We start from the raw sequence: 121,896 nt of genomic DNA on the forward strand, positions 1-121,896 counted from the left end.
TATTTATAATTTTTTGTGGCGACATTTAGACCCAATAAGAACCAAATGTACCAAATTTCAGCGAATTGGGTTGAAAAACGCGCTCAAGAACCCCAAAACACCGAAAATTTGGGGGGTATGCCTAAACGTGGACCGATATATCCCATCTTCGAACTTGACCTGCCTGCAGACAAAAGACAACCCTATGCAAAATTTCAGCACCATATCTAAATTCCTTCGGAAGATGGCGTGATTACAACAGACGGACAGACCGACGGACATGGCTAGATCGTCTTAGAATTTTGCCCTGATCAAGAATATATATATACTTTATAGGGTCGGAAATGAATATTTCGGTGAGTTACAAACGGAATGAAAAAATTAATATACCCTCCATACTATGGTGGAGGGTATAAAAAAAAACCAATGAGCGGAGCAGTATAGTCGGATGGGGCCGACCATAGGATACTCTACAGAACTTCCACGAAAATCTAATTTCCTGTGGTTCTATATTCTGAGATTGAGAATATATTTCGCGATATTTGCCACCCTTGGCCGACTAGAGATCAACAAATATTCATTACAGGGGTATTCATTACAGGGGTTGTGTTGTGATATTCGGCTTTCAATTGTGGGCTACAGATCAACTTGAAAAAACACAAAAAAATAACTTTTCGGTTCACTTCAGCTCAAAATTATTATCTGATCATTACCGAAAATTATAGGCGTTTTCCTTGACCATACCTGGATCCTCATGGAAGATTTCAAAGCGATCAGCTCTATATTTCCTCTCTCTTGTGTGGTAATGGCTTACTAAATAATATATGAATACGTAAGTACATGTAAATATTTAAGTGTAACTCCCATATCCGAGTACATACGATTTAATTGGCATCAATTTAAAGGGCAACCAATCCTCTTGGATATGCTATCAACTTCTCGGGTCTGTGACCTTCAGGAGTAAATATATACCTCATAGAATACAGATGTTGTCATTTTTCACACAAAAGTTAAGGTCCATTTGGCCCGCTAAATATTGACCGATCTTTACGAAAACAGGCATGCTTATTCTTTGGCACGATCCCCTTTTCCATGTCTCAATTTCGCGATGTTTGGGCCATAATTGTGGCCTCTGGACCGACCAGAAAAACCCGCAAAAATTAAGTTTTCGGTCCATTTTATTAACCGATCTTTACCAAAAACAATAGGGGTCTTCAATGGCCATAACCCATTCTACGTGCAAAATTTCTTGAAGATTGGTCCATAACTGTGGCCTGTATCGTGTTTACAAATTATAATGGATAGACGGACGGACACACTTGTCTTGATCGGCTCAGTTAGTCGAGATATGACGATCGGTATACTTAGTCGAAATATGAAGATCGGTATACTTGGATATATTATCAAATTCTCGGCTCTATATCCTTCAGGAGTAAATAAAAATCTCCGCAGGTGTTTGATGCTATAAAAATATTTTAAACCAATAAGGAGAGTAGTAAAGTCAGACGGGGCCGACTATATGATGCCCTTCATCATTTTTGGTATAATCAATATATGAATCCATTTTTTTGTCGTATTTGTAAATGACCAGTAAAATGAAATTGGATCCATAAACCTATCATTTTGCAACCTATACTAAATTTTTCATTTGGTCAGATATAGGTTGCTTTTTACAATTGGATAAAATTATGTAAATCAATATATATATATATATATATATGAGATTTTGAGATATATATATATATATATATATATATATATCAAAATCTGAACCGATTTTAATGATACTTGCCAGAGATTGAATTATATTAACTACAGTTCATTGTACAAAATAGCGTGGCAATCGGACAAACTTTGGGTCTTTAGAGCACAATTTATATAAAATCCGAAGAAAAGATATATAGGAGCTATATCTAAACCTGAACCGATTTTCACGAAACTTAACACACATCATTCTAGACCTAATTACGCTATGCCGTGCAAATCGAAATATATATATATTGACTTTGTTGCACCATTTTCATTAAATCGGACGAAAATATATATGGGAGCTATATCTAAATCTAAACGGATTTTCAGGAAACTGAACACACATCATTCTAGGCTTAATTCATTACGCTGTGCCAAATTTCGTGCAAATCGAAATATATATAGGGACTTTGATGCAACATTTACCTTAAATCGGACGAATTAATGTATGGGAGCTATATTTAAATTTGAACCGATTTTTCCCAATTTCAATAGGGTTCGTCATTGGGCCAAATAAGTGACCTATGCCAAATTTCATCCAAATCGGATCATAAATGCGACCTGTACTTTCTTCACAAAAAAACATGGACGGACAGATGGACATGCATAAATCGACTCAGAAAGTGATTCTATGCATATTCTCAAAAGGAACCATGTGTCTATCTCGTTTCCTTTTGCCTGTTACAAACATATGCGCAAAGGCATAATATCCTGTACCACAGTGTGGTGAAGGGTATAAAAATCCACGCCTATGGATACAGTTTTTAAAATTACTGTATCCATAGGCGTGGATTTGTTTTAACTCAACGGACGTGTTTTCATTGGAAAATTTCTCTTAGCAACAGTTCCGAATAATGCATGTTTAATTTAACACAAAAGAATCTCGACAAAGCACCCCTTTTAACAGGACAAACCCCAAAATGTCCTTGAGTAGCCAATTTAATTCTACGAGGTTTTTGCACTTGTCATTCTGTATTGCGTGACCGTTAATGGAATTTATTTCATGACAGGTTCCCACTACAATCCTCCTCGACATTTTGAATCGATGTGGTTTCCAATAATTATTTTGTATTTTTTTACAAATCTGTTACACACTTTACAGCTGTAATCATTAATCATCCATATCACGGTGAATGCCAGTATGGAATTCATTTTTAATCACAATGCCGTTATTGAAGGTCGGCGAATGGCCCTTCTTGGGGCGAAAATCAAAACTAAAATTTATTAATTAACAACTCCCCAATAAAGCAGAGACACAGCAACAGATGTAATGAAATCATTGTGCAAGACAACAAAAATTCAGTTCTTTTAAATTGATTCTACGATACTACACTGAAGAATCAATAATACGCAATACATTATAAAAACACAACTATGCAAACAAAAACAGCAACAACAAAAGCGAGAAGCGAAACTTAAAATTGAAATGCAAACAAACTTGTCCAAATAACTGACCAAGACAACAATGTAAACTTCAGACAAGTTAAGAGCCACACCATCATTAACATGTCATACTAAGATGAAAGGTAATTTTCCGGTTTATGAGCCCTCCTATAGCATCAAGATGAAACGATGAAAAAACAAACTGGTAAGAATTTGAGTGGAGGCGACAATAAGATGCCCTGCATAAACCGACATTCAAAACAATTGACGTGGATTTTTTAAAAATATATTTTTTTCATTTTTCTTGTTTGGATTTGGTTCGGCTCAATGTTAAATAAATAGACGGTGTAACAAACCTGTAGCTTCTCTCAAAACTATTTCCCTGAAGATGACTGTCGAAGACACTCGAAATATTGGAAAATAAAAATAAAAAATCAGAAATCATTATACAGAATTTTATTTAACCTTGAGCCGAACCAAATCCAAACAAGAAAAATAATACATCACAGGTTAACAAAAACAACAAAACAATATTTTTTTCAACTAAAAATATTCATGCCAAAGATATCGCCTAAAATAGAAAAAAGACTCAACCTATATACCCCTAATAATAATTAAAAAACCAGTGAGCGGAGAAGTATAGTAGGACGGGGCCGACCATATGATACCCATCACCACTTTGGTATATTCAACAGATGAATCCTAACAGACGTCGCATTTTTAAAGGACCAGTAAAATGAAATTGGATCCATAAACATGCCATTCTGCAACCGATACTAAATTTTTCATTTGGTCAGATATAGAAGCTATATCTAAATCTGAACCGATTTTCAGGAAACTTAACACACGTCATTCTAGACCTAATTCATTACGCTGTGCCAAATTACGCGCAAATCGAAAAATATATAGGGACTTTGGTAGACCATTTACATTAAATCGGACAAAAATATATATGGGAGCAATATCTAAATCTGAACCGATTTTAAGGAAACTTAACACACATCATTCTAGGCCTAATTCCATACGGTGTGCCAAATTTCGTGGAAATCGGAAGACATATAGGGACTTTGGTGGACCATTTACATTAAATCGGATGAATATATATAAGGGAGCTATATCTGAATCTGAAATGAATTTCAGGAAACTTAACACACATCATTCCAGACCTAATCCATTACGCTGTGCCAAATTTCGTGCAAATCGAAAGATATATAAGGACTTTGGTGGACCATTTACATGAAATCGGACGAAAATATATATGGGAACTATATCTAAATCTGAACCGATTTTCAGGAAACTTAACACACATCATTCTATACCTAATTTATTACGCTGTGCCAAATTTCGTGCACATCGGAAGACATATAGGGACGTTGGTGCACCATTTACATTAAATCGGACGAAAATATATATGGGAGCTATATCTTAATTTGAACCGATTTTCCCGAAATTTAGCACTTATCATTTTGAACTCAATTAATTACGTTATGACAAATTTCGTGCAAATCGAAGGATATATAGGGACATTGGTGCACCATTTACATAAAATCGGACGAATATATATATATATGTGGGAGCTATATCGAAATCTGAACCGATTTTTCCGAAACTCACCACTCATCATTGTAGACTCAATTAAGTACGCTGTGTCAAATTTCGTGCAAATCGAAAGATATATGGCCACTTTGGTGCACCTTAGAAAATATATATGGCAGCTATATCTAAACCGATTTTTCCCAATTTCAATAGGTTTCCTCCTTGGGCCAAATAAATGAGCTGTGCCAAATTCCATCCAATTCGAATCAAAACTGCGACAATTTAACATGGATAGCCGGACGGACGGACATGCATAAATCGACTCAGAAAGTGATTCTATGCATATTCTCAAAAGGAACCATGGGTCTATCTCGATTATTTTTGCCTGTTACATACATATGCACAAAGACATAATACCCTGTACCACAGTGTGCTGAAGGGTATTAAAATCCCCGTTTACGAAGAGATCCTTTGGAAAATTGACATTTATAAAAATCCTTTATAAATATTACAAAAAATCGCTCGCCCTTAAAATATTTAAAAAAAATCAAATGTTCGCCACCTTGATAGGTAGCGATTCCACGTAATAAGGAGAACCCTACAATAACCGAAACGCTGACGAAAATAAATGCCTGAAGCAAATCGCAAAACATAAAATCAACCAAAACCGATCGCATCGGTTATGCATAAAAATTTGCCGCTTCAATATTAGCGTAGAGCAGTAGGTGCGTATCTGTTGCTTTTGTATTATCTGTTGTTGTTGTTTTTCTTATCTTAATACTTAAACTGGTTTTCTCCACATGACTATTGTTTCGGAATTTCAATGACTTACCGCTGTCAATTTCATTTTCACTTGGATCGCGAGCAAAGAGATCATGCTGTTCCGATTCAACACTCTGCAATGCCTCCTGACCATCCTGGTCAATATCATCGTCGTAGTGGCGATGATGAGGGTAACGATAACGTTGTTGTTGCAGTTGCTGTGAACGATAACGGGGACGTGTGTATTGTGAACGATATTCGTCGTAGTCATCGCGATCGTCATATGGATCGTAACGTTGTCGTGAAGGACGTTTATAATTTAATGTTTTGTTATTGGTATTGTCTTCTTCATCAGCGGCGGGTTCATCTTCAGGTTCACCATCACCGTAATCATTTTCAGCATCTGCCTGGGAATCCTCCTCCTCTTCCTCCGCTGATTCAGATTCTACATCATCTTCATCGTAGTCATCTTCTGGCTGTTGCTGTTGTTCTTGTTGTTTCTGTGCCTGTAGCCGGCTATAACCTCGGTATTTGAGTAATTCTTGCAAAGAATTGGGAGTTTTCCTTTGACTGGTGCTGCCATAGGTTTTACGTTGATAATTTGTTTTTGTGGAACCACCTCCTCGCTTGGAGGATGATGACACTGAAAATCCTCTTGGCCTTGGTCGTTTTAGCGATTTGCTATAACGGGGTTTTGCTGTTGTTGTGGTTGTCGTTGTGCTGGTTGTGGTTGTAAGTATGGCCTTGGGCAAAATTTCAGCAATTGTTGGCACTTTTTGTGTTACGCCAACACCTAGGCCCAAACGTGTCTGCAAATATGTCGACAACAGCTGTTGGGTAATTTGATTTTGTCTAGCAATTTCCGAGGGATCCAATGCGAAATTGGTATCTTAAAGAAGGAGGAGAAGAAGAAGGGGAAAATATAAATAAATCAATTAAATAAAGAAATAAATTGTGTATCTCGAAAATCTTTTATATAATCGAAAAGTGTTCAACCTTCACGTGCCAAAACCATTTTTTATAGCTTGCATAAATTTTTGATCTTTTATGAAAAGGATATTATACATGCGTTTGGATCTTAAAAAAATATTTGTAAGAAATCCAACGCATATACTTAGAACTTGAAAAATTTTTTTAAAAAGTCTATGGCTATATTTAGGGCTTAAACCAGTAAGGAAAGTAGTAAAGTCGGACGGGGCCGACTATATGATACCCTTCCCCCCTTTGGGTATATCCAACAGATTGAATCCTAACAGACGTCGCATTTTTGAAGGACAATTAACATAAAATTACACATATCATTCTGCAACCTATACTAAATTTTGGTCAGATATAGAGTTGCTTCTTACAAAGGGACAAAATTATGTAATTAAATTTAAAGCAAAATATCGAAATCTAAACCGATTTCATCGAAACTTGTCACATGTTAGGTTACACTTATTTCAGTATGTTCTTTTGCATTCGGAAAATAGTATAATTTTCGTGCCGTTATATGAATTCCAGCTAATTCGGGAAAAACCACATTTTGAGTTCTTCATTTACTCACAAATCCAAATTTCGTACAAATTTAAGGATATATAGGGACTTTAGTGCCCCATTTACCTAAAATCGGACGAAAATATATATGGGAGCTATATCTAAATCTGCACCGATTTTCACGAAATTTAACACACATTGTTCTAGGCTTAATTCAGAATGCTATGCCAAATTTCGTGCAAATCAAAGGATATATAAGGACTTTAGTGCACTATTTACATAAAATCGGACGAAAATATATATGGGAGCTATATCTAAATCTGCACCGATTTTCACGAAATTTAACACACATTGTTCTGGGCTTAATTCAGAATGATATGCCAAATTTCGTGCAAATCGAAGGATATATAAGGACTTTGGTGCACTATTTACCTAAAATCGGACGAAAATATATATGTGAGCTATATCTAAATCTGGGCCGATTTTCAGGAAACTTGACACACATTGTTCTGGGCTTAATTCAGAATGATATGTCAAATTTCGTGCAAATCGAAGGATATATAAGGACTTTGGTGCACTATTTACCTAAAATCGGACGAAAATATATATGGGAGCTATATCTAAATCTGAACCGATTTTTCCCAATTTCAATAGCGTTCGTCCTTGGGCAAAATAAGTGAACTGTGCCAAATTTCATTCAAATCGGATCACAAATGCGACCTATACTTTGTTAACAAAAATACATGGACTGACGGACAGACGGACATGCATAAATCGACTCAGAAAGTGATTCTATGCATATCCTCAAAAGGAACCATGGGTCTATCTCGATTTTTTTTTGCCTGTTACAAACATATGCACAAAGACATAATACCCTGTACCACAGTGTGGTGAAGGGTATAAAAATATTTGTAGGAAATCAATATTTAGAGCTTTAAAAAATATTTTAAAAAAATCCACGCCAATCCTAAAAAAATGTTTAATCTACGCCATATGTAGGGCCTAAAAATATATTTTAAACCAGTGAGCGGAGCAGTATAGTCGGACGAGGCCGACCAAATTATACCCTACACAACTTACACGAAAATCTAACTTTGTGTGATTCTATATTCTGAGCTTGGGCAATATTTCGCGACCGACTAAAGGTCAAGAAGTATTACAAATATTTTCTTCTTCGTGGCTTGTGTTGTGATGTTCGGGTTTCAATTGTTGCCTATAGATCGACTCGAAAAAACACAAAACTTAAGTTTTCGGTCCTCTTCATCCCAAACTTGTTATCTGATATACTATCAACTTCTCGGGTCTATGTCCTTCAGGGGTAAATATATACGTCATAGAATATAAATTTTGTCATTTTTATACCCTACACAACTATTTTGTCAAGGTATTATAGCTTTGTGCAGCCCCAAGAGTTTGTAACGCTGCGATAATTGCGGCCTCTGGAGCGACCAGCAAAACCGACAAAAATTAAGTTTTTGACCCATTTCATCCCCTAAATATTAACCGATCTTTATCAAAAACAAAATGGGTCTTCATTGGGCCGAACCCATCCTACATGCAAAATTTCGTGAAGATTGGTCCATAACTGTGGCCTGTATCGTGTTAACAAATTATAATGGACAGACGAACGGACGGACACACATGTCTAGATCGACTCAGACAGTCGAGATATGACGATCGGTATACTTGAAGGTCTAGGACCAATATTTCGCAGCGTTACAAACTTTTGGGGCTGCACAAAGCTATAATAACCTGACATCATAGTTGTGTTGGGTGTAAATATTAAAAAACATACATGGCTCTTGTAAAATAAAAAAAAATATTTTTTAAGTCTATGCTTATTGTTAAGCTTGAAAATATTTGTAAAAAATCCACGCCTTTGGATAGAGCTTGGAAAACATATGTTTTTTTTCTTTTTTCAAAATCCATGTCTACATTTAGAGCATGTAAAAAAAACTTGCCTTAAATAAATTTAAACTTGAAAAAATATTTTTTGTTACAATTCGTCAAATTTAATTGGGGGCCTACTCTTGGCATAAACAATCAAATTGATTGATTATAATATTAACAGATTTGTCATGCCAGATTTGAAGGTGATTTATAATACTCATATTAATTACTACAACAAACATACATATACCAGCCAACTTGACGCGCTAGCTGAAGAAGATCACATGCAGATTTTATTGTATCGGTTTAATTTAATAAGTATGGTTTATGGTTTCCAAGAAACGATTCAATTCTTCTTTAGGCCTAGGTCGTTTTAAACCAAACTGATACCCCACATTGTTTTTGGAATGTAAAACAAACTGGTTTGTTTGTTCGCATCTCGAAGTGATTTGGTGAACCCCCGACTATTTGGTAATAATATTTATATATCATGCTTGTTCATGGTCATATTAATGTTTTCTTTTAATACCTGCTAATTCTGATATATTTTTTTGAGTAAAGGTATGTAAATGGGCTAAACTGGAGATGTAGCAAATTAATGAATATTTTCGGTCATTATTAAAATTAAGCCATATAATTTTTTTTCAATTTTTTTTTCACACCAACAGTTTTGTGTTGAAATTCCACACTTGTCATTAGTGACTATAATTAGTATATTTTTGTTGCTACTTTTATTTAGTCAAACGAATACGCCTTTTCAAACTCCAAAATGGAAAAGGAAATAAAAACGAAAAAAATTAAAAGAAAAAAATTACGATTTATGTTCATTAGCATTGATAACTATTTTAGTTTTTTTGGTTAAAATGCAAATACGATTTCCAAGAATTGTTTGAATGTTTGTTTGTTGGAATTTGTCAAAAGACATATCAAAACCACACGCTTCAACATGAAAACGAAGCGGTGAATCCCCATCACACACAGTTGTGACATTCGTTTTTGTTGGTTTATCAATTGGACTTCGTTGCTGTATCAATGAATAATAAATATTTTTTTTGAATAAATAGGAATTTGTGAATTAAGCTTTACTCTTGAATAATCGATTACTTCTAAGAAATATAAAACAAATTAAAACGATAATTTGAAAATAAATAACTATGTTTGTTTCAAAATTAATGCATTGACCTTGCGCGTGGTGTTTGAAACAATTAACTCAAATCAAAAGGGGAAAATAATCTAAAAATAGCTGCAGGTGCAAAAGAATAATTCTTTTAACACAAAACATTTCAAAGCAAAATAACAAATAATAATCAAATAATTTTTAAAAAATCCACGCCTTCATGATAATGTATAAAAAACCAGTGAGCGGAGCAGTTGCGTATGTTTATTTCGAGCCTGGTCAATATTTCGTGATATTTTCACCCTCTTGACCGATTAGAGATCAACAGCACATCTTCCTTACACTGACATATTTTCCGAATATCCCAATATTCAGTACATCTCTTCTAATTACTTGTCCAGGTTCCCTTCACTGTGGGTTGTGATTTTCGGCTTGTGGCCTATAGGAGAGACTGGGGCACCTTCGGCATCGGGGCACCTTCGGCATCGGGGCACCTTCGGCAATCGCGTTTTCGATATGAAGCTCCCACCGTACATCACTAGTTTCGATACATAGGTATCGAATATCGAAATAAATAACTGACACAAAGTTTGAAATTTATAGCTAATAAGCTTATTTAGATACATGGGTTTTTGTATTTTTATAGATGTTTCTGTAATATTTCAATTCCATTTCGTAAGTATTTCGTGTATAAAACTTTTAAAATTTTTAAGACAATATTATTAAAAAGTGGTTAACTACGATGTGTATTATTATAAAAATATTTAAAAATATCATGTTTTTACAAATCTGATCGAAAAAAATGGAAAAACTATAAAAAGTACATTCGGGGTACATTCGGCATTTTAAAGTGGGGCACATTCGGCCATATACAGATTGTGCAATATTTTTTCCTTAAAATGTTTTTGAGTTTGCCTTTAAAACTAATCCTTTAACATGGCTCGAAATTTCATATATAATATCAAACGTGCTTGTATTGTCGAAAATGCGATAGAAAACCCCTATTTCTGATGGTGTGTGCGACCTTGAGATGTAAACGTCCGCCGCTAGAAAATAAAGCCCTATAATTCAAACATTGTGTGGCGTATTTAAATAAATAGAGTCTTTAGAGGATCAGAATTTCAACCAGACTGATAGCGATGACAATTACCCGGCTATGACTATGGTGCCGAATGTGTCCCATCAAATGCCGAAGCTACCCCGGGTTGGGGAACATTCGGCCAATTTGACTTTTTTTACAAAAGTGTAAAATTTTTTAACTAATACTATTTTTTTATATCTTTTTGGTACTATTTTTTATAATTAAGTGTCTGAGGACAATAATCAGCCATAACGTTGTTATATATGTTGAATAAGTACACACAAAGTCTCCCCTATATTGACTCGAAAAAAAAAACACAAACAAATTTAGTTTTCGGTCCACTTCATCCCAAAATTTTAATGTGATCATCAGCGAAAATTACAGGCGTTGTCCTTGACCATACCTGGATCCTCAAGGAAAATTTCAAAGCGATCAGCGCTATATTATCGCCCTCTAGTGTGGTAATGGTTTATTAAATAATATCTAAATACGTAAGCAGCTGTAAATATTTAAGTGTAACTCCCAGATCCGAGTACATACGACAATATAATTGGTATCAATTTAAAAGGGCCAACAACTCCTCTTGGATATACTATCAATTTATCGGGTCTATGTCCTTCAGGAGTAAATATATACATATGTCAAAGAATACCATTTTTGTCATTTTTCACACAAAAGTGTGGACCCATTTGACCCGCTAAATATTGACCGATCTTTATCAAAACATGCATGCTTATTCTTTGGCCCGATCCCCTTCTCCATGCAAAAATTGGCGATGTTTAGGCCATAATTGTGGCCTCTGGAGCAACCCGAAAATCAGACAAAAATAAAGTTTTTGGTCCATTTCATCCCCTAAATATTAACCGATCTTTACCAAAAGCAATAGGGGTCTTCATTGGACAGAACCCATCCTACATGCAATTTCGTGAAGATTGGTCCATAACTGTGGCCAGTATCGGGTTTACAAATTATAATGGACAGATGGACGGACGGACACACATGTCTAGATCGACTCAGCTATTCGAGATATGACAATCGGTATAAAGGTGGGTCTAGGACCAATATTTTGCGGCGTTATAAACTCTATAATATATAATATAATACCCTGACAACATAATTGTGTAGGATATATAAAATGTGGAATTAAAAATGTCAAAAATAATTTTTAAACCAGTAAGGAAAGTAATAAAGTCGGATTAGGCGACTATATGATACCCTTCACCACTTTGGGTATATTGTACATATGTATCCTTACAATTGCATGTCACTGTTACCACGAAGAAACATGCTCATGTCTTTCTGCAACCTATGATACATTTAATTCCATTCGTGCAGATTTATAGACGTCTGCGTACCATGGTACAAATTTATGGAAAACGATTTATAGCAAACTTGATACACGCTATTCTGTACGACGCACTGTTTAAAAAAAATTAATTTCAATCAGGCAACCGATCGAAATACATCTAGAAGCTATGGCTGCATCCGCACCAATTTCAATAATAAGCAATAACGTCAAACTGATAGCACACATCGAACAAACATTCGTTTGGTGCACATAATCGAATACAGTCACACACTGTGCTCAAATTACGCTATGCCAAATGCAAATAGAAGATATATAGAAACTTTGGTGCACCATTTACCTTAAATCGAACGAAAATATATATGGGAGCTATATCTTAATCTGAACCGATTTTTACGAAACTTAGCACACATCATAATTCTGTACACTTTGCCAAATTTTGTGCAAATCGAAGAATATATAGGGACTTTGGTGCACCATTTACCTTAAATCGAACGAAAATATATATGGGAGCTATATCTTAATATGAATCGATTCTCCCGAAACATAGCACACATCATGCTAGACTTAATTCAGTACGCTATGCCAAATTTCGTGGAAATCGAAAGATATATAGGGACTTTGGTGCACCATTTACCTTAAATCGGGCAAAAATATATATGGGAGCTATATCTAAATCTGAACCTATTTTTACGAAACTTTGCACACATTATTCTAGGCTTAATTCAGTACGCTGTTTAAAATTTCGTGCAAATCGAAGTTTATATAGGGATTTTGGTGCACTATTTACCTTAAATCGGACGAAACTATATATGGGAGCTATATCTGAATATGAACCGATTTTCAGAAAATTTAACATTCGTCGTTCTAGGCTTAATTCAGAATGCTATGCCAAATTTCGTGCAAATCGAAAAATATATAGGGACTTTGGTGCACCATTTACCTTAAATCGGACGAATATATATGGGAGCTATATCTAAATCTGAACCGATTTTCACGAAACTTAGCAGACATCATTCTGAACATAATTCAGTACACTTTGCCAAATTTCGTGCAAATCGAAGGATATATAGGGACTCTTATGCACCATTTACCTTAAATCGGACGAAAATATATATGGGAGCTATTTCGAAATCTGAACCGATTTTTCCCAATTTCAATAGGGTTCGTTCTTGGCCAAATAAGTGACCTATACCAAATTTCATCCAATTCGGATCATAAATTCGACCTGTACTTTGTTTACAATTTAAAATGGACAGACAGACGGACGGACGGACATGCATAAATCGGCTTAGAAAGTGATTCTATGCATATTCTCAAAAGGAACCATGTGTCTATCTCGTTTACTTTTGCCTGTTACAAACTTTTAATCTTTTAAACTTTGAGGAAATCGCAAAGTCGACTTTTCAAGATCGACTTTCGATTTTCTTCATAAATTCTTGGTTTATTATAACTAAGCCCAATTTGAGAAAAGGTTACGACTTTAAGAACTTTATTTTATCTGTTGCCAAAAATTTATATAAAAAATAAAAATTCGAGTCGATTTTACATTAGTCCGTAAAAGTCGAAAATCGGTTTTGAACAGTTTTGATAAAATCGAAAGATCGAAAAGTCGACATTTGCGCTCGACTACGTATCCCTAAGACTATTATGTACCACAGTGTGACGAAGGGTATAAAAATCTCAAAAAAATTTTTTTTTTAAATCCCCGCCTCGATAATATCTCACAAAATATTCTTTTTTAAAATTTTTATGATATATCAGAATTTTTTAAATGCACAATGATGATATATAAAAAAATATTTTTTTTTTAAATCCACGCTTTGATGGTATATAAAAAAATATTCTTTTAAATCCCCGCCTTGATGGTATCTCAAAAAAAAAAATATTTTTTTAATTTCCTAATAAAAAATTTAAATTCACCCCTTTATACCATAAATTAATTTAATATTTACATATTTTTTCCTCTAAGAAACTAAAGTAAATTATTTCCGTGTTTAAATTTTCTAACATTTTTTTGTAGGCCTCAACATTTTGTAAAGACTTCCGATGATAAAACACCACAAAAGAATACATTTTGACAACTTAATCGCCTCATAAATATTATCATTTGATTAATAGCCATCGTAGTAGACATTCTGCTAAAACAAAATTCTCAACATTAATAATTGCATGTCTAACAAAATTATACATCTGATACTGATTAGTGGTGTCGTTATGTCTTTCAGATGTTGGCTCTGGCCATAAAAAAAGAATAACGATTTCCGTGGCTTCGGTAGACTGAAATCACGTTTTCCTGCCTTGCATTAGCATTTCCATAGTCATTCGTCTGTTTTTTAATTCTAAATTCTTAAAGTCACGATCATTCTTGAAAAATGTTGTAAAACTTCGTTTCTATCATCTACAATACGTTTTTGTTGTTGTTTTGATTTCGAAGTCGATTTGAGATTAAATTATAGTAATAACGTGATCTAATGACACTGTTAAACGTTGCCGTTCAATGATTTATTTATTTATTTCTTGGTCGGATATTGAAATAATTTCCATTCTATTTAATGATTTTAAATGTTGTTAATTGGAATAAAAATTCTTGTATATGAACTTCGAATTAAGAACTAAAAGATTTTTTAAAAATTTAAAATAATTGAGATACCATCATGGCGTAGTTAAAAAAAAAATAGATGGCATTAAGGCTTGAATTTTTTAAACATTTTGAGATGACATTAAGGTTTGAATTTTTTAAAAACAATTTTTATACCCTACACAACTATGTTGTCAGGGTATTGTAGCTTTGTGCAGCCCCAAGAGTTTGTAACGCAGCGAAATATTGGTCCTAGAACCACCTTAAAGTATACCGATAGTCATATATAGACTAGCTGAGTCCGTCTGTCCATGTGGCCACGATACAGGCCACAGTTATGGACAAATCTTCACGAAATTTTGCATGTAGGATTGGTTCTGGCCAATGAAGACCCCTATTATTTTTGATAAAGATCGGTTAATATTTAGGGGATGAAATGGGCCAAATAGTTAAGTTTTGTCGTTCTTTTCTGGTTGATCCAGAGACCGCAATTATGGTCTGAACATCTCGAAATTTTACATGGAGAAGAGGATAGGGCCAAAGAATAAGCATGCATCTTTTGATAAAGATCGGTCATTATTTAGCGGTTGGGGGCACCTAAGTCCCTATTTATCCTTCGATTTACACGAAATTTGGCATAGACTTCTGAATTAGGCTCCGAATGATGTGTGCTAAGTTTCGTGAAAATCGGTTCAGATTTAGATATAACTCCCATATATAGGTTTGTCCGTTTTTATGTAAATTGACCACCTATATATTATTCGATTTGCTCGAAATTTTGCGAAGTATACTGAATTGTGTCTAGAATGATGTGTGTCAAGTTTCGAGACGATCGGTTCATATTAAGATATAGCCCCTATATATAGTTTTCTCCGATTTAATGTAAATGGGGCACCAAAGTCCCTATATACATTTCGTTTTGCACGAAATTTGGCATAAGTTACTGCATTAGGTCCAGAATGATATGTGCTAAGTTTCGAGAAAATCGGTTCATATTTAGATATAGCTCCCATATATACTTTTGACCGATTTAAGGTAAATGGGGGCACCAAAGTCCCTATATATCTTTTGATTTCCATGAAATTTGGCATAGAGTTCTGAATTAGGTCCAGAATGATGTGTGCTAAGTTTTGGGAAAATCGGTTCAAATTTAGATATAGCTCCCATATATATTTTTGTCCGATTTTAGGTAAATAGTGCACCAAAGTTCCTATATATCCTTCGATTAGCATGAAATTTGGCATAGCGTACTGAATTAAGACTAGAACGATGTGTGTTAAATTTCATGAAAATCGGTTCAGATTTAGATATAGCTCCCAAATATATTTTCCATCGATTTTAGGTAAATAGTGCACCAAAGTCCCTATATATCCTTCGATTTGCACGAAATTTGGCATAGCGTACTGAATTAAGTGTAGAAAAATGTGTGTTAAATTTCTTAAAAATCGGTTCAGATTTAGATATGGCCCCCATATATATTTTCGTCCGATTTTATGTAAACGGTTCACCAAAGCCCCAAAATATCCTTCGATTTACACGAAATTTGGCGTATTGTACTGAATTAGGTCTAGAATGATGAGTGGTAAGTTTCGTGAAAATCGGTTCAGATTTTATGTAAATAGTGCATTTTATGTAAATAGTGCACCAAAGTCCCTATATATCCTTCGATTTGCACGAAATTTGTCATTGTATACTGAATAAAGTCTACAAAGATGTGTGTTCAATTTCGTGAAAAAAACCTAACAAGTGACAAATTTCGATGAAATCGGTTTAGATTTCGATATTTTGCTTTAAATTTATTTACATAATTTTGTGCCATTGTAAGTAGCAACTCTAGATCTGACCAAAATTTAGTATAGGTTGCAGAATGACATGTTTAATTTCATGTTAATGGTCCTTCAAAAATGTGACGTCTGTTAGGGTTCCATCTGTTGAATATACCCAAAGTGGTGAAGGGTATCATATAGTCGGCCCCGTCCGACTTTACTACTTTCCTTACTGGTTTCTGGTTGATCCAGAGACCGTAAATATGATTTGAACATCTTGAAATTTTACATGGAGAAGGAGAAGCATACCACTTTTGATAAAGCTCGGTCAATATTTAGCGGGTCAAATGGACCCTGACTTTTGTGTAATTACAAAATTTGTATTCTATGGTGTATATATTTACTCCTGATGGGCATAGACCCCAGAAGTCTAATGGTTCGAACATCTCCAAATTTTACATGGAGAAGGGGATCGGGACAAAGAATAAGCATACCTCTTTTTATAAAGCTCGGTCAATATTTGTATTCTATGGCGTATATATTTACTCCTGATGGGCATAGACCCCAGAAGTTGACAATATATCTAAGAGGAGTGTTTGACCTTTAAATTGATATCAATTATATTGTCGTATGTACTCGGATGTGGGAGTTACATTTAAATATTTACAGGTGCTTACTTACTGAGATGTTATTTAGTAACCCATTACCACAGTAGTTGGGCGGAAATGTAGCGCTGATCGCCTTCATATGTTTCATAAGGTTCCAGTTATGGCCAAGGACAACGCCAATAATTTTCGGTAATGATCAATAATAATTTTGGTATGAAATGGACCGAAAACTTATTTTTTTTCTAGTCCATCTATAGGCCACAATTATAAGCCGAACATCACAACACAGCATAAGATATGGACAAACAATTAGAAGGACTGTACTGAATATTAGTAATATTTGGTAAATATGTCAGTGTAAGGAAGAGGTGTTGTTGGCCTCTAATCCGGGTGCAACTATCACGAAATATTTCCCAGGCTCGGAATAAAAATCCGCAGAATGTTAGAGTTCCTTGGTAGTCTTGTAGGGTATCGTATGGTCGGCCCCGTCCGACTATACTGCTCCGCTCACTGGTTAAAAATTATTTTTCCGTGGATTTTTTTTAATAAAGGTGGATTTTTTTTTAAATAATGGTAAATATTTTCAAAAAGAAAATTTGTTTCTTATAAAAATTTTTTTAATATTTTTGTTGAGAACGAAACTGAGAACTCAATCTTCAAATTATGCCAAACAGCTGATCCATTAAAAAATCCGTGACTAATTAAAACCAAATCAAACTTTTTTCTCTCCATGGTTTCAGCATCTCCCCTGCTGCAATCAATTTTTTTGATCTCCTGTGGTTTCAAACAAAATCCAATTGAAGCACGATAAACTGAACAGACAGTTCGTTTGACCGAAATAAACTTACAAAATAGAAAATATTTAATATTATTTCGTGCATTGTCCTCTTAAATTGAACGTGAGTGAAAAAAATCAGACCGCCAACCATGATGAATTGATTTTGTTTTGGTCACCTCTCTACATACATACAAACATTTATGTCATCCAATTAAATTCACTTTTTAACACATGAGTTTTGAGATTTTTTTTTTTTTTTTTTTTTTTAAGCCGAAATAATATTTATTGGCATCCAGATGCAATTGTTAAACGTTTTACGTAATCATGAAATTAGCTTAAAATCTGGACGACCACGCTGAGCTGGGCATTCGTTTAATCTCCATTGCTAAAAACAAAAAACAGATTGGCATTGTTGTGGAATGTTTTTTCGTGCATGGTAGTGGTTTGGAATCTGTTGCAGATTGCAGCTGATTGTGAAGGAAAAATAACAGAAATAAATTGGATGCATTTGGTTGTGGTTAGCTTTGGAAGCATCGAGTCTTTTGGCAGAAAAAGTCACATAACAATGAAACAAGTTGTTGCCATGTAAGCTGGCATTCGAATAAGGCGATTTGGAAAAATGCAATTTACTTTTGAATGGTTATAAGAAATAAGAGCATGGATTTTTGTAAACAAAAAACAAATTTAGAAATTCATGAATATTAAAAAAATAATTTTTTAAATAATTACCTATACTAATAAAAGAGTAAAGTGATTGACTGACGGATTTAACGATTCATCGACGGCTGAAGCTACAATCTTGAAATTTTGGGTGAGGCACTCTTGGTCCAAATGTGGCAGATAAGGCTGGGTTTTTGGAAATTCGTACTAAAACGGTACAAAAAGTACTAATCTATACCAACTGACTGACTGATTTAATGATTCATCAACGCCCAGACGAAACGGCTGAAGCTAGAATCTTGAAATTTTGGGTAAGGGTCAGTCTTGGTTCAAAGGTGACAGATAAGGCTGGGTTTTCGTACTAGAACGGATATTTAGTACTAAATTTTATTTGTATTTGGCGAACCGGTAGAGCTAGAACTCTTAAATTTTTAATGAGGGTCACTGATGGAGTGTAGAATATATATATATATATATATCAAAGGGTTTTTTGGACATTCCAACTATAAATATGCGCAAAGTACTAAAATGGAATGCAAATAAGGGTTGAGATGCTAGGGTCTATTTAAGGTGATGGTTTTGAAAGTGTATACACATGTGTACGAAAAGTACTATATTTGGTACAAATTTAATTTGGAGATACAAATCAAGCTGGAATCCTGAAAATTGAAATTAACATTACTGTCGGAGTGTAGGATTGGAATATAAACGTAGTTTTGGAAATTTGTTACTTATGTATACGAAAAGTACTAAATTTGGTACACTTTGAATTTTAGGTTAACCAATAGAGCTAGAATCATGAAATTTGGAGTCAGGATCACTGTGGAGGTGTAAGATTGAGATATGTTAAAGTTTTAGAAATTTGTACTAATGTGTACTAAATTTGGTACAATTTGAATTGTGAATGAACCGATAGAGTTGGAATCCTTAAACTTGGATTTACGATCACTGTGGGCGTGTAGGGTGTGGGCATGTAGGAAGTTTTGGAAATTTGAACTGCTGTGTACTAAATTTGGTACAATGTACATTGTGGGTGAAGCGATAGAGTTAGAATTCTAAAACTTTTATTTAGGATCAGTGTGGGGGTGTAGGATTGGGGTATGTAGGAAGTTTTGGAAGTTGGTACTACTGTGTGCTAAATTTGGTACAATTTAAATTGTGGGTGAACCGATAGAGTTGGAATCCTTAAACTTGGATTTAGGATCACTGTGGAGGGTAAAGGTTTGGGGTATGTAGGAAGTTTTGGAAATTGGTACTACTGTGTACTAAATTTGGTTCAATTTGAATTAAGGGTGAACCAATAGAGTTGGAATCCTAAAACTTTAATTTAGGATCACTGTGGAGGTGTAGGATTGGGGTATGTAGGAAGTTTTGGAAATTTGAACTGCTGTATACTAAATTTGGTACAATGTAAAATGTGGGTAAAGCGATAGAGTTGGAATCCTGACATTTTGATGTAGGATCACTGTGGAGGTGTAGGATTGGGGTATGTAGGAAGATTTGTGAATGTACTAAATTTAGTGGAATTTGAATTGTGGGTGAGCTGATAGAGTTGGAATCCTAAAACTTTAATTTAGGTTCAGTGTGGGGGTGTAGGATTGGGGTATGTAGGAAGTTTTGGAAATTGGTACTACTGTGTACTAAATTTGGTACAATTTGAATAGTGTGTGAACCAGTAGAGTTGGAGTCCTTAAACTTGGATTTAGGATCACTGTGGAGGTGTAGGATTGGGGTATGTAGGAAGTTTTGGAAATTTGAACTGCTGTATACTAAATTTGGTACAATGTAAAATGTGGGTGAAGCGATAGAGTTGGAATCCTGACATTTTGATGTAGGATCACTGTGGAGGTGTAGGATTGGGGTATGTAGCAAGATTTTGGAATGTACTAAATTTAGTGCAATTTGAATTGTGGGTGAGCTGATAGAGTTGGAATCCTAAAACTTTAATTTAGGTTCAGTGTGGTGGTGTAGGATTGGGGTATGTAGGAAGTTTTGGAAATTGGTACTACTGTGTACTAAATTTGGTACAATTTGAATTGTGGGTGAACCGATAGAGTTGGAATCCTTAAACTTGGATTTAGGATCACTGTGGAGGTGTAGGATTGGGGTATGTAGGAAGTTTTGGAAATTTGAACTGCTGTGTACTAAATTTGGTACAATGTAAATTGTGGGTGAAGCGATAGAGTTGGAATCCTGACATTTTGATGTTGGATCACTGTGGAGGTGTAGGATTGGGGTATGTTGGAAGATTTTGGAATGTACTAAATTTAGTAAAATTTGAATTGAACTGTGGGGGTGTAGGATTGAGGTATGTAGGAAGTTTTGGAAATTGGTACTACTGTGTACTAAGTTTGGTACAATTTGAATTGTGGGTGAACCGATAGAGTTTGAACCCGAAAACTTTAATTTAGGATCACTGTGGAGGTGAAGGATTGGTGTATCCTGTGTACTAAATTTGGTACAATTTGAATTGTGAGTGAGCCGATAGAGTTAGTATCCTGAAACTTTATTTTGGAATCCCTGTGGGGGTGTAGGTTTGGGTTAAGTAGGAAGTTTTGGTTGAGAAGGGTACTTATGGAAATAATGTGGATTTGGGTGAGCTCGAATCATGAAGTTTGGCACTAAATGGTATTCAAATTCAAATTATTTTGGATATTAATGTGTGGATTGTTTAGTTTTTCTGAGATATTCAGTTTTCTGAGAAAATAAAATAATATGTTAATACATGTTTAAATATTACCCACATTCGCTAACGAAGTAGCGGGTAGGTTAATTATAAAAACTATTATATATATATATATAACATTATTTTTTAAGAAGTTTAAGAAGTAATTTTAAAAAATATTTTTTAAGCAATTACATTTAAAAAGGTCTTAAAAAATATTAAAATCACAAAAAATGTCTTATTTTCAAAACTTTAGATTTCTAATTATTTTTTGAAGTCATAAAAATATATTTTTTTTTTCAAAATTATTATTTTGCATGCATTTGATTACACAATTTTTATGACTTCCCAAAACTACTCGATCATAAATGACAGGTAACCAACAAATAAATAACCCAAAATTAAAAAAGGCAATCTTAAAAAAATCTGTAATTAGCAAATCTGTTATTTCAATCAATTCAATTTCTAAACTCAAAAATCCACTTTAATATGCAACTACATGCAATGAAACCCATTAATTCATCCAACCATCATCCATTTATGTATAGATTCTCGTTGTTGTTGTTCATTTTTTTTTTCTTTACAAAGAAAATTGCGTTTCAATAGATCACAATTAATGGCTGGGAATTGTTGTTCGGCAATGATGTTGTAACCGAAAGAAAAATCGTTTTGTTGTTGTTGTGTCGATAAATGCTGCTCCAGTTTTTGGTGAACATCTGGCTCGGCTGCTATGCATCCAAGCATGACAAGTAAACAGCATCCATCTATTGTTGGATTTTCTCCACGAAAATGGTTCAGCGGAATACGGCAGGAGGAGAAAAAACTTTGTTTTACTAACTGACTGAATGACGTTTAACATACTGCATGTTGATATATGGATGTTTGTGTGAGTTAATGGGTATGTGTGTGTTTGTATCTCTTATTAGGTATAAACATTCTTAGTGGTTTTTGCGAACCACTGAAGTAGCTGGTAATTGAATGAATAGCTGTAGTTAGGTTTGCAGAGATAATCGCAAAGCTTCTTAATTTTGAAACACACAGAAAGAGAAACAGAAGAAAATCATTTGTTGTTGTTGTTTTTGTTATTTACAGCATGCTTAAACTTTCTATGACTAAAGGATGCATGAAATAGTAATTGAAAATTAAAAACAAAATATTTTTTCCACCTTTTTCAAATTAAAAAAAAAAAACAGTGAGCGGAGCTGTACGATACACTACACGACTACCACGGAACTATAACTTTCTGCGGATTTTTATTCCGAGCCTGGGCAATATATCGATATAGTTGCACCCTCTTGCTCGATTAGAGGTCAACAGCACCTCTTCCTCACACTGACTTATTTTCCGAATATTACTCATATTCAGTACAGTCCTTCTAATTACTTGTCATTATTCTCTTCACCGTGGGTTGTGTTGTAATGTTCGGCTAATAATTGTGGCCTATATATCGACTCGAAAAAAACACAAAAACATAAATTTTTGGTCTACTTCATGCCAAAATTATTATCTGATCATTACCGAAAATTATATATCATTACCGAAAATTATTATATATAAATTATAGGCGTTGTCCTTGACCATAACTTCAATCTCATGGAAATTTAAAAAAGCGATAAGCGCTGTACTTCCGCCCTCCAGTGTGGTAATGGATTACTAAATAATATCTGAATACCTAAGCACCTGCAAATATATACGTGTAACTCCCACATCTGAGTACATACGACAATATGATTGGTATCAATTTAAAGGCCAACCACTCCTCTTGGATACACTATCACCTTCTCGGGTCTATGTCCTTCAGGGGCAAATATATACGCCATAGAATACACATTTTGTAATTTTTCACACAAAAGTCAGGGTCCATTTGACCCGCTAAATATTGACCATTCTTTCTCAAAACAGGAATGCATATTCTTTGGCCCGATTCCCTTCTCCATGCAAAAATTTGCGGTGTTTGGGTCATAATTGCGGCCTCTGGAGCGACCAGTATTTGGTCCATTTCATCCCTTAAATTTTAACCGATCTTTACCAAAAACTGTAGGGGTCTTCATTGGGCCGAACCTATCCGCCATGCCAAATTTGGTGAAGAGTGGTCCATAACTGTGGCCTGTATCGTGTTTACAAATTATAATGGACAGACGTACGGACGGAGGGACACACATGTCTAGATCGACTCAGTTAGTCGAGAAATGACGATTGGTATTCTTAAAGGTGGGTCTAGGACCGATATTTCGCGGCGTTACAAACTCTTAGGGTTGCACAAAGCTATAAAAAAATTAACAATAATCTTTATACCCTTCACCACACTGTGGTACAGAGTATTATATCTATGTGCATATGTTTGTAACAGGCAAAAGGAAATGAGATAGACACATAGTTCCTTTTGAGAATATGCATAGAATCCCTTTCTGAGTCGATTTATGCATGTCCGTCCGTCTGTTGATGTTAAATTGTAAACAAAGTACAGGTCGCATTTATCATCCGATTTGAATGAAATTTGGCACAGCTCACTCATTTGGCCCAAGGACGAACCCTATTGAAATTGGGAGAAATCGGTTCAGATTTAGATATAGCTCCCATATATATTTTCGTCCGATTTAATGTAAATGGTGTACCAAAGTCTCTATATATGTTTCGATTTGCAGGAAATTTGGCATAGCATACTGAATAAAGTATAGAATGATGTGTGTTAAGTTTCCTGAAAATCGGTACAGATTTAGATATAGCTCTCATATATATTTTCGACCGATTTTATGTAAATGGTGCACCGAAGTCCCTATGGTCTTTCGAATTGCACGTAATTTGGCATAGTGTACTGAATTAGGAATGGAATGGTGTGTGTTAAATTTCCTGAAAATCGGTTTAGATTTAGATATAGCTTCCATATATATTTTCGTCCGATTTAAGGTAAATTGTTGCAACAAAGTCCCTATATATATTTAGATTTGCACGAAATTTGGAATAGCCTAATGATTCAGGTCTAGAATGATGTGTGTTAAATTTCCTGAAAATCGGTTCAGATTTATATATAGCTCCCATATATATTTTCGTCCGACTTAAGGTAAATAGTGCAGCAAAGTCCCTATATATCATACGATTTACACGAAATTTCGTACAGCGTAATGAATTAGGTCTAGTGTGATGTGTGTTAAGTTTCGTGAAAATCGGTTGATTTAGATATAGCTCCCATACATATTTTCGTCCGATTTAATATAAATGGTGTACCAAAATATCCATATATCTTTCGATTTGCACGAAATTTGGCATAGCCTAATGATTCATGTCTAGAATGATGTGTGTTAAATTTGTGTTAAATGGTGCACCAAAGACCCTATATATCTTTCGATTTGCACGAAATTTCGCATAGTGTATTGAATTGGATCTAGAATGGTGTGTGTTAAATTTCCTGAAAATCGGTTCAGATTTAAATATATTTTCGTCCGATTTAAGGTAAATGGTGCACCAAAGTCACTATATATCCTTCGATGTTCACGAAATTTGGCATAGCGTACTGAATTAAGTCTATAAGGATGTGTGTTAAATTTCATGAAAATCGATTCTGATTTAGATATAGCTCCCATATATATTTTCGTCCGATTTAAGATAAATGGTCACTATATATCTTTCGATTTGCACGAAATTCGGCACAGTGTACTGAATTAGGTCTAGAATGGTGTGTGTTAAATTTCCTGAAAATCGGTTCAGATTTAGATATTGCTCCCATATATATTTTCGTCCGATTTTATGTAAATGGTGCAACAAAGTCCCTATATATCTTTCGATTTGCGCGAAATTTGGCATAGCGTACTGGATGGCGTATAGAATGTTGTGTGTTACTTTTCGGAAAAATCGGTTCAGATTTCGATATAGCTCCCACATTTGCATATATATTCGTTTGATTTTACATAAATGATGCACCAAACTCCTAATGTTTGCCCGATTAACACAAAATTTTGCACACCGTTTCAAATTGAGACTTAAATGATATTATTGGGTTTTGTTGAAATTGGTGCATATGCAGCCATAGCCTCCATATGTATGTTGCAGAATGACATGAGCATGTTCCTTCGAGTGCACATTGATATGCAATTGTATGGCTACATATGTATAATGGACCCAAAGTGTTGAAGGGGATCATATAGGCGGCCCAGTCCCACTTTACAACTTTTCTTACTGGTTTTGTGCTTGAAAAGTTGCATTTTTTTCTTATATATATATATATATATATATATTCTTTATTTTATTATTATTTGTTTATTGATTTCAAATTCAATTAATAAAATTGTTTTTATTAATTATATATCAATTACTTCACAGTAACTTCAATTGAAGCCTTAGCAACACATCCCCATGTACCCGGACATAAATCATAATTAACAACAACAACAATGAAACCTTGAATTATTTATTAAATTGAATACCTTGAATTGATTTATGCGATTGATTAACCAGACCTGCACACATTTCGTCATTCATACATCAATCGATGATGGCAAACAGATGGCAAATAAACAATAACAACAACAACAACATCAACAATACTACCAATAATAACCTCCTCTCCATTGAATTGAAGTGCTCTCAAAAAAGCAAATTAAATTTTGTTTTAATTGCATAATTAAATTAAAATTAAACAAAATTGCTCAATAGACAATTTCATTTATTTATAGCGGTAATAAGTTAAGAAATTGTTTTGACAATAATTGTCTCAACGCATTTGGCAGATTAATGGGACATTTGGCGGGACAATGGTTCATATTATTCGTTTAATCGATTTCAAATGTGTAACAGCCAAAAGATATTTAAAATTGCTTTTTAATTTTTATTATCTACCCCAAAAGAAGAAATAAATAAAAACTACCATTAATTGTTGTTGTTTTTTTTTTAATAAAATTCATGGAAATTGTGAAGAATGTTGTGTTTGGAATAACATTTGTCATTCATATTTATCTTGGAACGACAATAAAGTTGTCGTTCGGGTGATGCTATCACCTTGACACACAAAGTCACAACACCGCTTCAGCGCACGCATGCACGTGTGATGATTATGATATGCGTCCGAATACATTGTAATAGTGCGACGGCAACAGCCAACGCCACTCTTATGTGTTTGTGGATGGGCGCTTTTATTTGTTTATGTTAATTTCATATTTTCTTGGCTGTAGGGAAATATCGGACATTGTAATAAAATGGTCATAGCATGAGCAGAAGACCGACCTATCGAGAAGTTTGGTTGAATACCCTACCCTGACCAAACAACAAAAGATGAAGTTGAAAAAATTTACGACTTTTATTCGAAGAGAAAAAATATTAAATATGAAAATAGTTTCAAATAGAGCTTGAAAAAAAAATATTAAAAAAATCCATGCCTATGTATGGAGTTTGAAAAAAAAAATATTTAAAAAAATCCATGCCTATGTATGGAGTTTGAAAAAAAATATATTTAAAAAAAATCCATGCCTATGTATGTAGTTTAAAAAAAAATTAAAAAATCCACGCCTATGTATGGATTTTGAAAAAAAAAACAAGTATTTAAGACCATTAAGGAAAGTAGTAAAGTCGGACGGGGCCGAATGAAACCCTTCATCACTATGATTATATTAAAAAGATGCATCCTAACAGAAGGGTCAATAACATGAAATTGGATTAACTAAAATATGTGACCTTTATCTAAATGTGAACCGACTTAGATCAATCCATAAACATGTCATTCGTGTGTTACAATGGGACAAAATTATGTACATCGATTTAAAGCAAATATCAATCGGGCACCCGTTGAATATTTGGAGCCCAATTAACACGAAGTCGGTCCGAAATATATATATATATATATATATATGGGCTACATCGGCACTTCTTCACGCAAATACGTCATTCTATTATGAAAAAACATGAAGAGTTTGGTGCAACATTTATTCAAAATCGAATGAGAATAGATTTCAACGAAACTTGTCACGGGTTAGGTTAGACTAATTTATGCACGTTTTATTCCTAATGGACATCTTTGGCTCATTGGGTCCTACTTAAAATAGCATGAAACTATACTAGGACTTACTTTACTTACTTAGCTGGCTTGGTACAGGACGCTTGTTCCATAAGCCGAGCTTAAAAAAAAGATTTCCAAGCGCGTCGGTCTTGTGCGCAAGTCCACCAATTTGGAAGACCACGTTCCAAGATGTTCTTTTCTACTTGGCCTTTCCATCAAATTCGTGGCCTTCCCCTTCTACGGGAACCATCAGTAGGCTCATTTTTATATGCCTTTTGAGCTGGGGTATTGTCATTCATTCGCACAACATGGCCTAGCCACGGTAGTCGCTGTAGCTCAATACGACTGACTATGTCGATGTCCGCGTATAAATTGTAAATCTCGTGGTTCATTCGACGCCGATATTCACCGTCGACGCAGATCGGCCCGTAGATGTTTCGGAGAATTTCTCTCTCAAACACCCCAAGAGCTGCCTCATCTGCTTGCGCAAGTAACGATGCTTCAGATCCATATAATAGCACGGGTAGTATCAGCGTCTTGTAAAGTGTGAGTTTGATTTGGCGGAAGGTGGCCTTGTTTTTAAACTGCTTACTTAGACCATAGAAGCATCTGTTGGCCATCACAATCCTTCTCCGAATTTCAAAACTGATGTCATTTGTTTTATTTATGGCGGTACCAAGGTATATTAAGTCTTTAACTACCTCGAAGCTGTAGTTCTCAAGTTCCACAGTTGGTCCGAATCTACTGGACGTCTTGCTCTTTTTCAAAGGTGGCTGTTACCGCTCGCAATGTTCGACCCATTATATCGATGTCATCGGCGAATAACATGTGTTGTCTGGTGTACAGAGTGCCATTTCTGTTCACCTTTGCGTCTCGTATGACCTTTTCCAGTAGGATGTTAAAAACATCACACGGCAAACTGTCACCTTGTCTGAATCCTCGTTCGATATTGAAGGGCTCCGATAGGTCCTTTCATACTTTAATGCTGACCTTGTACCACTTCAAGTTATCCTGTATAGCCGTATTAATTTTGCAGAAATGCCGAACGCAGACATGGCTATAAACGCAGACATGGCTATATAGTCGATTTCGTGGAAGATATATAAAGACTTTGGTACCTTAAATCGGGCGAAAATATAAATGGGAGCTATATCTAAATCTGAACCGATTTTCACGAAAATTAACACACATCATTCTAGACTTAATTTAGTACGCTATGCCAAATTTCGTGAAAATGTTAGATATATAGGGACTTTGGTACACAATTTACAATAAATCGGTCGAACATATATATGGGAGCTATATCTAAATCGAAACCGATTTTCACTAAACTTCACATACATTATTCTAGACCTAATCCATTACGCTGTGCCAAATTTCGTAAAAATCGAAAAATATATAGGGACTTTGGTACACCAATTACCTTAAATCGGGCGAAAATATATATGGGAGCTATATCTAAATCTGAACCGATTTTCAGGAAACTTAACACACATCATTCTAGACTGAATTCATTATGCTGTGCCAAATTTTGTGCAAATCGAAATTTCAATAGGATTTGTCCTTGGGCCAAATTTCATCCAATTCGGATCATAAATGCTACCTGTACTTTATTTACAATTTAACATGGACAGACAGACGCACGGACATGCATAAATCGACTTAGAAAGTGATTCTATGTCTATTCTCAAAATGAACCATGTGTCTATCTCGTTTACTTTTCCCTGTTACAGACATATGCACAAAGACATAATACCCTATACCACAGTGTGGTGAAGATTATAAAAATCAGAAATATGGTATAGTTTGAAAAAAAATTGTCCCTCTATGGAAATTATATTTTGTAGCAGGGTATTGTCTGGTCGAACTAATATTATTTTTATAGTATTTTTTTTATACCCTTCACCACACTGTGGTACAGGGTATTATGTCTTTGTGCATATGTTTGTAACAGGCAAAAATAATCGAGACAGACCCATGGTTCCTTTTGAGAATATGCATAGAATCACTTTCTGAATCGATTTATGCATGTCCGTCCGTCCGTCCGTCTGTCCGTCTGTCCGTCTGTTGGTGTTAAATTGTAAACAAAGTACAGGTCGCATTTATGATCCGATTTGGATGAAATTTGGCACAGCTCATTTGTTTGGCCCAAGGACGAACCCTATTGAAATTGGGAAAAATCGGTTCAGATTTAGATATAGCTCCCATATATATTTTTGCCCGATTTACGGACTTTAGACCCTGAAAATCTTTCGATTTGCACGAAATTTGGCATAGCGTACTGAATTGAGCCACGAAAGATGTGTGCCAAGTTTCGGTTCAGATTTATATATAGCTCCCATATATAGTTTCGCCCGATTTACGGACTTTAGACCCTGAAAATCTTTCGATTTGCACGAAATTTGGCATAGCGTACTGAATTGAGCCACGAAAGATGTGTGCCAAGTTTCGTGAAAATCGGTTCAGATTTAGATATAGCTCCCATATATAGTTTCGGCCGATTTTTGGTAAATGGCGTACCAAAGTCCCTATATATCTTTCGATTTGCAGGAAATTTGGCATAGCGCACTGAATTAAGTCTAGAATGATGTGTGCAAAGTTTCGTGAAAATCGGTTCAGATTTAGATATAGCTCCCGTATATATCTTCCTCCGATTTAAGGTAAATGGTGCACCAAAGTCCTTATATATCTTTCGATTTGCATGAAATTTCGCATAACGTACTGAATTGAGGCTAGAATGATGTCTGCCCAGTTTCGCGAAAATCGGTCCAGATTTAGATATAGCTCCCATATATAGTTTCGTCCGATTTCATGTTAATGGTGCCCCAAAGTCCCTATATATCTTTCGATTTGCAGGAAATTTGGCATAACGTACTGAATTGAGCCTAGAATGATGTCTGCCCAGTTTCGAGAAAATCGGCCCAGATTCAGATATAGTTTCGTCCGATTTCATGTAAATGGTGCACCAACGTCCCTATATATCCTTCGATATATTTGGATAGAGCTTCCATATATATTTTCGCCCGATTTTAAGTAAATTGGACATCAAACTCTTCATGCTAGTCAGGTTGACATCAAATTTTGCACAACGTACAAAATTGAGCATAGAATTACGTAGTTGCGTTTTCTAGAAGTACAGACATAGCCCAACAGATAACCTATTTATATTTGATTGAAGTCGATTTATATAACTTATGGATATATAGGTAGATTCACATTTAGATAAATATCACATATTTTATTTCATCCAATTTCATGTTAATAGTCCTGTTTAATATATCCATAGTGGTGAAGGGTATCATATAGTCGGCCCCGTCCGACTTTAATACTTTCCTTACTGTTTTTTTTTTTTTGAAAAATCCACTACACAAAATATTGAAAACTTGTCGATTGTTGATTTTTTAAGTTTCATTATTGACATTGTAAGACTTGAATTGACGCTGTATGAGTGCTATCATAGGCACACAATAACATCATTCACACACGCACAACCACATGTAGGCTCTTAAGATGACAGCACCCTTTAAGTGCTATTTACCTTAGCACGTAGGCAAAATTCACTATTTTCATAAATAAATTAACATTTAATTTTGTATTTAACTAAATTTATGGCCAACACCAAAAATTATATATGTGTATAGTTTTTTTGGTTGGTCCACAACAAAGAAATGCAATACCTATTGAATAAGCCACGGCTGTTGTTATTGTTGTAGGTATCAAAAAATAGTTGAATTATCATAAGAATCCCATAAACATTTCTCACAAGCTGACATATAAATTTATTTGCATATTGCATTCTTTTTGGAATGCCCAGACAAGCTGATACATTGTACTGATGGTGATATCTAAAAAAATACACCGATTTGGATATATTCAAATTTAATTTATACCTATATCGACAAAATGTGATATTTCCTGTTATTTTTTGGATTATGTACATATTTTTAAGTTTCTCATTGAAAATGGACTAGTGACAAAGTGATTCTAAGTATAACCTCAAAACAAGGATTAATATCTTGTGGTCTCTAGAGAGCAGACAACAACGGAGATCTATGTACAACATTCCGAGATTTGGGGCTCTGATTATGGAAATCTTTGTATGTACCACTTCAATCTTTATATAAGATTTGTAAAATATCACATTATCACGAAAATATTCTTTAAACCAATAAGGAAAGTAGTAAAGTCGGACTGGACCGACTATATGATATCCTTCACCACTTGGGAATATTTTACATATGTATCCTAACAGCCGACGTGCTTTGTTATAAATCTATATCTGAACCGATTTCAGGGAAACTTGCCTGAGACTAATGTATATAAAATCAATACGTTGTGTCAATCGGACTAGCTATGGATCTTTTCACGAAGCTTAGCAACATCATTCTAGACTTAATTCAGTACCCTATACCAAAATTCGTGTAAATCGAAATATATATAGGGTCTTTGGTGCACCAATTACCTTAAATCGGATGAAAATACATATGGGAGCTATATCTAAATCTGAAACGAGTTTCCCGAAACTTACCACACATCATTCTATACTTAATTGAGTACCCCATACCAAAATTCGTGCAAATCGAAAGATATATAGGGACTTTGGTACACAATTAACCTTAAATCGGATGAATATATACATGGGAGCTATATCTAAATCTGAACCGATTTTCACGAAACTTGGCAAACATCATTCTAGACCTTATTCATTACGCTGTGCCAAATTTTATGCAATTTAAAAGATTTACAAGGACTTTAGTGGTCTATTTACCTAAAATCGGGCGAAGCTATATATGGGAGCTGTATTTAAATCTGAACCGATTTTCTCAAAACTTTTCACACATCATTCTAGACTTAATTCAGTACACTATGCCAAAATTCGTGCAAATCAAAAGATTTCCAGGGACTTTAGTGGACTATTTACCTAAAATCGGGCGAAGCTATATATGGGAGCTGTATTTAAATCTGAACCGATTTTCTCAAAACTTTTCACACATCATTCTAGACTTAATTTAGTACACTATGCCAAAATTCGTGCAAATAAAAAGTTTTCTAGGGACTTTAGTGGACTATTTACCTAAAATCGGGGGAAGCTATATATGGGAGCTATATCTAAATCTGAACCGATTTTCATGAAACTTTGCACATATCATTCTAGACTTAATTAGGTACGTTGTGTCAAATTTCGTGCAAATCGAAAGATATATAGGGACTTTGGTGCAACATTTACCTTAATTCGGACGAAAATATATATGGGAGCTATATCTAAATCTGAACCGATTTTTTTCTAATTTCAATAGGGTTCGTCCTTGGGCCAAATAAGTGACCTATGCCAAATTTCATCCAATTCGGATCATAAATGCGACCTGTACTTTGTTTACAATTTAATATGGACAGACAGACGGACATGCATAAATCGACTTAGAAAGTGATTCTATGGATATTCTCAAAATGAACCATGGGTCTATCTCGATTATTTTTGCCTGTTACAAACATATGCACAAAGACATAATACCCTGTACCACAGTGTCGTGAAGGGTATAAAAAACCCACGCCTTACTTTGGTCCCTGGAAAAAATATTATTTAAAAAATCTAAGCCTTACTTTGGTCCCTGGAAAAAAATATTATTTAAAAAATCCAAGCCTTACTTTGGTCCCTGGAAAAAATATTCTTTAAAAAATCCACGCCTTACTTTGGCCCCTAGAAAATATTCTTAAAAAATCCACGCCTTTTTTGGTCCCGGGAAAAATATTCTTTAAAAAATCCACGCCTTACTTTGGTCCCTGGAAAAATATTCTTTAAAAAATCCACGCCTTACTTTGGTCCCTGGAAAAATATTCTTTAAAAAATCCACGCCTTACTTTGGACCCTGGAAAAATATTCTTTAAAAAATCCACGCCTTACTTTGGTCCCTGGAAAAAATATTCTTTAAAAAATCCACGCCTTACTTTGGTCCCTGGAAAAAATATTCTTTAAAAAATCCACGCCTTACTTTGGTCCCTGGAAAAAATATTCTTTAAAAAATCCACGCCTTACTTTGGTCCCTGGAAAAAATATTCTTTAAAAAATCCACGCCTTACTTTGGTCCCTGGAAAAAATATTCTTTAAAAAATCCACGCCTTACTTTGGTCCCTGGAAAAAATATTCTTTAAAAAATCCACGCCTTACTTTGGTCCCTGGAAAAAATATTCTTTAAAAAATCCACGCCTTACTTTGGTCCCTGGAAAAAATATTCTTTAAAAAATCCACGCCTTACTTTGGTCCCTGGAAAAAATATTCTTTAAAAAATCCACGCCTTACTTTGGTCCCTGGAAAAAATATTCTTTAAAAAATCCACGCCTTACTTTGGTCCCTGGAAAAATTATCTTTAAAAACTCCTTACTTTGGCCCCTGGCCCCTCTGGCCTTTGGCCCCTCTTTAAAAAATCCACGCCTTTTTTGGTCCCGGGAAAAATAATCTTTAAAAAATTCACGCCTTATTTTGGTCCCTGGAAAAATATTCTTTAAAAATCCACTCTTTTTAAGGCCCATGAAAAAATATTATTTAAAAAGTGCTTACTAACAAAAATTCGCTCGCAAATGATTCAAAATATATTCTTTTCGTTTTGTGCTCATTTTACGAATTAATTTATGGCGATAAATTTTTACCAAACGAGCATTCGCCAAAGAATGTTCGCACACACATAACAAACGAATGAGAGCACACAACAACGTTCGTTCGTTTCGTTTGGTGGCTGAAATTCTTTCTGACATTCTCTCAGGAATGAAAGCAAACATTCCCGAATGCTCAAAACGGCAACAACAATAAGAACAAACGTTCGTGAACTCAATAGTTGTAGGACATGTGTTTTGTTATTTCACACACTTTCTGCTACACACACATTCTTTCGTTGTTTGTGTGTTTACTTTTTTATGATATTTTTGTTTGTTGTTCTTTTTAACAGTGCTCGCGAGCATTCGCGAACATTTGTTTTTTGAGTTTTTCAAAAGAATGTTCTTCAGCAACAAATGCTCGCGAAAGAATGAATCGACGACGCTTGCAGCGAAATTTTATCGTTTGTGAATTTTTCGTACAACGCGAAAATTCGCGAGAGATTGAAAATGCTTGTTCATTCGTTGTAACTTTCGATACTTTCGCGATAAATTGAAAACATTCGAATTCTCGTCCGTGAGCATTCGTGAGAAAGAGCTTATTTTAATCATTCTTCGCACCCTGTAACATAAAAAGACAAAAGACTTAAGAAACATACTCTAACACCTTTCCATTTTCTGAATTCTGCGGTCATTTCAATCATTCTTTCTCACATCTGTTCTAATTAATATTTCAAAATTCAAAGGCTTATGTAATCAAAATTCAAATTTTTATTAACTTATTTATTGCCACCCAAGGCAACGACCGAATAAAAATTGTTTATTTCACTGTCAAGGTTCTTCTTCGGATTTCATAGTCGACTCGTGTCGTTTTTTGTTTTACAATTAACTAATTATTGAATTGTTCGATAATAATGTCAAGATTTACTTTCACAGTCGTTAATTAGAAGCATTGGTATTTGTTTTTGTGGATGGAATTTTGGTGAAATTGGTTTATGGATTAACAGAAATATGATAATAGATTCCAAGATGAATTAACCCATTAGTGGATGTGGGAAAATAAAACAACTTCAAATGTCTTCTTAATTTTTGGGTAAATATGATTTTCCTTGACAAAATGTAGGACCTTAATGGGTTAATCTTCGGTCAACGGCGAATGTTATTATCATAATGTTATTGGAATAATGTTGTTATCATAAAAATCAAGATACCCATAAAGTGCATCTAAAATTGCATTTAATGGATAATTTTCAAAACAATATATTCTTATTTGAATTTTTAGAATAAATATTAATGCATAAATAAGATTATAGTAAAAAATCCGATTTCAAAAAAATTTGTTTTTAATCACTTAACAAAAAATTGCTATTAATTTTATGTTTGTCCATTGACTTATTAAATTGATATTGTTCAATATTTTTTTGGTTTGTTGAACTTGAAAATCCAGAAAAAAATAATTAAAACCATTATTGAATATTTTTAATGTCTCTTTGTTCTCATGAATGATATTTGTTATTATTTTTTTTGCGTTTTGAATTCTTTTTTTATGATAAACGCATGCGACGTAGAAATTTGTAGTCAATGACATTGGCAATGGATTTTGTAGATGAATAAAACCTGCTGACTGTGGCCTATTCATGAAAATAATGTGTAAATGAACATATTTCAAGTATTGGACCAGATAATGAATTTTGTATATTCCCCACAATAAGATGGAGGGAATATTAATATTTATTCTAAAAATTATTCTTAAACAAATCCAATCTTCTTTTGATCCGTGAAAAAACATTTCTTAAAAAACTACGCTACTGTTGGACCTTCTGAGTCCTTGAAAACATATTCTTTAAAAAATCAGACCTCCTTTGGCCTTAAGAAAAAAATGTCATTAAAAAAATAACGCTGCTGTTGGCTCATAAGAAATATGTTTAAGAAATACAAAACTCTATTCTTCATTGAAAAAAAATTATTTTGAAAATCAACCTTGAAAAAATATTCTATAAAAATTCGGTTGATCAAAAAGTCTATTATTCTTAAAAAAAAATATTTTGAAAATCAACCTTGAAAAAATATTCTATAAAAATTCTGTTGATCAAAAAGTCTGGAGGCCCTAAAAATATAAAACTATATATTCTTGAAGAAATCCAGGCTTCTATTGGTACTTAAAAAACTTCATTAACAAATGCAAGCACCAAGAGAAGTGCTTGAAATTCTTAAAAAATCAACGCCTGTTGATATAAAAAAACTTAAAAAAATCAACGCCTTAGAATATCAATGTTGGTAAAAAAAATCTTAAATGAAAACACGCCATAGAGTACCAACAAAAAATCTGCGCGTTGGGTCTCTATTTCGTTTTAAACATCTTTAAAAAATCGACGCCTTAGATTCTCTATTTGGGTAAAAAATCTGCCCCTTAGAGTCTGTATTTGGGGGGTCTTGTTTTGGTTTAAAAATCTACGCCTTAGGGTCTTGTTTTGGTTTAAAAATCTACGCCTTAGGGTCTTGTTTTGGTTTAAAAATCTACGCCTTAGGGTCTTGTTTTGGTTTAAAAATCTACGCCTTAGGGTCTTGTTTTGGTTTAAAAATCTACGCCTTAGGGTCTTGTTTTGGTTTAAAAAATCTACGCCTTGGGATCTTGTTTTGGTTTAAAAAATCTACGCATTGGGGTCTTGTTTGGGTTTAAAAAATCTACGCCTTGGGGTTTTGTTTTGGTTTAAAAAATCTACGCCTTGGGGTCTTGTTTTGGTTTGAAAAAATCTACGCCTTGGGGTCTTGTTTTGGTTTAAAAAATCTACGCCTTGGGGTCTTGTTTTGGTTTAAAAAATCTACGCCTTGGGGTCTTGTTTTGGTTTAAAAAATCTACGCCTTGGGGTCTTGTTTTGGTTTAAAAAATCTACGCCTTGGGGTCTTGTTTTGGTTTAAAAAATCTACGCCTTGGGGTCTTATTTTGGTCTTAAAAATCTACGCCTTGGGGTCTTATTTTGGTTTACAAATATTACCCCCTGGGGTCTAGTTTTGGTTTAAAAAATCTACGCCTTGTGATCTTGTTTTGGTTTAAAAAATCTACGCCTTGGGGTCTTGTTTTGGTTTAAAAAATCTACGCCTTGGGGTCTTGTTTTGGTTTAAAAAATCTACGCCTTGGGGTCTTGTTTTGGTTTAATTGTTTGGTTTAAAAAATATTTAAAATCAGAGAGCGGAGCAGTATAGTCGGACGGGGCCGACAATATGATACCTTACACAACTTTCTGTGGTTCTATATCCTGAGCTTGGGCAATGTTTCGCGATATTTTCACCCTTACCAATATTACCAATATTCAGTACAGGCCTTCTAATTCCAAATTCCCTTCACCGTGGGTTGTGTTATAAACGATCGATAAATTTTCGGTCCATTCCAATCGGTCATTCCAAAATTATTATCTGATGATCACCGAAAACTATAGGAGTTGTCCGTTACCATAACTGGAACCTCATGGAAAATTTCAAAGCGATCAGCGCTAAATTTCCGCCCTCTAATGTGGTAATGGATTACTAAATAATATATGAATACATAAGCACCTGTAAATATTTAAGTGTAACTTCCACATCCGAGTACATGCCAACCACTCCTCTTGGATATACTATCAACTTCCCGGTTCTATGTCCTGGAAGGACAAATTTTGAAAATTTTCACTCAAAAGTCAGGGTCCCTTTGACCAGCTAAATATTGACCGATCTTTATCAAAACAAGAATGCTCTTTGGCAGGATCCCCTTTTTTCATGTAAAAATTCGCGATGTTTGGGCCATAATTGAGGCCTGTGGAGCGACCATAAAATCAGACAAAAATAAAGTTTTTGGTCCATTTCATCCACTAATAATTAACCGATATTTACCAAAAACCTACACTACATCCAAAATTTCGTGAAGATTGGTCCACAACTGTGGCCTGTATCGTGTTTACAAATTATATCGACTCAGCTATTCGAGATATGACGATCGGTATACATAAAGGGTCTAGGACCAATATCACGGCGCTACAAACACTTGGGGCTGCACAAAGCTATAATACCCTGACAACATATTTGTGTATGATATAAAAATGATGTCATCGGGTCAAAACTTTATTTAAAGAATTTCTTTAAAAAATCTTTAAAAATCCATGTCGATGGATCAAAAGATCTATGGTTTAAAAAAAATCCACGCCTTAGTGTCTCTATTTTTTTAAAGAAATTCTTTAAAAAATCCATGTCTATGGTTCACTTTTAGGTTTAGGTTTTAGGTTAAAGAATCAACGCCCTCTCTATTTTTTTAAAGAAATTTTTTAAAAAATTCCATGTCTATGGACCACTTTTTGGTTTGAAAAAAAATCGTTACTTTTAGGTTTAGGTTTTAGGTTTAAGAATCCACGACTTAGTTTCTCTACTTTTTTAAGGAATTTTTTTAAAAAATTCCATGTCTATGGGCCACTTTTTGTTAATAAAAAAATCTTTAAAAATCCACTCCTTGGTGTCTCTATTTTTTTAAAAAAAAAATTCTTAAAGAAATCCATGCCTTAATCCACTTATTAAAAATGTTTAAAAATCTAAATCTTAGAGTCTCGATATAGGTATTAAAAATGGTTAAACACACACACGCACAGCTTACAGTATCTATGTTCTTTTTAATACATATATATGCGGTTTTATATCAAAACTTGGTGTGGGCGTTGTATTTTATTTTATTCTTTGTGTATGTGTGTGTGAATTTTTAAATCATAAAAAAACCTGATAACATCTTCCATTATCATTATTAATATATCACAATAGCAAAGATTTATAGCTTATCATCAAATATAAAAACATATTGGTTTTACCAAAAAAATGGCAAATATTGAAAGTTCTCTTCGAAATATCCAAAAATAACGGTACTGCTATTAACGTGTTATAAAAAATATTAACAACAACAAAAATACTACAGTATTGACTTCATCAAATGACTAATGCCAGACAAATTGGTGCTTTCTTATCTACAAATAAATTAAATTTTTTATATATAAATCTACAAAAGGTTTTAAAACACATTGCTCAAATCCAAATTATATCCACAATCCAAAAAACAAGAAGGAACAAAACAAGTAGCTTTTTGAACTAGTTTGTTTTGCTGTGTTTGGCAACTGCTATAATAATTCATTGATCTCATAAGAATAGTTGCACATTTTTTATTTTCCGATACACATGCTGTTTAAATACCGGTTTTATTTTTTTGCATTCTAACCCTAACCTTGAAAACTGTTGACATTCTGGAATGCAGCGACAAATGAAATTCTTTGTGGGCAATCAAGTAAAACTTTTTTGAAAGAATTTTGTTGTGACACGTTTAATTAAAATATATGGAAGGAAACCGGAACTCTGTGTGTGTGAATGTGAATTATAAACGAAAAGAAAATATTAAAATTATTTTACTATTTATACCCTACACAACAATGTTGTCTGGGTATTATTGCTTTGTGCAGCCCCAAGAGTTTGTAACGCCGAGAAATATTGGTAAATATACGATCGGTATACTTAATGGTGGGTCTAGCACCTTTAAATATACCGATCGTCATATCTCGACTAGCTGGGTCCGTCCGTCCGTCCATGGACCAATCTTCACGAAATTTTGCATGTAGGATGGGTTCGGCCCAATGAAGACTCCTATGGTTTTGGTAAAGATCGGTTAATATTTAGGATTATATGGACCAAATACTTAATTTTTGCCGGTTTTTCCGGTTCGTCAAGAGGCCGCAATTATGACCCAAACATCTCGAATTTTTACATGGAGAAGGGGATTAGACCAAAGAATAAGCATGCCTATTTTGATAAAGATCGTTCAATATTTTGCGGGTCAAATTGACCCTAACTTTTGTGTGAAAAATGACAGCATTTGTATTCTATAGCGTATATAGCGTATATATATGAGAGCTATATCTACATCTGAACCGGTTTCTGGAGCTAATTCAGTACTCCGTGCAAAATTTTGTCTCAATCGGACAAATATTGGGAGTATGGTGCATCATATATACATTAAATCGGACAAAACTATATATGGGAGCTATATCTAAATCTGAACCGAATTTCAATAGGGTTCCTCCTTGGGCCAAATAAGTGACGTATGCCAAATTTCATCCAAATCGGATCATAAATGTGACCTGTAATTTGTTCACAAAAATACTGAACGGACGGTCGGACTGACAAGGAACCTTGGGTCTATCTCGATTCAGCACAGAATACTGAATTAGGTCCAGACTGACGTCTGCGACGTTTTGTTAAAATCGATTCAGATTTATATATAGCTCCCATATATAGTTTCGTCCGATTTGTTTGTGAATGATACACCAAACTCACAATATTTGTCCGATTGCGTCAAAATTTTGCATAGCGGATGCAATTGTGTAAAAAATTATGTGTGATTTGTTGAACACGGTGAAGGGAATCTGGATAGGTCTTATATATATTTTCGTTTAATTTTAAGTAAATGGTGCCCCAAAGGGCCTATGTTTGTTCGATTTACACGAAATTTGGCAGATAGTATTATGCCATGTACAGACGAGCGTTGTTCGTTCTCTCATTCGTTGTTCGACCCTTAATTATGAAGTAATTACTTAGTTCCCCATACAAAATTCGAATCACTCTCTGAATAACCAAGAAATGTGTCCCATCGCTAACATTTCTTTCCCCTTCGTTCTAATTAGCGTACAAATCAAGAAACAAATTTGGGGAAACTCAAACAAAAGATTCTCCAAATTTTTATATGTGACATTTGAATTTAGAAAATTTTAAAATGTATGAAAACAATAATATTTTCAGAAAAAATGGAAAACATGAATTAAAAGTAAATAGATATGGGTTCTTAATATAGTCAGGAGAAAGACAATTAATATTTCTATTCAAATCCATATGTGATTCATGCAAATATGTTAGAGTTTTGGTGTAAAACAAGAAACAAAAAGTTTGAAATAAAAAACTCTGATAACATGAATTAAGGGAACCCCCCCCCCCCCCCCCCAATTCTCGATTTTAATTTTTCAAGATTTTCAACGGGCTGGTAAATCAATACCAATGCTTGTTAAGGTTTGTAACTTTACACATATATAATTGAAGATTTAAAATAGAAGAAAAATAATTTACAAAAAATTTTTGTTGTTGTTTTTTGTAATTAAAGAAAAGTCCTTATTTTTGATGGCGGGCATGATAACTCCTCACTGGAACATCGGAATCCGAAAATTCCAACGGTGTTAGAAAGAGTACATGTCTGGCTCTTGTATGAACAAGGATTATTGACTTCGCTCTAAAATTAACAAAATGGCGAAACTTTGAAAAAATATTTTTGGAAAATCGCCGATTTTTGACCAAAAACCAAGTTAAAAAATAAGGAAGATCTTCACCGATTGGCTTTATCCTAGTTCATACGAGAGCTATACACTCCCAGAGAAACGTTGCAAAATTTGGAACCGATTGGATTATTATAATTTTTTGAGTTATCGTGCCCGCCATTCGCAAAAAAATGTTTAGAGAAAAACGCGTTTAAAGTTTGGGAAGCCCTTCAGCCGTCACTTGATGCTGACACAATAAATCGGCTATATCTTCAAGAGTTCTTGAGATTTTCATTTGAAATTTTGTAGGGACATTCTTTAAGTAGTGTAGATTCGAATTATATCAACAAAATTTTTGACCCCGAGAATGGGGGGGGGCCCCTTAACAAGGGAATTTAATAATGAATTTATGATTATGTGTCTTAAATATTTTTTTGTTTTTTTTTTTTTGTTTCAAAATGAGTTTAAATTATTAATTATTTTAAAAATTCTGTTTTACAAAATCTTGCATTATAAAAAATATATTTACATATATCCTTCACATTTTTTTCAGTTTAATATATACAAATCCTAAATGTCATTGACACATGAATTTCATTAGATTCAAGATTGCTTTATTTTATGTTCGAATACAAATTACTCTATAAACCATCTCCTATATTTATATTCCAATTTAAATCATTTAATTTGTTTAACTTTCAATTCACGCAAAAAAACACAAAAATAATAATTATTGTGATTGACAAACTGGTAATTTAATGCACTGCATTTAAAATAAATATATACATTCCTTGGAATATCTTAACTTCTGTATTTGTTTGTTTTTTTTTCTTAATGACAAAAGAGTACTTAAAAAATAAATGAACTGATTGGTAATTTATATGAGAACAAAAACGGAATAGATTATATGTATTTATTAATATTGAAAAATAAAAAAAAACCGATTTATAGCTAAATTTTTGCAATTAAAGGTAATTAATTGATAAATACAAATTAAATGTTTAGACTTAAAAAACACTAATCTGCAATGAAATATATGTTGTTATTTCACAGATTTATTCATCGAAAAAATTCCCATGTTTTCAAAAAAAAGTTATAAAATGAAAAAAAAAGAAATACCTTTAAAGTGATGTTCCTAAATATACTTCATTAATAGCTAAAAAGTCGTTCTATATATTTCTAAGAATTAAGAATTTCTAGAATTATATATGTATATGTATATATAATTTTGACCTTCAAAATTATAATTTAAGGTCAATACAAACTCGTTATGGATCAAATCTATTATTGAAGACACCTCAATTGAAGGTCACAGCAATAAATGACAGTAATCTATCTTACTAAATAACTGTTGATCTTACAACAAATTTTCTATTTCCCCCCACCCAGGTCTTCTTCTTCACTGGCTTAATTATTCACCAATGTCTTCTTAATGGATTTTCCGCGACGCTGAGCGGTGATGATAGGCACTTGACAGTCTAAGGTCAGTGTCGAGATAATTATCGAATGGCAAAGCAAATTACAGTGTTTCAAAGGAAACAAACATGAAGACAATTAAAAAAAATAATATTTTTTAAATATTCTAAATTATGTAATTAATTATTTCTTATGAGAACAATGAATGATATATATATATATATAATAGGGAGCTAAATTTTTTAATCGAATTTTGAATCAAAATGATGTTATAGGGGAAAATAATTTTTTTGAAAAGTGGGAGACTCGAAAGTCGAGGTAGACCTATGGTCCCTTCACCAAAGTTGCTTAAAACTGTCCATAGAATTATACTATAGGCTGCATTTAAGGGGACCCCCCCATTCTCGGTGTCAAAATTTTTTTTGATATAATTCGAATCTACACTGATTAAGGAATGTCTCTACAAAATTTCAAGTGAAAATCTCAAGAAGTCTTGAAGATATATCCGATTTATTGTATCAACATTAAGTGACGGCTAAAGGGCTTCTCAAACTTTAAACGCGTTTTACTCTAAACATTTTTTTGTGAATGGCGGGCACGATAACTCAAAAACCAATAATCCAATCGGTTCCAAATTTTGCAGCGTTTCTCTGAGAGTTTATAGCTTTCGTATGAACTAGGATAAAGCCAATCGGTGAAGATCTTCCTTATTTTTTAACATGGTTTTTGGTAAAAAAATCGGCGATTTTCCAAAAAAAAATTTTCAAAGGTCCACCATTTTGTTAATTTTAGAGCGAAGTTCATACGAGAGCCAGACATGTCCTCTTTCTAACACAGTTGGAATTTTCGGATTCCGATGTTCCAGTGAGGAGTTATCATGCCCGCCATCGAAAATGTGGACTTTTCTTTGCACCCAAAAAACAACAACAAATTTTTGTAAATTATTTTTCTTCCTTTTTAAATCTTCAAATATATATGTGCCAAGTTACAAACCTTAACAAGCATTGGTATTCATTTACCAGCCCATTTAAAATCTTAAAAATAAAAAATCGAGAATGGGGGGGTTCCCTTAATCGAATTTTTCTGCTCCATACAAAATGGCCCGTCTTAATATACATATATATATATATATATTTAAAAAATATTATTTTTATTATTTCCGAATATTTAATATTATTTTTTCCCCTTTAAACATCCTTCAACAAACTTCATTTCAGAAGTCAACTTGTCAAATCTTGACATTAATTGTCAAATAAAAACCAAAAAAAACTCCATCATCTTTATTGCTGATATTCTGTCATGTTTCATCATTTTTGAAATTAATATTTGGCATTTCAAAAAGTTTTAAAAAAAACCATAACCTAACCTATCACACGTTTCTGATCTTAATGGTGTAATTAATATCACGTTATGTGATGTTATAATTCAGACACACACACGCACACATGCTTTCATACATCACATGAAGTTGTTAGGCGGACGTGCGCAATGGAAACAAAAGGTGATGACAAAATAAAACAAAAGACTTAAGACACAAACTTGGGACGTGATATCAGATAAAATTTGATGAGAGAGTAAATGAAAACGATTGATATGATAAAATACGACTTCAAATAAAAAAAAAAACAATATAATTATAGAAAGATCAGCATGTATCAGGGTGGCGGAGACCATATATACTTGACAATTAGGGGGGACAACAAAAGTTTGGTCAAAATCGGTGCAGAAGTTTTTGATTTTAGTGATGACGAACATAGACGTGATTTTTATACCCTTCACCACACTGTGGTTTAGGGTATTATGTCTTTGTGCATATAGAATCACTTTCTGAGTCGATTTACGCATGTCCGTCCGTTCGACCGTCCATCCATTTATTTTTGTTAACAAAGTACAGATCGCATTTATGATCTGATTTAGATGAAATTTGGCATATGTCACTTATTAGGCCCAAGAATGAACCCTATTGAAATTGGGAAAAATCGGTTCAGACTTAGATATAGCTCCCATATATATTTTCGTCCGATTTCGTCCGATGGTGCAACAAAGTCCCTATATATCTTTCGATTTGCACGAAATTTGGCACAGCGTAATGAATTAGGTCTAAAATAATGTGTGTTAAGATTCCTGAAAATCGGTTCAGATTTAGATATAGCTCCATATATATTTTCGTCCGATTTTAGATAAATGGTGCACCAAAGTCCCTATATATCCTTCGATTTGCACGAAATTTGGCACAGCGTAATGTATTAGATCTAGAATGATGGGTGTTAAGTTTCCTGAAAATCGTTTCAGATTGAGATATATATATATATATATTTTCGTCCGATTTCGTCCGATGGTGCAACAAAGTCCCTATATATCTTTCGATTTGCACGAAATTTGGCACAGCGCAATGAATTAGGTCTAGAACGATGTGTGTTAAGTTTTCTGAAAATCGGTTCAGATTTAGATATAGCTCAAATATATATTTTGGTCCGATTTAAGGTAAATGGTGCACCAAAGAACCTATATATCCTTTGATTTGCACGAAATTTGGCACAGCGTAATGAATTAGGTCTAAAATGATGTGTGTTAAGATTCTTTAAAATCGGTTCAGATTTAGATATAGCTCCCATTTATATTTTCGTCCGATTTTACATAAATGGTGCACCAAAGTTCCTATATATCCTTCGATTTGCACGAAATTTGGCACAGCGTAATGAATTAGGTCCAGAATGATGTGTGTTAAGTTTCCTGAAAATCGGTTCAGATTTGGATATAGCTCACATATATATTTTCGTCCGATTTTAATGTAAATGGTGTACCAAAGTCCCTATATATCTTTCGGTTTGCACGAAATTTGACACAGCGTAATGAATTAGGTCTTGAATGATGTGTGTTAAGTTTCCTGAAAATCTGTTCAGGTTTGGAAATAGCTCCCACATATATTTTCGTCCGATTTTATGTAAATGGTGTACCAAAGTCCCTATATATCCTTCGATTCGCACGAAATTTGATACAGCATACTGAACTAGGTCTAGAATGATGTGTGCTAAGTTTCCTTAAAATCTGTTCAGGTTTGGAAATAGCTCCCATATATATTTTTGTCCGATTTTATGTAAATGGTGCGCCAAAGTTCTTATATATCTTTCGATTTTCATGAAATTTGGTATTGCGTACTGTATTGGGTCTAGTGTGATGTGTGTAAAGTTTGGAGAGAAAATCGGTTCAGATTTAGATATTGCTCACATATATATTTTCGTCCGATATAATGTAAGTTGTTAATTAAAGTCCGTATCTATCTTTCGATTTAGCATAGCGTAGTTAAAAAACTCTAGGTATCATATATTCCGCCCAGCACGACTTTACTACTTTCCGTAGTTTTTTTTTTTTGAGTTTCTCTTAAAAAATTTGAAGCCCTAACTTGAGTCTTTTACATTTTCTTAATCCAAAAAAAAAAGTCTTTCTTGTTTTCAAAACACTGTGCCTTAATATTAATTATTATCTGCTTCTTATTAATATTACAATTAAAATGTAATTAAGTCTCGATGTAAAACATTGTCTCTCTGAATCGGACTTACCTCGTTTATCGCGCATAGTTGCTGCTGTTGTATTCGATATTACGATTGGGAGATCCGATAAGCTGGCTTTTGATGATGATGCAGATGATGGTGTTGAAGATGTTTTTGTTGTTGTCGATGATGATGATGACGGTGCTTCAGCTGCCGCTGGTAATGTTGGGGCCCCGGCATTTATGGGCGTTACAATGAAGGTACTGACACTGTCATTATTAAATGTATTTTTGGTATAACTATGACTAACACTATTACTGTTGCTGCTACTGCTGGCACTGCCACTCTCACTGTCACTGCTGGCGGCAATATTGTTAATGTCATTAATGTTGATGTTACTCATAATGTGGCCAGTGCCACTGATATGACCATTACTGTAACCATTGGCCAAGGTAATGGCAATTAGAATTAACACGGTAAATGGCCGCATTGTGTATGATGGATGAGTGTGCGTGTGTGTGCTTTGAGACAACTTTGGCCAATCTCCGAAGATGTTCTTGAATTTCAGTCTTGATGTTCTTGAAGTGATTTTTTGTTTGGTTTTTTTTTTTGTCTCTAATTGTAAGTGACCTTAGTTTAAATTTTAGTTTTTAAATATTTGTTGTTGAGATTCAAAAAAAACGTTTACACTTGTTAACGGCCTCCAATGTTTTGACAACTGAAACCTGTAACCCGTTGCCGTTTTGGGTGAAAGACCATACAAATTTTGAAATTAAATCTAAGGTTTCTTTGTTTTTGTTACGGCCAGCCCAGATCACAAACAGAAGCCAAGTAAATCGCCCAACAGCCGTTTCTGTGAAATCTTTAAAATTTGGTTTCTTTGCATATGTATTAATGTAGAAAACTTTCTTATTATTATTTGTTCATAAATTAATATTTCCAATCATAGGCCACCACTTTCTACTTGTCTTTTTTTTTTTTTTTTTGATTGCTTTAATTTGTAAATGATTTGAATAAAACACAAACTTGTTTTTGTTTTTAATTTTTGTTTTGTTATGAGATTTCACTACACTGGAAACATCAAGTTTTAATGTCTACTTCCTTCTTACCACTCCGTAATACGAATTTAATAAAAATCTTTATTTCTCTTTATTAAATTCCACTTTTAATATTTTTTTTTTTGAAAATATTAGGCAATTTGGCCTTGCCCTTCAACTGTTTTAGGTTTTTTTTTCTAGATTAGAAATTACACACTTCCAGCTTACTCTTAGCTTAGACCAAAGATGTTAACAATCAGACTTCATAGGGGCAACAAATGCTGTAAACAACCCCTGGAGCCAAATCACAAGACAACCATACATCAAAATATTTTTTTTTTATTTACAAATTACAGGTGAGCGTCAGCTCACATAACTTTCTTTGGCTCTTAAAAAACATGTTTTCGAACAAAAACAAATCGAACACGCAAAGCTTTCTATGAATTTTAATACTCTTTTTTTGTTTGTCTCTTAGAAGACACCAATCTCTTTTTCTTCCTTTAAGACTCTCTTTTAATGTTGCACTCTCTTCAAAGATAAAATATTTTTTTTTTCAAATCACAACTTGTTTCTTAAGTCTTTTGAAAACACGCTTTCATTCCACAAACAACCATGGAGCAAACAACACGGACGCTTTGCTTAATTCTCCATTACAGTCGGACAAACGTTCGTTGATTTTTCACACTTGCTTTGACGTAGTCGTATCGGCACTGAGTATCGTTTCTCGTTTGAGTTGGAAGTGTCTGTGTTTTGGTATCAACCAACCGAAATGCAAGACTAAACAAAACAGCAGACTGGTTTTGCCTAGCGTTATTGGCCAAGACAACAATAGGCCTCTCTTCAAAAAAGAAAAAAAAAACAGATCATTAGTCGCTCTTTTTTCTATCTTGTTCTCTTGGGCTTTAAAGCTCTCTTCTTATGGATGCTGCTAAATGGGGTGTTTTGCATTTATTGTAGACATTACCACCTAAAACATTTCGTATTAAGATTTCGTAAACTATTATTTAATCTGTAGGTTTTTTTATTGATGGTCCATTGATTTCCTCGATTCACTGCACAGTGGTTGCATTTTTTTATATATCGACCCACGTTTAGGCATAGCTCCCATATAACAGTATACCACAATTTTCGGTATTTTGCGGTTCTTGAGCGCGTTTTTCGATCTAATTCGCTGAAATTTGGTACATTGGGTTCCTATTGGGTACTAAATGTCTCCACAAAAAATTATGAATATAGGTCAATTTTTTCGGATAGCCACCATATAAGGGTATCCCCAATTTTTGATATTTTGGGGTTTTTGAGTGTGTTTTTCTACGGAATTCGCTGCAATTTGGTATTATGTAGTCGTATATAATAACAAATCTCCCCACCAAACATTATTAATATGGTGTAGTCCCCATATAACCCCCTTTTTTAATATTAAAATAGTTATCTAATTTGTTCCACGTTTTGGGGTTGGTTCTAAGAGTCTGTCGTAATCATTTCAGCTGAGGAGGATATCGAGTTAAAGCTAGAAAGTAAGGTTCGATAATGACCTATATATGAACTATAACCCGTATTAAGGCCCAGCCCCTGTGTGAGAGATACCAGAAGGAGTGGACCGATATTCCCCATCTTCGAACCTGAACTAAGTTTGGAAGAAAAACTAAGATGGGCACAGTTTGGATGAAATTAAAATTTTCTGAAACAAATTTAGTCCAAAGAAACATGGGGTCTAGAACCAATATTTCCATGAGGCACATTTTTACCATGTCAAAGTGTATACACCCTCATCAACCATAAGGCTGAAGGTATAATTATCCATTAAAAATTTCTGAAATTTATATTATGGTTTACATAATCGGGTTGTAAAAATGTCGGTATAGGTCCACTTTTTGGTATTTTCCCTATATTTTCATTTCAAGTACCTGTCAGTATATCTATGGTGGAGGGTATCCAAAGCTTTTTCATTTGTTTAAAATTATTTTTTTGTAGATTTTATAATGTTTTTTGCTTCTCCTGTAATATTAGTAAAAGTGTGGTTATGATGACGATATACAGTCGTACATTTTAGCAAATCTTTTTCAAGCTTAAAACCAGTAAGGAAAGTAGTAAAGTCGGACTGGGCCGACTATATGATACCCTTCACCACTTTGGGTGTATTCTACATATGTATCCTAACAGACGTCGCCTTTTCGAAGGAATATTGACATGAAATTGAACGAACTTAAATCTAAATCTAATCCGATTTTCTCGAAACTTAACACAAGAACTATGGTAGGAACAGAGTTCCATCTCGAAGGCACGAAAATACCCATGAACATGCAGAACAACATCAAGTTTAAATACAAATATAGGAAAAACCACAAAATTTCCGTAAATACACTTGGCATGAGGGAACAAATATATTTAAAGAGGTTGTTAGAACTACTTCAACGCACAAAACATTCAATTATAGTAACTTCAGTACATTGTTCAAAATTGTGTGCTTGTGGGCCAAACTTTTGGTCTTTAGTGCACAATTTACATTAAATCGGTCGAAAATATATATGAGATCTAAATCTAAATCTGTACCGATTTTCTCGAAACTTAGCACATATCATTCTTGACCTAATTTAGTACCCTATACCAAATTTCGTGCAAATCCAAAGATATATAAGGACTTTGGACCACCATTTACCTTAAATCGGGCGAAAATATATATGGGTGCTATATCTAAATCTGACCCGATTTTCTCAAAATATGGCACACGTCATTCTAGACTCAATTGAGTACACCACTCAAAATTTCGCGCATATCGAAAGATATATGGGGACTTTGGTGCACCATTTACATAAAATCCGACAAAAATATATACGGGAGCTATATCTAAATCTGAACCGATTTACACGAAACTTAGCAAACATCATTCTGGACCTAATTCAGGACCGATATGTAGGGACATTGGTGTCCCATTTACTTTAAGTCGGACGAAAATATATATAGGAGCTATATCGAAATCTGAGCCGATCTTCTCGAAACTTGACACACAACATTCTAAATACAATTCAGTATACTATGCAAAATTTCGTGCAAATCAAAAGATATATAGGGGATTTTTGGGGCAACATTTACATAAAATCGGGCAAAACCGATTTTAACGAAACTTAATACACATCATTCTGGACCTAATTCAGAACTCTATGCCAAATTTTATGCAAATCGAAAGAAAGCTATATCTAAATCTGAACCGATTTTTCCCAATAGGGTTCGTCCTTGGGCCAAATAAGTGAGCTGTACCAAATTGCATTCAAATCGGTTCATAAATGCGACATGTACTTTGTTTACAATTTAACATCAACAGACGGACAGACTTTCGGACATGCATAAATCGACTCAGAAAGTGATTCTATGCATATTCTCAAAAGGAACCATGTGTCTAACTCGTTTCCTTTTGCCTGTTACAAACATATGCACAAAGACATAATACCCAGTACCACAGAGTGGTGAAGGATATAAATAGGATTTTTATACCCTACACAACTATGTTGTCAGGGTATTATAGCTTTGTGCAGCCCCAAAAGTTTGTAACGACGCGAAATATTGGTCCTAGACCCACCTTTAAGTATACTGATCGTCATATCTCGACTAGCTGAGTCGATATAGACATGTGTGTCCGTCCGTCCGTCCGTTTGTCCATTATAATTTGTAAACACGATACAGGCCACAGTTATGGACCAATCTTCACGAAATTTTGCATGTAGAATGGGTTCTGGCCAATGAAGACCCCTTTTGTTTTTGGAAAAGATAGGTTAATATTTTGGGGATGAAATGGACCAAAAACTTTATTTTTGTCTGATTTTCTGGTCGCTCCAGAGGCCGCAATTATGGATCAAACACCAAGGAATAAGCATGCCTGTATTGATAAAGATCGGTCAATATTTAGCGGGTAAAATGGACCCTGACTTTTGTGTGAAAAATTACAAAATTTGTATTCTATGGCGTATATATTTGCCCCTGATGGACCTAAACCCAAAAAGTTGATAGTATGTTCAAGAGGAGTGGTTGACCTTTAAACTGATACTAATTATATGGTTGTATGTACTCAGATGTGAGAGTTACACTTATATATTTACAGGTGCTTACGTCTTCAGACATTATTTAGTAACCCAAAACCATCGCTCTGAAAATTTCCATGAGATTCCAGTTATGGTCAAGAACAACGCCTATAATGTTCGGTGATGATCAGATAATAATTTTGTGATGAAGTGGACCGAAAAATTAACTTTTTGTGTTTGTTTTTTTTTTAAGTCGATCTTTAGGCCACTGTTGAGGGTCCAACATCACAACATAACCCACGGTAAAGAGAATATGGACAAGTACAGCCCTCGTCTACTGAATATTAGTAATATTTGTTGACCTTTAGTCGGGTTTCAAGAGGGTGCAAATAACGCAAAGTTAGATTTTCGTGGAAGTTGTGTAGGGTATTATATGGTCACAGCGACAACAAAACAATATATTGAGGAAAAATATTTTTTTAAGCGCTACTATTGTTGAAAATATATATATATATATATATATATTTCTTTTAATCTATTTCTATATATATATATATATAGGAATAAATCTTGAAATAAAATAATATTATGAAATATACATTTTAAATTGCATCTAAATCGCGTAATTTTCAAAATCATTTGATGCGCATGCGGTTTCCATGAAGTGCTGATGTTTATCTTGCAATCCATATATTTTTTGCGAAATTTCATTTGACGGCTAAGAAGTTGCATTGAAGTACCCAAAAAATCGTAAAACGCGAATAATTTCCGAAAACTCCATATGCCATTAACGCGCATCCGAATTCGGTGTGCACCCTAAAAAATACATCGATCTATACTGATGTCAATGTGGTCCATTAAGAACCATAGATGTGCCAGCTCACACTATTTTTGATATAAATTGGGTACATCTCTCTTTCGGCTGAAGTTTTTAAAGTTCTCTTTTTGCAAAAGATCAAAATCCGTATGAGGTCATTTATTGAAGCGGAAATGATCCACAGAAAACGCAAATAAATCCGCGATATTTTCAAAAACATTTTTTTTGCCAAATTTCGTGTTTTTGGAAGGCCAGTTCCCGCCGTTCTAGTAGATGGATTTTCACGAATAAGATTTTATATCATCCATATCACTCAGTTGACAGATCTAAAAATTTGGCCCGAAAAATAGGTATTTTAGAAATTTGATCGCACAAAATTCGCACCTTCGGACGAGTATTACTCTGAAGCTGTGCATACTACATACACAAAATACATATCAAATTACGCAGATTTGCGACTACAATAATCTTATAATCGATTTTTATAAATTCCTGTTTGCGTATTAAAGCTAGAAGTAAAATTAAAAAAACACTCAAAATCGAGCTTCAAAATGTCAGCATCATTTAAAGGTAGATGCAGTTAAAATTTTGAAAAATGATACATAAGGGGCGTAGTCCCCATTTTGTTGGCTTCTAGTTTTATTTTGACACGAAGGCCGTGCAATGAGTGGCTTAGTCACAAATCGATAGAGAACATAAAAAATTGGTTTGCCTCAACCTATTTTTACACATTTTTTTACATTAAAGTAGACACAGCTTCCACCAAAATAAAGTTTGGAGGTCAATATCATGAACAGTTTGTAACGGCAGATCAATTAACCCAAAACAATTCACTTTTTTCATATACTTAAGTAGTTGCCGAGTTATAAAGGGGATGAACCTCCGCTTCAGCTATGTTAAAAAATTGGCAATATTGCCCATATATATTTACATAATTTTGACCAATAGTAAAAAACAACCCTATATCTGATCAAATGAAAAATTTAGTATAGGTTGCAGAATGACATGTTTTATGGATCCATTTTCGTGTTAATGGTCATTCGACGTCTGTTAGGATTCATCTGTGGAATATATCCAAAGTGGTAAAGGGTATCATATAGTCGACCCCGTCCGACTTTACTACTTTCCTTACTGGTTTATATTAAAATAGTTATCTAATTTGTTCCGCGTTTTGGGTTTGGTTCTAAGAGTCTGTCGTAATCATTTCAGCTGAGGAGGATATCGAGATAAATGTAGAACATAAGGAGCTATATCTAAATCTGAACCTATTTTCACGAAACTTAGTACACATCATTCTGGACCTAATTCAGAACTCTATGCCAAATTTTATGCAAATCGAAAGAAACTATATACGAGAGCTATATCTAAATCTCAACCGATTTTTCCCAATTTCAATAGGGTTCGTCCTTGGGCCAAGTGAGCTATGCCAAATTTCATTCAAATCGGTTCATAAATGCGACCTGTAATTTGTTTACAATTTAACATCTATAGACGGACAAGCGGACATGCATAAATCGACTCAGAAAGTGATTCTCAAAAGGAACCATGTGTTACAAACATATGCACAAAGACATAATACCCTGTACCACAGAGTGGTGAAGGGTATAAATAGCATTTTTTAAATACTTTTTTCAAGCTCCACTATATACATCTTTTAATCTATCAAACAGAAGTTTTTTTTAAAAAAACAAATTATTTTTTGTTAGTTGTGAGGCATCACAAACCTATATGGCTTCACTGTCTTCGTTATTTGGAAATCTAGTTTTATCTATTTTTAATTTTCTTGCATTTCATTAAAATACCTTTAGAAGCAGGGAGAGAGAGAGGTAATATATGCACGTTTTTTGAATGGTATAATCAAAAAAAGATCGTTTACAATGTGAGCAATACACAAACAAAAAATATAACAAAAAAAGCCACGCGTTGGTGGTAATCCGTACCCCAAAGGCACCATTCAATTTCTTTCACTTATTTTCATTGATAACTTCAAAAATTGAATTAAGCATTTTTTTCATAGATAAATTGCCAATTATATGGTTTTGTGGGCGTCCAGTAGTGAACTACTTTTAGATAAAACAAATCTTGCAAAGCGGAGATAATAGGGACAACTTGACGTTAGAAAGTTAGATAAAAAGGCACATACTCAATATATATATAACTCTGTGTTCATTTTGTTAAAAATGCATTCCATTTTATTCCATTCGATTTTCAAATATTTATGTTTTTTATTTTGTATTTTTACGCATCACTGCACAAAAGCTCAATCGCTATATACATAACAATCGTATTTGTCTGTTTAACTGCCCTACAACGATTACAGATGCTATATAATATCATATATCATTAAATATTTGCCGACATCAACTGGCTGACAGTTACATACACACAGAACACCACCACCACCACCTCCATTATCATAATCATTTTCCCTTCTTCGCATTTCCAGCATTATGGCCAACACATATTTTCATGGTTATTGGCCAATTCTAGAGTCATCCATCCACACGGAATATTCTACAAACGAGTGTTTGTTTTAGTTTCGAAAATGAACACACGATATTCAACTCTCAAAATGTGCAAATATGAGCAATGGTATGTATGAGTGTGTGTATGTACACGTGTGTGTTTGGCTTGTTAAATGCCTGTAAAACTCATCGAACTGGAACCGAATGGTCAAGATAATTGCAATATTTCAAATTGCAAGAATATATGCACTTTACTCAAGTACACTACAAAAATACAAATGGTTAAAAAAATTTTAAAAAAGGCCGAATATAAACAAAAAATTAAATCCTTGCCTATTATCCAGCTTGAAAAAATTTATTTTTAGTCCATCTAGCTATTATGTAGTTTCAACAAATATTTTCTTTCAAAATTTTTATAAATTTATGCCTATTATTTACCTTCAAATATTTTTTCATCAATCCATTATCTAGCTTAAAAAAATATTGTTTGTTAAATCCACGCCTATTTTAATCCCCGCCTAATATGTAGCTGGAAAAAATTGTTTTTTTTTAATCATTAACGAATCGTGTAAAGCAATAGCAATTCCTTGAAGACACTTTACAGACAACACGGTGAAATCGTTGACGAAATTTTCACACAACTGTCGCAGTATTCATGCACGACAACTTGGGCGACTAAACTCCTTACTTTTCATTAACGACAGATTCACTTACCCTGTTGTTTGTACAGTCGTTGATGACTGTATACCTATTGTCATCAATCCCATCCCATTTAAAATTCAAATAAAAACCAGCAATGAATGTAGTAAAGTCCGACGGTGCCGACTATATGATACCCTTCACCGCTTTGGGTATATTCAACAGATGAATCCTAACAGACGTCGCATTTTTAAATGACCAGTAAAATGAAATTGGATCCATAAACATGTCATTCTGCAACCGATACTAAATTTTTCATTTGGTCAGATATAGAAGCTATATCTAAATCTGAACCGATTTTCAGAAAACTTAACACACATCATTCTACACCTAATTCATTACGCTGTGCCAAATTTCGTGCATACCGAAAGATATTAATTGACTTTGGTACACCATTTACATTAAATCGGACGAAAATATATATGGGAGCTATATCCAAATCTGAACCGATTTTCAGGAAACTTAACACACATCATTCTAGACCCAATTCATTACGCTGTGCCAAATTTCGTGCAAATCGAAAGATGTTTAGGGACTTTGGTGCACCATTTACCTTAAATCGGACGAAAATGTGTATGGGAGCTATATCTAAATCTGAACCGATTTTCACGAAACTTAACACACATCATTCTAGACCTAATTCATTACGCTGTGCCAAATTTCGTGCAAATCGAAAGATTTATAGGGACTTTGGTGGACCATTTACTTTAAATCGGACGAAAATATATATGACAGCTATATTTAAATCTGGACCGATTTTCAGGAAACTTAACACACATCATTCTAAACCTAATTCATTACGCTGTGCCAAATTTCGTGCAAATCGATAGATATATAAGGAATTTGGTGGACCATTTACATTAAATCGGACGAAAATATATATGAGAGCTATATCTAAATCTGAACCGATTTTCAGGAAACTTAACACACATCATTCTAGACCTAATTCATTACGCTGTGCCAAATTTCGTGCAAATCGAAAGATGTATAGGGACTTTGGTGGACCATTTACTTTAAATCGGACGAAAATATATATGACAGCTATGTTTAAATCTGGACCGACTTTCAGGAAACTTAACACACATCATTCTAAACCTAATTCATTACGCTGTGCCAAATTTCGTGCAAATCGATAGATATATAGGGAATTTGGTGGACCATTTACATTAAATCGGACGAAAATATATATGAGAGCTATATCTAAATCTGAACAGATTTTCAGGAAACTTAACACACATCATTCTAGACCTAATACATTACACTGTGCCAAATTTCGTGCAAATCGAAAGGTATTTAGGGACTTTAGTGCACCATTCACTTTAAATCGGACGAAAATATATATGGGAGCTATATCCAAATCTGAACCGATTTTTTCCAATTTCAATAGGGTTCGTCCTTAGGCCAAATAAATGAGCTGTGCCAAATTTCATCTATTTCGAATCATAAATACGACCCGTACTTTGTTTACATTTTAAAAGGAACAGACAGAAAGACGGACGGACATGCATAAATCGACTTTGAAAGTGATTCTATGCATATTCTCAAAATGAAACATGTGTCTATCTACCATGTGTCTATGGGAAATATATCTAAATCTGAACCGATTTTTCCCAATTTCAATAGGGTTCGTCCTTGGGCCAAATAAAAGAGCTGTTCCAAATTTCATCCAATTCGAATCATAAATGCGACCTGTACTTTGCTTACATTTTAACATGGACAGACAGACGGACGGACGGACGGACATGCATAAATCGACTTAGAAAGTGATTCTATTCATATTCTCAAAAGGAACCATGTGTGTATCTCACAATACCCTGTACCACAGTGTGGTGAAGGGTATAAAAAACTTGTTTGCTTTTGTAAGAATCCACGCCCTTTTAGATTTTGAAAAAAAATTTAAAAAAAATCCAAATTCTTTAAATCTACGTCTTTGATTAAACATGAAAAAGTATTTTCAAAATAAGAAAAAATATTTTTAAGATGTTGATTTTGAAAAAAAAAATAAAAAATCCAAATTTCTAAATCCACGCCTTTGATTAGAGAATGAAAACATATTTTAAAAAATGCACGTTTAATTAGAGTATGGAAAAATATTTTTTATTTCTTTAATTTTTTTTTAGTTCGTTCCTTTGTTTAAAGTTTTTAAAAATATTTACAAAAAAAATTCTCAATTTTTTCTTCCACTGCATCTTAACACCATTCGGTGGGAGGGCATCATGCATCTTTGAACTTCTGCTCAATTCAAGCATGCCGGCATCAGTTATTATTGGAATTCCACACTTCCTTTGGCAATAATTTTACAACAACAATAATATTTGAATTGTCGAAAACACACATCACAAGCAACCAGTCATTGTGGCAACATTCTTTTATCGGTGAAGTACTTCTTCAGTTTTTGGCATTGCTTTTGTGGCCACAGCAAGTAGCAAAGCCATTAATCTAAATGTTATGAAAACGTTTTGCAACATTCTACAAAAGCAAGACATGCAACTGGACGTCTTCTTTATTCTTTTTGTATTGACCTTCGATGCTACGCCACATCATTGGGCCATTGGGTATGGTATCTGTATAAAATTGATTTTTCATGCTAAGGTTAGTTGGAGGTATAGCTACTAACACAAGTTGTACACCTGTCTTATGAAATATGTTATACTTCATTTATAATTTTATTAATGAAAGTAAAATATTTTAAAAAATTATAAGGAATTTATTGTCAAAGTCTAATTTTTTTAAAAGTGTTGATAAATAGAAGTTATTATTTTATTTCACCATCCATTTTACATGTAAATTTGATTAAATAAGATATTATTATTTGCATTTCCATTATTTCTTGCTCTTGCCTTTCTTGCCCTTTTTCTTACCCTTGCAGACACCCAACAAGGCTGCATCCAATTCCACCTCATCGATTTGTGTCTCGGTGGTTACGCGACGACTTGGCAACACAATCGGCTGTTTCGGTGTCTTCAATTCAATTTCGATATTATTCTTTTTGTGTTGGCATTTTTGTTTGCTGCCCAACTTTACCAAAAAGACATCTGTGTCAGTTTCATCGCAGGTCTTGTAGCAAACCTATTTTAGTATTTTGTTTTTTTTTAATAAAAAATGAAATAAGAAAAAAATCAATGGTAGGTGTTTCGATAAATGCATTCACTTTTCAGACTAACATCTTGATGTCAGGCTTATTAAGCCTCTCATAAATCATTAAAACTTTTAAAAAATGAATCTGATGTCAATTATAAATCATAAATGTTACGCTTCTCTTTACAGATTTGACGAAGATTGAAATGAACCAGCATTATTAGTTTGAAATGTAGGTGATTATATTTATGAGGTATGATGGGCTTTAGATGTGTGTGTGTGTTGGATTATGTCCGCTACTACGTTAACGAATGTGAGAAATATTTAAACATGTCTTAACAAATGTTTTCATAAAAACTGGATATGTCAGAATAGCTAATCAACCTACCAATATCGATCATAATTAAAATTTAAGTACCATTTCGTACCTTTGTGGTCATATAGTATATTATTCCAGATCTGACCGCAACACAATTATAGTTCTATACTAAATTTGGTACCATATATTATCTTTTGTACTCTAGTAGTACTTATTTTCCAATCCTATATTCACCCTAATTAATATATATTTACCCTAATTCAAATTTTCCAAAATTTAGTATCATTTAGTACACATTACTATAAATTTCCATGTGTACCCTCCTCAACAATCCAACAGAAATCCCCAATTTCAGTATTCCAACCCGATAGTTTCATCCAAATCCAAATTCTACCAAACTAAGTACAAATTTCCTACATTCCACAATCTTACACTCCAACAGTAATCATAATTCCAAATATAAGGATTCCAACCCGATCGATTCATACAAAATTTACCAAATTAAGTACCAATTAGTACACATAAGTACAAAATTCCAAAACTACATCCATACCCCAATCCTGCACTACAACAGTAATTTCAATGCCAACTCTATTGATACACTTAAATCCAAATTGTATCAAATTTGATACCACTTAGTACACATTAATATAAATTTCCATTTATTCGTACTTCAGCGATCCAACAGAAATCATTTTTAGGATTCCAGCACTATCGATTCACCCAAATCTAAATTGTATTAAATTTAGCACCATTTAGTACACATAAGTACGAATTTCTAAAACTTCCTTCATACCCCAAATCTACACCCCGACAGTAATATTAATTTCAAATTTCCGGATACCAGTTCCATTAGTCTTTCCAAAAATTAAATTGTACCAAATTTAGTACTGTTCAGTACTTTTCATATACATGAGTAAACACTTCCGAAAACACCTCCTTATATCGACCCTACTTCTTAACAATCTTCATCCGTTCACATACGCAAAACTGTACCAAATTTAGTACTTTTAGTTCGAATTTCCAGAAAAAAAACTTTGGTACATCTATTCCACATTTTATCAGTGACCCTCATTCCAAATTTACTGATTCGCCAAATAGCTTTACCGATTCGCCCTTGTAGCATATTTTGTAATTACATAGACGATATGTAGGTTCGTCCAGCATCAAAATGAAATGGTTTCACAAACTCTTGGGGCCACACAAAGTTTTAATGTCTTCACCCATAGTTGTTTAGGCTATAAAAAAATTCCAAATTTGTTATTTCAAACCTCACCTCAATTCCTTTCTTACGCATATCATAATCGACACCCTTCATGGCATTACGGATATCATCGCGATCCACTTGGATGCAGCAATGTTTATTATCATTCGGATACGAATTTCCAAAAGCCCTGCCCTATCTGACGCCTTCGGTCAAATTTCAAGATTCTGGGCCATGAATAATCGTTAACTGATTACAAATTATAATGAACATACGGAAGGACACAAGTAACTTGATCGATTATGCTAGACGATATGTAGGTTCGTCCAGCATCAAAATGCAATGTCTTTACAAACTCTTGGGACCACACAAAGTTTTAATGCCCTCACATCATAATAATTTATGTTATAAAAAATTTCCAAATTTGTTATTTCAAACCTCACCTCAATTCCCTTCTTACGCATATCATAATCGACACCCTTCGTGGCATTACGGATATCATCACGATCCACTTGGATGCAGCAATGTTTATTATCATTCGGATGTAATGGTGGACAGACTGGGCCACAATCTCCACCACCACCGCCACGTGAACGACTGCGACGGCTGCGATAACTTTCAAGTTTATTCTCCTGGTCATTACAGAATTGTTTAATTTTGGAATAGGGTACATGATAACTCTCGGGCGGACAACAGGCATCATTGCCCGAGTACTTAATGTTGGCACGTATTTTTGGTAATTTGGGATGATTGATAATATGGCCACCGGTACGACGTCTGATGTGATTACGAGCAAAGGAACTGCGTTCCAATAACTTATCTACTGTGCATGAACCATCGGCATGATTGGACTATAAGAAAATTAAGACATGAATAAACAAATAATAAGAAAATTTCACCTAACCTTTTCACAACCCTCCTCACTGGAATGATCGTCTTGAAAGTTTTCCGTACCATCACATACACTCTCAACACAATGGCTATCCTTTAGGACACGTATTACCAAACCACTGCCATTGAGGCATGCCTCAAATTCATCATAAGCATCCGGTCCTGGTTCAGGTTTTCGTGGCGTTACAAAACATGGTTGCATGCAAACGTTGCAGGGGTCGCATGGATCTTCCATTTGCGGCATCAATTAATGAAAATAAATTGGTTTTGAAAATTGTTTTTGTTTTTAATAAATTTCCATGGAACATACCCTTTTGTTTGTTGTTGTAACCCAGAATGGTAGGAAGAATTTTGTGAAGAATATTGAACTGATAATTTTGTTTTTTTTATTAGTCCTAAATTTTAAAGTTATCGAAATATTTTTTACTAAACTTCGCCGCTATATTTCTTTAATAAATAGCGCAATTTCCTTAAAGCTTTTGCTTTAGCTGTAAAAAGGAAATAAATTGGAATTAGTAATTGCAAAAAAAATTTTAATATTTTACAACCTATGAGATATTTGATAAAAGAAATCAAAATAAATTTATAACGAAAAACAAAATTAAGTACGGTAGGTTCGAACTATTTTCATGAGGACAAGGACAAACTGCTGGCACGAGAAAACGAAACAACCACTCAGGCTGCAATATTTAACTACAATCTTGAATATGCCGAAAATGCCGCTTGACCTTTGTATGGCTAGTATACAATTTTAATAGTCAATATGATTCGAAAATTCCAAATTACATCTAATTCGGTTGAAAAATGTATCCAAAAGACCGAATATGGGGGTTGTTGTATAACACTATATCAAAACGTGGACCGATATATCCCATTTTCAATACCAAACATTCTACGAGTGTTACCAATGTATGTGTCGAATGTCAAAGCTCTATCGTAATTTCAACAGTCGAACTTTGTTCATAAAAATACATGCAGCTATGAGGCTATCATGCTTCCTCTACTTTCCGTTGCTTCGCCACAATTTTATTTATTTATTATTCTTTTTTGAAATCGTCATACAATTGACAATTCTAATGATTCATTTTCGCAACAACTTTGGCTGAACTTTAAAAAAATGGACGTAACTAACGGGCTTCAGTTATAAACAATTATCTGTCAGGATCAAATGTGGACAAAAATATCAAAAGGGTACGCTCCATTATAAAAAAACTATATAAAAGATTTCTCACCTGCTTCACATGCATTGGCACAATCATCACAGGAGCAATCCGCACCCACCGTTGACTGGCATCCCCCTTTATTGGCCATCGATTCTTGAGGCCTTTTCTGAACACCACATGATGATGCTCCCTGGCATTTTTGCAGATGACATTTTTGTTCCTTACATTTTGGAGCTATACAATTAGAACAACTAATTACACACCTTCCCATTTATATACAAATTTTTCTAATTTCCATCTTACCCCTGGCACACTCATCTTCAACCTCATCACACGGACAACCCTTATCCGTATTGCAGGCAAAATAACGTTGACAAATCTGTTTCTTCTCCGGAGTAAAGCACGGGTCATCTAGTTCTGGACAACCATTGCAAGGTGAACTCACTTTTCTCCTCCCAGCTTTACCACAATTTTGTCGATTTTCCTCTAAGGCATTTGTGTCATCTCCACCCTCGTAACGAGAAGTATCCGGGAAACTACTACTCTCATTGGCACCTCCACCGCAACGTACCGTAGTTTCCGTTTCACTATTACACGTTTTATTACAACCCGCATTGCATATTTTCGCAAAGGGGAATGAAGACACAATTGTCGGTCCATTGGCCACCAGCCGTATAATCATAACAATATTCCCCGTTTGACAACCATTTAAATTGAACAGCGGCAAGAGACGTTTTGTCAACTCCGATGTGGGACACAATTGTTCCTTTCTTCCCATACTATCTTCGTTGCAATCATTATCGACAATGGCGGGACATTTTGGTGGCACACCCGCCTGTGGCATAGTTTGTATGTGCTTCTTTAAACCATCCTCCCAATTTGGATTTTCAATTTCAAAACTTTCCATAACCTTATCGAAAAGACCCCGAATAGGCATATCTGTACACCCGATAAGGAATTTACATTTATCCGTTTTCTTTTTGTACACGTGCAGCATCAGACGATCCGAATCTTGGATGGGACTTTCCAAGGAGAAAAGGCAACATTTGCCACATTTCGATGCATTTGGATCGACGCAGTGACCATATTCACGATCACATATTGACACGAACACACTATTACGAAATGATACTTCACAGCATGTTGGATACTCGTCGGGAGCGCAATAATTTGGTCGAGTCACCAGCAAATCATCGACCACAAATTCGAACATGTACAGGAAATTTTGCGCCATTCTTATTCACTTGTCCAGTTGATTGATTTCTTCTAGCGAATTTAGTAAAAATTTTTCGAAGATAATTTGTGAAAATGTTCTGTAAACTATTTTAAATTTTTGGAGAAATTTAAATATAATTTTTTTATTGAATAAATTACCAAGGATTGCTGAGAATTATTTTACAAGCACAGTACCAAAGTGGATTAGATTATACAACCAGTTGCTCAGTTTTTTTACAGACTTGGGAGTTTCCAATTTTCGCCCAAAAATTAAACACGATTTACATAATATTTTAATATATTTTATACTTTTACGAAATAATGTTAAAATCAAAATCTATTACTAAATATTTAATTATTATGCTATTATAAAATATATTTTTAATTAAACCAAAAAAGTAAATCAGCCATTCTTTTTCATTTCTTGAATTTGTTTCAACAGCAATTGCATACGATCCTTCATAAGGGGTTGACCACGTTGAGTTCGCTTGCTCAGTGCCTTTGTACGTTCCAAACGTTTCTTTTTGTATTGTTTTATTTTCTCTTCCTTTTCAGCTTTGGCCTTGGCTCGTTGTTCCTCCAACTCTTTTTGTTTTTGTTCTCGGGCTTCTTGTCGTTGACGGAATTTTTCAGCCCGTTCCTGAAATAAAAATTAAATGTGGATTTTATATATTATATATGTGTGTTCATTGGAATATATAATTCCATGACATTGCATTACTCTATGAAATCCAATACTATTTACCTTCTTTATGGCCTCCTTTGATTTTGTAAAAGATGGTTTTCCATGCTTCTTGTATGCGCCACCTTTAAATGGCGCCTTTGTAACACCTCCTGCATTGCCTTTACTCTTAAATTTATTTCCTGCAGATTTGTTTTGTGGTCCATTATTGGCAACTTTTGTACTTTTTGCATTTACCATTGTGAATGTGGTAAATTTAATGTATTTTTTTAATTCCCGATAGTTTCCTCCAGCCAGCAGCCCCCACAGTTGACGAATTGTTTTTATCTTCTTCTTATCCCGAAAAAAACGTGCACGCATGCACCGTGGATTAATAACACTGTTGCTTATTATGTGAAACTTGGCATCATTTATATCAGTACTACCAAAGCATACACCACAGATGTAATAAGGTAGCCGTATAAGCAGTTGATTACAACTATTGTAGTACAATGATATCGAGCCATATTCGCCAAATAAAACATAACCCTCAAATTTGAAATTTTAATAAATTCAGATTTAAAACGGCATATACATTAGAACTTTTTAACGGGTTAACCTACTTTATGAGGATTTATTTGACATATATGTAAAGGAATTGACAATTGAAACCCACTGGGTTAACGAAATCCGGTTAAATGTAAACGTACTGTAATAAAGCTATTATTTTGAAATTTAAAACTTTAGTTTTGTTATAAACTAGTTTTGTTTTAAACTATTGTTCTAAATTTCAAAATAAAAGCTTTATTAAATCTGAATTTATTAAAAACAACCTTCTCCTGTAAAATTTCAAATTTGAGGGTTAAAAGGCATTTACATTACAACTTTTTACCGGGTTAACCTACTTTATGAGGATTTATTTGACATATATGCAAAGGAATTGGCAATTGAAACCCACTGGGTTAACGAAATCCGGTTAAATGTAAACGTACTATTACGTTCTTTTGGCGAATATGTCTCGATATATCCAAGGAGCATTAAACAGGTCCCGTACTAAGCAATAGTTATCGGCTATTTTGGATATAGTGTATTTCTGAACAAGCTCTTCGAAATTGCTGATGTGACTACCTTTTTAAATCTGCCTTGATATCATGGCACATGGCGAAATTACACAATATTTAATGAATGTGTTTAGGACCGATAACACTTAGCTACAAAACAAAAAAAAAATATTCAGGTTATAATGAACCAATTCTGTTTAGTTGGAGTTCCTGGAACACGAAAATACCTTTGGTTTTTCTGGGTCACTTCGAAAATTAGTTTTATTAACGGTAAATGTAGAGAAAAACGTGGTCTCATACATTACAAATTATAAAATGACCCAGAAAAACTAAAGGTATTTTTGTGGTCCAGGGAATACAACTAAACAGAATTGGTACATTAGAACCCCTGAAAAATTTTCGTCTCGCACAGTGTAATTAACTTCTATTTAGACGTGTTAAAATAAGCCCCGAATGTGGTAAGCAGAGTGGATATCCAAATCAGTTTGAAATGGATAAACAGAATGAATAAGTTGAGCCATTTGTTATAGATAATGCAACAACCACAAGAAGACGTTGGACATGAATTGAAGCGAAATGCAAAGAACGAGTAACACGATAATTATGCGGATCCCTTATGGTGTTTTTACACTATATGTATTTTACATATGTGCTGTCACTTTTTTGCATATGGAAATTGAACTCGTCATGTGAAACATACGGAAATTTCAATGTGTCAAAACGATATGCAAAATATGTATTTTTTTCCGAATAGGACGCGCTCCATTTTCGTATGTGAAACATAAGGAAATCAGCTGTTTGAATGAAACACATTGTTGGAAGAAAATATTTCAACTGCAAGTCAAAGAAAAGGATGAAAAGGCAACAATTACAAATTATTACTTCGTTTGTAGGTGTTTAATAAAAAAAGATGTTGATTTAAGAAAAAATATATGTAAAATACATATGCCGATTTGAACACAAAATAATAATGTTTTGTGTACGCCGCTAATTTTGACACACATAAGGAATTACATATGGGTGAAATAAGTGACAGCACATATGTAAAATACATATGGTGTAAAAATACCATTAGTCTGCTTTTCCACAGGCAGATTTTTATTTGGCAAATTTTTTGTTTTCTCTTTTGAAATTTTCGCTTGCTTTTCCATTAGCAAATTTTTCTTTGCCAAATTTGCGAATCAAAATACAAAAGAAAGAAAATAAAAGTCAAAAGTGTTTGTATTTTAAAGATTTTTTTTAATATTTTATTTATTTTTTATATATTTTATTATATAAATTGCAAAAATTAAATTTCACTTGCACAAATTAAAGCAACAGGTTTGTAAACAAAAGCCGGCTGTGTGTCAGTAAAGCGAATAGGTTCAAAAGGAAATGTCAACAAAATTGTTTTCAACGAACAGAGCAAAGCAGAATTTGCGTGTACGGCAAATTCTGAACAGGCAAATTTTTGTTTTTCTTCCTCGCACCCCTTTCGCATACAAACTCAGTATTTGCCAAATAAAAATTTGCCTGTGGAAAAGCAGACTTAAGACAGTTGTCATATATTTACAAAAAAAAAATACCTTTAAAGACGCTGTTCGATGTAAACGTGACTGGATAAAGTAAGTTAGTTGTCTGTTTTAAGTGCCATCATATGATTCCTTACAAGTGGCAACACGATGTTTTCGTCGACTTGGTACTACTTTTTAAATTTTATTCAAAGTATTGGCAGCACTTTCCCAGAGCGTCATTTAAATTTAAAACGTCCAAAATAAAGAAGCGCCGCCAAACAATCGGTGGACATTTTGTGATTTATTTTAGAGATAATTCCAAAGGAAATACAATTTTAACAACAAAAGCAGTTAATCAAAATAAAAACTAATTGAATGAAGCTAAAAGGCAATATGAATACATCGGCACAAAACCATTCACAGACGCAGCCACCGCGTAAAACCAATGAGCACATACAAGTTTATGTGCGCGTAAGGTAAATAATAGACAACAAAAATATTTCCCACAGATTTTATTTCCAATTTGCCAAACAAATACTAATGCAATTTGTGTTGTTGTTATCCTTAGGCCCCTGAATCGACGTGAACGAGGAATTCATTCCACAGAAATTGTTGAGGTTATATCGCACAAAGAAATTATAGCTCGCAATACCTTGGACTCCAAGTTAACAAAGAAATTTACATTCGATCGAACCTTTGGCCCCGAATCAAAACAAGTCGATGTTTATGCCGCTGTGGTGGGTCCTCTCATTGAGGAGGTGTTGTCCGGTTATAATTGTACCGTGTTTGCCTATGGCCAAACGGGTACAGGCAAAACACACACAATGGTGGGCAATGAATGTGCTGAGCTGAAATCGTCTTGGGAAGATGTAAGTAGTACAGTATGTCGAATACAGATTTGATTTTGAAAATTGCAACAACAAAAATAGCAGGCAAAGAATGTTTTTTTTTTTTTTTTGGGTCTCATAATTAGTGACTTTTGAGCCGCCGAATCAGAACAAAAAACTTGTTTGACCAGTATTTTGTTGTTGTTGCAATCAATGCTCGCTTATACATTAGGATATTTCAAAATCTTAGAAAAAAGATGAGTCACATTTGAATTAATTTGTTCTCTCAATTTCGATGTCGTTTTAAGGATTCTGATATTGGTATTATCCCTCGTGCATTATGTCATCTCTTCGATGAGCTGCGTATGATGGAATTGGAATTCTCTATGCGTATATCCTACTTGGAACTGTACAATGAAGAACTATTCGATCTACTGTCCACAGATGATTCCACAAAGATTCGAATCTTTGATGATAGTACAAAAAAAGGTTCCGTCATCATACAAGGTCTTGAAGAAATACCCGTACATAGTAAAGATGATGTTTATAAACTATTGGAAAAGGGCAAAGAACGTCGTCGTACTGCATCCACCCTGATGAATGCTCAATCTTCACGTTCTCACACTGTATTCTCCATCGTCGTCCACATTAAAGAGAATGGCATGGATGGTGAAGAAATGTTAAAAATTGGAAAATTAAATTTGGTCGATTTGGCTGGCAGTGAAAATGTTTCAAAAGCCGGCAATGAAAAAGGAGTTCGTGTTCGAGAAACTGTTAATATTAATCAATCGCTGTTGACATTGGGTCGTGTTATTACGGCTTTGGTAGAACGGACACCACATATACCATATCGTGAATCGAAATTGACCCGTTTGCTGCAAGAATCACTGGGTAGGTATATTAATTTTTATTTTTCTTATAATTAATGGGATTGTTTCAAAAATATAGCTAAGTAGATGACATACTTCCTTCTACCTTGATTAGGAAGATTATGTAAATTTCGAAGATGGGATATATCTTCCCTATCTTGAGAGATATATCTTCCCTAAAATCCTACTAAAATATACTCCATATTTTGAATTACCAAAAATATTTTTTTTGAAAACTATCCACATTCTTTATTCAAAATCTTTAATTAATTTAAAACATTTTTTATATATTTCCAGGTGGTCGCACAAAAACATCTATTATTGCCACCATATCTCCCGGTCACAAAGATATCGAAGAAACTCTCAGTACCCTTGAGTATGCCCATCGTGCTAAAAATATACAAAACAAACCGGAAGTTAATCAAAAACTTACCAAGAAAACCGTACTCAAAGAATACACCGAAGAAATTGATAAACTGAAAAGAGATCTTATGGCAGCTCGGGACAAAAATGGTGTTTATTTAGCCACAGAGACCTACAATGAAATGACCCTAAAAATGGATTCACAAACTAGAGAGCTAAATGAAAAAGTACATTTGCTGAAGGCTCTTAAAGAAGAGCTGGCATCCAAGGAGAAAATATTCAATGAAGTTAGTATGAATTTAATTGAAAAGACGACTGAACTGCAGCAAAAGGATCATCGCTTGAAATCCACCAAAGGCGAATTAATAGAAACAAAGAAGGTGCTGAAGACCACCAAGCGGCGTTACAAGGAAAAGAAAGTACTGCTTGAATCGCATGCCAAGACCGAGGAGGTATTGAAAGATCAGGCCACCCAGATATTGGAAGTGGCTGATATTGCCACAAAGGATACGGAAGCATTGCATGTAAGTAGATGATTATATTCTTTGCAATTTCATTGGATCAATATCTGATTTTATATATTTTTCTAGGAAACCATTGACAGACGCAAAGATGTTGATGTAAAAATACAAACAGCTTGCGAACGTTTTGCTGAACGCATGAATGAAAACTTTGATCACATGGATGAGAGCCTAAAACAGTATGAAGAGAAACAAAGCAGTCTCACAAAATGCATGGATGTTGAATTAAGTGAGTTACTATAAAAAAATACGTCTACAACATATACTAACAAGTTTTATTTTATAATTCTAGCCAAAACATCAAATCTTCAAACGAAACTAGTTGACACAACCAGTGAACAAATTAAAAACATTCATCAAATATTGGACACCTACGAAACATCAATGGTTAGCATTACCGAAACCGTATCTTCGTCGTTAACAGATTTGGGACAAGCACAATATGAATCCATCACTAAATTCCTGAAAGAATTGAAAGAAAAAGAGCAAACATTTAAAATGCAAATTAAAGAAAATCTGGAAGCCATTGAATACACCAATGAACAACAACAAATAGCTCTGAGTACAATGAGTGATTCTATAAAAGCTAAACTACATGAAAGCAATACAAAATTGCAGCAACACACAAAACGTATACAAACCGAAATGGATGCAATTAAACAAAAAACTCTGGAAAATACTCTAGAACTACAGAAAATCTCGTCCACCTTGGCTGAACAAAGAGCTCTTATTGAGGGGGAACAAAAGCTATTGGAAGAATTCCAACAGAAAATGACAGAATTTCACAAAAAACACACAATATGTTCAAATAATATCGACACTAATGTTGGCACCTTGGAAAAGGCCCAACAATTTGTTACAACTCAATTGGAAGGCTCAACCAAATTCCAACAGGCCTTTCTTGAAAAGAAAGCCAAGACGTTGGAAAATAATTGTCAGCTGGTTGATAAACTAAAAGATGAAATTGAACTGCACATCGATCAAAATGTTGCCAAATGTTCCACACTCGCAATACAATTGGATAATAAAGTACAAGATACCACGAAATCATTGGATACCCAAATTGAAGCTGTCGCACAAAATTATGCCGAAACTACAGAAGCTCTCAAGGACTACGGTCCACAGGTTAAACGAATTTGTTCACAAAATAGGGAGCAACATAACGTCAAAACGGATATCATTCTCAATTCATTGCAAACTCATGTCAAACAGACAATGGAAAATGTATCCATTGTCAAGGGCTACAATTGTTCGCTACAGCAAAAGTTGAAGGATTATACAAAAGTATATAAAGAACAAATACAAACGTGTAGCCAAGATGTTGAGACATTCCGTAAAAATGAAGTTAAAACATACACAGCCACAGGTGCGACACCGTCCAAAAAGGAATTTAAATATCCACGAGTTTTGGCCGCAACATCGCCGCACACAAATATCGTTAAACGTTTTCGTCAGGAAAATGATTGGTCGGATGTTGATATGACAATACCATTGGATGAGGTATGTACACTACCAATAATTAAACTGACTATTGGAAAACTAAAGTTGTTTGAATTGAATATACCTATCAATAAAATTAATTGGAGTCAATAAAATATATATGTAATGTTTTTTATTTGTGGAAAATTTTTAATTTTGAAAATTTTATTATTTTTTTATTTATTTTATAATTTAGGAAAGTGAAACTGATATTGATAATTCTATATCGGATACTGAGACAATTTTAAATTCAACTCCTGTTGAAACAGAAGTCGTGCCACCCAATCGAAATTCGTATATTACACAAAGAAAATCCGATCGTAATTCCAATTTATTGAAGGTACCACCACAGAAAAGCCGTTCAGGATCACCGGCCGGCAGTATATCACCACGTAAAGGTTCTTCTAGAACCAATTCACCAGCATATCTAAAGGTGTGTACAATAAATCAATAATTATAAATCACTTATAAATTATTTCTCTTTTGTCATTTCAGCAAAATAAGGAAAATATAGCCACTTAATTTTTATTTCATCCCAATCCAATATTCATTGTTGTTTATAAGAATATACTACCTAATTATTCCTAATAATATGTTTTAATTATTCGTGTTTAAATTCAAAATTCTAATTGGCTTGTATATATTGAAAGATATAGCATACAAGTTTTCTTTTTTAATTATTTTCTCGATTTTAAATGATTGTAATGTGTTCGTTCCTTTTCTTTCATTTATATTTGTGTTTCGTTTATATATTTTTTTATTCTTCCTTTGTATGTGTAAATAACTAGTTTTAAATAAAAACATAAAAATACATTTTTTAAAAATTAAATGAAAAATGCATTCGATTTTTTGCTCGGTCATCATTAATCATCCTCATCGTCCTCATCTTTTAAAATACCCAATCGTCGCGCCACCTCTTTAACATTGGCAATGAATTCTTCCTGGACCAAATTAAAACTCATGGCCAACAAAGCTATGCCGAATAGTAAATACAACGAACAATAGGCAATGGATTGTTCGGATTCATCTTTAACACCTTTGGCTGGAACAAAATCGCCAAACCCTAAAAATATTTTTTTAAAAATTACTATGGAAAATTATTTTCAATCACCAACGGTCTCACCAATTGTTGTCAGTGTTATAAAACAAAAATAGGCCGAATCCAAAAATGACCATTTCTCCCAGAATGCAAACAAGGCTGCCCCGCCCAATATATAACTAATGACTAGAAAAACACACAACCATATTGGCACGGGACGGTCTTTGGGTGGTATATCACCATAATAATCACTCAAGTCATCGCCGTACATGGAATCGTCATCGTAATCATAACTGGGTCGCCTTCGAACTTGTCTTTTGACAGCAAATCCCATGGGTGACATAATACGCGGTGAGGGTGGTAAACGTTCTGAAATAAAAAAGAGAACAAATAGAAATATATCATCCTGAAGTTTTATCAGTAGAACTGAATCTTTGAAAATATTCTTAAGGAACAATATGGGTGGACCAATGCAGGTGTAGATTTTTTTAGAAATCAAGGTTAGCTTTCCACTGGCTCACACATTCATGCATTTTTTAAAGAACCCAAATCCGAAAATCTGGATTTTTAAAAACTAAATTTTTGACGAATATTTTTTAATGAACAAAAATCTACATTTTAAAGAATATTTTTTTAAGAACCTTGATTTCTAAAATATATATTTTTGCTAGAACCAAAAATCTGATTTTTAAAAGATTATTCTTTCTAGGAAAATAAGAAAGATTTTTTTAAATATTTTTTAAAATGACTAAATCATTTTTTTAAATATTCAGCAGGATTCAGCCTGCAAAATAGCCAGGCTGAATCCCATTTTGTTGTTTTTATAAAAAAACACTATTTATTAGTGGGGAATGTATGGCATTTTCCGCCGAGGGGTAAGCCAGGATCAGTACCCTTATTTTTTTGTTGGGATATTCCCAGAAGCTATTTATTGCTTCTATTTTGTAAAAATAAAATACAAATGGTATCCAAAAACCACCCGTCAACACAACTAATTTTTCAATATTGTTTTTTTCCACTTACCTTGTTTTTCTTTACGCTGCCGTCTTTCTTTTCGCATCGATGATCGGTGATATTCGATATCATCATAATTTCTATCACCACGATCTCTTCTCTCCATATGCTGTAGACGCATATATTCATCCGGATCTTCAAGATATTGATCTTCATATTCTTCATCGTAGATTTCATGTCGACGCGGTGATACACCACGTTTTGTTCGATGCGGTGACGTGTACTCTGGCAATTCCAAATGATTGCCATACCTCGAGTTGCCATTACTTGGCAGGGGACCAAGTGACGTTTGTCGACCCAAGCTACCACGACGTCCTGTTGGATTTGGCATAGAGCGGCGATTCGAAGCGCCAGCATTTATGTGATTTGCCGTGTCGTCATTAAAATGTCTAGACGACGAACGATGTGTTGGTGATTGTGGGTGCGGATTTAAATTATTCTTATGGAAGGCTGAACGCGGCATTGATTGACTGCGCATGTAATTTTTATTACGCGATTCACGATGTTCCATTTCTGTGATGGCATAACGATTGGAAATGATGGGTGTTTTACGTACCACTTCCTCATCGACATCTTCGTAGTGGGCTGCCGATAGACGAGGATCGACGGACTTCGCTCTGGCCCTGGCACTTGAGTGCGGCATTGATTTGCCGCGCACCATTGCCTGGTGGGAGTTCAGGCGATTAAGTTCTTTTGATTCCCTTGATTCTCGGGAGATTTCATCACGTCGCAATTGTGGTGATCTCATGGAACGAACACTCATTGCCCGTTTTGTTGCAGGTGGTAGATCTTCAAAATCTTCCACCGAATCAAAATGTTGTTTTGATCGACTCAAATGTCTTTCCCGCTCGACAGTGTGCCGATCCCGCATGCGATCACGACGACTTTGACGGCTACTAAAACGCCCTGGTCGATTAAGGGTCTGAGTGTATGGCGGGCTTTCATTGAACATTTGTTCATCATCATAGGGATGTCGTTGAGGTGGTGCAGTCATCCTATGTGGATCACGACGACGATCACTACCTCCGCCAGTGCGACGATCTGGATATCGATCATAATCGAAATCACGTTCATATCCATTACGACCCACTGTCCTTAGTTCAGGATCTGAATAGGCATGCTGCAAACCACTCTGTGGCGGTCGCTGTGACATTCGCATTGATCTGCGAAATGATGGTGGTGGTTGAGATCGGGATGTATAGCGTGGTGCACGTATCGACCGCTGACGTGCCCGACGATTTTTCTTCGAATTACGGGTGCAAATGTAACAACAAACACGCCAATAAATGAAGCTGCAAGAAGAAATGGAGATTTTGAAAATATTTCCATGAAGATGAGGATTTTAATTTCAAAACATACCGAAACGATGAGGCCATGACATCACCAATATTCGAGAGACAAAGCAGCATCAATGGTATACCGACAATGGCGTAAAATATTGTGGTCACTTTACCCCAATCGGTTCGTGGTGAAATGTGGCCATAACCTGAAAAAAATTGTGTTTTTTTAAAAACATCGAAAAAATAGGCGGGGATTTTTATAGATGGTTTTTGCAATGAAGAAAAAACGTGGATTTTTAATGAAATTTTTTAAAAAATATTTTTTTTTTTCAAGGACCAAAATAAGTCTTGAATTTTTAAAAGAAAAATTTTCAGGGACTACAATAAGGCGTGGATTTTTATACCCTACACAACTATGTTGTCAGGGTATTATAGCTTTGTGCAGCCCCAAGAGTTTGTAACGCTGCAAAATATTGGTCCAAGACCCACTTTTAAGTATACCGATCGTCATATCTCGACTAGCTGAGTCGATCTAGACATGTGTGTCCTTCCGTCTGTCCATTATAATTTGTAAACAGGATACGGGCCACAGTTATGGACCAATCTTCACGAAGTTTTGCATGAAGGATGGGTTCTGGCCAATGAAGACTCCTATTATTTGATCGATCAATATTTTGGGGATGAAATGGACCAAATACTTAATTTTTGTCCGTTTTTCTGGTCGCTCCAGAGGCCGCAATTAGGGCCCGAATATCGCGAAATTTTATGAAATTTTACATGGATAAGGGGATCGGGCCAAAGAATATGCATGTCTGTTTTAATAAAGATCGATCAATATTTAGCGGGTCAAATGAACCCGACTTTTGTGTGAAAAATGACAAAATTTGTATTCTATGACGTATATAATTACTCCTGAAGGACATAGACCCGAGAATAGTATATCCAAGAGGATTGGTTGACCTTTAAATCGATACCAATTATATTGTCGTATGTACTCGGACGTGGGAGTTACACGTAAATATTTACAGGTGCTTACCTATTTAGATAGTATTTAGTAACTCATTAACATTATGGGACAGAAATATACCGCTGATCGCTTTAAAATTTTCCAAGAGGTTCCAGTTAGGGTCAAGGACAACGCCTATAATTTTCGACGATGTTCAGATAATAATTTTCGGATGAAGTGGACCAAACACATAATTTTTTTGTGTTTTTTTTTTTTTCTAGACGATCTATAGGCGACAATTATAAGTCGAACATTACAACACAACCCACGGTGAAGGGAATATAGACAAGTAGTTAGAAGGAATATACTGATGTGCTGTTTGCCTCTTATCGAGAAAGAGGGTGCAACTCTAATGAACTATTGCTCAGGCTCGGAATAAAACTTCGAAGAATGTTAGAGTTCCATAATAGTAGTGTAGGGTATCGTATGGTCGGCCCCGTCCGACTATACTGCTCCGCATACTGGTTAAATAATATTTTTCAAGGACCAAAAAGGTTGGAAGTTTTTAAAAATATTTTTTTTTTATTCAGGGGCCAAAATAAGGCGTCATTTTTTTAAAGAATATTTTTTTCAGGGACCAAAATAAGGCGTGGATTTTTAATCTCTAATATGCTTGGATTTTTAAATAATATTTTTCCAGAGAGGCGGAGATTTTTATACCCTACACAACTATGTTGTCAGAGTATTATAGCTTTGTGCAGCCCCAAAAGTTTGTAACGCCGCGAAATATTGGTTCTAGACCCACTTTTAAGTATACCGATCGTCATATCTCGACTAGCTGAGTTGATCTAGACATGTTTGTCCGTCCGTCTGTCCATTATAATTTGTAAACACGATACAGGCCACAGTTATGGACCAATCTTCACGAAATTTTGCATGTAGGATGGGTTCTAGCCAATGAAGACCCCTATTGTTTTTGGTAAAGATCGGTTAATATTTAGGGGGCGAAATGGACCACATACTTAATTTTTGTCCGTTTTTCTGGTCGCTCCAGAGGCTGCAATTATAGCTCAAACATCGCGAATTTTTACATGGCGAACGGGGTCGAGACAAAGAATAAGCATGCCTGCTTTGATAAAGATCGATCAATATTTAGCGGGTCAAATAAACCCGACTTTTGTGTGAAAAATGACAAAATTTGTATTCTATGGCATATATGTATATTTACTCCTGAAGGACAAAGACCCGAGATAGTTGATAGTAAATCCAAGAGGATTGGTGACCTTTAAATTGATACAAATAATATTGTCGAATGTACTCGGACGTGGGAGTTCAGATATTATTTAGCAATTCATTAAAATTATGGGACAGAAATATACCGCTGGTCGCTTTAAAATTTTCCAAGAGGTTCCAGTTATGGTCAAGGGCAACGCCTATAATTTTCTATGATGATCAGATAATAATATTGGATGAAGTGGGCCGAAAACTTATTTTTTTTGTTTTTTTCCAGTCGATGACCAGCAATCAGAAGGGCTTTACTGAATATTTTGCCCAGGCTCGGAAAAAAATCCGCAGAAAGTTAGAGTTCCGTGGTAGTTGTGTAGGGTATCGTATGGTCGGCCCCGTCCGACTATACTGCTCCGCTTACTGTTTCTTAAATAATTTTTATTAACATTTTATGTCTACGTACCAATATTGGTCTGGATTATTTAAGAGCATTTTTTCAAGGGCCTTTGGACGTGGATTTTCTTAAAGAACACTCCATTGTGTTATTACATACAAATACCCCCAAAATAACAATAATTCGCACACTTCTTTGACTAAATTAAAATCCTCACGCTTCTGTTACCACAATTCGGCATATCAAATTTAATTCTTTGGAATTTACCGACCAACCATAAAACAAAGGCAATGGAGTTGATGGTCTTATTTGATCTACTTTGAAGGTTAGAAACAACCCACAAAAGAATTATCGCATTGTTCAAAATAGTTCTGTGGCATAAATTTGATTTTACAAACAACTTCCGAAATTAAAACGAGCTGCTCATATCCGCACACCAAATTTCCAAGATTGTGGCGAAGACACACGCTTTGTGTGTTCAACAATGCAGACAACAAATTTCCTCTATGGATAAATTAGAAAAAAAAACAAAATAAAAATATTTGTATGGAAAAACAACTCAACGCTTTTGTTGGTGGCGATATTAGTACCCATTATGATTTGGGTTTTTAGTTCTTCATTCCATTTTTTGTTTGTTTTTAATTCACCGGTCAATAAACCTCTGGCACGCAATTTCCCATTCATCGCCCAAGATAATTGTGAGAATTTTTCCTGAGAGAGTAAATTTGTGAATGATGTGAATTTATTTCGAGATGTGGACTAGAACGACCTTGCCTTGTGTTGTTTAGGTTTTTGGGCTTCATTGCTGGCCCATTAACTGTAACACACATTTTAAAAGTCAAGGCAAATTAAAACCGAATTGAGAGGTTTCTTTTGCAGTTGCCTTTTATTTGGAGTTTTACTTTTTGGCCAAATCAAAAAACTAATTGTACCATAAAATAAAACACACAACTATTGAGAAAAATAGCAAAATTAGGTGATCATTCAACCGGATGATTGGTCTGTATGTAAACATACTATTTACACATACATAATAATATAGGAGGTGTTTTACGGGGTGATGAGATTAAATGGATTATCTCACAAAGGCCTGGGTTTTTTTAAAGAATATTTTTTGAATACCATAACAATCGTGGAGTTTTTAAAGAATATTTACTTAAAATCGAACGAAAATATACATAAGACCTATATCAAAATCTGAACCGATTTCAATGAACCATATCACACATCATTTTTCCTCAATTGCATTCGCTATGCAATCGGAGAAATATTGGGAGTTTGGTGTATCATTCACAAAAAATTGGACGAATTTATATATGGGAGCTATATCTAAATCTGAACCGATTTTAACAAAACTTCGCAGACATCAATCTGAACCTAATTTAGTACTCTGGGCAAAATTGTGTCTCAATCGAAAAAATATTGGGAGTTTGGTGCATCATTCACCAATATATGGAAGCCATATCTAAATTTGAACCGATTATAACAAAACATTGCAGACATCAATCATTCACAAAAAATCGGACGAACATCAGACAGACACCAATCTGAACCTATTTCAGTACTTTGAGCAAAATTTTGTCTCAATCGGACAAATATTGGGAGTTTGGTGTATCATTCACCAAAAATCGGACGAACCGGTTTATGGGAGTTATATCTAAATCTGAACCGATTATAACAAAACTTCGCAGACATCAATCTGAACCTAATTCTGACTCTGGGCAAAATTTTGTCTCAATCGGACAAATATTGGGAGTTTGGTGTTTCATTCACAAAAAAAAACAGTGAGCGGAGCAGTATAATCGGACGGGTCCGACCATATGATACCCTACACAACTTCCATGACAATCTAACTTTGCGTTATTTGCACCCTCTTCACACACGACTAAAGATCGTTTCCACGACAGAGGGGTCTACGATCCGAAACGACCCGAGTCTTACTCGGCCAACGTCTGTCATCTCAGCCCATTGTGTAAAAGCAATAGGGCTGCTACAACAACAACGACTAAAGATCAACAAATATTACTAATATTCAGTAGACGAGGGCTGAACTTGTCCAGATTCTCTTTACCGTACGTTATGTTGTGATGTTGGGCTTTCATCTGCGGCCTATAGATAGACTCAAAAAAAAGTTTTCGGACCACTTCATCCCAAAATTATTATCTGATCATCACCGAAAATTATAGGCATTGTCCTTGACCATAATTGGAATCTCATGGAAAATTTCAAAGCGATCAGCGCTATATTTCCGCCGTCTAGTGTGGTAATGGGTTACTAAATAATGTCTGAATACGTAAGCACCTGTAAATATCTAAGTGTAACTCCCATATCTAAGGACATACAACCATATATTTGGTATCAATTTGAAGATCAACCACTCCTCTTGAACATACTACCAACTTCTCGGGTCTATGTCCTTTAGGGGCAAATATATACGTCATAGAATACAAATTTTGCAATTTTTCACACAAAAGTCAGGGTCCATTTGACCCGATAAATATTGACCGATCTTTATCAAAACAGGCATGCTTATTCTTTGGCCTGATCCCCGTTCTCCATGTAAAAATTCGCAATGTTTGGGCAATAATTGCGGCCTTTGGAGCAACCAGAAAATCAGACAAAAATAAAGTTTTGGATCCATTTCATCCCCTGAATATTAACCGATCTTTTCCAAAAACAATAGGGGTCTTCATTGGCCACAACCCATCCTACATGCAAAATGTCGTGAAGATTGAACCATAACTGTGGCCTGTATCGTGTTTACAAATTATAATGGACAGACGGACGGACGGACACACATGTCTAGATCGACTCAGATAGTAGAGATATAACGATCGGTATACTTAAAGGTGGATCTAGGACCAATATTTCGCGGCGTTACAAACTTTTGGGGCTGCAAAAAGTTGTAATACCCTGACAACATAGTTGTGTAGGGTATAACAAATCGGACGAAACTATATATGGGAGCTATATCTAAATTTGAACCGATTTTAACAAAACTTCGCAGACATAAGTAAGGACCTGATTTTGTCCCAATCGGATAAATATTGGGAGTTTGGTGCGTCATTTACATAAAATCTATTTATGAGCTATTTATAAATCTGAACAGATTTTAACAAAACTTCGCATACTTAATTATGGACCTGATTCAGTGCGCTGTGCAGAATTTTGTTCCAATCGGACAAATATTGGCAGTTTGGTGCGTCATTTACATAAAATCGGACGAAACAATATATGAGAGCTGTATCTAAATCTGAACCCATTTCCTCCAATTTCAATAGGGTTTGTCCTTGGGCAAAATAAATGAACTGTGCCAAATTTCATCCAAATCGGATCATAAATGCGACCTGTACTTTGTTCACAAAAATACGTGGACAGACGGACGGACATGCGTAAATCGACTCAGAAAGTGATTCTATCTATATTCTCAAAAGGAACCATGGGTCTCTCGATTCCTTTTGTACCACAGTGTGGTGAAGGGTATAAAAATTTAAGCATCGAAGCAGGCATGAATTGTTAAAAAATAAAATTTTTCAGAGATCACAAAAGGTGTGGATTTCTTTAAGAATATTTTTTGAACACCACAACAGCAGGCCCTATCTACTCCTCTATTCTATCTCCGATATATAGAAATTACGTGTTAGAAATAATATGTTTTTAGTATTCTCATCACTCCACTGACTAGCTACCTTTTTGGCAATGTTAACAATCTTATAATTGATATCTGGCGCCCAACTACGCAATTGTTTATCAGCGGTATTTTAAGTGTTTTGATATAAACAAAAATCAAATACTATTTGGTGGGGTTGTGGTGAACATTCTGATTTTTCAAAATGTCAATTGCTATACTTTTTCGTTTATTTTATTTTTTTTTAGTTAAATATATATTTGAAAGATTTGTTATTGTTGAAAACATATCCCTTAAAAAATCCACGTTTATGGGATTTAGAAAGATGAAAAAATACTTTTGAAAAATAAATATATTTTTTTAATTTACTCTAAATGGCCCTGAAAAAGCGCCAAATATTGTTTAACAATGATTCTAAATATTATTTGAAATCTTCTAAAAAGTCCCGTGGTAATTCCTTTGAAAACCACAGAATAATATTTGTCACCTTCAAATGGGGACGTCACATTTTTTTTGGAAAAAATCTAACCAGATTCATCATGTTATTTTCTGTGAAAAAAAAAAACTTAAAATTGCTTTGAAAACATTAATAACAAAAAACCCTAATATTTTATTATTGGCGTAAATATTTTGTTTATGTGGACATAGGACCTCCACATCCATATCAGGAATGATAAACAATTTTATTAAAGCCATAAAGTTTTGTTACTCAGTGTAGGGAATATAAATCTTATTTGTGGTCTGGTTACAAAAAATCTTAACGTTACTCTTATTATTATTCTGGCTGATGCACTGGAAAAAGAAAGATCGGCATGTTGAGGCCACATAAAACGATTTAAAGTTGAACAACCCAAATTACCCGCATGACGATGTCAATGGCCTACCATTACAAGGGATTCATACCTCTGCAGTGACATTGATGGCCTTGTTATTCGTAGAATTTTGTTTATATCAATGTTAACTTTCTTTGATCCCTCAGGAGTCACCCACCACCACCTCCATCACTTGAGGATTAACCATCCGAAATTCCCAAGCAAATTATGTCCAGATACAAATTGAATGATAGGAGGACATTAAGAACAACACCAAAAGTGACATGGCTTTTGTTTTTGCTTTACAATTAGAAATTATAACAACAAAAACAAAATCAAATTACGTGATTGACGAGATCACGTCTGCTCACTTGAATATCGTACGTGATCAATGGGCCAGTGACAATCGTTGTTGTTGCCGTTTTGCGCAAACAAAGAAGATGGGAGGTGGTTGTGGGTTTTGTGGGTGGGTAGGCAGGTTGTTCGGTAGATATCTTCCATGTTATTGCAGCCAACCAGGCAATAAGCGAGCCAGTCAGTCAGCTATTGATCGATTCGCTGGTGGCTACGTATTGCGCATGCACAAGTAGGCCTAACTGATTATTGTGTAAAAATGTAATATATATTTATGAATCGACAGAATCTGTTAAGCTGTAATTTATGTCCAGCCATTAAGTCATTTAGATGGCAAACGTATCGAATCGATTCGCAGACAAAGAGAATAAGGATAGGAGATGATAATAAAATTGTAATGTTTACAAAAATGTACCAAAAGGTACATTTTTTAGATTTTAAAGATTTTAAAGATTTTAAAGATATTTTGCAAGGAACATAACATTTTTCAGAATATTTTTCAGTGACAATCAAGGGCGTGGAATTAATATTTTTTTTGAAGAACCAACTTGAAAGAACTAAAAATAGGCATGGATTTTTTAAATTTTTTTTTAAGGACATGAAATGGGCATACATTTTTATACCCTTCACTATTCTGTGGTACAGGGTATTATGTCATTGTGCATATGTTTGTAACAGGCAAAAGGAAACGAGATAGACACATGGTTCCTTTTGAGAATATGCATAGAATCACTTTCTGAGTCGATTTATGCATGTCCGTCCGTGCGTCCGTCTGTCTGTCGATGTTAAATTGTAAACAAAGTACAGGTCGCATTTATAATCCGAATTGGGTGAAATTTGGCATAGGTCACTTATTTTTGTCCAAGGACGAACCCTATTGAAATTGGGAAAATCGGTTCAGATTAAGATATAGCTCCCATATATATTATCGTCCGATTTAATGTAAACGGTCCCTATATATATATTTCGATTTGCATGAAATCTGGCACATCGTAATGAATTAGGTCTAGAATGATGTGTGTTAAGTTTCGTGACAATCGGTTCAGATTTGGCTATAGCTCCCATATATATTTTCGTCCGATTTAAGGTAAATGGTGTACCAACGTGCCTATATATCTTTCGATTTGCACGAAATTTGGCACAGCGTAATGAATTAGGTCTAGAATGATGTGTGTCAAGTTTCCTGAAAATCGGTTCCGATTTGGATATAGCTCCCATATATATTTTCGTCCGATTTAATGTAAATGGTGTACCATAGTGCCTATATATCTTTCGATTTGCACGAAATTTGGCACAGCGTAATGAACTAGGTCTAGAATGATGTGTGTTAAGTTTCGTGACAATCGGTTCAGATTTGGTTATAGCTCCCATATATATTTTCGTCCGATTTAAGGTAAATGTTGTACCAAAGTCCCTATATATCCTTCGATTTGTACGAAATTTGGCACAGCGTAATGAATTAGGTCTAGAATGATGTGTGTTAAGTTTCGTGAAAATCCGTTCAGATTTGGATATAGCTCCCATATATATTTTCGTCCGATTTACGGTAAATGGTGTACCAATGTGCCTATATATCTTTCGATTTGCACGAAATTTGGCACAGCGTAATGAATTAGGTCTAGAATGATGTGTTTCAAGTTTTCTGAAAATCAGTTCCGATTTGAATATAGCTCCCATATATATTTTCGTCGATTTAAAGTAAAAGGTGTACCAAAGTCTCTATATATACTTCGAGGTAAATAGTGCACCCATGTTCCTTCATATGCTTCGATTTGCACAAAATTTGGCTTAGCGTACTAAATTGATAGAATGAGTTTCGGGAAAATCGGTTTAGATTTCGCCATATCTCCCATATATATTTTCGTCCGATTTTATGTAAATGGTGCACCAAGGTCCCTACATATATATATCCACTCTTCTAAACTTCTAACGGTTTTTAATCAAGGACAAAAAATTTGTTGACAACTGTCATATTTTAGATGTGACTGCATAAAATCCCGTTATTTTTGTTATAAGCAAAGCGACGCTTTGTGTGTGATTGTATGTTGGTGCCTATAGAAAAAATAAAATAGAGTCAACTGAAGAAAAAACTAAAAAATTAAAATGAAAACAGTGAATTCGTGATAAAATATGTTTTAAATGGTAAGTTTGTCTTCCTCTCATATAAATATTTTAGTAACGTGTGTAAAAATAATCAATTAGGTCCAAACAACGAGGAAAGCATTGCGGGAGGCAATAAATAAAATACGTAATGAAGGTAAAAGCTACAGCGAAATTCAAAAATATTTAAATGCTCCAAGAAAATAATGCAGTAAAGTATAAGCCAAAACCAGAAAAAAGGGGAATGAAATCAAAAATTTCAGAGCAAACAAAAAGAAAAATATTGCGCCATGTCAAAAAGGACCCTTTTGTTACATCTTCGGCATTGAAAAAAGAGTATGATTTGAATGTTGATACATCTACAATAAGAAAAATGCTAATTCAAAACGATTTAAAGGCTAAAAGTGCCGGAAAGTTCCGTTCCTCTCAAAACGAAACATAGGAAAAAGGTTGGAGTTCGCAAGGAAACATGTGAATAAGCAGGCGAACAAGTGGCGAAATATTTTGTGGTCAGATGAAATAAAAGTAAATTTGTTTAACTCTGACCGAGTCGTACCTGTTTCCGAAGACTTTCCTAATACCGATTTTCATCCTAAATATACCATTAAAACCGCTAAACATGGTGGAGGAAATGTAATGGTTTGGAACTGTTTTTCCTATATGGTACTGGGCCTATATATAGAATTGAGAATGTTATGGACGCCAATTTGTACACAGAAATTTTAAATGACATTTTTGATGCCTTATGCTGAATGGAATACTTAGATGGGTGTTTCAACAAGACAACGACCCGAAACACACGTCTAAGCGGGATAAAGCCGAAAAAAATGAAGTTTAAAGCTGGCCTGCAAACTTGTGGAGAGAATGAAAATGGCTCATAAAGGAAAGAATCCTTCTAATAAAGATGAGCTGTGGACATTGATCAAAGCTGCGTGGGAGAATATTCCAATAAAGACTTGCCAGGCACTTGTGGACTCTATGCCAAGAATGCTTAGCAGTAATAAAAAATAATGGTCATGCTACTAAGTACTAATCAACAATAAGTGAGAATTAAATTAATTTGTTTCTATTAGTACAGGAATTTTCAAAAAAAGTTACATGACTCTATTTTATTGCACAGCCAAAATTAGTGTTTATGAAGTATTTTTATTTTTATTGTTGTGTTATGTTCTTAATTACCATGTGAATACTGTTATATTTTATGTTTGTACATAAATAAAATATCCAAAAGAAAAAAGTTAACAAAAGTTAAAAAAAAATCGCTGTTGACTCTATTTCATTTCACACCACTGTATACCCTTCGATTTGCACAAAATTTGGCATAGCGTACTGAATTAAGTCTAGAAAGATGTGTATTAATTTTCGTGAAAATCGGTTCAGATTTAGATATTGCTCCCACATAGAGATTATATTTTTAACAACGCGGTGTACCGAATTGCGTGTATCAATTTTGCTATAAATTCCGTTTTCCATAAATTTTCCCCATGTTACTCAGACGGCTCTAAGTCTGCTCGAATGAAATTAAAGTTAGGATAGGTTGGCGAAATAGGGAACATAGACATGCAATTGTTAGGATACATATGTACAATATACCCAAAGTGGTGAAGGGTATCATGTAGTCGGCCCAGTCCGACTTTACTACTTTCCTTACTGGTTTTATAGAAAATTATTTTCAGAAGCAGAATAATAATATAATAATTTTTCAAGTACCAATAGATGGCTTGGATTTTTTAAATATTATTTTATCAAAGACCAATAGATGGCGTGGATTTTTTAAATAATATTTTTTTCAAAGACCAATAGATGGCGTGGATTTTTTTAAATATTTTTTCCGAGTTTTATATAAAGCGTGGATTTTTTAAATATTATTTTCAAGGGCCAAAGGATGGTGTGGATTTTTTTATAGAATATTTTTTTAAGGACCAAAATATGGCGTGGATTTTTCATGGAATATTTTTTCAAAGACCAAAAGATGGCGTGGATTTTTCTAAAAAATATTTTTTTTCAAGTACCAATAGATGGCGTAGATTTTTTAGAAAAATATTTTTCGAGGACTAGCAAAGGCTTGAATTTTTTGAAGAAAATCCTTCAGATACCATCACTGGGGTGGATTTTTTTGAAGAAAATATATTTCAGGGACCCCAATCAGGCGTAAATTTTTAAGCAATATTTTTTTTCAGGAACCTCAACAAGGCATAGATTTTTAGTACAAATGTGTGCGATATTCCATCCCAGCCACATTTCGAATCATTGGTTACAGCTACTTACATTATTGGCCATTAACATGATATCAAAGTGTGAGAGAGAGGCCTGGGGGAGGTGGATAGTGATGTACAACTATCAAGCCAACAAAAAAACAATAACAACAAAACGATGACGTTTTTAGCCATTGTGCGATGATGTGTACAAAGAAACAGACAACACAACAAATTCTTATGTTTAAGGCCGGCTATGCTTGAGTGAATTGTGAATTATTGTCACAGAGACCACACATTCACGCACCAGTCACATACACACACACGGACTCACACACAGGCAGACGCTCATATCACTTAAGAAGAAGACAAGAATATGGCAGAACAACAAAATAAATTTATAAAATAGTCTGAACTTCACAACAAATGGAATATTCTTTGATCGCCCACGCTAGAGGGTACACGCGTATTACGGAACTTGTCGGGAAAATAAATCACAACAAAATAACAAAATAAAAAAAAAGATTTAAAAAAATGAGAACTTTACAATTAAGTGTGATTATCCTTGTCATGGCCGCGGTTGTTGTTAATGCCCAGGATAAGTGGGTATGGTCGAAGGGTAAACATCAAAAAGCGGCCGGCTATTATCCCTCCGCCAGTAAAAAAGTTTACTATACTGAGGAGGGAGAGTCGGAGAACTATGCCCGCCGTGATCGCGAACCGACCACAAGGAAACCTTTACCCGGTGAGCTGCCCAATGATGACATTGATGATTATGCGGATGATAGTGAGACACCGCCCACCAAACAAAATAATCCCTATCCCACAGGAGGAGGTGGTGGTGGTGGTGTGGGCCCCTTACAACCTGGTTTTGGTGTACAACCCGGCTTTGGTGTACAACCTGGGTTTGGTGTGCCACCCAATCCAATTGGAGGCGGTGGAAGTTTTAATAGATTTCCACAATTTGGTGGTGGTTCAGCGAATTTCCCTGGTATTTTAGTGGGCCCTGGAGGACCAACCGGTGTCATTGGACGTCCCCAAACACAATTTCCTCAGCAACCCGGTTTTTCTGGTTTTCCTGGTTATAATACACAGAATTTTGTGGGTGCTGGAAATCCTGGTTATAATCCACAATATTTGGGACAACAGCAACCTGGATTTGCAGGAGCGTATCCTCAACAACAATTTGGTGCAGTAGCACCGCCACCACCACAACAACAATATCCACAATTTACCGAAGGTTATGGCTTGTTGGGTTACAATCAGGCACCCAATGGATTTGGTGGACCAAATCCACTTGGTTTTAATGGTGGTGGATTTCCTCCCAATTATCCTGGCGGTAATGGTTATCCCAACTATGATGAATACTCGGGAAAAAGTGCCAATGTCAAGGCCAGTAGTGGTGCCGCGGGGGCTGATAAAAAAATCGATGATAAAGTAAATAAAAATCTGAAACGTCTTTAGAGACACACGAACACATTCACACACATACACACACACTTCGTTGTATTTTATCACATTCCATTTTTTTAAGTTTAAGTTTTCTTTATAAGATTTTTTTCTGTGTTGAAAAAAAAAACAACAAAAAATAATATTTAATTTTTGTAAGCTTTACATTTGTTATTAATTCCTGTTGCATATTTGTTCTTCATTTTCGTATTTTTTTTGTAATGCCCACTTACTTACCTATTGTTGTAATAACAATTATCGAATAAAACAATGATCCAGCGAATGTCCATTGTGTCGTATTGATATTGTCATCGCCATCCCAGCCATCACTCTTCATGGCTGTCAATATTTGCTTTTCGAATATCATCAGCTTGCTTTCAATGGAGGTCTTCCATTCGGTTTCCTGCAGGAAGGTTTGATTCTCCGAATGGGTCCAAATGATCTCCGTTAAATTGTTGCGCATTTTGTGAATGCCCGTTTTGACCTGGAAATAAAAAACAATGTTGTTCGAAAAAATAATTTTTCAAAGACGAAATTTAAACCGGTAGATTTTTTAAAGAATGTTTTTTTAAGGACCAACAATAGGAGAGGTTTTTTAAGAATATTAATTTAAAACCCAAAAGAATAGTTTTTCAAAACCCAATGGGGGGATATTTAAAAGAATAATTTTTTCATGGACCTACACAAGGCGTGGAATTTTAAAGAATATTTTTTAAGGACATACAGAAGGAGAGGGTTTTTAAAAGAATATTTTTTCAAGGTCCTAAACAAGGCGTGGATTTTTTAAAGAATATTTTTTCAAGGACCTAAACAAGGCGTGGATTTTTTAAAGAATATTTTTTCAAGGACCTAAACAAGGCGTGGATTTTTTAAAGAATATTTTTTCAAGGACCTAAACAAGGCGTGGATTTTTTTAAAGAATATTTTTTCAAGGACCTAAACAAGGCGTGGATTTTTTAAAGAATATTTTTTCAAGGACCTAAACAAGGCGTGGATTTTTTAAAGAATATTTTTTCAAGGACCTAAACAAGTCGTGGATTTTTTAAAGAATATTTTTTCAAGGACCTAAACAAGGCGTGGATTTTTTAAAGAATATTTTTTCAAGGACCTAAACAAGTCGTGGATTTTTTAAAGAATATATTTTCAAGGACCTAAACAAGGCGTGGATTTTTTAAGAATATTTTTTCAAGGACCTAAAACAAGGCGTGGATTTTTTAAAGAATATATTTTCAAGGACCTAAACAGGGCGTGGATTTTTTAAAGATTTGCGAATCTGCACTTGGAATGTGCGCACGTTGTACAGAACAGGCGCAGTGTTTCACGTTGGCGGATGTACTCAAGAAGTACAAAGAAGATATTATTGCCTTACAGGAAATGCGATGGAAAGAGAATGGCGTAAGTAAATCAGAAAATTACGTCCTGTATTATAGCTGCCATCAAACGAGGCGTGAGTTTGGATGCGGTTTTATGGCTAACAGGAGAATATATGACTTATACAACAATAAATTTCTAAGCATATTTTAGGGCAGATGATCACCTAAAGGTTTTCTATGGCGGGCATCGGTTAGGATTCTACAGGCGGATTAAATCCTGAAGGACTTCTATACACAGAATATATCTATAGATAGAAGACTAACCAGGTTTTAGCCTTCTGTCCCAACCTTTAATTTATTATTTAGCAATTCAGTCCCTTGGTGGGTATGGAATTGAAATATGTCAATATAGGCCTGTAGGCATATGTTTGTAACAGGCAAAAGGAAAGGAGATAGACATAGAATAGAATCACTTTCTAAGTCGATTTACGCATGTCTGGTTGTCCGTCCGTCGGTCGGTCCGTCCTTGTATTTTTGTGAACAAAGTACAGGTCGCATTTATGAGCAGATTTGGATGAAATTTGGCATAGGTCACTTATTTGGCCCAAGTACGAACCCTATTGAAATTGGAAAAATCGGTTCAGATTTAGATATAGCTCACATATATATTATCGTCCGATTTGAGGTAAATGGGTCACCAAAGTCCCTCTATATCCTTCGATTTGCTCGAAATTTGGCACAGAGTACTGAATTAGGTCCATAAAAAGTTTCGAGAAAAGGTCTAGATATAGCTCCCAAATGTGTGTTAATGTAAATGGTGCACCAAAGTGAAAATCGGTTCAGATTTAGATATAGCTTCCATATATATGTTCGTTCGATTTAAGGTAAATGGTGTACCAAAGTCCCTTAATATCTTTCGGTTTGCGCGAAATTCGGCACAGCGTAATGAATTAGGTCTAGAATGATGTGTGGTAAGTTTTCTTGAAAATCGGTTCAGATTTAGATATAGCTCCCATATATATTTTCTTCCGATTTTAGGTAAATGGAGCACCAAAGTCCTTATATATCTTTCGATTTACACGAAATTTGGCATAGCGTACTGATTTAAGTCTAGAAAGATTTGTGTTAAATTTCGTGAAAATCGGTTCAGATTTAGATATAGCTCCCATATATATTTTCGTCCGATTTAAGGTAAATGGTGCACCAAAGTCCCTTAATATCTTTCGGTTTGCGCGAAATTTTGCATAGCGTACTTAATTAATTGTAGAAAGATGTGTGTTAAATATCGTGAAAATCGGTTCAGATTTAGATATAGCTCCCATATATATTTTCGTCCGATTTAATGTAAATGGTGCACCAAAGTACCTATATATCTTTCGATTTGCACGAAATTTGGCACAGCGTAATGAGTTAGGTGTAAAATGATGTGGGTTAAGTTTCCTGAAAATCGGTTCAGATTTAGATATCGCTCCCATATATATTTTCGTCCGATTTAAGGTAAATGGTGTACCAAAGTCCCTCAATATAATTCGGTTTTTTGCGAAATTTGGCACAGCGTAATGAATTAGGTCTAAAATGATCTGTGTTATGTTTCCTGAAATCTGTTCAGATTTAGATATAGCTTCTACATCTGACCAAATGAAAAATTTAATATCGGTTGCAGAATGACATGTGTATGGATCCAATTTCATTTTATTGGTACTTTAAAAATGCGTTGTTAGGATTCATCCGTTGAATATACCCAAAGTGTTGTGTGTATTCCCATATTCCCATTTTTTTACAAAAAATATTACGTATACTTAATTTTTTTGAAACATTTGAAATAACTCATACGCCGGCTGACCTCTATGGCCCGGCTAACGAAATTAAATATTGGTATTATAATAAATAAATTAAATAATTCAAAATTATTAAATACTAAATACCAACTGCTATATAATTCATAACAATAATTCCAAAATACATATTATTTTATATAAATTTAATTCCCGTCCAAAATAACTCAAATTTTTAGTCAAAAACAAGTGATTTGTTCCCATATGACATTTTCTTATAATTCCATAATTCTATAAAAATTGCTAATAAATAAAATAGAAAATAAAAAAAAATTGGCGCCAAAATATACAACGTCGGATTGTATTCTTTTGATATCGAACAACAACAACAACAACAGAACAGCATGGCGCAACAAATCATATTTTAGCCAGATGTGAATAAGACGCGTATAAAACCACAATAACAACAAATGATGAAAAGAAATCAAAGCACATAGAACAGCAACAACAACAAAAACAACAAAAGCGATCTTACCTCAGCTTCGTGTTCTCCTTCCAAATGCTGAAACAAATAGGCACCGCCGACACAATAGCACACCACCATCAGAATCAATGTCACGTGCGACACAATACAAGTGATGACTTTCCACGAAAAGCAGATGGCGGTGACACATCGTCCACGTTCCGGCTTGACAGGCTCAAGCATGTGCGGTGGCAATGAATGAGCACGGCGGCTCGACATTATGTCCGGTTAGCAAAATCAAATGCGGTAAATAGGTGAGTATATATATAAATATATATGTATATATAGATATGTGTGTCTAGGTGTATGTGTCTATATGAACGATCGATTTATGAGACCCGCTGATCAATTTATTTTCTTTCTTCTCCTGTCTGGTCTTTCACGTTTGTTTTTTGTGTGCGGTGTTCGACTTTGGCTGAAATTAAAAGAAATATTGATTTTCTGTTTAAATTATGAAATCAAATCAATTGCAGATGCGAATGTGGGTGTTCTCAATATCCGATTAATTAAAAATCAATTAATTTATTATGATTGTTTTTTTTTCTTGAATAAATTATTAATTGCAGACAGGGTAATTGATGTTGCAGACAGTCCACTTGACGAAATCGAAAATAAAATCAATTAATTTTGTATATATATAAATTTAGATAATAATTTGACATAATTAAAATATTATTTTTTCAGATTTTGGAAAATATTGTTTCACGGATATTTTTTATGATTATTATGAGTGGATTTTTTAAAGAATATTTTTCAAGGGTCATTACATGGGTGGATTTGAAGCATGGAATAAAAAAAGGCACAAGGCGTAGTTAAAAAAAAATAAATTAGGACACAGGGCTTAGATTAAAAAAATGAGGGAAACAAGGCACAAGGCTTGGAATTTTTAATAAATTTTAAATAATGTTTTTTTAGGCACCATAACAAGGCGAGGATTTTTTAAAGAATATGTTTTAGAGACCACAACAAAGGGTGATTTTTTTAAGGATCACAATTAGGCGCGGATTTTGAAAAGAATATTTTTTAGGGACCACAACAAGTCGTGAATTTTTTAAAGACTATTTTTTAGGGACCACAACAAGGCGTAGATTTTTTAAAGAAAACATTTTTGGGACCACAACAAGTCGTGGGTTTTATATACGCTTCAAGGCGTGGATTATTTTCAATAAAGTTTTTTTAGGGACCACAACAAGGCGTGAATTTTTTAAAGACTATTTTTTGGGACCACAAAAAGGCGTGGATTTTTTTAAAGATTTTTTTGGGACCACCACATGTCGTGGGTTTTTCATACCCTTCACCACACTGTGGTACAGGGTATTATGTCTTTGTGCATATGTTTGTAACAGGCAAAAGGAAACGAGATAGACACATGGTTCCTTTTGAGAATATGCATAGAATCACTTTCTGAGTCGATTTATGCATGTCCGTCTGTCCGTCCGTCCATGTATTTTTGTAAACAAAGTACAGGTCGCATTTATGATCCAATTTAGATGAAATTCGGTAGAATAGGTAAATAGTGCACCAAACTCCCAATATTGGTCTGATTAATACAAAATGTTGCACAGAGTATTGAACTAGATCTAGATTGATGTATGCCAAGATTGGTTGAAATCGGTTTAGATTTAGTAATAGCTCCCATATATATTTTCGTCCGATTTTAAGTAAATGCTGCACCAAACTCTCAATATTTGCCCGATTGAGACAAAATTTTGCAAAGAGTATTGAAGTTTGGTTGAAATCGGTTTAGATTTAGATATAGCTCCCATATATAGTTTCGTCCGATTTTAGGTAAATAGTGCACCAAACTCCCAATATTGGTCCGATTAATACAAAATTTTGCACAGAGTATTGATGTAGGTCTAGATTGATGTATGCTAAGTTTGGTTGAAATCCCTTCAGATTTAGATATAGCTCCCATATATAGTTTCGTGCGATTTTAGGTAAATGGTGCACCAAACTCCCAATATTGGTCCGATTAATACAAAATTTTGCACAGAGTATTGAAGTAGGTCTAGATTGATGTATGCTAAGTTTGGTTGAAATCCCTTCAGATTTAGATATAGCTCCAATATATAGTTTCGTCCGTTTTTAGGTAAATGGTGCACCAAACACCCAATATTGGTCCGATTAATACAAAATTTTGCACAGAGTATTGAAGTAGGTCTAAATTGATGTATGCCAAAATTGGTTGAAATCGTTTCAGATTTAGATTAGCCCCCATATGTAATTCGCCCGATTTTAGGTAAATGATGCACCAAACTCCCAATCTTGGTCCGATTGAGATAAAATTTTGTACTGAATTAAGTCCAGATTGATGTATGCGATGTTTTGTTGGAATTGGTTCAGATTTAGATATAGCTCCCATTTATATGATTTCGTCCGATTTTATGTAAATGGCGCACAGAGGAGTCTATGTTCTATATTCACGAAATTTTGCAGCGTGTATTAAATTTAGTCTAGAGGAGCCTCTCTCTACATGAAATATGGCATAGCGTATTGGATTGAAGACGTTTCAATTTTAAATATAGTTTCCATAGTAGTGTTTGGCGGGTTATTTGGGATACAATTTGTATTTTGTTTTTGCCATACATTCCCCACTAATAAATAGTTGTTTTTATAAAAACAACAAACTGGGATTAAGCCTGACTATTTTGCAAAAACAAAATCCAAACACTACTGAAGTTGTAGACGAGGCACGGTCATACTGTTTGGTTTATTGCTTTACCTAGCAATACCAACAACAACGTTATGTGCATTCATCACAACACATAGCAGTGGGAAGTGTATTGTATTTTCTGTAAATATATAATTTCATCCGATTTCATCAAAATGATGTACCAACTAAGTAAAGTTTGTCCGACAATGCCATACATTCCCCACTAATAAATAGTTGTTTTTTATAAAAACAACAAACTGGGATTAAGCCTGACTATTTTGCAAAAACAAAATATAGTTTCCATATATAATTTCATCCGATTTCATCAAAATAATGTACCAACTAAGTAAAGTTTGTCCGTTTAGGACGAATTGGTGCACATCGTACCAAATCGAATCTAGAATAACGTGTATTGGATTTAGTGTCGAGATAAATTTTGGATAGCGCATAGTGTTGCAGAATACCAAATGGTGGGTGCCAGGGTTGCTCAAACGTCTATTTATAATATAAATATATATATAGATCGTATACATATTTTGCTCGATGATTGACAATAAATTTTTCATAGATTTCAGATTGTATCTGTATGGGTTGTTTTATTTTAATTCATATATCTACAACTTCAGGCAGTTAATTTAGTTTGATTTCATTTCAATGGTCCTCCAAAGATGATATGTCTAATCTATCTAAAGGATATTGTACATATGAGTATTTCTTGTATGTACCCAAAGTGGTGAAGGATATCATGTAGTAGGCCCCCTACGACTTTTGAGCTTTCCTTATTAGTTTAAAGAATATTTTTAGGGACCACAACAAGGCGTAGATTTTTTTTTCAATATTTTTTTTATGGACCACAACAAGGCTTGGGGTCTCAGCAGAATATTTTGGAGGTGTTGCAACCGGCATAACAAATTTTATAATAATATCAAATTATATAGACCGCGGTAAATATGTTAGCCCTGCTCTTGTACCCGAATAAAATAAATGAACATAATTAATAGAATTTAATTGAAATCCATTTAATATTATTAATTATCAATTTCCATTATTTTCTTTTATTGAATCAAAAAATGTTTTTCTTTCTCAATTGTTTACAGTATGTGTATTTGTTATTAAACAATCTTCAATCTCTGGTATCAAATTTTTATCCATCAAAATATTTTTTGTTTTCAATATTTATTAGAATTTTTGTACATGATTAGTTTTGCCATAATAACAAATCAAAGTGATGATATATTAATGTCTAAATACTTCATGTGAAAACATGAAGGCTGGTGGCTGAAATATCAGAAACAACTCGTGCCAATGTAATATTTTTTTGTTTCCATTTTTTTATTGTGCAAAATTAATGGAAATTGTGCAAGTTTGGATGGATTTCCCTTTTAAGAAAATCCAAAGAAAAAACGCTATAATTTTATGTGTTGCTTAATATTGGAAAAGTGTATTCATGGCGATTTATTTTTTTGTTTAATTTCTTTTTCTTTTTGTTTACTTCATTCGGTGGGAAACAACAAAAACAAACAAACATTTTGGGGGGTAGGTAGGCACCATCACCGGTCGAAATCGTCATTGTCGGCGTGTGCTAGTTTTAGGTGAACAAAATATCCCCAAAATAAACAGAGAAGACGTTGAGGAAACACAGTGACGTTAAATAGGAGAATAAATAAATAAGAAAAAACTACATTTTCCGATATAAAAAAATGATTTGAGACTTTTAAAAATTTACATATTTTATAATTTTAAAAAGTTAAAGGAGACGTTGAGGAAGTATAGATCTTAAAAAATATTCTTTAACAATACACGCACTCTTTTCATCCCTTTAAAATCCACACCTTTTTCAGTCCTTAAAAATTGTTTTTTAAAAATGCACGCCTTTTTCAGGCCATAAAAAATATTCTTAAAAAAAATCCACGCCTTTTCAATCCTTAAACCAGTAAGGAAAACTATAAAATCGAACATAGCCGACTATATGATACCCTTCACCACTTTGGGTACAGAGAAGAGATGCTCATATGTACAATATCCTATAGATAGAATAGACATATCATCTTTGGAGGATCATTGAAATGGAATCTAACGAAATTAAAACAACCCATACAGATACAATCTGGAATCTATGAAAAATTTAATGTCAATCATCTAGCATAATATGTATAAGATCTATATATAAATGGACGTCCTTGAGCAACCGAGACATCCACCATTAGATATGCTGCAACACAGTGCGCTGTCCAAAATTTATCCAAATACACGTTATTCTTGGTTTGATTTGGTACGTTATACACTAATTTGTCCAAAGCGGACAAACTTTAGTTATTTGGTATATCATTTCGATGAAATCGGAACAAAATATTTATGGAAGCTATATTTAAACTTTAAACGACTTCAATCCAAAATGCTATGCAATATTTCATGTAAAGCGAACATACATAGGATTCTCCATTTGGCAAAATCAGACTAATGTATATATGTGAGCTATATTTAAATCTGAACCGATTTCAAACTTATCCAAATCATTCTAGACTAATTTCAATACACGCTACAAAATTTCATAAATATAGAACAAACATAGACTCCTCTTGGTGCGCCATTTACATAAAATCGAACAAAAATATATATGGGAGCTATATCTAAATCTGAATCGATTCCAACAAAACATCGCATACATCAATCTGGAGCTAATTCAGTACTATGTGCAAAATTTTGTTTTAATCAGACCAATATAGGGAGCTTGGTGCACCATTTACATGAAATCGAACGAAACTATATATGGGAGCTATATCTAAATCTGAAACGATTTCAACCAAACGTGTCATATATCAATCTAGACCTAACTTAATCCTCTGTGCAAAATTTTGTCTCAATCGGAGCAATGTTGGGAGTTTGGTGAACCATTTACCTAAAAATCGGACGAAACTATATATGGAAGCTATATCTAAATCTGAACCGATTTCAACCAAACTTGACATGTATCAATCTAGACCCAATTCAATCCTCTGTGCAAAATTTTGTCTCAATCGGAGCAATGTTGGGAGTTTGGTGCACCATTTACTTAAATGGGACGAAACTATATATGGGAGCTATATCTAAATCTGAACCGATTTCAACCAACCGTTGCATACATCAATCTAGACCTCATTCAATACTCTGTGCACAATTTTGTCTCAATCGGACCAATATAGGGAGTTTGGTGCACCACTTAACTAAATCTTAACCGATTTTCTCCAATCTCAATAGGGCTCGTCCTTGGGCCCAATAAGTGACATGGGCCCAAATAGTGACGGATCATAAATGCGACCTGTACTTTGTTGACAAAAATACATGGATGAACGGACATGCATAAATCGACTCAGAAAATTATTCTATGCATATTCTCAAAAGGAACCATGGGTCTATCTCGATTCCTTTTGCCTGTTACAAACATATGCACAAAGACATAATACCCTGTACCACAGTGTGGTGAAGGATATAAAAATCCACGCATTGGGTAAGTCTTTAAAAAATTCGATGTATTTAGACAAAATATATGAATATTTTAAATTTGAGTTTTTGGAAAATAATATTTAAATTTCAAATTGTCCTTAATTTCAAACATTTTATAGAGACATTCGTAAAATATTCTGCAAATTAAAACACAAATGTTTCACGGAATAATTTTTCTTTTAAATTTAACAATAATTATTAATTTCAATTTTTTCACTAATTTAAAATGTATTCCATAATAATTAATTTGAATATTATATATTTCAATATTTAATTTCTTCTAAACACTGTGTGTGTGTGCAGAGATTATTTTTGGGAATAAACGCGGCAGCAGATTATACACATGCACATGCATACATATATACACGCACTCGTTTGCATAAGGCGCTGACTGGACCGACAGACAGACACACAGAAATTAAACAAAACAAAAGAAAAAAACATTTAAAACATTGAACTAATTTTATGTATTTTTTGTGATTTTTTTCGTTACGCTGATTGGAGGATCATCTTTTTTCAATGGTTTTTGGCTTTTTTTAGTTTTATTAAAATTATTTGAAAAATGATTTATTTTTCCAAAAAAAAAACACAAACACACGGTCGAATTTTTTTCAGTGGCCTCCCATTTCATAATATTTCATTTTTCAAAACAGCAAAAAATTTTAATTGCCACTGAAAATTGTTGTGAACTGATGTCAAGGAATGCAGAAAATTACAATTTTGTCTGAAGATAATAATATTGCCTTTATTTCTATTTTTAAACCAATAATTACATTTTTTACGATTTTGTCAGCAGCCGATATTTTCCGATTTTTTTTTAATTATTTTCCTCGTTTTTTTTTTTGCTTTTTTACACAATAAAAACCATGGACCATCACATTTTGTCTACATTTCGTCACAACGCAACGAGAGACAAACACTTAATTGTGTGCGTGTGTTTGTTAAGGTAAAGAAAAAAGGGTTCAATGTTCTCCAACGATCGCGTGAGGTGCACTTTCTTTTTATCCGACACCGTAACGGCCACACAACTGATCTCTTACGCAGATCCTCGAGAACTGAAGATTTTTTTTATTCTCAAATTTATTTGTGGAAATCTCCCTCACGAGAAAGTTTTGCCGGAAAATTTGTTTTGTTTATAAGAATTTTCCTCGGTTTTTATTATGGAAAATGTGGAAACAAAATGTTCTCTTTTCTATAATTCTCATTTTAAGAGAACGAAATTGAAGTGCCTATAAATGCAGTTTTTTTATTCTCCAAATGGGAAATCAGTTTATAACTCTTCGAAAAAAATTATATGGCGAACCGAGAGGGTATAAACAGAATTCGGCATTTTTATTAATAAAAAATTATACACTTTAGAGCGGGCCACCTACAGCTGATAACTGAAATGAAAATTAGACTTTCCTTTTCCAAACCATTATTATAAAATGTGGATAATTTTAGTTCGCCAAAATATCCTGGCTTTATAAACATGATCCATCGACATTATTTCCATTCCATTTGGATAACAATTCCGACTTAAAGCCAAACTCCTTAAATATTTTAAAGAAAAGAAATCAAAATAACATTTTAACTGAACTTAACTTTTATTTTTGATAGATTTCATTTGTTTTTTGTTTACCAACAAGATATAAGGTTATTTTAAAAAATAACAGTATAAATTAAAAAGAAAGAAATTTATTTAAATAATGTATTGTAGTTTTTCTTTAATAAAATTATTGTTTTTAAAATGTCACCTATGTACAGATGTATAGAACTGTTAATGTGTATAGACCTTCATTAACAGTTCCCTAAATGCCCCATCATCACCATGCATAATAAATAGATAAGGTGACTTCGATGTTATTCACAGAATGTGCAAAATATGACTCTATGAAAAAATAAAATGCAGAAGTTCATTTGGTATTTAAAAAAGAAAAGCAAACGGTCTTATCATCAACGTAATTATCATTATCATCGGCAGCACAATAATAACAATAATAATTATGAACAACATTTCTTACAAAAAAGTCGCAAAATTGTAAGATAAATAAAAACAGAACGAAAAACAAAGTTTAGAAACTGGAATAAAGGCAGATTTGAATAGGAGGAGGTGATTTGTTGTTTTTTAAATAGGTGGTTGGTTGTTTGCTTTATAATTGATCCATGCTATTTTTTTCTTTACTGATACTTGGCTAATGTGGGCATTGGTACATAACCGCGACTGTCACGGAAAGTGGGTTTAACAAAACCACCAGCAGATCTGCAAAGATATAAATAAGCTATATAATTTGAAAATGTTTTATGAGTTTATTATTGCTTACCTCCAGAACAATGAACTACCACGCTTCAACTCATTTCTGGCCTGCAAATCATTGAAACAATCCACCCAACCAGAATATTGCGGCATAATTGGTGGCTGACCAGCCATAAGGCGGGAACCGGTAACTGCCATACATGTGGATACCACATTCAAAGGATATAAAATGCTGGAAAATGCAAACTAAAAAAACAAGATGGAGAGAAATTAGTTTCCAATAGCGTTTACCTTGTAGTCCTTATTACTTACCTGTGTAAAACCGGCAGTATATTGGCGACCCAATTTATCTTTAACGGCATATTTATTAATCAAAAATACCGTTGAACTGGTCAATACCAAACAGGCAACATCACACAATAGCTTGGGTACAAGGCCAGAAAAGAAACCGAAAATACCTTCGGTTTTGTAGATTTCGGCTATTGAACCCAAAATGGATTTGTATAAAGTTTCACGACCAATAAACTGGGCCATCATACGCACCGATATGACATGGAACGGATGTGATACAATAATGCCCGATACACTGAGCACAATATCGCGTTTAAGATTGTGTTTGAAATGGAAGTAACTGCAAAAAAAAATTGGAAGCCATTAAAATAATCAGCATCCTTTCGATTATGTTGTTACTTACAGCTCCTCATCACTTAGATTGACATCATCTTTGGTCTCTTCCAATGGTTTCAGGCCCAAACGATCGGCAATTTTTTCACTCAACACCATGCTGCAAATGGAACCCACCAGTTTGGGAGTTAGACCACGATAACAGCCATAGAAGCCATCAAGTTTACGTATATGACCAGCTATATAGGCAAGAAAACCACAATTACTCATTACGAACGGAATGACTTCATAAATTGTCTTGAACTTTTCATCCCTTACCATATTGAAAGATATTCGGCAACACCATTATGGGACGACCCAAAATTGAACGCCCAGGCACAGCAGCAATTGGCTCATAGCCCAATTGTATCAATACCTTGGAATACTCCAATGGATGTAGTGCGGCACTCACACCCAAACGCATACCAAAACGCATCCATTCGGCGACTTCTTTATTTTGTTGAGGATCTTCATTTTCGACCAAAGAAGGCATTTTGTGGCAAAGATTCGTTTTCTGATTCACAAAGAAAAATTCAACAAAATATTTATACCGCACGGAAGCTGGTCTTCTTCAAGATTCTAATGAATTCCTTTTTGGCAGGCTGATGGGTGGTTATTATGGAACACCGGCGGCCGATATATTCACAATTTTTTTGCGATAACAATTCGGTCAGCTGTCAAAAAGTCAGGTTATGCTAGGGTTACCCTGCCAATCACAATTCCAAGGTATATTTAATAAGGTAGCAAATAAATGTCAAAAATGTAATGTTGAACCAAAAAATTAAAAAAAAAATATATATAAATGAAAATCTCCGAATTTCCAAATACAACAACCGATGTTTGTTGTAGAATGTCGCCAATGCGGCTACCTTGTATATCTACCTTGCAAAATTCTTTTCATGACTACATTCGTTAGATTTCTTTCGGTTTGTGCATTTTGATATTGCACTTTCCAGAAAATGTAAAAATGTAGAAAATTAATTTCTTGTCATTTATTTTGTGAAGAAATCATAAAGGATGTTTTGGAAATATGTGTGGGGTACGTTCAGTGTTATAGCATATTTTTGCTGTACAGACTGTCATAAAGTAATTCTAATTCCATTTATTCTTTGAGGTAACGGAATACATTGATAACGAAGCCATTAGTCATGCAACCACTTTAGATGAAAATTACGCCTAATATACCAAAAATACCAGAAAATTGCTTAAAACAAAGTAGGGTATCTTTTGTCAACAAAGAGAAAATACACCTCTACCTTATGGGCTATAATGTCAGAATAAATAAAAATAAATGCATCAAGTCGTTCTGTTCATTTGACATATTTGTAATATTATATAAAAAATAAATAGAATGTCAGGTTTTCTGTTCAAAATCTAGTTGGAAATATGATTTATTGATTTATTTTATTTATGATTTTTCACAAATCATAAATTTCTTCTTACCAATGTTGTCAAATTCATTTTTAAACACTTTTTATCATTATAGGAAACTGAACATACGCCCTTTTATTTAGGTTGGGTATATTCAGTCACAGTTCAGTATGATGAAAATTTTATTATAAATATGTAAATTTTAAGGAGAATCAGTACGATTACGATATTGACCACAATGAAGTTTTATTATTTGTCGGAATTTTCATCTGAAATTATATGTATTTCGACTTGAATCATATTGAAGTGTTAACGCACGCCATACGCCCTTATGCAAAGAAAAGCGTATGTTCAGTGAAAAAACAGCTGATCTGCACATTGGCTGTCATATCAAAAATGTAAACAATGAGGGGAAACATGATGATTAACACACAACAGCGAACAGTATGTTTCGTTATTTATTGGAATTTTCATATATTGGAACAGGATTTCGGTGAGTTATTGAAATAAACCCCCATAGTTATAAATAAAACTTAATTTTAAACTCTTAGAGGAATCCAAAAAACCATAATAAAATCGGATCCATCATTTGTGGACTTGAAATCGGTGCAAGGATGTTTAGATGTGGCGCTGCAAGTATTTCGTCCGGTTAATGAAATCCAAACTGTGATATCAAGTAGGTGAGATGGTGTTTTTGCAATATATTGTCGGTTTCTTTATTGACTAAACTTTTTTTAAAGAACCGATGCTGGGGTACATGCCTTGCATTCAACACTGCATGTAGATTTACAACGTGCGGATGGTAGCCCATACATTGAGGAGACAATAACAGGGGTACTGAATCGCACCTTATATAAACAAGGTCTACCAATTCGATTAATAAATACACGCATTGTACCAGATACGTTTCATTGCCGTTACAGTGCTTTGGGCCGCACCTATTTGTATCGCATTGCTGTGGCCAAAAATGGCATAAAGGATTTGGATTGTCAAAATAAACATTTTGAATCATTCATACCCGTTGAGGAATTGGATCGCTGCCACTTTTTGCAGTAAGTTCGATAATTTTATAGTAGTTTGCCCAGACAACTAATACATTAGCCCCATAGACATTTATGTCTCATTGAAAAACACGCCTGTCGTCACTCATGTTAGATTGTATTTGTCGTTCCGTTTGCAACACCTCGATCAAATTTCCGAAGATCCCATTAAAATTAATTTGTATGCCTTTTACCATTTCTATTTCATCATTTTATTTTTTATGAAATGTTGACAATACCCTCAAAACACACCTGGTATGAAAGATTACAAATAGCGCCAGCATATGGTTTATAGGCCCGGGTACACGATGAAAATCAATAATTCATAAAATTGAAGAAAAATACAAAAACATTTAAAAGTGCAAGCCAAGCGTCAGAAGAGTACATCACGAGATCATCCTATGTTCACCGTGCGTCGTATCGATGAAATTAATATCAAACCTGGAAAACCTGCCTGTACTGGCGTCAATGCGCAATTAGCTGAAGAATTATACGATTATTGGGATATTGAAGTTAAAGGCAAATCATTTCTGTATAAACAAGTACGGCGTATTGTGGGTACCCTCATCGCATTGGCCACAAATCGTATTAATGAAAAATGCATTTATGAAATGTTGACAATACCCTCAAAACACACCTGGGATCCTAGATTACAAATAGCGCCAGCATATGGTTTATATTTGGCCCGGGTACATTATAATGAGGATGATATGAAAATCAATAATACATCATAAAATTGAAGAAAAATACAAAAATGAGTTTCCTTGAAGCTTTGCAAGCCAAGCGTAATAAATTAAAAAACTGTGAAACCATTGTTACAACCGCAACGGGGGAGCGTTTTAAAGAAAATACAACAACACAAGAAAAAGAAAAACTGGATGATAAGTCAGCTTCCATGAGCTATGGTTTTGTAGTTGATACTAAACCCGATTTTATACCAGCTTGTATTTTAGAAAATCAACTCTATTTAGGTTCTCAGGATTCTGTAACTTTGGAAAATATTTTAGAATATAAATTAACACATATTTTAAGTATTGGTATTGAGTGTCCTTTAAAGCAATTACCAAATGGTATTGAAAATTTATTTATAAATTGTTTAGATTTACCAGAAAGTTCATTAACAAATGGTGTGTTAGACAAGGCTTTTAATTTTATCGATAAAGCATTAAATAATGGAGGATGTGTTTTGATCCATTGTAATGCTGGTGTATCAAGATCTGCCAGTGTTGTCATAGCTTATCTGATGAAATATAAAAATATGGATTTTGAAATTGCCCATGGATATGTGAAAACCCGACGGGAATGCATTCAACCAAATGCAGGTTTTTTAAAACAATTACGTAGTCTTAAGTAAGCTGTTATATGTTTTGCTACTAATATTTTTTTGTATTGTATAAATAAAAATAAATGTTTTCACAATAAAATTGATCGTTTATATCGAAAATAATGTCGCCTAGAAGTAGGCTTTATTTTAAATAGAAATTAGGAGTGGTAATAAAATTAAATATAAATTATATTATTAAAAGGCATAGTTTTTTGGAAGTAAATTTATTTAAAGATCACCTCTTCGGAGCGTGGATTTTTTAAGAATATTTTAGGGACCACAACAAGTCATGTAATTAAAAAAAATTTTACTTGTATTCTTTAAGAATATTTTTCAGGGACCTTTACAATGCGTGGATTTTTTAAGGAATATTTTTGGGACCTATACATTTTGGGAAAGAGACCACTACAAGGAGTGGATTATTTAAAAAATATTTGTCAGGGACCTCAACAAGGCGTGAATTTATTAAAGAATATTTGTCAGGGATCATTACATGGCGTGGGGTTTTTAAAGAAATATTTTTCAGGGACCTCTAAAAGGCTTGAATATTTTCAGAATATTTTTCAGGGACCTCAACAAGGCGTGGAGGGATATTTTTACAAGGATTCGTGTTTTTTAAGTAATTATAAAATCATATCATTGAATAATTAATCATTAAAAAAAAACACATTTGTTAAAAATGCTTAACCGACCTCTACCAACAATAAAACCAAATGGAAAGAAATCCAAAAGAAACCCCTATCGGGAAACATTTCTTGGGCGCCAATTTCAAAGGATCCTTGAAAGTGGTATTCCCATACAAAAGGCTTTAAATGTTCTACTCCTGGGCTATGCTGTTGGAATTTTTCTCACAATTTTATGGTATAATTATAGCTCCACGTATCCTGTGAATACAGCGCGTTGGTTGGCCCTTATTATCCTCGGATTTGTTGTTATATTCTTATCCTACAGTAAGGATATAAGGTAAGTGATCAATCTTAATGCAAAAAAAAATAATAATAATAATTTGATTTCTATGTAGATGCATTGCTTCCCTCTCCATACCGATATTATGCAGTTCCAAAGGACGTTCCCTTATAATTGCTTTGGCGTTTTTTATGGCGGCCACTGGACCCACCCTGAATCTGTTTCGTAACATCGATGTCATGGTCTCGAGTCTAAGTTGTGGACAAATGCAGCTGAAACAGGCGTTGGGAGAAATGTTGGATACCCTAAAGAAACCTTTGGTTGCCATAAAGGATGCCATTCATAATGCGGTGAATGATTTGAGAAATGTTTTGAAAAAGGTACAACATGTATTGCTTACAATACAGGCCTTGATTGTAATGATATGTAAGTTTATGAAGAGAAATATTCCAATTCGAATCATCTTCGTCCCTTTTAATTGTCCCACCTCCCAACAGTGGCCACAATGAAAAATGCTTTCGCATGGCTGCGAAATATCGTTCGAATGTGTAATAAAGAATTTGGAACACCCTATGAGAGGTGTATGAAAATTGCCCATGATGCAATCAGGGATTGTGAAATGAAATTGGGTGCCGTGAAGTCTCTATGTCAAGTCACTCAGCTGTTTGCCATGCTGTGCTATGCCACAAAGGTGGTCGATGTCATTTGTGTTCTGGTGGTATTTGTCAATGAATCCATAATAGAAACAGTAATGGAAAGTAGGTTTTTCCAAAAATGTATTAATCCGGAAAATCGATTTTTTTGTTGGTTATCCTTACAGGACTAAAAATGTTCACCGATGAAGTCAAAAGGCTATTTGATGTCTCCATAACATTTGATCATGATTTCTATTTTAAGACCACCACATCCAGGGAATTGGATGACATCAAGAAGGATATCATGTTCGATATTCATAGTCGTATGAAAACATTCGTTTTGATTTTTGGCTGGTTGGATATGCTGAGCCTGTTTATGTTTGCTTTGATTGTATTTAAGTATGTAACATTTTTAGTTTTATTTATTAATAATTTTTGTTTTTTTTTTTAACAGAGCCATCTATTTTCGTTTGAAATATTTACACAATTTTAGTTATCAGAATTATTATATAACAAAGGACTTTGTTGAAATTGACGAAAATCGTAAAAATTTACATATGGAAACGGCATTGCCTTTGTCGTTCATGGAGAAAATGAAATATCCTTGGGTATGTTGAATCCACGTTAAATACACTAACGATTCGAAAAAATTATATATTAAGAAAAAATTACGCTGGGGTCCCTGAAAAATATTTTAAAAATCCACAATTCCATTGTTGTGGTTTCTGAAAAAATATTTTTTTAAACCCACGACTTTTGTGGTTCTGGAAAAATGTACTTCGAAATATCCCCCTTTTTTATTTTCAGCTAACCGATTGTCGATTAACCCATCAAGAATGGCTGGCCATATCACGCTCCGGTGTCTTTTTGGCAATTTCAAGTATCCAATTGTTCTGCATATGTTTTGCCGATTATAGTCTCTTTTGGTTACTGGCCATGATATCCTATTATGGCCACAAAGAAAAGGGATTTACAAGTAAGATTAAAATAATATTAAAAATTCAAATAATTATTTGAAAGACATATTTCCTTGCAGTTCCCCCATACATCACCGTCGAAATTGAAGGTGGTGGTTTTGTTGGCGAAATATTTGGTGGTATTGTACATGCATTTGAACCTATATCTCAAAATTATACAATGGATCCCCACAACTGTCTACCACTGCCACACAGACCAAATTATGGCCAATATTATTTGATTGGAATGCTGCTTGCATTTGCATGGATGTTTCTATTTTGTCAACCCTATGGTTTACGGCTGCGGCATATTGTAATGCGTCTTTATTATCCCGATGTTGCAAGGCAGAGGGCAATATGGTTATATAATCGGATTCTATTGAAACGAAGTAAGTGGGAAATCGATAGATGTGGGACCAAGTAAAAAAGAAATTTATTAATTTTTCAGTTAGTTTCTTTAAGCTAGCCCGTCGCAAAGCCCGAATGACATTTACCAAAAATAAAACAGGCGATAACTTTTCTCTGTTGGATTGGTTGAGAGTGAAAACTGAAGGGTAAGTATGAAAAAAATTGGGACCGATATCACAAAGTCGGAAAAATTCAATTTTTACTAAGAATTCAATTTTTTTATTAAAACATTACATTAACTTTAGTCAAAAATTATTTACTTTTTACAGATATTGGTTATTTCGATTAATATTGGGACATCGGAAAGCAGATAAATGTTTGTTATGTGGTACACCATTAAATGAGTAAGTTCTAGAAGAAATTTCGCACTTTATTGAAAAAATATGTTTAAAAACTTGATTGATATGTTCTTGTAAAAAAATCCCGATCTATATGATATTCCTAAAAAATGGAATGGGAATGTATGGCATTGTCCGCCGAGGGGCAAGTCAGGGAAGACTATAGTTTCGGATCTTGCCACTGATCATCATCAGTTCCCTTAGTTTTTTTGGGGATATTCTAACAAAAATGGTATCCCAATTAATCCGCCAACACTACTGAAATTCCTAAAAAATATACATTTTTTAAATTAAGTGCTTTAGATTTTTAGTTTAGAAATATTTTTGCAAAATCCATATTTCTTCAGAAAATGTACATCTTGGTTTCGGATATTTGCTTTGAAACAACTGAGTATTTGTCACTCTCTCTCATGGCCATATGACATTTGAAAAGCTCTTCAACTCAGTTTATCGCTAATTGTTATTCTCGTCGGATGTGTCGGTTGCGTCGTCTTTATGTTTTATTAAATTTAAGTTATAAAATTGATAAAATTCTTTTTGAAAATGTGAAAAACTATAAATGATATATTTCTAAATAATACTATCAACGTTTTTTCCCAATGAAATTGTGTATAATTCGTAGAATTGATCTTCTAAAATAGTTTGCAATTTTTTTGGCGAGTGTGTTCAGTGTGTGCTATAAAGTAGAAAAGAAGAGTGCAAGTGAAATTATGTTTATTGCTTCCTGTTCCTCTTCCAAAAGATTATTTGTCGCTCTCGATCTCATTGCCATATGACATTTCACAAGCTCTCCAACTCTGTTTATCCCATTTTTTTAGTGGTGAGTGTGTTCAGTGTGTGCTATAAAAGAGAGATCAGGTGAAATTGGTTTTTTTGCTTCCTTTTCCTTTTCATATTAAATTGCAGAGATTTTGCCTCTCTCTCTCTCTCATTGTAAGTCATTTGAAAAGCTCTCATAAACAATTTTTCGGTATTTTTGATTCTCTTTGGTTTGTCGTTTCTGTGATTTATGGAATTTAAGTGATAAAATGAATATAAATCTCCAAGAAAATGTGAAATGTATATAAATGATATCTTTGCTAATAATATTATGTAAATTTTCATATAATAAAAGATAGAGTAAATCAGCGCCTTAGTCGTTTAAAAATATATGCCTCCTTTTGCGAGTGTGATGCAAAGAGGAAGAGCATTATTACTCATTCTCTCGTACTCATTGTTTGTCATTTAAAAAGCTCCCATAATCAGTTTATCGTTTTTTTTTTTAATTTTAGCTGGAAGAATCGGTTGGTTACTTCATCTCAGTGTTTTTATTGAATTCATAAAATTTTAAAAATTGTTAAATAAAACATTTCTCAATGTAAATAAGAAAATTTGTGTTAAGATAAGTGTGAACAATTTAAAGAATTGGTCGTTTCAAAATATATGCACATGTGACCATTCATTGCTCCTTCTTCGTTTTTAAGGAGTATGTTCAGTGTGTGTGCTATGAAAAGAAGAGAGCCCTGAGCAAAACACAAAGAACGTACGTATTAATAAAATGTTAGTCATTAAATTATTTTTAGCTATGTTTAAAATATTTAATTATTTTTTATACATTTCTTTTGCCATAGAAAAATATTATTTATGAATTATAAGGGCATTAATATTTTTAAAATTCCAAATTTATTAGAGCGTATTTATTTTTTTGTTATTTTTTTTTCAAAAATCAATAAAACTTTTATTCAAAATACATCAATATGTTTTAAGACAATATATAAGCGTTTTTAAAACCTACACAACTATGTTGTCAGGGTATTATAGCATTGTGCAGCCCCAAGAGTTTGTATCGTCGCGAAATATTGGTTGTAGACCCACCTTTAAGTATACCGATCGTCATATCTCGACTAGCTGAGTCGATCTACACATGTGTGTTCCCCCGTCCGTCTGTCCATTATAATTATAAAGACGATGCAGGCCACAGTTATGGACCAATCTTCAGGACAGTTTGCATGTGGAATGGGTTCTGGCCAATGAAAACCCATATTGTTTTTGGTAAAGATCGGTTAATATTTAGGGGATGAAATGGACCAAAAACTTTATTTTTTCTGATTTTCTGTTCGCTCCAGAGGCCGCAATTATGGCCCAAATATCGTGAATTTTTACATGGAAAATGGGATCGGGCCAAAAATAAGCATATCTGTTTTGATAAATATGGGTCAATATTTAGCGGATGAAATGGACCCTGACTTTTGTGCGAAAATGACAAAATTTGTATTCTATAGCGTACATATTTACCCCTGAATGACATAGACCCGAGATGTTGATAGTATATTCAAGAGGAGTGGTTGGCCTTTAAATTGGTACCAGTTGTCGTATTTGTCGTAATTGCCTTCCAATTGTTACCAATTGTCGGATGTACTCGGATGTGGGAGTTACACTTAAATATTTACAGGTGCTTACGTATCCAGATATTATTCAGTAACCCATTACCACACTTGAGGCGAAAATATAGCGTGGTCAAGAACAACGCCTATAATTTTCGGTGATGATCAGATAATAATTTAGGGATGATATGGATCGAAAACTTATTTTGTTGTGTTTTTTTCGAGTCAATCTTAGGCCACAATTGAAAGCCGAACATCCCAACACAACCCACAGTGACCTCTAGTTGGGAAATATTGACCAAGCTCAGAATATAGATCCACACAAAGTTAGATTTTCGTGGAAGTTGTGTAGGGTATCATATGGTCGGCTCCGCTCACAGGTTTAAAATTGATATGTTTTTTAAATTAATTTTTTAAAGTATTTTTTTTCGAGAACTTTTTTAAAAAAATTTTACAAGAAAATATCCTGGCGTGGACTTTTTAAAACCAGAAAGGAAAGTTGTAAAGTCGGACGGGGTCGACTATATGATACCATTCACCACAATGGGTATATTCTATTACCCTAAAATATGTGATATTTACAATGGGTATATTAAACGCAAAATTTAATGTCAAAATATATATGGGATCGAAAGATATATATATCATTAACCGAAAATATATAGACCCGATTTTCACGAAACTTAGCACACATCCTTATAGACTTTATTCAGTACGCTATGCCAAATTTCGTGGAAATCAAAAAAAAAAAATATATAGGGACTTTGAAGCACTATTTTTACTAAATCGGACGAAACTATATATGGAACCTATATCTAAATCTGGACCGATATTCGCGAAAATTGACAGAAATCACTCTAGGCTCAATTAAGTACGTTATGCAAAATTTCGTGCAAATCGAAAGATATGTAGGGATTTTGGTACACCATTTACATTTAATCGGACGAAACTATATATGGGAGCTATATCTAAATCTGGACCGATTTTCACGAAACTTGGCAGACATCATTCTAGGCTCAATTCAGTACGTTATGCCAAATTCCCGGCAAATCGAAAGATTTATAGAGACTTTGGTGCACCATTTACATTAAATCGGACTTACATATACAGTGGTGGTCGCAGAATTAAAACATTTACTATGGTAAACATTTTTTGATAAGCCCTCGATTCGTTTGAAGTATTTTTGAAATTTTTTTAATTCAGAACACTTCGATATACTGCACTTAAGAGATTTAGTGTGAAAATGGAAAATTACTGCATGCAATTTTTCCATAAATAACGGTTTTTATGAAAATACATCGACTACAAAGTGGCCATATAATTAAAACATTGTGTGATTTTTTACTTTAATGCATTTTTTGAAAATATTTTTAAAAAAAGCTCTTTAATTTAGTTAACTTATGTAAACTAAGAACCGAAAAAATCATTTACTGAAAAAAAATTTTGAAAAAATCTGTAAAATCTATCAAAATTGCCAAAAATTTGTACAGTACACCTTACATTCAGAAAATAACCCTTATTATAGAAAATAAAGGTCCGAATGCACCAGAAATTGCTAGAATTAGTAGAAAACAATAAATAATTCTCAAAATAAATAAATATTTAAATTAAAAACTGAAAAAATGGGAATTAACCTAAAAGAACGATTCGATTTCGATAGCCTTTATTGAAGAAGGCCGGAATATTTTTGCAGTATGTGAGGAAATATCGATTGATATTGGCATTTATTATTTCAAATCGATTGTTCGAGTAGTACAGAATATATTTTATCAAAAAATATATCAGTCACAACAGAATGAACAGAAATCAACGCCTATATTGACGAGTAAAAGTTTCTGGCACACAGCAGCACGTTTGATGGTTAACTCTTGACACTTAAAATCTATTGAACATGACAATATTTTTCCAAAATAATATTTTTTGAATAGAATAATGTCCATTTAATCTATTTTAGCCTAAAAGAAATAAAAATTTTACAATTTGACAAATATTTAAAGTCTTGTGTTGAGCATCAAAAATGCTGTTGTGTGGCAGAAACTTTTACTCGTCAACATAGGCGTCGATCTCTGTTCATTCTGTTGTGACTGATATATTTTTTGATAAAATATATTCTGTACTACTCGAACAATCGATTTGATATAATAAATGCCAATATCAATCGATATTTCCTCACATACTGCAAAAATATTCCGGCCTTCTTCAATAAAGGCTATCGAAATCGAATCGTTCTTTTAGGTTAATTCCCATTTCTTCAGTTTTTAATTTAAATATTTATTTATTTTGAGAATTATACTACTAATTCTAGCAATTTCTGGTGCATTCGGACCTTTATTTTCTATAATAAGGGTTATTTTCTGAATGTAAGGTGTACTGTATAAATTTTTGGCAATTTTGATAGATTTTACAGATTTTTTCAAAATTTTTTTTCTGTAAATGATTTTTTCGGTTCTTAGTTTACATAATTTAACTAAATTAAAGAGCTTTTTTTAAAAATATTTTCAAAAAATGCATTAAAGTAAAAAATCACACAATGTTTTAATTATATGGCCACTTTGTAGTCGATGTATTTTCATAAAAACCGTTATTTATGGAAAAATTGCATGCAGTAATTTTCCATTTTCACACTAAATCTCTTAAGTACAGTATATCGAAGTGTTCTGAATTAAAAAATTTTCAAAAATACTTCAAACGAATCGAGGGCTGATCAAAAAATGTTTACCACAGTAAATGTTTTAATTCTGTGACCACCACTGTATATGGAAGCTATATCTAAATCTAGACCGATTTTCACGAAACTTGACAGACATCACTCTAGGCTCAAGTCAGTACATTATGCCAAATTTCCTGCAAATCGAACAATATATAGGGACTTTGGTGCACTATTTACATAAAATCGGACAAACCTATATATGGGAGCTATATCTAAATCTGGACCGATTTCCAATTTCAATAGGGTTCGTCCTTGGGCCAAATAAGTGAACTGTGCTAAATTTCATACAAATCGGATCATAAATGCGACCTGTACTTTGTTCACAAAAATACATGGACGGACAGATGAACATGCATGAAATCGGCTCAAAAAGTGATTCTATGCATATCCTCAAAAGGAACCATGGGTCTATCTCGTTTCCTTTTGCCTGTTACAAACATATGCACAAAGACATAATACCCCGTACCACAGTGTGGTGAAGGGTATAAATATGTCTAAAAGAAAATATCAAGGGCTGGAATTTTTAAATATATTTTTTTTAAGAAAAGGCCCGGAATTTTAATAATGTTACGTATTTTTAAGATAATTTTAAAGCTTTTAATGTTAGGTATTATTTTATAAATATTTAAACCATTCATGAAAACATGTACTGGAATACAATTTTTTTAAACCATGGATTTTTATGAACCCTTTCTATTTATTTCAGAAGCTCCCTTGTAAAATGTGAAACCATTGCTTGCAAGGCTGTCTATTGCAAAAAATGTTTTCAAGAATCAAATAATATTTGTTGTATATGCCACAATCCTGTTGATTATGGAGACTTTAGCGATTTATCGGAAGTGGAGTAAGTATTTAATTTGAAATTTTATAAATTGTTTTTTTTTTTAATATAAATATTTCTAAATATTTAAAGAGATTCTTCGGATGATCCGAATGTCATACATTTTGATGAAACCGATGGTGAATGTTTGATTAAAAAATGGAATGAATATATTGATTGAATAACTGGAAGATTTAAATGCAGTAATTTTAATAAATATATAAATTAAATATTTTCGAATGTGTTCCATAAGTCAAAAAATGTCACTTAGGATTAAGAACATGATATATTTAAAGTCTTCCATCAGGAAATGAGATATGCAAGATCCGATAATTTGCAAAATTTCTTTAATTCTGAAAATATAGTTGAAGTCACGTTGGCAAATTTGCAATAATCCATGACAAATGACAACATATGTGTAGATTTTGGAACAGATCGATATTATCTAATTCAGCAATTCTCCTTAATTTCAACAGAAGTCAAATTTAGGCAATATGTTAGAATTTTAAAATTTTCCAAATTTCAATTCCAAAAAAAAAAACTATTAAAAATATCCCCTTTCAAACCACATCTTTTGTTCTCATCACATAACATCGACTAATCGTCCGAAATGAAATGAACCAATTTAAAGTAATTAGAAATGAATGCCACGCCAAGTGGGATCAAAAACAGCTGTCATTGGCACGTTTTTATACCCTTCACCACACTGTGGTACAGGGTATTATGTCTTTGTGCATATGTTTGTAACAGGCAAAAATAATCGAGATAGACCCATGGTTCCTTTTGAGAATATACATAGAATCACTTTCTGAATCGATTTATGCATGTCCGTCCGTCCGTCCGTCTGTCCGTCTGTCCGTCTGTTGGTGTTAAATTGTAAACAAAGTACAGGTCGCATTTATGATCCGATTTGGATGAAATTTGGCACAGCTCATTTGTTTGGCCCAAGGACGAACCCTATTGAAATTGGGAAAAATCGGCTCAGATTTAGATATAGCTCCCATATATATTTTTGCCCGATTTACGGACTTTAGACCCTGAAAATCTTTCGATTTGCACGAAATTTGGCATAGCGCACTGACTTGAGCCACGAAAGATGTGTGCCAAGTTTCGTGAAAATCGGTTCAGATTTATATATAGCTCCCATATATAGTTTCGCCCGATTTACGGACTTTAGACCCTGAAAATCTTTCGATTTGCACGAGCAAATTTGGCATAGCGTACTGAATTGAGCCACGAAAGATGTGTGCCAAGTTTCGTGAAAATCGGTTCAGATTTAGATATAGCTCCCATATATAGTTTCGGCCGATTTTTGGTAAATGGCGTACCCAAGTCCCTATATATCTTTCGATTTGCACGAAATTTGGCATAGCGCACTGAATTAAGTCTAGAATGATGTGTGCAAAGTTTCGTGAAAATCGGTTCAGATTTAGATATAGCTCCCGTATATATCTTCCTCCGATTTAAGGTAAATGGTGTACCAAAGTACTTATATATCTTTCGATTTGCATGAAATTTGGCATAACGTACTGAATTGAGGCTAGAATGATGTCTGCCCAGTTTCGCGAAAATCGGTCCAGATTTAGATATAGCTCCCATATATAGTTTCGTCCGATTTCATGTTAATGGTGCCCCAAAGTCCCTATATATCTTTCGATTTGCAGGAAATTTGGCATAACGTACTGAATTGAGCCTAGAATGATGTCTGCCCAGTTTCGAGAAAATCGGCCCAGATTCAGATATAGTTTCGTCCGATTTCATGTAAATGGTGCACCAAAGTCCCTATATCCTTCGATATATTTGCATAGAGCTTCCATATATATTTTCGCCCGATTTTAAGTAAATTGGACATCAAACTCTTCATGCTAGTCAGGTTGACATCAAATTTTGCACAACGTACAAAATTGAGCATAGAATTACGTAGTTGCGTTTTCTAGAAGTACAGACATAGCCCAACAGATAACCTATTTATATTTGATTGAAGTCGATTTATATAACTTATGGATATATAGGTAGATTCACATTTAGATAAATATCACATATTTTATTTCATCCAATTTCATGTTAATAGTCCTGTTTACTATATCCATAGTGGTGAAGGGTATCATATAGTCGGCCCCGTCCGACTTTACTACTTTCCTTACTGGTTTCTTTTCTCTTTGTTCTCTCCGTTCCCTCCATTGAACGGAAAATCGCTGGTAAACAATTTTTCAAACGGAAATGCAAAGTGTTGTAATTGCAACAAAAACAGTAGCACCAGCTACAATGCCTGGCTGAGGATGGTGATGATACATCCGACCGACTGTCAGTCAACAACAACAACAGTTAACACTTTAGCAGGGCATGTTTGTCAAACAAATAATTCCGGTAAATGGATGCTAGTTGAAGCTATGCAGCTGATCTGACAAAGGGATGTATCAAATGCCAGAATCCAAATAGTTTTAAATTGCCGTTGCTGTAGCAACACAATTAAAGCGTGATTTCTATGGAGGTACAGTGGTGTGGATTTAAAAAAAAACGTCAAGTAGCCAAATGGGCGTGGATTTTTTTAAAAATATGTTTTGAAGCTGCTACCACACTGTGGTACGGGGTATTATGTCTTTGTGCATATGTTTGTAACAGGCACAAGGAATCGAGATAGACCCATGGTTCCTTTTGAGAATATGCATAGAATCACTTTCTGAGTCGATTTACGCATGACCGTCCGTCCATGTAGTTTTGTGAACAAAGTACAGGTTGCATTTATGATCCGATTTAAATGAAATTTGGCACATGTCACTTATTTGGTCCAAGGAAGAATCCTATTGAAATTGGAGAAAATCGGTTCAAATTTAGATATAGCTCCCATATATAGTTTCGTCCGATTTTTTTGTAAATGGAGCACCATACTTCCGATGGAGAGTATGCTCAGAGTATTGAAATAGGCCCAGATTGATGTGCGCGAAGTTCTTTTGAAATGGGTTTGGATTTAGATATAGTTCTCATATATAGTTTCGTCCGATTTTATGTAAATGGAGCACCAAACTCCCAATATTTCTGCGATTGAGACGAAATTTTGCACAGAGTATTGAATTAGGCCCTGATTGATGTGTGCGAAGTTCTTTTGAAATCGGTTCAGATTTAGATATAGCTCCCATATATAGTTTCGTCCGATTTTAAGTAATTGGTGCACCAAACTCCCAATATTTGTCGGATTGGGACAAAATTTTGCACAGAGTATTGAATTATGCTCAGATTGATGTGAGCCAAATGTTGTTGGAATCGGTTCAGATTTAGATATAGCTCCCATATATAGTTTCGTCCGATTTTAGGTAAATGGTGCACCAAACTCCCAATATTTGTCCGATTGAGACAACATTATGCACAGAGTATTTAATTAGGCCCAGATTGATGTGTGCGAAGTTTTTTTTGAAATCGGTTCAGATTTATATATAGCTCCCATATATAGTTTCGTCCGATTTTAAGTAAATGGTGCACCAAACTCCCAATATTTGTCCGATTGGGACAAAATTTTGCAGAGAGTGTTAAATTAGGCCCAGATTGATGTATGCCAAGTTTTGTTGAAATCGGTTCAGATTTAGATATAGCTCCCATATATAGTTTCGCCCGATTTTATGCAAATGGAGCACCAAACTCCCAATATTTCTCCGATTGGGTCAAAATTTTGCACAGAGTACTGAATTAGGTCTAGATTAATACATGCCAAGTTTTGTTGAAATCGGTTTAGATTTAGATATAGCTCCCATATATAGTTTCGCCCGATTTTAGGTAAATGGTGCACCAAACTCCCAATATTTGTCCCATTGAGACAACATTTTGCACAAAGTACTGAATTAGGCCCAGATTGATGTGTGCGAAGTTCTTTTGAAATCGTTTCAGATTTAGATATAGCTCCCACATGTATTGTTTCGTCCGATTTTAGGTAAATGGCGCACCAAACTCCCAATATTTGTCCCATTGAGACAAAATTTGCACAGAGAAATGAATCAGGCCAAGATTGATGTATGCCAAATTTTGTTGAAATCGACTCAGATTTATATGTAGCTCCCATATATAGTTTCGCCCAATTTTATGTACTCCCAATATTTGTCCGATTGCACAGAGTACTGAGTTAGGTCTAGATGCCTTGTAAATGCCTTGTTAACCTCCAAGTGAGGCACCAGCGAAATTCTTATGCAGTTTATTTCGTTGGTCAGCTAAGTACTTCGTTTCGTTATAAGAGACATTTGGGTATGACAGGTTTTTTGTATAGAAGCAATAAATAGCTTCTGGGGAGAATATCCCAACAAAAAACTAAGGGAACTGATGAGGATCAGTGGTGTGATGCGAAAATATAGTCTTCCCTGCCTTACCCCTCGGCGAACAATGCTATACTTTCCCCACTAATAAATAGTTGTTTTTTTTTCAAAAACAAAATACAAATGGTATACCAAATGAACCGCCAACACTACTGAATTTTTTTCAAGCTACCAAAGTAGGCGTGGATTTTTCCTAAAAATATTTTTTCTAGCTACCAAAATAGGCGTGGATTTTTTCTAAAAATAATTTTTCAAGCTACCAAAATAGGCGTGAATTTTTCCTAAAAATATTTTTTCTAGCTACCAAAATAGGCGTGGATTTTTTCTAAAAATATTTTTTCAAGCTACCAAAATAGGCGTGGATTTTTTCTAAAAATATTTTTTCAAGCTACCAAAATAGGCGTGGATTTTTTCTAAAAATATTTTTTCAAGCTACCAAAATAGGCGTGGATTTTTTCTAAAAATATTTTTTCAAGCTACCAAAATAGGCGTGGATTTTTTCTAAAAATATTTTTTCAAGCTACCAAAATAGGCGTGGATTTTTTCTAAAAATATTTTTTCAAGCTACCAAAATAGGCGTGGATTTTTTCTAAAAATATTTTTTCAAGCTACCAAAATAGGCGTGGATTTTTTCTAAAAATATTTTTTCAAGCTACCAAAATAGGCGTGGATTTTTTCTAAAAATATTTTTTCAAGCTACCAAAATAGGCGTGGATTTTTTCTAAAAATATTTTTTCAAGCTACCAAAATAGGCGTGGATTTTTTCTAAAAATATTTTTTCAAGCTACCAAAATAGGCGTGGATTTTTTCTAAAAATATTTTTTCAAGCTACCAAAATAGGCGTGGATTTTTTCTAAAAATATTTTTTCAAGCTACCAAAATAGGCGTGGATTTTTTCTAAAAATATTTTTTCAAGCTACGTGGTTTTTTTCTAAATATATTTGGGTTCGTTTAATTTTTTTTTTTTCGCAAAAACCACAGTGCCCTCATCATTTGGGTCATTATGTAGGAGTTTGTGTAATACAAGCAACCACCTTCCTGTTAACGATGATGCAACCATGGAGAGGAGGTAGTTTACTCCGACGTCCGTTACGTCCGTCCGTTTGTTTGTATTTGCCTGTTGTCATTGGCCTAATGCAACAACAATCGGCAGACAAGTAGCAGCTGCATTTGTTCTGTAATGAAATTGAAATTCTTTCCAAAGAATTCATTGCCTCCTCCTTCTCAATCTTGAATAAATGAATGAATAAATGAATGAAGAATCAACGAACGGAATGATTTGCCCGAATGGGTGGTTTTGCTGATTCTTGTTGATGACCGTTGTTTTTCAGCCAAAACGAATAATTGAATCGGCACAGAAGAATCTCATCTTACACAAAAACACACACTTGTTGTTTACTTTAATCGTGTTGTTGTTGTTTTTGTTGTTGCTATTTAACGTTTTTTAAAGAAAACATTTGCAGAATTGCTGGGTAATTTAATCACTTGTAAAATCCTCCCCCGAACCGATTGGGCAGCAAGTGGGAGGGTCATTCAAATGGCTGCTTAAATTTTTATTGCATTTGTTGAACATTTAGAGGAGGATTTCAATTAATTTTATGGTGGCTTAATTGTAATAAATTTGATTTTTTAAACTTCAAAATTTTTTTTACAAAATCGACGCCTATTTTGGTAGCATGAAAAAATATTTTTTTTAAAACACGCCTATTTTGTGAGCTTGAAAAAATATTTTTTTAAAAGAATCCACGCTTATTTTGGTAGCTTGAAAAAATATACTTTTTTAAACCACGTCTATTTTGTGAGCTTGAAAAAATTTTTTTAATATCCAGGACTATTTTGTGAGCTTGAAAAAATATTTTTTTTTAAACCACGACTATTTTGTGAACTTAAAAAAAATTTTTAAATATCAAGGAATATTTTGTGAGCTTGAAAAAATATTTAAAAAAAATTTTGGTAGCTTGGAAAAATATTTTTTAAAAAAATCCACGCCCATTTTGGTAGCTTGAAAAAATATTTTTTTTTCAAAAATCCACGTCTATTTTGGTAGCTTGAAAAAAATATTTTTAGAAAAAATCCACGCCTATTTTGGTAGCTTGAAAAAATATTTTTAGAAAAAAATCCACGCCTATTTTGGTAGCTTGAAAAAATATTTTTAGAAAAAATCCACGCCAATATTTTAATTTTTTTTTTATAAAAACAACAAACTGGGATTCAGCCTGACTATTTTGCAAAAACAAAATTTAACAATATTTTTAAACCAGTGAGCAGAGCAGCATAGTCGGACGGGACCGACTATACGATACCCTACAAAACTACTACGGGACTCTAACTTTCTGGGGATTTTTATTTCGAGCCTGGGCAATATTTCGTCATAGCTGCGCACCCTCTTGCCCGATTAGAGGTCAACAGTACCTCTCTTTTGCACTGACATATTTTCCGAATATTACTAATATTCAGTATAGCCCATGTAATTACTTGTCCAGATTCCCTTCACCGTGAGTTGTGTTATGATGATCGGCTTATAATTGTTGCCTGTAGAACGACTCGAAATAGCACAAAAATTAAGTTTTCAGTCCACTTCATCCCAAATTAATAATTATCTGATCATCACCGAAAATAATAGGCTATGTGCTTGACGATAACTGGAACCTCAAGGAATATTTCAAAGTGATCAGCGCTATATTTCCGCCCTCCAGTGTGGTAATGGCTTACTATATTATATCTGAATACGTAAGCACCCGTAAATATTTACGTGTAACTCCCACATCCGAATACATACGGCAATATAATTGGTATCAATATAAAGGTCAACCACTCCTCTTGGATATACAATCAACATCTCGGGTCTATATCCTTCAGCAGTAAATATGTACGTCATACAATAAAAGTTTTGTCATTTTTCATGCAAACGTCAGGGTCCATTTGACACCTTAAATATTAACCGATCTTTATCAAAGCAGGCATGCTTAATCTTTGACCCGACCCCCTTTCCATGTAAAAATGTTTGCGCCATAATTGCGGCCAGAAAATATGATACCTTTCAATACTTTGGGTATATTCAACAGATGAATCCTAATAGACGTTGCATTTTCAAAGGACCAGTAAAATGAAATTGGATCCATAAACATGTCATTCTGCAACCGATACCAAATTATTCATTTGGTCAGATATAGAAACTATATCTAAATCCGAACAGATTTTTATGAAACTTAGCACACATCATTCTAGACTTAATTCAGTACGCTATGCCAAATTTCGTGCAAATCGATAGGTATATAGGGACTTTGGTGCACCATTTACCTTAAATCGGACGAAAATATATATGGGAGCTATATTTAAATCTGAACCGATTTTCACGAAACTTAGCACACATCATTCTAGACCTAATTCATTACGCTGTGCCAAATTTCGTGCAAATCGAAAGATATATAGGAACTTTGGTGCATCATTCACAAGAAATCGGACGAAACTATATATGGGAGCTATATCTAAATCTGATCCGATTTTCACGAAACGTAGCACACATCATTCTAGACCTAATTTAGTACGCTGTGCCAAAGTTCGTGCAAATCGAAAGATATATAGGGACTTTGGTGCACCATTTACATTAAATCGGATGAAAATATATATGGGAGCTATATCTTAATCTGAACCGATTTTCACGAAACTTAGCACACATCATTCTAGACTTAATTAAGTGCGCTGCGCTAAATTTCGTGCAAATCGAAAGATATTTAGGGACTTTGGTGCACCATTTACATTAAATCGGATGCAAATATATATGTGAGCTATATCTAATTCTGATTCGATTTTCACGAAACTTAGCACACATTATTCTAGACCTAATTCATTACGCTGTGCCAAATTTCGTGCAAATCGAAAGATATATAGGAACTTTGGTACACCATTTACCTTAAATCGGACGAAAATATATATGGGAGCTATATCTAAATCTGAACAGATTTTCACGAAACTTGGCACACATCATTTTAGACTTAATTATGTGCTGTGTCAAATTTCGTGCAAATCGAAAGATACACCATTTACAATAAATCGGATGAAAATATATATGGGAGCTATATCTAAATCTGAACCGATTTTCCGGAAACTTAACACACATCATTCTAGACCTAATTCATTACGCTGTGCCAAATTTCGTGCAAATCGAAAGATATATAGGGACTTTGTTGTACCATTTACATTAAATCGGATGAAAATATATATGGGACCTATATCTAAATCTGAACCGATTTTCAGGAAACTTAACACAAATCATTCTAGACCTAATTCATTACGCACATCATTCTAAACCCAATTCAGTACGATATAGGATTCGTCCTTGGGCCAAATTAGTGACCTATGCCAAATTTCATCCAAATCGGATCATAAATGCGACCTGTACTCTTTGTTCACAAAAACACATGGAAAGACGGACGGACATGCGTATATCGACTCAGAAAGTGATTCTATGCATATTCAGAATACCTTAAATCGGGAGATAAACTTGGACCCAGGGACCCCATTTCCCATACCATTACTTGTATTGATATAAAAACCATCTGAGCCAAATATTGGCCGCAGTTAATGGGTTTATACCCAATTGTTGGGTAAATACTCAAAAAGGGGTACCTTTGTATGGGGGCTACCAGTAAACGTGGACCTTCATACATAAAATTTTGCATGGACATTTGGTGCCCAAAAAGAATACTCTGTGCCAAATTACAGCCAATTGGGTTGTAAAATGTATCTAATAGACAAAAAATACATTAAATCGGGAGATACGGTTATATGAGGGCTATATCAAAACTTGGACCCACGGACCCCATTTTGGATTTCTTTGCTTTGACATTAAAAACATGTATGTAAAATTTTGGCCGCATATGTCAAGTGGTTCGGCAGTTAATGAGTTTATACCCAATTGTTGGGTAAATACTGAAAATAGGGGTACCTTTGTATGGGGGCTACCAGTAAACGTGGACCTACATACATAAAAATTTGCATGGACATTTGGTGCCCAAAAAGAACACTCTGGGCCAAATTACAGTCAATTTGGTTGTAAAATGTGTCTAATAGAAAAAAATACCTTATATCGGGAGATACGGTTATATGGGGGCTATTTTGGATTTCTATATTTGCTTTGACATTTAAAACATGTATGCAAAATTTTGACCGCCTATGTCAAGTGGTTTGGAAGTTAATGTGTTTATACCCTATTTTTGGGTAAAAACTCGGGTATTTACCCAAGTATTTACCCACGTCTTTAAAGTATCGTAAAACTATCCACTCTAAATCGATTTGATAACAGAAATCCGGAAATAGGGTGTAAGATGTTGTATTACC

At 34.1% G+C, this 121,896-nt stretch overlaps 9 protein-coding genes across 9 annotated transcripts; 4 read left to right on the forward strand and 5 right to left on the reverse strand.

Moving 5' to 3' along the window:
- Nucleotides 1-5,327: 5,327 nt before the first annotated feature.
- LOC133325226 (probable serine/threonine-protein kinase kinX) lies at nucleotides 5,328-5,992 on the reverse strand. The gene is made up of 2 exons (XM_061534008.1): nucleotides 5,981-5,992; nucleotides 5,328-5,915 (listed from the first exon to the last, which is right to left on the reverse strand). Exons 1-2 carry the CDS (start codon nucleotides 5,990-5,992, stop codon nucleotides 5,328-5,330), a joined length of 600 nt encoding a protein of 199 aa, XP_061389992.1.
- A 51,982-nt stretch (nucleotides 5,993-57,974) lies between these two features.
- On the reverse strand, nucleotides 57,975-63,045 carry LOC133325227 (uncharacterized). Its single transcript, XM_061534009.1, has 6 exons — nucleotides 62,373-63,045; nucleotides 62,115-62,255; nucleotides 61,881-62,045; nucleotides 60,662-60,876; nucleotides 60,201-60,608; nucleotides 57,975-58,225 (listed from the first exon to the last, which is right to left on the reverse strand). The coding sequence occupies exons 1-6, from the start codon at nucleotides 63,043-63,045 to the stop codon at nucleotides 57,980-57,982; spliced, it is 1,848 nt and encodes a 615-aa protein (XP_061389993.1). The 3' UTR covers nucleotides 57,975-57,979.
- A 384-nt stretch (nucleotides 63,046-63,429) lies between these two features.
- LOC133325228 (thyroid transcription factor 1-associated protein 26) lies at nucleotides 63,430-63,948 on the reverse strand. Its single transcript, XM_061534010.1, has 2 exons — nucleotides 63,772-63,948; nucleotides 63,430-63,666 (listed from the first exon to the last, which is right to left on the reverse strand). Exons 1-2 carry the CDS (start codon nucleotides 63,946-63,948, stop codon nucleotides 63,430-63,432), a joined length of 414 nt encoding a protein of 137 aa, XP_061389994.1.
- A 2,664-nt stretch (nucleotides 63,949-66,612) lies between these two features.
- On the forward strand, nucleotides 66,613-70,822 carry LOC133325230 (kinesin-like protein Klp61F). The gene is made up of 8 exons (XM_061534012.1): nucleotides 66,613-66,717; nucleotides 66,810-67,110; nucleotides 67,377-67,959; nucleotides 68,235-68,824; nucleotides 68,891-69,050; nucleotides 69,114-70,321; nucleotides 70,497-70,733; nucleotides 70,796-70,822. Exons 1-8 carry the CDS (start codon nucleotides 66,617-66,619, stop codon nucleotides 70,820-70,822), a joined length of 3,207 nt encoding a protein of 1,068 aa, XP_061389996.1. The 5' UTR covers nucleotides 66,613-66,616.
- Nucleotides 70,823-71,163: 341 nt separating this feature from the next.
- Nucleotides 71,164-90,579, reverse strand: LOC133325236 (uncharacterized). Its single transcript, XM_061534017.1, has 6 exons — nucleotides 90,362-90,579; nucleotides 86,976-87,222; nucleotides 73,713-73,839; nucleotides 72,363-73,645; nucleotides 71,424-71,708; nucleotides 71,164-71,363 (listed from the first exon to the last, which is right to left on the reverse strand). The coding sequence occupies exons 1-6, from the start codon at nucleotides 90,566-90,568 to the stop codon at nucleotides 71,164-71,166; spliced, it is 2,349 nt and encodes a 782-aa protein (XP_061390001.1). The 5' UTR covers nucleotides 90,569-90,579.
- On the forward strand, nucleotides 85,824-86,753 carry LOC133325237 (uncharacterized). The gene is made up of 2 exons (XM_061534019.1): nucleotides 85,824-86,163; nucleotides 86,224-86,753. Exons 1-2 carry the CDS (start codon nucleotides 85,824-85,826, stop codon nucleotides 86,751-86,753), a joined length of 870 nt encoding a protein of 289 aa, XP_061390003.1.
- Nucleotides 90,580-98,787: 8,208 nt separating the features above from the next.
- Nucleotides 98,788-99,882, reverse strand: LOC133325234 (mitochondrial carrier homolog 2). The gene is made up of 4 exons (XM_061534015.1): nucleotides 99,667-99,882; nucleotides 99,419-99,587; nucleotides 99,037-99,355; nucleotides 98,788-98,970 (listed from the first exon to the last, which is right to left on the reverse strand). The coding sequence occupies exons 1-4, from the start codon at nucleotides 99,878-99,880 to the stop codon at nucleotides 98,788-98,790; spliced, it is 885 nt and encodes a 294-aa protein (XP_061389999.1). The 5' UTR covers nucleotides 99,881-99,882.
- Nucleotides 99,883-101,204: 1,322 nt separating this feature from the next.
- On the forward strand, nucleotides 101,205-102,532 carry LOC133325231 (tRNA pseudouridine synthase-like 1). The gene is given in 5 exon segments (XM_061534013.1): nucleotides 101,205-101,251; nucleotides 101,310-101,438; nucleotides 101,499-101,833; nucleotides 102,080-102,165; nucleotides 102,167-102,532. Coding segments are annotated over 5 exon segments (963 nt in total).
- A 20-nt stretch (nucleotides 102,533-102,552) lies between these two features.
- On the forward strand, nucleotides 102,553-112,439 carry LOC133325232 (DC-STAMP domain-containing protein 2-like). The gene is made up of 13 exons (XM_061534014.1): nucleotides 102,553-102,742; nucleotides 102,899-103,148; nucleotides 103,996-104,085; nucleotides 104,144-104,454; nucleotides 104,526-104,786; nucleotides 104,849-105,062; nucleotides 105,118-105,271; nucleotides 105,471-105,639; nucleotides 105,700-106,008; nucleotides 106,068-106,173; nucleotides 106,297-106,371; nucleotides 112,148-112,282; nucleotides 112,352-112,439. The coding sequence occupies exons 1-13, from the start codon at nucleotides 102,553-102,555 to the stop codon at nucleotides 112,437-112,439; spliced, it is 2,352 nt and encodes a 783-aa protein (XP_061389998.1).
- Nucleotides 112,440-121,896: the final 9,457 nt, after the last annotated feature.

The sequence above is a fragment of the Musca vetustissima genome, unplaced genomic scaffold, assembly GCF_032173495.1.
Source record: "Musca vetustissima isolate MV318-11 ecotype Yass unplaced genomic scaffold, APGP_CSIRO_Mvet_v1 utg18700, whole genome shotgun sequence".
Taxonomy (NCBI): Eukaryota; Metazoa; Arthropoda; class Insecta; order Diptera; family Muscidae; genus Musca; species Musca vetustissima.

Bases quoted from the DNA above. Each gene is read 5' to 3' on its own strand.
- LOC133325234 (XM_061534015.1), bottom strand. From the start codon at position 99,880: ATGCCTTCTTTGGTCGAAAATGAAGATCCTCAACAAAATAAAGAAGTC. The intron at 99,588-99,666 runs GTAAGGGATGAA...TTGCCTATATAG, and splicing joins GCCGAATATCTTTCAATATG to CTGGTCATATACGTAAACTT. The intron at 98,971-99,036 runs GTAAGTAATAAG...TTGTTTTTTTAG, and splicing joins ATACTGCCGGTTTTACACAG to TTTGCATTTTCCAGCATTTT.
- LOC133325227 (XM_061534009.1), bottom strand. From the start codon at position 63,045: ATGGCGCAAAATTTCCTGTACATGTTCGAATTTGTGGTCGATGATTTG. The intron at 62,046-62,114 runs GTAAGATGGAAA...CTAATTGTATAG, and splicing joins TGAAGATGAGTGTGCCAGGG to CTCCAAAATGTAAGGAACAA. The intron at 60,877-61,880 runs GTGAGAAATCTT...CGCAAATGGAAG, and splicing joins TGCCAATGCATGTGAAGCAG to ATCCATGCGACCCCTGCAAC.
- LOC133325232 (XM_061534014.1), top strand. From the start codon at position 102,553: ATGAGTTTCCTTGAAGCTTTGCAAGCCAAGCGTAATAAATTAAAAAAC. The intron at 104,455-104,525 runs GTAAGTTTATGA...ACCTCCCAACAG, and splicing joins GGCCTTGATTGTAATGATAT to TGGCCACAATGAAAAATGCT. The intron at 105,272-105,470 runs GTATGTTGAATC...TTTTATTTTCAG, and splicing joins AGAAAATGAAATATCCTTGG to CTAACCGATTGTCGATTAAC.
- LOC133325230 (XM_061534012.1), top strand. From the start codon at position 66,617: ATGAAGCTAAAAGGCAATATGAATACATCGGCACAAAACCATTCACAG. The intron at 67,111-67,376 runs GTAAGTAGTACA...TGTCGTTTTAAG, and splicing joins TGAAATCGTCTTGGGAAGAT to GATTCTGATATTGGTATTAT. The intron at 70,322-70,496 runs GTATGTACACTA...TTTATAATTTAG, and splicing joins TGACAATACCATTGGATGAG to GAAAGTGAAACTGATATTGA.
- LOC133325228 (XM_061534010.1), bottom strand. From the start codon at position 63,948: ATGGTAAATGCAAAAAGTACAAAAGTTGCCAATAATGGACCACAAAAC. The intron at 63,667-63,771 runs GTAAATAGTATT...TTTTTATTTCAG, and splicing joins CAAAGGAGGCCATAAAGAAG to GAACGGGCTGAAAAATTCCG.
- LOC133325236 (XM_061534017.1), bottom strand. From the start codon at position 90,568: ATGTCGAGCCGCCGTGCTCATTCATTGCCACCGCACATGCTTGAGCCT. The intron at 71,709-72,362 runs GTAAGTGGAAAA...TTTTTATTTCAG, and splicing joins GCAGCGTAAAGAAAAACAAG to AACGTTTACCACCCTCACCG. The intron at 71,364-71,423 runs GTGAGACCGTTG...AAATATTTTTAG, and splicing joins TATAACACTGACAACAATTG to GGTTTGGCGATTTTGTTCCA.
- LOC133325237 (XM_061534019.1), top strand. From the start codon at position 85,824: ATGAGAACTTTACAATTAAGTGTGATTATCCTTGTCATGGCCGCGGTT. The intron at 86,164-86,223 runs GTGTACAACCCG...ATCCAATTGGAG, and splicing joins CCCCTTACAACCTGGTTTTG to GCGGTGGAAGTTTTAATAGA.